Source organism: Etheostoma spectabile, chromosome 24 (assembly GCF_008692095.1).
Source record: "Etheostoma spectabile isolate EspeVRDwgs_2016 chromosome 24, UIUC_Espe_1.0, whole genome shotgun sequence".
Taxonomy (NCBI): domain Eukaryota; kingdom Metazoa; phylum Chordata; class Actinopteri; order Perciformes; family Percidae; genus Etheostoma; species Etheostoma spectabile.
Genome location: NC_045756.1, coordinates 12106621 through 12232507, shown reverse-complemented (window position 1 = coordinate 12232507; position 125887 = coordinate 12106621). Strand labels below are relative to the sequence as shown.

At 41.7% G+C, this 125887-nt stretch overlaps 1 protein-coding gene and 2 long non-coding RNA genes across 14 annotated transcripts; 1 reads left to right on the top strand and 2 right to left on the bottom strand.

Annotated features, from left to right (window-relative positions):
* Window positions 1-15005: 15005 nt before the first annotated feature.
* On the bottom strand, window positions 15006-107089 carry tns1a (tensin 1a). 12 transcript variants are annotated; one of them, XM_032506819.1, is made up of 35 exons: window positions 106768-107089; window positions 84276-84390; window positions 81046-81083; window positions 60525-60563; window positions 58693-58734; window positions 53936-53985; window positions 52951-53122; window positions 52763-52813; window positions 51820-51942; window positions 50069-50133; window positions 49539-49622; window positions 47380-47492; window positions 47229-47289; window positions 47044-47119; window positions 46813-46957; window positions 46098-46163; window positions 45804-45929; window positions 31338-33023; window positions 30318-30398; window positions 29608-29771; window positions 29221-29350; window positions 25839-25913; window positions 25168-25194; window positions 24720-24801; window positions 23838-24394; window positions 23660-23746; window positions 23240-23368; window positions 22778-22873; window positions 22598-22675; window positions 21577-21648; window positions 21203-21229; window positions 20102-20270; window positions 18314-18382; window positions 18191-18220; window positions 15006-18085 (listed from the first exon to the last, which is right to left on the bottom strand). In XM_032506819.1, the coding sequence occupies exons 7-35, from the start codon at window positions 53098-53100 to the stop codon at window positions 17956-17958; spliced, it is 4749 nt and encodes a 1582-aa protein (XP_032362710.1). In that variant the 5' UTR covers window positions 53101-53122; window positions 53936-53985; window positions 58693-58734; window positions 60525-60563; window positions 81046-81083; window positions 84276-84390; window positions 106768-107089; the 3' UTR covers window positions 15006-17955. The 12 variants fall into 12 exon arrangements, with proteins under 12 accessions (XP_032362710.1, XP_032362704.1, XP_032362700.1 ...); XM_032506813.1 differs by lacking the exon at window positions 106768-107089 and adding an exon at window positions 99995-100248 and having other exon boundaries at window positions 29284-29350; XM_032506809.1 differs by lacking the exon at window positions 106768-107089 and adding an exon at window positions 99995-100247.
* Window positions 65324-83178, top strand: LOC116674228 (uncharacterized). The gene is made up of 3 exons (XR_004328015.1): window positions 65324-65563; window positions 73336-73338; window positions 83168-83178. It is a non-coding gene; the product is annotated as an uncharacterized LOC116674228 (long non-coding RNA).
* Window positions 107090-120934: 13845 nt separating the features above from the next.
* Window positions 120935-121197, bottom strand: LOC116674225 (uncharacterized). The gene is made up of 3 exons (XR_004328014.1): window positions 121120-121197; window positions 121022-121082; window positions 120935-120960 (listed from the first exon to the last, which is right to left on the bottom strand). It is a non-coding gene; the product is annotated as an uncharacterized LOC116674225 (long non-coding RNA).
* Between the last annotated feature and the right edge of the window lie 4690 nt (window positions 121198-125887).

The following is a 125887-nucleotide window of genomic DNA, read 5'->3' as shown; positions in this document are numbered from 1 at the left end:
TTAACTTTTTTATTTATTTTTTAAACAATAAGTACAAGTTGACAACATGACTCCAAACTCAAAGTCATTGTATCAAATCCATAAAGTATATCAGCAAATTATTGTCAAATGTCCTCATGCTCATCTCTTACATGCTGGGTTATCTTGTAGAGAATAGGCAAAAACAAGCCTTGGACTTCATCCTATTTCTACATTGTCATGCTTTGTTTATTTAATGTAAACCAAAATCAACGACAAATTCAATCATTCATCATTCATTCATTCATTCATATCAGGTTGGACCATATAAATAAAGAAATAGAGGACAGGCACATTTTTGCAGATGTAAAAGCAGATGAGCAGATTCCATAAAAAAAAACATGGATAAACTGTAAACACGGGATCCTGCTGGGACTTAAATGACTTTGTTTCCATCCTGGCTGAAGAAGGGCCTTTCAAGGTGTGTGTGGTGTGTGTGTGTGTGTGTGTGTGTGTGTGTGTGTGTGTGTGTGTGTGTGTGTGTGTGTGTCTGTTGTTCTCAGTCATCAAAGACTCCATCATCGGTTTCTTTCTACAAGAGGCTCAGGGGAAGACAAAACAGCAACAGCATGCTCACATTGTCAGGGAGGCCTGTGGTTTTCCGCCTCCCTTCACCTCCCAATTTTTTAAATACTTTTGACGTGTAAACACTAGGGGTGGGAATCACCAGAGGCCTCACAATACGACATCATCACAATACTATATTATTGCAATGGTACTATATTATTGCGATTTAAACACATTACAATATTCTGCGATATATACTGCAATTTCTTTACCTTTAATCCAACTTCAAATATTTCCCAATTTCAAATTATGTACCCAAAAGGAAACTTTGTCAACATCTGTTTTACCTAATAAGATACATTTCTCTGTTCATCTTGGTTAAATTTTATTGCTGCAAAATGGTAATCTGCATGGATATTGCCATGGAATATATCGCAATACCATGCTGTATCAATTTTTTTTCCCGCCCCTAGTAAACACTATCATAGTTCATACTGCTAACAATTGCACACAATGAATTCATCCCATCATGGAAACTTGGACAACTCTGAATTATTTTTCCCCCCCACGTCTGATATTGTTGACCTTATGTTTATACCAACCTTTCCATGTGACCCATATCCGATTCCCGTATGCGTGCCGGAACTCTTTTGTTGACATTAAAAACAACCTGCATTAATACGTGGCGTTGCAGATGTGGACGTTAACAAGTACTCCATCGAGCAGGATGCACAGTCAGCCTCCACCGCTTAAGCAGCATTTTCAATGGATAAAAACATGGCAGATGTAATACAAAACCGTTTTTAACATACTTAAAATGATCTTTTCAAGGTATCCTGCCACACGTATTTTATTTCTTTGTGGTAATGTCTGCAGTTCTACCATGGACTCTAACATTTGTGTGAAAAAGTGTCTTGGTACCTTGTTTCAAACCTTTCTGGCGTGGTATAGAAAGCCTGCAGGAAGACTCAGCTCCATTTGTGCCAGTTCTCATTAATATTCAATGAGCTAAGCGGCTTGACTCTGATTGGCTAACAGATAGCCAATGAGAGCCTGGCTATCAGCATCCTTTACCCAGCACAACTGGGCGAGCTCATGCATAGTAATGAGCTCAGGCAACATGATGTCAGACTGACCAGCTTATGTAATTGGCCTGATTTGTTCTCTTATTTCTCTTCAGTGGCTAGAGTTGACAGAGGAGGTAGCAGTTAATTTTTACATTTACCACATAACACAAACACATATGGACCTAACACATTTAAAAAAAAAAAATAGTAAAAGAAAATTAAAAACGGTTTTGTGTTGCAGCGCACCTTTAAAATGTAAGATGATAGAGGAAGAGGAAATAAAATGTAGAAATGTAGCCTGGCAATAAATTGGTGAATGAATGTCCAAAACCTAGTAATTGTGGCTTTGGATAGGTCTATAAACTATGACATTTTTTGTAATATGCCATAGCTTATTGTCTAGCATTGACACAACTTTCTTACATAAGGATCTCAGTACAGTTGACCCTCTTCTCAACTGCCATTTAAGTTTCCTGATATGGTTCGATTCAACATATTTCCCTTCTGCATGCACCTTGGAAGGAGGTGAAGTTGTGCCAGACATTCTGAAAAATTCAACATGTGTACGAGGATGAAATATTAAAAATAGGCTTGTCAGTTTGTTTTGTGCCAAGGTTTGAAATCCTAGATTTGCTCCTAAAAGAAGCTCATGTTCAAAGTCCAAAAAATGCATTTCTGCTATGTGTTTCTGCAAATTAATTAACTGCAGATTTTCTCTAATCTTTGGTTTTCATTGTGAATTACGGAATAAAACTTATATCCTCAGGTCTCTAAAAATGTATGCAAATGAATCAAACAATGAAGGAAAAATTACTTTTTTTTGCCAACTGGACATACACATCACAGACGTAACCTGTGTTGAGGGGCCAAAAACACATGGCTTCATTAAGGATTCTAAAATAACACATGTAATATAAAGTCAAACAGTAACTGGACCTGTGGACCTCATCTCGTTGCTCCACACTTGCTTTATTTCAGCGTAAGGGCCACCTCAGAAAGACAATACTAGGTGATTTATTTTATCCAAAGTCAATTTGCACCAGAACTTTGCCTTGAGACATGAGAGGGATTTCAACCAGCTGATAGTGGACATTGGCTGTTGTTAGGGTTAAACTGGTGACTTTTTTTTTCATGGACGGGGGCCAAAGATGCTGTCAACCCTGATCTCCAGACACTGCTGCTAGGTGTTCTTTTTCCCTGTCAGGGTAGGGGAGAGAAGGGATTTTGCCACCAACACATTGTGAGCCCCCTTCAGGCAAACAGCGAGTTCAGCTCAGGTCCAGTGGTGTGTTGAGAGCCGAGACGAGTCCCCCAATGACTGGTGGGTTTATTTTTCTCACCTTTACTCATCCAGCAAAGGTTTGCCGTGCAGGCACGCTCTCCTCTCTGCATCACCCCGCTCATAAAGAAAGATTTCACAGCATCACACCAGGGAGGCACTGAGTGAAACCACAGTTTTCTGCTGCCGACCGCTGAGCAGCTCCTCTGGCACAGTTGTGGGTTGAGTATTTTGCTCGAGGGTACTTCTGACAGTCAATGTTGAGAGAAGGATGAATTATGCTTTTTTTTTTGCTTCCTCTAACCACAGTTTTCCGGGCAGACTGGTGGATTTAAAGTGGTCGAACCTAGTGAGTGTGTGTGCGGTGTGTGTGTGTGTGTGTGTGTGTGTGTGTGTGTGTGTGTGTGTGTGTGTGTGTGTGTGTCTTTACGGGATTGACATGACTGATGACCAGTGCCACTAATACTTTGCCAGCTGCTGAGATTCCGGGCTTTCTGTTGCTGTATTGGGTTTTGTGTCTGCACTGCACACAGATGGCGTATTCAAGATTCAAAATGATTTTCTCATATCACACAGAACATGTTGCACTGTACAACATTTTTTGAAATGCAGCTGTCTGAATGCCGTATATTGAATACTTAAGTACACAGAAGTAAAACAAAGGGAACTAAGAACATACAACTAGAAAGAAGTTAATAAGACAAGTTTTAAAATGACAAAACTGTACAATGAGAATATGATTGATATACTGTATTGTTAATCAGACAACTTCAGTAGTTTTGACAGTTTCTTCATGAGGACGAGGCAAACATAAATAAAATAAAAATGCATTGTCTTTTAGGACAGCATGTTTGAGTTTAAGATCTTCACATCTTGACAAGTAGAAGGATGGAGTTAAAGGTGTACTGCGGCTATTTGGGATTGTACCTGCATTGCACCTCAGAATTCAAGAAATCCATAAATAAATGGTTAAAATTGAAGCGGAGAGGCTGAGATAATCGGACTTTTAGTGTCTGGTAGGGGTAGTCTTGCATTGCCAAGACCTTCCTCCACAGCGCTGCGGAGGAGGGTCTGGCTAGTCCACACAGCATTCTGGGATTGGAGAAAAACGTGCTCTGGTTTATTGGCGTTTCTTTAAACCAATCACAATCGTCTTGGGCGGGAACATGTGTATGTACAAAAGTTGTTTTAGTCGTGCAACAGAAAACTCCGATTGGACAGATAGTCTAGCTAGCGGTCTGGATTTACCCTGCAGAGATCTGAGGACCAGGTACCCATAGTCCTCAGAAATCCACCGGAGTTTAGAATGCCAGCACAAAGTAAGAGGAAATTAACGGACATCCGGCAGAATTTCCGGCAGCACCTGAACAATCCTGGGAATATTGACTAAGGGTTAAACAACAAAAATGTTGGATCCTAAAATTGACATAATGCAACTGTTGAGGCTATCCTATAAGCCTCGGCATGGATGGCATAGTGTTCTCAATGCATAGCAAAAAGATGTTAAGTCCAGGCTTTGTCTTTGGGTGGTGTTCCCGTTTATTATAACAGTAGAAAGTGTTGTGGCGTGCTCGTGGCTATGGTAAGAACCCCTCCATCCACACCTGTCCCTCACTGATTACCACAATTGTAAATACACCTAATTCCCAGTGACGTGCCACACCCAGTGCAATACTCCCCCAAGTGGCTGAAATGAATAAATAAATTAACCTAACTGAAAAGGTTGATTCAAATGTCTCCTACAGCAACTCCATCCATCCATCCATCTTCATCCGCTTATCCGGTATCGGGTCGCGGGGGCAGCAGCTCCAGTAGGGGACCCCAAACTTCCCTTTCCCGAGCCACATCAACCAGTTCCGACTGGGGGATCCCGAGGCGTTCCCAGGCCAGGCTGTAGATATAATCTCTCCACCTAGTCCTGGGTCTTCCCCGAGTCTCCCCCAGTTGGACGTGCCTGGAACACCTCCCTAGGGAGGCGCCCAGGAGGCATCCTTACCAGATGCCCGAACCACCCTCAACTGGCTCCTTCAAACGCAAGGAGCAGCGGCTCTACTCAGAGCTCCTCTCGGAGACTGAGCTTCTCACCCTATCTCTAAGGGAGACGCCAGCCACCCTCCTGAGAAACCCATTTCGGCCGCTGTACCCTTGATCTCGTTCTTTCGGTCATGACCCAGCCTTCATGACCATAGGTGAGGGTAGGAACGAAAATTGCCCAGTAGATCGGAGCTTTGCCTCTGGCCTCAGCTCTCTTTTCGTCACAACGGTGCGATAAACAGAATGTAATACCGCACGGCTGCTCCGATTCTCCGACCAATCTCACGCTCCATGGTCCCCTCACTCGCGAACAAGACCCAAGGTACTTAAACTCCTTCACTTGAGGTAAGGACTCAATCCCTACCCGAGAAGCACTCCATCGGTTTCCTGCTGAGAACCATGGCCTCAGATTTAGAGGTGCTCATCCTCATCCCAGCCGCTTCACACTCGGCTGCGAACCGATCCAGTTAGTGCTGAAGGTCACAGACCGATGATGCCATCAGGACCACATCATCTGCAAAAGCAGCGATGAGATCCCGAGCCCACCGAACTGCAACCCCTCCCCGCCCCCATACGCCTCATATCCTGTCCATATGTATTACGCAGCCCTGGCGGAGGCCAACCCTCACCTGGAACGAGTCCGACTACTGCCGAGAACCCGGACACAGCTCTCGCTTTGGTCATACAGAGATTGGATGGCCCTGAGAAGGGACCCCCTCACCCCATATTCCCGCAGCACCTCCCACAATTTCTCCCGGGGGACCCGGTCATACGCCTTCTCCAGATCCACAAACACATGTAACTGGTTGGGCATACTCCCAGGCCCCCTCAGGATCCTTGCGAGAGTAAAGATCTGATCCGTTGTTCCACGGCCAGGACGGAATCCGCATTGTTCCTCTTCAATCCGAGGTTCAACTATCGGCCAAACCTCCTTTCCAGCACCTTGGAGTAGACTTACCAGGGAGGCTGAGAAGTGTGATACCCCTGTAGTTGCACACACCCTCTATCCCCCTTTTTGAAGAGGGGAACCACCACCCGGTCTGCCACTCCTTAGGCACCGTCCCAGACTTCCACGCAATGTTGAAGAGGCGTGTCAACCAAGACAGCCCCTCCACACCCAGAGCCTTCAGCATTTCTGGACGGATCTCATCAATCCCTGGGGCTTTGCCGCTGTGGAGTTGTTTGACTACCTCAGCGACTTCCACCAGGGAAATTGACGACAATCCTCCATCATCCTCCAGCTCTGCCTCCACCACAGAGGGCATGTCAGCTGGATTTAGGAGTTCCTCAAAGTGCTCCTTCCACCGCCCTAGTACCTCCCCACTTGAGGTCAACAATGTCCCATCCTTACTGTATACAGCTTGGATGATCCCTCGCTTCCCCCTCCTGAGGTGGCGAACGGTTTTCCAGAAGCACCTTGGTGCCGACCGAAAGTCCTTCTCCATGTCTTCTCCGAACTTCTCCCACACCCGCTGCTTTGCCTCTGCTACAGCAACTCATTAGCATATTTTCATTGTGAAAAAATCTTCTCTAAAGCCCCTTTGTGGAAATTCTCTTAGTGTAGATGGAAATTAAGCTTACAGCAGAACAGAAAATATTATGAATAAAAGAGACCACATACCATACTGAAGATTCACAGTATCATATATATGCTATCCTGTTAATGCAGAACTATCCTGAAAGAATTCTTGCTATGTCAGACTGACAGATTTACAAGGTGCAGTTTACAGATCAAGTAATTAACAGCATATACAGATTACAGGGTGCGTAAATGTGCATACTTGTCTGTCTGATTCTTTAAACAAATCAATGTGAAATGGAAAAAATCTGAAGAGTCATCCAAGTTTTGGAAAAAATATGTTTTAATACTGAAGGGGAGATAAAAAGGCATGTTACCATTTTCAATTTTCTGGCAGCTTCATCCCTGAATGAATGTGTCAAGGGGTGTAAGTTCCACCATGGAGGAGATCGTCTCGATTTTTATTACCATTGGCAGAATTTATAGACTAAATAATGTCTGTGTAATGGAATCGGTGCTGCCTTAAAAAACGAGAAATAAATGGTGCTGGTCATGTTCATTCATTCTTGTAATTAGCAGCAAAAAAAGGCAAAACCCATTCAAAGAAAAGAAATTATGAACTTTGGAAAACACGGACCGTGTTGCATCGATCCAAGATTTGAGAAACCACTTGTGTGTGTCTGTCTGGTACACTCCACATTTTGAAGCTGGGCAACCACTGAGAAGAAATCACTCCCGCTCTGGGAGCACATGTTCCCCTCAGAAGGCACTTTTCCATCCAGATGAATCTTCAAGTCAAAAGGTTTCTTTCTGCTTTGGAAAGATTTTCAGAAATAAGATTTCAGATGTGGAGACAAAAAGGCGCCATGTATATACATGTCACATGAATAATATCACCAAAGGAAAGAATTTAATAAAAGCATCTGAAACAAATTATGCAGGTAACTCCATACGTTGTGGCTCGTCAAAGCTGGCCTGAGGACAGGGCCTTCCCAAAGCCCTGAGGCTTCTCAAGGGCCACGTCGTAAAATGAAACACTTACGCCATGACATGACTCAAGTTTGGGAGTATTCACATTTATGACAGTGTGTGTGTAATTCTTCAACACATTCTCACACTTAAACGACATTATAGGTTGATTTCCAAAGTCTTCCAAAACAGCCCATCCGACCATTTTTTCTACTGCCGCATGGTGGCGGTTTAATCATGTGACCGTTGTCACGTGGCTGACGGGCACAGTTTAAAACACGTAGTTAAAGTTGTCAAACAGAACTAGTTTAGTTCAGGCAACAACGTAGTTAGGGTTAGTAGAACATCAGGGATCGGTTTAAAGTGAGTCACGTAAAACTAGTCTCGCATTGCTAGAACTACCTCCACAGCCTTGCAGAGGAAGGTCTGGCTAGTCCACACAGCAATCCGGAACAGGAGAAAAACATGCTCTGGTTTTTGGTATTTTTTAAAAAACAAATCACAATCGTCTTGGGCCGTGCTGAGCGCAGAGTGGACCCATTGTTCAGCTGCAAAATAGCCTGGGGAAGGAAAGGTTGTTTTGGTCGTGCAACAGGAAACTCCGATTGGACAGATAGTCTAGCTAGCTGTCTGGATTTACCCTGCAGAGATCTGAGGACCAGGTACCCATAGTCCTCAGATTGGACAGATAGTCTAGCTAGCTGTCTGGATTTACCCTGCAGAGATCTGAGGAAAGGTCAACCATGGTCCTCAGAAGTCCACTGGAGTTTAAAATTACAACACAAAGAAAGTGGAAGGTAACAGACATCCGGCTGAAAAGAGTGACATCAGGTGCCATTTCCAGCAGAACCAGTGCAATCCAGGAAGTGGAACATCTTGGCTATAGGATACGTACAACTAATATTACTAAAATCACTAAAATGAGGACGTCATTGTGATACAGACTAAGGTCCGTAAAACTCTGCTGATTAAACTGACAGTTTACTTTTGCTTTTAGTATTTCTGTTTAACATCAACATGCTTCCACTGGCTCAGATTATGGAAAACAACAAAAGAAGTTACCATAGTTATGTGGACGACACACAAATTGACATGACCTTTTTGTCAGGGGACTATAGTCCATTACAAAAACTGAGTAAGTGCATTGAAGAGATTAACGACTGGATGTGTCAGAACTTTCTTAAATTGACTGAAGAAAATGGTGTCTTTACAGGTCTCCCTAAAAAAAAAAAAAAAAAAAAAAAAAAATCAATCAGACAGCTGCAGCTGATTCAGAACTAACTAAGAGCAAGAATGTGGATCACATCAGCCCACTTCTGAAGTCTTTAGACCGGCTTCCTGTTCCTCAAAGAATTGATTAAAAAAAAACGTCTGTAGAGGAGCGCTTCCAGGACTCAGACTGATTGTTTGTTTTAGGTGCTCTTTGGATGGGACAATAATACGTAGCAAAACTCAGTAAGAATCCAAGGACTCTCATTGGAAAAATCAAAAAGCCTTTATTGTTATGGCTTAGTCATCTTAAACCTTTAAAAACAACTGTGACGCGTTTTGGCACACAAGCCTTCATCAGGGAGTTTTCAAACAGGAAAAGACTTAGAATTGATTCAAAATACTTCTGTTGGTTTATGAAGCACCAAACGGTTTGCGGCCAAAATCCATTTCTGATTTTCTGCTACACTATGAACCACCGAGACCTCCCAGGTCTGCTTTCTGTCCCCAATTCAGAACTAAATAGGGGGAAGCAGCGTTCAGTTTATATCTGGAACAATCTCCCAGAAAACTGCAGGTCCGCCTCAACTCTCAGGTTTTTTAAATCAAGGCTGAAGACCTTTCTTTTTGATGCCACATTTCTTTAAATACTTATTCATGTCTTTTACTGCACTGTAATTTTTATTCCTGAATTTTATCTGTTTTTATTTTTAATTGTTTTTAACTGCTCTTTAATGTTTAATGTAAAGCACTTTGAATGGCCCTGTTAGGGAATTCTGACTTTAATCTCAGAAGTCTGACTTTAATCTCAGAATTCTGTCTATAATCTCAGAATTCTGACTTTATTCTCAGAATTCTGACTTTATTCTCAGAATTCTAACTTTTATCTCAGAAGTCTGACTTTAATCTCAGAATTCTGATTTCAATCTCAGAATTTTGATTTTATTCTCAGAATTCTAATAAATACATTTTCACCAGTGGCCCTAATCATTTTCCGTTCCCTGTTGCTAAAATGTGTGCTATACAAATAAGACAGATAGATACTTTATTTATCCTGAAGTGAAATTTAAGATAATAAAGCTGCCTTTCCTTGCTTTTTCCTTGCTGCACCACCCCAATTTACCTCCTTTTACAGATTTAGGGCTCATATATTTTGTCACCTAAGTTCAGGGTATGCTCTTGTGATAATTACTACAGTCACAAATGGTCACTGGCTAACAAGAAATGTTATTCTGAGTCCTGCTTGCACAATCGAGTTACAATCGAATTAGAATTAGAATTAAAATGAGAATTTCTGGGTGTGGATTGGCTGGTTTTCTTTCAAATGTGGCTCAGCGTAACTTCTTTCAGGAAGACCTAACTCTTAATCAATGCTCTCTACCTAAATCAAATCAGCTGTTAGGTGTTCTCCTTTCTGCTAAACCAATCAGAATCGTACACAAATTGCAAGGGCCAATCACAGAGTCACAACCCTGCTTTATGTAATCTGTTTCTCCCTCTGCTATCAGCTGTCGTTGCAGGCGAAGACTGCAACCCTCCGCCCCCCCTCCACCTCCAGTCATCTACTCCAGCTGACCGGTCCGGAGCCTCCTTTGGTCTGGTCTTTGGGCTCCTTCGTCACCACCACCGGTGTCTAGATTCAATCGGGGGGGGTCTGAAGGTTCTCTACCACTATATAGACATGCAAAATATTCGTATAGTCTAATCGCCAAAGACTTTGTACATTCTATTGAGCCGTACAATAAACCTTATTTGCACATCTGCAAACACGTCTCTCCTGATTGAAATATAATGTGCTAACACCCTTCTAGTGTCTACGCTAAATCTAAAGCCAGTTAGCTAAAATAAACTAATCCTAGTCTGTCAAAATGTTGAACTTTTTTCTCAGAATTCACTTTGCAAATCATAAAATACATTATGCCGTGTCAAAACTCTAACATGTCTCTAAAACCACCTAATTAGCACAACGTCTGCATATATTTTTGTGGCAGAGACAAGAGGAAACATCCATTCTACTGATACTTGCAGAAGAAACCGGCGTGTTTCCTTCCAAATCTAAGTACATGCTTGACTGAGATGCCTCACAGTCTCCACTCAGTCTCAAAAAGTTGACCCCGTAAAAGCTGAATTGGATAAGAATCCTCACATGACTGAAAATGTAGCCTACGTCAGTGTGGCAGATATGAGCGCTGATTAGCGCTATGATGCACGATCGTTGTTCCGGATAGACTTCACACGAGCGTGAAGTTGAAAGGGAGTCAGTGAGCTGTTGCACGGGCACGGCCAGAGTCTAGCAGGGCCTGTTCTGCAACTTTGGCGGGAGCACAGCTGGCCTGTTTCAGAGCTGAGCGCTGACCTCTTTCTGACCAGCGTATGCATGTGAGGCCAGTGTACGGTTTCACCCTTAATTAGCCTGCACTTTTATCCAAAGGAAATCCTCTGGGGAATCATTCGAACCGCGGATATGACAGGGGTGAGGAGTGTGGGCTAAATCAGAGCTTCTCCTGAGAAGATCACCACTGGCAGAACCAATATTTGAAAAAGAGAAGATCACTGATGAGCTATTAATCATTTCCTAAAAGATCCATCACCAACTTGACAATATAATCATGTCATGATTGTTCGGGGTGAGCAAAAAGGCAATTATGTATTTGCCGTCACGTGCAATAAGCACCTGTTGCTGTTCTTTTTTCAAGCATCTACAGAAGATTAAGCCTATGACTCTCATGCAATTTGGTTTCAATGGAAGAAAATAAAAAGTCTGCTTTGGGAGGTGAAAAACAAAACATGGAGGAGGTGGAGTGCAAACCAAAACAAGCAGGTTGATTTTTCCATTTGATAAGTGCAGAGTGGGAATTTTCCCTTATTTCCCAGTCCCGTGGCATGTGCATGTGCAAAGGTCAGGTTTTTCCAAAACGACAGTGTGTGTGTGTGTGTAGAAAGGTCAGATCTGGGTGAGATGCCTCTCACAGACTTTACACGTTTCAACTGCGCACTTTGGTTCATGCTTTTGCCATGTGTTGCATAAAAGTGGTGGGAAAGGGGTGGCTCAACACTGAAATCACTTCCAAGGGAAAGAAAATCTGAATTTTCTTTCACCAACCTCAAATTGGGGACACGGCCCCCAAAGAATTCACATGTTAATGCCACAATTCCATAATATACATTGATCTTTATGATTGCATATTGTAGTGATTGTAAATGTTGTGAATTTTGTAAAGGACGATTGGGCTTCTTGTGTGTGCCCACACAGTCTGTAATTAACTATTTATATTTTAAAACACGCCTATTCCTGACTGAATCAGAACTTTTGCAATAAGAATCATCAGACCTTGATACAGAAACCCCTGCACCCCTACTTCTAACGTCTAATTCTCTCTAGTGTTTTGCAAGCAGTTTGATTTTACTATTGTTCATAATGGATTAGCAACAGAAATGATAACAATTGGTAAATCTGATAAATCACAGACAAATTCATCCACATAAAATAATTAGTTTCATGTCGATAAAATACAAATTCATCAAAAATAAATATAAAATTTGTCCCCAAACGAGTCCACTGAACAGCAGTTCTCAAAGTATATATATATGTATATATGCTACTTTACACATACCACGGATTGGAGAAACTAAATTGAAACAATTCCATGCAACACAAGTGTTTTTGTTGTTAAAATAATCTACACATGTTGTGCATACTGTGTGTTAAGAAAATTCAGCCAACATCACCACTAATCTTTTGGATTTCATATTTAACTTGTAGCCTACCTTGGCCTCTTGTGCTGTGCGCAGATCTGCTCTACAGTCTTCTATTTGTTTATTTTTACGTTGAAAAACAAGAGGATAGTAACGATTGTGTGAATCGCGCCAATAATTCTGGAGCAGCCGTGCGCACATACACACAGTTTTACAACCGTGTCCGTCAAGGGAGAAAGTGATCTGGTTGAAATGCGCTCGAGAGCCCCGCCCATAGTTAGCATTGCAATGTGTTTGACGTTTGCGAACGTTCTTTGACGTTACCCGCCATTTCCACCAACTGCGGATCGGCTCCGCTGTGGGTCCCGTGATCTGCCGTCCTTCAACACCCACTCGCAGGGGCGTAGCACAAAATTCTGGGCCCTCTAGAAAGGTCTTTTCTATGGGCCCCTCCCCGCATCATTCTAGCATCTTTTTGGACTTCCTCACATGAAGGCCCTGGTACTCAGTCCCCTTCCCCCCCCCCAGTCCGATTCCCCTGCACACCAGGTCTGGATTTGTTGTGGAATCGGCTGCGGCCATGACTGACTGCTGAAGTCACCAAGAGGACCCACGAGATCTCACAAGTTCACGTATGATCGTGCGATGTAACAGGATGTAGTTTCTATAAACAGAACTGCAAAACAGCAAAACCCCTGACCTGTTGACTATAGGCCTGTCTCCGCCCATTATGACGTTTTCAAGGTGTAGTGCAAGGAAATATAATGCTAACCGGTTTTATTTTGTTTCTGTGTTTCGACTTCCTGTTCCGCACAATCTGTTGTGTGCTGAATTGCTGCGGAGCTCTCCGGCGTCCGGCAATCGCTGGAGCTAGGACGGAGCTAGGACGGGGCGGGGACGGGGCTGGGACGGAGCTAGGACGGGGCGGGAACGGGGCTGGGACGCAGCTGGGACGCAGCTGTTCTGCAGTCAGTGAAAACACACACATTGACTTTAATGGAAACCTTTTGACCTATTGCTCTGGAGTGGATCCACAGCCGCAGAAAACTATTCTGTTAATGGGATTTTGTTCAAATAAAGGTGTTGAATCAAATCACTTATCTGTCTGCTTTGAGAGGGAATGTAGCGTATATGCAGTAGGAACTAAGCCCCAACCGAGCCAAGAGAGCCATGATGCACTTGGTGAGAGTGTACCTCCCTGACAGCTCATAATATGCCCCGGCGAAGCAGGGAACAACAGTGCGTATGTAATTTGTCAAGGGGGAAGTGTGTCATGCATATTTGGGAGTTTGAATACTGTCTGCAGCCGTGAGAACCTCGCAGAGTTTGCATAATATTTCTTTATTGCCTGTGTCCGTGTCTTATGCCTCTGACTCTGGTCGGTCTCAGGCGTGGTGGGGCTCGGTCCTTAAACTTGGAATCAAACAGCGAGCACGCGGACTACTGCTTGGAGAGCTGCCTTGTTGACTCTGAATTTCCCCCAAGTGGCTCAATCAGAGTGGCTAGGCCTCTCACACACAGACACACACACACACACACAAACACACACACACACCTGTTATCAATTGGTTTTGCTTGTTTGATTTAAGAGTGTTTTATTTTTTGGTTGTGGTTGAAACTCAAATCAGTAAGTTACTCAAAATGGGGAATTAAATAGATAACTAGTAAAGATCTGAAAAAAGAACAAAATTAAAAATTTAGTAGGCATGCCCACAATAAAAGTTGGAAACCCCAAATATTTTAGATCATTTCCTGAGACTCTGCACATGTTCCACCCAGAAAAAAAAAAAATCGATAGTGTAAAAAGAGAAGTAGATAAACTGATGTGTAGCCTGTTTTATACGGTCTGTTTGTAGCATTGAGAGGCTTAAAGAAAACAGGCTCAAACTCATCAATAAATGTTTGTTTTTTTATCTAAATTTTGCCATTTGTGCACTGCCAAACATCACATTTTCTATGACTGATTGCTGTTATGGTGTGTTCCCAGCATTTCCATTACTTAATAAACACCTGCAAGAGCAGCTGCAGATGAGAAACATTTGTCTTTCACTTCAATTCACTTTAAAATGGAGCGGGTAAACCAGCAGTCACACGTTCCTTCGGTGCAAAATTGTTTTATGTGAGAAGAAGGTCTGGATTTTTGAAGAGTTTTGCTTATGGAATTGTGACCAAAATCGTTTATCGTATGCCACATTCTACATATTTGAAGGACTTTCACAGGACTGTTAACATGAGGACAGCATGCTGAGAGGCAGACACTCTTTAAATGAACTTCCCCAAGGTGTCACACATGAAACCTAACGAGGTGATTTCTGCACACCTGACAGGGAAGCTGAAAATAAGAAGGACTGGATAGGATTGGAAGGAAATCGCAGAAATGATGCAGCATACTTTTGGCAGAAAAATCCTGATTCAAGACTTTTATAAAAACCCATTTATCGAGTCACAAAAACCAAATAGCTTTAATGTAACTGATTTGTATTGCTTTAATGTTTTGTTTTTTTTTCTCCATAGGAACAGGTAAGCCATGACAATATAATGTAAATGATAAGCGCAAACAAAATCTGAGACCCTTTTGTACATTCATAGTTCACATTCATACAACAAGTCCCATCTGTACATCGGGGTCCCAGAAATCACTTCTTTTTCACTGAAACAAGGTAACTCTTGACTCAAAGCCAACAGGTAAAATGCCATTAATTTCTTTTTTTTAAATGTAGAGTACATTTATGTTTTGTTATTATTTTTCCTTCCAAATGACTACAAATGGCATCAAGCTCAATTTAAGTGCACTGTACCTCTTTGCTCTCAATCAAGCGCCACCGTAGGCTACATTCCTCCAGACGTTGTTGACACTGACCGTTAAAACTGCCAAAAATGTGATGATGCGACAATGCAACAAGTGTTTTTTTCTTCTTCTTTTTTTTTTTAAAACATATCAGGAAAAATAAGAAAAGAATAAATAAGAATAAATAAATCAGAGACTTTCAAGAGGGTCGGGAGAGACACCTTTGGCGGTCTGCCGAAGCCGAAGCTACGGAGCTTTAGCATCCCGGTGAGACGCGTCTGACGTCATTTACCTCCAGCAATGACACCCATGTGGAATTTTCTTTTGGTTTTGTGAATGTAAGTGCTTTGTTTACACACTTTACACAGCGGACCTTTTTTTCTCTCTTGAATAGGCGATGGAGGTGGACACATTTTTTTTTGCGTTGAGACACCAGCAAAAACAAATTCGTAATGAAAAAAAAAAAAAATTCCATGCTTTCGTCATCTGCAGCTGAATGTCTGGCTGTGTAAACCCGAGGGCCCCTGCGCTACTTACTGTTGCTGGCCAATGTAACACACATTTCTGTGTGTCCTGGCGGGTTGAACTTTCATAAAAGCTAAAGCTGAGCGAGGTGTGTGTAATGTGGAACACAAAAAAAATGGAAACGGACTAGCGGTTGAACGTAAAAAGCCACATACAGCCAGTCAGCATAGATGTAAATTGTTTGAATCTTTGGCAAAAAAAAATGATACTTGTAACTATGGGGTGCATACAGCTGTTTTCATATTGCATTTGAGGTTGGCTTCTGAACTTTTTATTCGTGCTTCCCTTTTTCTAAAAGATCTCAAGATCAGCTACAACGCATTTGCTTCTAGGAGCTCGTTTCAGCTGTTGAAACGCACTCAAAACGCTTCTGTCCATGCAAATCAGACGCTTCCATCCCATTCATGCCCTACCTCGTTCTGAGACAACGCAAAAAAAGAAAAGAAAAACATGACGAGGCGAAAAACAAAACATATACATGTACAAAGTAATGTACACCATATATTCAAACACATTTCAAAATCGTCAGACCTTGAAATCATTAGCCAAAATAAGTATATCTTTTTTTTTTTTTCCTCAACGCATTAGGTAATCTTCTTTATCTAGACTGTACAATATATGTATATATGAGTAATCATGAGGGACCAAAGCAACAAAAATAAATACTTTTTCGCTATGTCACCTTTCAAAGTAGTATATCTATGTACATTTATATCAATATCAATTTTCCTTAGCTTATTGTGAATGGTTGAGCATGTGTTCAACAAGCAGGCATTTGCGCACAGTGTGGAAACTCCTTTTTTTTTTTTTTTTTCCCCTTCTTCTTTTTCTTTGCCCTAAAAGGTATCTAAATTGAAATTTTAAAGACACTGTGGAAGGGAAAAAAAACAAAGACCGGACTGTCCTCGATACAGTGAAAGGTAAACCTGGCTCAAATGGACCAAAAATAAAAGAAAGAATAAGTAAAAATATAGCATCTCACCATCATGTGACTACTTCAACAAATGGGTTGTCTACTTCTTTTCAGGACTCATAGGAGAGTACAAAAATTGTTGTCTATTTCATGCAGTCTTTGACAATTCATTCAACCTCAGTGTCTACATGTTTTTAAAGTCATTTTTAGCACACAGCATAGAATGTTTTCAGTGATGTTGAATGTAGCTATGAGGGAGGAGGGTGCAATTCGGGACAACAACATGCATAAAGAACAGTGCATAGGTCCAGGTCATTGGGCCAGTCCCTGGTGATTTCCAGTGTGTTTCAGTGGCAGCGTCTATGAACAGATCCGCTACTGCAAGCAGTTGGTTGATGGGCAAGTCCATCGGGTCCAAGCCTGAACGAGTGGCGCCATCTCGTGGTCGCCATCCTCTCTCCGTCTGCCATGCTGTCAGGAGCTCGCTGATTCCAAGAAATCAAATGTGTTTGAGAGAGAGAGAGAGAGAGAGAGAGAGAGAGAGAGAGATCAGGCTCGGACCACGGGAGGCCGAGGTGATGCGAGTGTGCAACTGACACAAAGTGCAGTGACCTTTAGCGTGGCTTCTTTTTTGTTTTGTTTTGTTTTGTTTTTTCAAAGTCTGGTTTGCTATGCGCAGTTTAGATCAGTCGACGTTTCACTGCAGAGCCCTTTCCAACACACAACAGACCCAGAAATGACCGCTCTAAGGATTTCACAAGACTTTTTGTGGAAGGTAGAAGAACCAAGCTTAAAGATCAAGCTAACATGCATAAGGTCTTCAGACACTGTTTTGCTAAAAAGCCATCAAGGCCAACTTTTTTCCTGAAGACAAGTTCAAGAAGAAACCGTATTTCTTTTCTTTTTTTTTTTCTTTTTTTTTTTTGGAGCAACACTTCATCTTTTAAAAAGAGGAAATAATAATGGCTTAATAGCTACGTCATTCTTGCACTTGTATTGCAACTACCTTTGGTAAATCAATCAACAGAAAACGACAAACAGAAAACCCTGAAACGTACGAGTCCTTACGTGTTCCTCGACTAAACTCAGCATTGTTCCTTTAGTCTTTAGTTAGCATTTTCCTCCACGGGTTCCCCAGTTAGAACATGTTCTCCCTTCGATTGCCTTTATGTTTGCCACGTTCCCAGCTCCACACCACACATCCCCTAGCGCCACTCTGGATCCACGCCAAGTCCTTTTAAATAGAGACTCTTCCAAAAAAGACCGAGACAAACCAGCAAGGCAGAGAGAAAAAGAGAGAAACAAAAAAAAAACATAAAAAAAAACAACAGGAAACAGAACTAAGGACGTCATCGAGTCCTGGCGAAAAAAAGACACCATTGACGAAGGAAGATTTCAAAAATGGCCGCTGCCATTTGGACGTTAGGGGTTTCACCGCTTCATCATTTTGGAGGCGAAGCTGACGATGGCGGAGGCGGGCTGATCTGGGTCCAGCTCGGCGAACAGGTGGCTGACATTGTCTGTTGTGCTTCCTTGTTTCCTTGCCACGAATCCAAAAAGCCTGGGTTGGATTGAGACAAAGACATTGCAGTTAGTATTTGTCTGCTATTCTGGCACAACAATTACCTGAAAACGAATGATAATTATAGAAAGTATATAAACCTACTTCACGGACCCACCGCCTTCTTTGCCCCATCTATAGGAAGAAAATTATTTTTAATGAAACGAACAAAAAGTAGTTTTCAGTGATCGATATTGGGAGAAGAAAACAGGTGCTGAAGTTCCTTACTTTCTGTCCTGGGGATCGATGTCACAGTAGGTCACCGTGTTGATGGGATAGTGTCGTCTGAAGAAAAGTCTGCAGCAAGAGAAATGAAGAACACACACACACACACACAAGTTGGGTTTTTGTTCTTGGATGTCCTTTCACAACTCATCATCGAATCACTGTACGTAGAAGAACCTGCTCTACCGAAGACATCAGCACTGGTTGCAGTTTATTTTCTAAATGTATACATTTCAATTACCCTCGTTATGTAAAACAGCGCATGGTACTCTTTTCCTCTACCTACCACTTGAGACGTTCTACACAACTTGTTTTCTGTCCCTGCTGCATCTTTAACTACAGCTGAGAAAGCCTTTAGGTTTAAAGCCCCCCTCCGATTGGAATAATCCATAATCCTGTCCATAACTCTACACAACACCATGACAACACCCCTTCTAATAATATTACTAATATCCCGCTTGATTCTTGCTCTGCTTCAAACTAGATTATTACTAACTGATTATGATGTTTTCTCTATTGTACTTTACATTTATTTATCGTTGAGGACTCTCTCAAAAACGGGATGCTGCATCTCAAGGGGTTACTTCTAATAAATAGAATTTCAACAACAAGTTATCATAAGTGTTATTAGCGTTGTTCTGCATCTATTAAAGCCGCCATGTGTAAGATTTTCACAGGATTGAAGCATGTTTTCAGTTACTCTGATGGCATACAGTATTGTTGAGACAATCTGAGTGCACATTAGACTATATCTACAACGTTCCAGTCCCGGGATTGCTCCGGTGCCCACGGATGTCCTTCATTCGGCCAGATGTCCGTTACCTTCTGCTTTCTTTTTGCTGGCATTCTAAACTCTGGTGGATTTCTGAGGACTATGGTTACCTGGTCCTCAGATCTCTGCAGGGTAAATCCAGACCGCTAGCTAGACTATCTGTCCAATCGGAGTTTCCTGTTGCACGACTAAAACAACTTTTGAACATACACATACAAAACAAGTTCCTTCCCGAGGCGATTTTGCAGCGGCACCGCGGTTCCGTCCGGCGCTTTGCACCACCCAAGATGATTGTGATTGGTTGAAAGATCCAGGTGTGTAACGTGTCTAGTTGTTAATTATCAAAATCGGTGTTGCCCGTTCACAAACTTGTCATTTTTCCTGAATATTTACCACCACCATCAATTCCAACTTTCACTGCTAATGCTGCTAATGGGTATCGTCACTTCCCGCCCCCTGCAAGTTTTGAAGAAGGAAACATGGAGGTCCACACGTATTCAAAATCCAAATTTCAGGAACTGGAGTCTTCTTAGCTCACAAAAAGAAAAAGGCTATTTGAAGAGTGATGGCTACCGTAGTTGTAATATGTACTTTGAACTGCATGGCACGATAGAGCTGATTGCAATATATGATCTCAATGCTAGATGGGAGAAATTCTTTCACATTGGATTTTTACAGAGCAAGTTTTACTCCCATCCTGGAATGCTGTGTGGACTCACCAGATCCTCCTCCACAGCACCTTGGAAGAAGGTCTGGCAAAGCGAAACTAAGTGCACATCGATCCTTCAGTTTGGCTGCCTGCCACTGCGTCTTCTTCAAAATCACCTTGGGGTCGCCCCAGTAAGTAAGACTTTCTTTTTAGCAATCTTTTCCTCTTATTTGGTGTTTTTACCATCATGGTAGTAACTGCACTGGGTTTCATCTAGTCCTAAATTCTTCTTTTCTAATGGGAGTTTAAATGTGGGATAACACAATACCAAGGAAAAATCAGGAGCGCAGGTTTACGCATGTGGACTCACTTCCTCTGACTGTCGGTGAGCGTGATGCCTTGTGTGGACACTTTGAAGTGAACGGTGGTCGCGTCGGGCAGAGGGTTGGTCGCTAGTGTCTGACCGATCGCCTTGGCGATGGCCTGAGGGCCCGTGAGAGACTCCATGTCCACCGAGTTTATGTAGAAAACATTGCACGCTAGAGGTAAAGAACACAGAGACACAGTTAAACGAATAAAAGGGGAAAACGATGTGCATGCAGTTCAATGTAAGCGGATGGAAGTGTTTGTAAAAGCTTCCAATGATGACTGTTGTGTTAGTTAAGTGTCTCATGCACAGGACAGCTGGTAACTAGATGAGCAATTAACTAGGGGTGGGAATCTCACGATTTGATTCAGAGGCCAACAATTTGATTCTAAACCCGTCACCGATGCATCTCCATGCAACAATTTGTTTATGTACATTTCCATGCATATATTTGCTGATAAAGTAGATGAACAGCCAATACGGGTTTTGACTAATTGTTTTATGTACTGTATGTCTAATTAGATCATGTGTATATATACCAAATGTTGGCCTTTTTAGAGTGTTTTTTATGCACTTTTGCCTACACTCTAAGTTGTTGTCCATTATCCCAAATTTGATCATTAACTTATCAGAAATGAGCATGGAATCCTTCTAGAGAGAATCACGATGCATCTAAGAATCGATTATTTTTCCCACTCCTACAATTGACTAGGATTCTCAGTATATATTGTGCATGCGTTTCACTTTCACTTAGATTTAACTGTCTCTGTGAGAGCAGTAGGGCTGGGCGATAGGTAGAAAATCCAATATCATGATATTCTTGACCAAAAACCTCGATATCGACATTCTAGGGTTGACAATCGGTGCTTTAACAAAGTTCAGAAATGTCCATAACTTTTCTGTAATGCAGCCTGTAAAACCAGGAAAAAACACCACTTATGTCATATCATGACAGTACAAAATCCAAAATCAAATACGATATCTAGTCAGATCACAATATCGATATGATATCAATATATTGCCCAGCCCTAGAGATCAGTATTCACCACATTCACATTCAGTCAAAGTGCATGATGGAGCAGAGCAGAGCAGAGCAGTATTTACCATGGGCGTCCTCAGGAACCTTCTGAACTGTAAGGTAAAGGTTACAATGTGTGAGCATATTACGGATTAATGAAAGGTTTGTAGAAACCATAAAAATGTGTTGGGATTTGCAATAAATCTGGTTTTCATAGATTACTTATTGTTCATTCTTTGGTTTGGAAAGTCAACTTAATACTCAATAAGCTGTTGTTACATGGCAATGCATTTAATCAGTACTCTATCTCCTGCATTAATATTCGTTTCTGTTTTTATCTCATTCATAAAGTCCCTGTTACTCCATGAAAAGGCTATTCATGGATGCTTTCTGATGTAATGAAGAAGCTGAATTGGCCAACGGACACTGTAGGACTATACACCTGTTAGACGCAGCTTACCTGCTCCCTGCTTCAGAAGTTCAACAACTGGATCAGTCGGTGTGGCCAGCTCCAACGCCTCTTCATTTGGGTCTGTGAGTGACAGAATAGAGAATAACAGGAAAGATTATTAACATGAATAGAAAGCAACACACACACCATTTGCTTCATCTCTTTTGTGGTGGTGTGGGAACTACTTCCCCCACAGTTGAAAAAAGATGTTGCCTGTGTTTCCTTGGTTGCAGCGGTTTAACATTTACACTGACTTTTGGAGCCAACTGATGTGTTTTTGCATGTTTATTGAAATCTACAGGGACAAAAAGATGGTGCTCGTGTTCACGTGGTGCAGTGTTAAAATCTAGACGGATTTTTTATGTTTGTTGAAAATACAGAGAAACAAAAGAAAACGTAGTTTTTGGGACGTTAAGGGCAGTTATGTAGGAGATAGTCTTTATTTTACCATAGACATAATCGGTCTTCCAGACATCTTCTTTTCATGTTCCATAGCATAACAACACATATAAAAAAACACATCACATTAGGACACGCACATAGACGCATCAAATTTCACACATCAAAACTGGTGGCGGTATTACAGTTGGTTCAGCACTGTGATGCGGTTGAATTAGGCGTTAGTCCAGTTTAGTGCTCTGTATCTGTGACTGGATGGATTTAGGGGACGGTCTGTGTCAGCTGCTGTTGTGTGTGCTAGGCGTGTGATGGCTGTGTCATTCATGTCTGATATACCTGAGTTTTGTCTTGCGTATTGTATGTATCATTGACTTTAAAATGTTTTGTTCTTATCAGATGGGATGTGGTATTTTATGATTGTCCTCCAACATAGCTGTGGATCATCAGACCACGTCACCCAACTTCTACTTGTCTTGAAAAAGAGAAAGGTCCTTGTGACCAAAAGGTTGACCGACTAAATAAACCAAATTGCAGGTGGGAGTAAGTGTGTGTGTGGAATTTTCTCTCTTTTTGAAATAAATTGCAATTAACGGCATTAGCATTCAGCCAAGAACTGGAGTGAGAAGCTGACCTTTGGCGGGGATCATCAGCTTACAGGGCAGAGCCAGCGGAGTCATCGAGTGCTGGTACACCAGAGCGGAAAGACAACCTACAAACACAAAAGGAATCTTTCTCTTAATGTGGATCACTTTATTATCAAATGAAATGCTGATCTACAAGACCGGAGTCACAAACAGAGCTATAACCTTACCGAAGTAGGGCTCGTTGGGGCAACCCTTCAGACGCACGCCTTTGGGGCTCGTCTCAATCAGGAAGTGCCTCACCAGCTCGTTAGTCATGTCACCAACTGGGAAGAAATATTAAGATGGGAGCAATTGATACACCAAGCTATTTTTGATACACCAAACTATATTTTTGCATGACGTGTATTCAAACCTTTTATCTTTCTTCCTATTTTATATATGTATAATGCTGCTCTCAGGATCTGTGCACCACTATCCCCCCCCTCTCTTTTTTCTTCTTCTTCTGCACTACATGTATTTAATATTTTTTATATTTCGTGTTGACACTGTAAAGGGGTTGCTTCAATCTCATTGTACAGGTACTCCACTTGTGTAAAATGACAATGAAGGCATTCTATTCTATTTTATTCTACTGTTTTTAAAAGTCTGATACTGTTTCAATATAAATCTTCCATGCTGCCATTCTTTACCTTTTTTGTTCTGCTGGATGGTCGGAGGGGGGCAGGCCACCTTCATGGCCAGGCCGTAGGCTCCGCGGAAGGAATGGCTGTCCCTTATGATGAACGCCCCGGGCTCCCTGTCCTTCAGCACATTAATGGCTGAAAGAAAGAGAGACCAAGGAGGCAAATACAGGGATGAGAAGAAGAAGAAGAAGCAGGAGGAAGAAAAGATTGAAAAGAATGAGGCAGACAGGGAAATGACCAGAGGAAAACAAAACGAGGGGCATTGATTTATGGACGAGAGGACATCAAGGGAATAAACAGAAGGGCAGAGAAGATAAAGGTGGAATACACATTCTAGTGTAGAACGGCTGTCGTTGCTTTTTTACTCTCTTTCACTGCGATCAATAAATTCATAGCGGTGGGTTGATTGAAATATCTAACGCTCACCTTGCTCCCTGGTGATGTCTGGCTTGTACCAGTACTTTGAAGTGTCCTGGACAAACTTGACATTCATCTTAATGTCTGGATAACCATCTGTTTGGACCAAAGAGACGGGGGAAATGAGAACCAGAAGGACACAAACATTCTGCGTGGTAAACTCTCACAACTTGTTTCAGCATCTTACCATATATGGACTTTGAGACGTCGGGGAGGGTGTGCGTGCCAGACAGGTTTGGCGTGCTGCTACCGCTGACCGGGGTGGGCGTCAGGTTCTTGTTGTCCGTCCTCTCTGCGTCACCGCTGGACATGTGCCTCTTCTCCGGCAGCTGTGGGGAGACGGGGAAGGCAGGCGTAGAAAGAGGTTGGGCGCTCCACTGACGAGAAGCAGCACCAAGCTCATCGGGCGTGCTGTGGCCGCTCGCCGCCGTGCGGCGCCCCATCAGGGGGCTGGGAGGCACACCAGCGGCTGCTGTTTTAACGTTTCGACCAATCAGAGGGCTGGTGGGGACGCCGGCTGGAGAAGGGTGTCTGCCCAATGAGGGGCTGGCTTGACCCAAGCGTCTCTGGAGGGCAGGGCTAGGCGGTGTGTTGGTGGCCACGGTGCGATGGAGGGTGTTGGGGCTGCCGGGGATGGTGTGGACGCCCATGATGTTGACCTGGGAGCCCTCGGGGGAGGCGGGTCTGTGGGGGTAGGAGGGGACAGGGCTGTGTGGGGCGCCATCCGAAGAACCAATCCTCCTTCTACGGAGAAAAAAAAGCAAAATTAGATTTTTCTTTTTTTTCATCTTTACTTTGTATCAAGGGTCAACCTCTTTACATTTCACAACAACATCACAACCAATTAATGAAATAGGCGACTATAAACAATATCTGCATGTCCTTACTGATGAGACACTTTGATTTAAAATGACACTGGCTTTGTCCAGGCTTGGCAGCTCCTTTTGCTCATAAGAAACTGTTGATATGCAGATTGACTATTGGGGCTCCCCTTTTGCAGTTGCACATTGAAACGACATGCCAATCTGATACAGAGTAGTAACTGGACTTTTCTTTTTTCCCCACTCACCCATCAGCGCTGTGGATGGGACTACTGGAGGAGAGAGGAACGTTGAACGGATGTCCTCTAGAGTCCACAGAACTGCGATTATCTGAAGATCACAGAGCATCAAAACGCACACAAACAAAGAAGCACACACACACACATAGACACACACATAGACACACACACACACACACACAAAGTTATGCTCAACTTAGTGTCATTTAATTTTGTTGTTGTTGTGCACAACCAAATGGGATGCAGTTATCAGACAAAAAGTTGGAGTGACAGAAGTAGGAAATTATTCAAATTTCATTCTTAATACAACAAAGATTCTGAGGAATGCTGGGATGCACAACTGAAAAGGAAAAACATTCGGTTGCAGTGAAGCTCGTTTGTTGAAAAAACAAAAAACTGTGCCGGAGACTGTGTCAGGAGACTGTGCAGGTGTCGGATGCAGAGACGCTGCCCTTACCTTGCTCTCCATCATTAGAATCAGAGTCTGACAGCAAGAATAGATAGGAAGCAAGAGAAGAAGAGGAAGATGTGTGGAAGAGGAGGAGACAAGGAGGACAAATTTGAGCGCAAAGCAAGAACTGGAGGGTGTGTGTTAAAAGCTGTCAGCATTTAGTGGAAGCGTTGAATGAATGAATAATAACAGTTTGGAGCACCAGAGGGCAGCACACACTAACAATCCCAGTGCTAAAGCCAATTTCTGCTCACTCAGCTACACAGCTACAGATGTATGATGCAGTGATCTTGCTCTGTCTCCTGCACAAAGCTTCTGACTATCTACTCTTCTTCGTTTTGATCCTCTTAAGTTGCTTTAAGGTTGTTCATTACTTTAAACCCACTTTGTTTGAGATATTAAATACATCCATCTCTTTACTGATGCTGAATGATGTGTACACTGAACCAAAACTGGGCATCTTTGGAAACTTTGGGATCTCCATGAGAGAAATATCTGCTTGTTAAGAAGTTTAAAGAAGTTGAAAATTGGATGACATCTACATATTGGAGTATATGTCTGCATTGTACTTTTAAAATGTCATGGATTATAATGGATCACCCAAGGGGAAATGTACAGGACATTTACTCAAATAAAGAGGGGGAAATAAAAATCATACATAATGTGTGTAAACTGACCTGATCCGCCCGGGTGATGGGGCTTCAGTCCCAGTGCTGACAGAGGAGTCTTGGTCAAACCTGGAGGAGAGCGAGCTGCAGGGCAAAAGAGAAAGAAAGAAGAATGTAAAGGAATGTTACAATAGAACATATCCCACTATGATGCCAGTAGGAGGAGAATGGTACATTTAGGCCATGCAAGGATGTAAAACAATCAATGTAAGGAATAAAAGAAAAACATTTTTCACTTTAGCATCAGTACAATGCTACATGGAGAACATTCTATGGTGAAAATAGTAAGGTCTGAGGTCAGAGGGCCCATTAACTAGATGTATATCTCTTGCCTAAGTAGTATAGGACCAAAGGAGTAAAGCTAGAGTGATTTTTTCCCCATGTTTCCACATGACATAGATGATGTCGATATATAAAGTACAACAGGTATTTGCTAAAAGAGACAATATTCAAAATTAGAAGTACCTGAATTATTTCACATGCAAATGTCAGGTATCGCCTATAAATATTTAATATTCTTATTTGTAGCCCCTTTTAAAAAAAGAAAAGAAAATGAAACTGCACAACTGACCCCAAACTAATAACTAAGGATGTAGCTGAAAATGAGTCAATGAGCATCCATCCACAATACACATGTAGTCATGAAAATGTAATTTAGAGCATGCTGCGACCCAAACAATGACCGGGTCCAGGTTAGGTTGTGGCCAGATGAGTCCACAACACTGGATGAAGGTTGAAGAAGGAGTTATATTAATGTTGTCATGCGTGGTGAAAGAATTGAAAGTCATCCAATAAACTGAGAAGTTACTTCCAAAAGAAGATGCCATTGATGCCAATAAGGAATCTTAACACACTCAGTTATTGCTACAAAAGTAACAATGTGGCATAATACATTATTTTTTTTAAGGATTAGATCCTTTATATTGCAGGTAATGGACATCCAGCACTTTGGAAGTGAACTCTTCATTTAGTTAATCCTCCACTTACAAAAGAATCCACATCAATAGCATGACAGGGATTCGGGGCACAAGTAGTGCTTAAGGTGGCATGGGGAGGGGTGAGAGGGGTAGGTATGAAGGCTTGTGCCACAGAGCAGATTCTTACTGCAACAGCTGTGTGTGCTCAGGACTGACTGCAGGAGAGGGGGCAGGGCTGGTTTACAAAAGTATCCTCATGGTCAACGCAATCTGTCCCACAAGCCCTGCTGAACAGGGTGGTCGCTGTCTGGAAATCTAATAGATATGTCTCCAAGGGTTTGATCGAATCAGTAGTATATCTGATGTATAATTTTGAAATGTCAAAAATAAACACGGACAAAATCATGAACAAAAAAACATTGGTGCTACGAGAATCCAAGATACCCGACAACACAAGGCTGCATACAGTGGTCATGCAACAGTGGTCAGAAATAAGAAAGGTTTGCATCTATATACTGCTGGAAACAAGGAATATGTGTATCTTATGCTGATTGGCTGGTTGCAAATAAGCCATCAACATTGCAAAGAAAGAAAAAAAAACAATAAAAACTACTGCAGTCTAATTGCTATAATAATTCACACGTTACTTATGATACAATATTATTTAACTTTAGTCAATTGTCCATATTTCTAAGTATTGGATTGAACACATTTTTAATAAAGAAAATGAAATAGTAGACAAGAGAATAAGGAGAAGAACCAGTGGAAGAAGGTAATTATGTAATTTCCTTTCACTTCACTTGACATTTGCCCTCTCTAAATTCGCTTTCCAAGGAAAGACATGACAGAATGAAAGTTCCCCTTGTCATTCAAAAACATGTGTTGAACACTTCATGTTTTGCCTGAAGCAAATTCAAAATTAGTTTGAGTGCTGTGAAATGTGCACTACCACTTACTGCTGTGTATCTTAAAGTGCTGCCCTTCTAACTCATCATTCTTCACAAATTTAGTACAAATAATTGGTTTGCAATCTTTTTATGTAACCATGACTGAAGTAAGTAGTGCAGCTGTGTGTTCTCATGTCGCCCCTGAACACAGCTTAGTTCAGTGGAGGAGAGAGTCCACCCTATGCAAAACATAAAGGGTCACTAACTGCAGCATATAGATCTTCTAAACCCCCAAATGTCCTCAGTGTGCTGCAGGACTCCTCCGCCAGTGATGGATCAATCCTTCACTTTCATCCTGCTCCTGCTGAGCGTGTCTGCAACATACAGTACAGTATGTCTACATCGAGGAGAGAAAGACGTGGCATGAAGCCCAGGTGTACTGTCGGCTGTTTCACACAGACCTGGCTCCTATCAGAAATACACACGACGCAGGCACGTCTTCGGCGGCTTGTCGACGGCACGTCTAAGTACATCTGGATAGGCCTGGGAAGGAACTCCACAGACACAGAAATGGACGTGGTCAGGAGGTGGAGCGGTGTCCACATTTTTCTGGGCAATGGGTCATTCCGACAATGGACCAAATAAAGACTACGGTTTAATTTATAACTATATACGTGGCACAATGCAATACTGGGCTATGAATTTTTCTTCTTCTGTTACAGCGTGGTCGTGGGGAGGAAGAGAAAGACTTGGGAGGAAGCTTTAGACTACTGCAGGAAGCATCACCGCGACCTGGCCAGCGTGGCATCTCGACACGGAGATACTGCTGATCCAGAACAAAAATGACACAACGGCACACGTCTGGATCGGGTTGCGTTTCTTTCCAGGGAGCTGGCTGTGGGCGGACAGGCAGCTGGTGAGTTACAAGGCCTGGGGTCAAAAGGGCAAACCTGCATGTCCTAAAGCCAAGATGAAGAGCGCGGCCCTAAAGGCGTTGGGAGGGACGCAGAGTAACAACGGTACAGACTCAACACTAACACTGATTCTGCAGTGGGGAGAGGGGCGGTTCCTCTAATTATATAGTAGGTTTTGGAGTAAAAACCGCAGCTCATTATGGGCTGTATATTTATGAAGTGCTGTGGCTGCAGATGTAAGAGAAAGTGAATGGGAGGATTGTGACTATGAGGAGAGACTCAATTTTTTTGCTCCAGTAACTATCAGTTAGTATTTATTGATGTATTAGTTCACTTGTTGTAGCTCAACTTAAACTGCATTCTTGACTGTTTATGTTATGTAGTTTGCTCTTACAGGTCCTGATTTTTTTTTTGCAGTTTGTTACTTTTATATTTTGGTTTGATCACGTGCTTTTGTGCTGTATTTGATCATGTTCTTGCTATTTTGAAAATGTGTACAAAACAAAATCAAAAGTTGTTGTTGATCTCATTATGCAATTCTTTCCTGGTTTTTCTTGGTCTTTTTTTGATTTACATTTTTTTTTTACAAATAATAAAAACACAAAAAAGAAATTAAAGTCAGTGTTTAGAGGATTGGAGAGTGCCCCCCAGTCTGCAGGCAGGGTGAACCTACACATGTTGAAGTACGGAGTCTGTGGCGACACAGGAAAGCTGGGGGTTTGGGGGGAATTCTCACCACCACCTCCAAAGATGGGACTGTCCCCATCGTCCTCAAACGCCTCCCGGTAGCTGTGTATGGTACCCTGGAAGAAATGAAGAGGGGGCAGATTTTCACACAAATACCAGAACATCAATTTAGACATCTAAACTGTCACACAGGTCATGTGAAATTGTAAAAATGGGTCCAAATCACAACGCAATGTATGCAAATGAGGAACATCCTGCCATGCAATAATTTGCAACACAGACATCAAAACTCAAAGTGTCTCTTGAAGAGTATTATATGGAAATTGCACCTGCACTTTAATCTGGTTTGACACACTTAAAACTGAATGCTGACCTCTCTGGGTCTTCCTCCGGGGTTGAGAGCCAGATTGTGGGCAAAGTCTGGTGAATCCACCATCGACATGTTATCATGGCTGCTCTGGTACTGTCCCTCACTGGTGGTCCGACGTCGACCCATCTCCTGCGTCACTTCCGGGGTCATTCCTCTGGAGCGAACCCCTGAAATCCCCCCCCGAAAACTCATTATGTAGAGTTGTCAACCGTCTGTGACTGACTCACTAGGCTTTTGATTTTGCATTTGCAACAGCGTGGGATTATTTATTGTTTTCTGAGATTGAGGATTTTTTGTTTTTGAGAAGATAAACCATCAAAAGTGGAAAAGCAAACTACACATGAACATTCAGAACAATGTTCTTTTAATCTCAGCTTTGTGCGCTCAGCTTAGCTGGTGTGTAGGTTTAATCTCCACCGTTAAAAGCAAAGCCGGGACATAGCCTTCATCAAGACAGATAGACAGACAGAGAGAGAGACAGAGAGAGAGACAGAGAGAGTAAGAGAGAGAAAAAAGAATGAATTATGTAATGAAAAAAAAGTTGAAAAAATGTGGGAAAGGAGAAATAAAAACAAAACAGGAATTGATGACAAAGTGATCATAAAACAGCTTAAACAATTAAAAAAAAATAGTTGGGAAGCAGGGAAAGATTTTACAAGTGGAGGAAATACATTGAAACAAAGTCAGAAAATAAAGGCGAGGTATGGACAAACCAGAGAAGGAAAAGGAGCGATGGCGGTCAGATTGTTGCGATGTCATGCTTTCACTGATGCCCCGAATACGAGCGTTGTACTCTGTTCCCGGGTAGGGAGGTCAGGGTGGTGGATGGAGGGCAGGAAGGTGGAGGAGAAAGGTGGAGGAGGAAGGTGAGAGAGGTGCAGTGGAAGAAGCAAATGTTGGGAAGGGTTGTCCATACAGCGGAGAGATGGATTAAACAGAAAAGGAGAAGACATATCAGAACAGAAATGGATCTAATGAAAGTGAAGAGAAAATGAAAAGATATCTGTCAAATGAGATGAAAACGCGTTCATAGTCCAATTCATGTATTTAGCTGCAAGATGAAATGATTTTTAACTGTGGGGTCAATGATGATGTTTAAAAATTGTTTTAAATTGGGGGAATTTACAACTTCTTTCCACTGGGGGCGCCTGGGAACATCCATGGATGCAGACAATGCATGGAAGCTGAAGCCTCTAAAAGCTTTGGCTATTCTTACTCTCATCCCCATCTCCAATATCACCAGCACTGCTTTATTTCAGCTGCAGAGCTAATTTTATGACTACAGGTCATTCCTCTGGCATGGCAACCCCATGATGAAAGCTGCACTGCTAACATGCTGATTGAGAGTAAAGATGCCTTGAGCTGAGGTTGAAACTTTACCAAATTAACTCTAAATACACTACAGTGTCCAATAGAGTGAGCCGTGTCAGCATTTTGGATGCACACATGTTGTATGTATAATTTTAGGGACCCTACGTATGATGTTAGCCTATTTACAAAACAGTAACAGCAGATTAAAGCTTCATACTCTCAAAGCATAATGCACTGCTTTAGAGTTTTTATTTTTTAATTACCTCCATTTTTTTCCATTTGTTTCATGATGAAAGGTAAATTAACCTGATCTAATTAACCTAGTGTTACTAACTAAAATGAATATCCCGTCTGCATTTGTTTTCACAGTTACGTTATTGTTGCATGGCAATCTCCATTCAGATAATAACTCTAAGCCTTACCGGCGATACGGTGAGCCACCAGGCCCTCCAAGTTAAGCGTCTCCTCCTCTGCTTCTTGTTCTCTGGGCAAGGATGAAGAAGACATATCCTTAGGTTGGGGGGTGAGTGCAGGGAGAGGAGAGGAGGAGGCACTGTAGCCCGGATAAGGAGACGATCCCTGCAGGTCCGGGGAGTGGGAAACCACACTGCCTTGGTAAGAGTTCACAGGCTTCACTGGCACCTGTTGGTTGAAATTAGCGGAGGGATCTGTGGAGTAGAGGTGGGCTGCTTGGCGTGTTTGGAGGTAGGGCTCTGGGGTGTGTGTTGGGGTGGTGTTTTGGTGTTGGTAGGCGGCGTTGGACCTCTGGGGAGAATACGCCGGGGATTCCATCACGGGGCTCTGGTTGGGCAACGTTGAGACTCTCCCAGTCGACCGCAGTGGCTGATGAAAGGAGTTGTTGACGGATCCAGAGTTGTTGAAACCATGGATGGCAGAGTCTGCTTGGTATGAGGGTCTTGCAAGGGTCTGTGAGAAGGGCACCTGGGAGGAGTTGAGGCTGTTCTCCCCAGGAGGCGCACTGTGGGACTTGGACATGTGGGAGTTGATTGGGTCCAGGTCCAGCATGAGCATGTTGAGTGCCTCAATGGACTGCTCAATGTCCCGCTGCGAAGCTGAATTGGGGAAGTGGGGCAAGCTATGGGTTGACTGAAGAGGAGGGCCAAACGGATCATCTGGGAGGCTATACTGGTGCCAGGTGTTGAGACCTCTTTGAACAGCCTCTCGACTACTGGTGCTCCTCTCTGGGGCTCTGGGCATTAGTTTAGGGTTAGTCTCAGGGCTGCTGGCTGGTGGATTCCCAAAGGACTGTGAACGGTACATCCCTCCTCCGTTCTGGTAGTTGTTATATCCCCCCTGTGGTGATGCAGAGTCCACAGACCTCTCTTGCATCGTCGTGGACGTACGTGTTCCATGCACAGGCATCTCGCTCAATTTTTCCCCAAGAACAACTCTCTCAAGGTAGGGTCGGTCGTTCTGCCGGCTGTTAGGGGTCGGTGATTGATAGTAAAGGTCAGCCGGTGTTGCCTGGCCTTCTAAGGATGAGAGTGTGCCCAAGCTGTCCACACTGTTACCCTCTTGGCTGTTGGGCAGCTCGTCGTCTAGAATATCTGTTTCACGCTCCTCTGTTGAAGGGGCCCCAACTAACCTGGTGTGGCCCCCGTTGACGTGCACTTGCGCTGGAACCAGGTGCCGGACACCTCCTCCTGGACTGGTGGACGTGGACAGGTAGTCTTGACGTTGGTAAGTTGGTGCTTCTAGGCCACTCAGAAGCTGGTCGAGCTCTCTTTTTTCCTGTGGGCTGAGCGGTGGGTGGGTCGCAGTTGGGTTGTTGTGGTTCACGGGGCCATGCACGGACTGGCTGTGCTCATCAGTACGATCAGTCTTGACAGATGCGGTAGAGTTGCCTGAGTCGCTGCTCACGGAGAGGGTGTGGTCGACAGCAGGGAGGGAGGCGTGGCCGGTCACAGGAAGGGTCTGGTCAGTGGTTTGGAGGGGATGGCTGGGGTGTTGTAACGAATTCTCTGCATTGGTCAAGGGGTTTTCATGGACCGGGAGGTTGTTGATGGTGACAACTCCCTCCAGGGAGTCTTTCTTGCGGACCCGGGCATATAGACTTCCATCAAGTGGACCTTGGGTATGACCAGCATCTGAAAGAGACATAAAGAGACGTATACTGAAATGACTCAAGTATTCCATATTTTCATGCAATACCCACCATAAACAGAATCAAAACATCGAAAAAGTGGGACATATTTGTCTCTTTTAAACTGCAGATGACTCGAATGAGAACAAAACCTGCTTGAAACCTGCTTCAATCATATTGTCTACACAAACAAACTAGGTAAATTAAGTTTTACTGGCTCCAAGCTTCAAGTCACATTTGCATGGCACAGAATCATTTACATTACAAGCACAGTGACCCCCCTATGCATCTGTCTTTTATGACCCTGAGCATGTAGCTCAGCCACCAGCAACATAGCCACTCCAATCCTATTAATAGCCAATTTGCAGTGCTGAAGCCCCTGTTACATCGCCTCAGTGCAGGCCTACATAGTCTGACGTGAACCATGCCGGCTCCAGTCCAACACACTGAAATAGCTGGTGTATGTGAGCCAGTCAGAAAACTGTACTGAGAGAGCATAAGCTGTCTTCAAGTTGATTTCTGGCTGCTGAATCATGCTGGCAAAGCCAGACTGACATGATTGCCTACATGTTGCACAATCAAAGTATATATTGAATAATTTCACAGGAATGGACCTATTTTCATGATCTGTTTTTGGTGTGTTAAGTTTGTTGCAAATGGGGCAAGGCAATATTTTAACTCAACTAAAAAACTGCACCAAAGTATTTTGGCTTGGCTGTTCTCCAAATAAAGAAATGATGAGTTACTTTACATATGACAAACTTTCCAACAATAACACTAGGTGCCATGCAGTCCTTCAAAAACCAAGGGAAAGGGAAAGGAAAAGTATAAAACTTTTGGACACTTTCTAACAATTCCAACAGCAATTAAAAACATTAAGCATGGGGAAAAATCTGTTTATAGTATCAGAAACCTACTTGAAATTTCTTCTCATGTGTTATTTGAAGGTCCTTGTTGAAAAGTCATATTGCAACCATTGGGAAAATACCTAATTCTTTTAAAAAGGTGAAATGTTGAAAACAGAAAACTAAACTTATTTGTGGCATGTGAACACATAAACAGAAGTCAGGCACAGTACTCTAATTCACACAATGCGCACTTCAATTATAGGCCAGGGCACTATTTTAAACTGTAAAACACTATACTTGCTTCCACGAAACGCAACAATCACACGTGCAACAGGCTTATTCTGTGGCAACACTTGCTTACAAGAAGAAGATAATACATCAATACTGGCTTCCCGTATCCAGTATACATTTGCAAAGCGATACGCGACATATACATGACCGTGGCTGGCTCATATGTGGGATATTCCAAATTGAGCGACCCCCTGGGACAGATGGTGAATCACTTGGACCACAGCTATTTCAAAACCCATGTCAACAACAGCTCACAGGCACAGTAGCAACCAGAAGGAGAAAGGCAGGCAAGGAAGTTGTAAACACAGTTTGCTCCTGTGGTTGTTTTTAATGAGAGCACAGGAAATAACATTATGAGAGTCAATAGCAAGGAGTTGGGTTTAATTTGTGAGGAATTGCACTTTAGTCCAAAGCCTTTTGAGGCAAAGGTATCATTTCAATTTCAACAAATTTTGTTACTTTGAAGACCAAATAAAAAAGCTTAATCATTATTTCTTGCCATCATACAACCAAATCTGGATATTACTTGACTTCTTTTTCCAAAACTCTTCAAATCACAATCACATATCTATAACAAATAACAAACTCAGTAGGAACATCCTCCTTACCTGTACTGTAGGTCAACCCTCAGAATTCTCAATAAATCATGACATATGTCCTCTTCTTCAGTCAATTACACTGCGATCAGAAAGCAACATTTCAGTCTGTACAGTCCTATTCAGTCCCTCTTAGTGACTGAACTTTCTGCCTCTGGACTCCTTCTCTTACTGTCCCTGTCCTCTCTGATTCATGTCCTCTCATCACCCAACATGTGCCTTACTGGAGCGAGGCGGGGCCGTACCACTGAAGCGGCCGAGAGGGGTGAGCTGGCACTCTGGGACAAACTGTGACTGTTCCCGGCAGCGGGGGAGGGACTCTACCACTGCCAGTACCACCGCCTCCCTGCTGCCCGTGAAGCAACATCGTGTCAAATAAACTACAGCTCCCACATCATATGTTTGCCGAGGACTGCAGCACCCATGCCTGGTGATGTCATCAGAGGGGATCCCCTCACTTAGGGTCAGGTTTTACACTCTTTTTGCAAAATAAGCTTTCACTGCAAGGCATAAATCCTTAATAGCTGGATTTTTATTACTTTTTAAGAACTTGGATGTAAATAATCCAAAGTATTTTCCACCGGCTTTGCTCCGTCTGTCTTTTACACTCTCTGTCTCTCTTCCTGACCTTTAACAGAACAGGGAATGCCCTTATTCTAGTTGATAAAAGCTGATCTTTTAGTGCTCTGTGGCAAAAACGAAACAAAACGTTTGCCAGGGTGACACTTTTTCCAGCTGTCGGTTAACCCCATCCCGAGGTTAAATAAGGGGAGCACTGTTATGGGACATGTCTAGATAGCTCATAGAAGAAAAAAAGGAACCGACAAAACACAAAATGCACAAAGTAACATTTTTGGAGTATGAGTCCCAATATGTTGCTGCAACACCATAATTATAATTGTGTTACCAAGAAACATTTTGGTTTATTTTTGATTTGGTGTCTCAATTATGTACCCACTGTTGGGGATGTTTCCTAAAATAGTTTCCACTGTATCGTCAATCTAAACCGGCACCTTTTAAGATGACGTGCCAGATGGTTTGTCAACACAGAACCATCTGAGCCGTCACTGAAAAACGTTTGGAAAAGGGCTGGCACTTTCAAATAATACATGCCTAAACACCGGCTGTAGCTGCCAGTAGCTCCTCACAGGACGCTTATTGGTTCGGTACGTCAAACACTTCAGAAGTCAAGATGGATTTTCGTGTGAGATGTGATCCCGGAATTCTAGCTTGATGTTCCAGCGGCCATGCAAGGTAAACCAACTTTAGCTGATATTCTAAATCCAAATCAACCAAACAAAAACACGTTGTTTTGTACATTTCTCTATTTATCTAGTTTAAAGTGATTTGCAAATTCACCAAAACGCTGAAATATGTCTAATTTAATCAATTAGTTGCAAAGAATTCTTACATCCAACAGAACAGAATAAAGTGGAGACAGAAATGTCCCAGGAGGGACTGACTCACAGTTAAGGATCAATCGTTTAGGCCAACATGTTTGAGTACTTTTTAAAGTGCTTCTAAAATTGGAAATTTGAACATCTATATTTCCATGACAACAGGGGAAACCCTATCTGCTAAGGAGGATTGAGTGATACAACCAAAAGCTCCATAACCGATACTGAATAGGTCTTTTTTTGATCTTACATTAAAATATGAACAGTGTGATCAAGGTATGTCCGACATACCAAAAATATATAACACTGCATCACTTGCGGTAACTCATCATTATCAGAGAGCTTCAGATCTGAGTCCAGACCTCCAGTCTGGCATTAAATCCAGTCACTGGCACACAAACAAGAATCTCTCCATCTGAATAGAACAAATATCTTTCTTCTGATGTGAATGAATGGCTGCAGCAGATCCCCAAAAAGATCGGTTGAGTCACCAAGGCTTGGCTAACACAAATAGCTAACAACTTGTTTCCTACTGTGTTTAAAGAGTAACATGCCTTTCTCTCTGCTTCATAGGACAAAGCCAAACTTATCACAACTCATTTACATAGTCAATGAAATTCAAATCTGGCTCAATTTAACAATGTCCCTGAGGGGATTAATAAAGTATCCTGATCCTGATTCTGAAGAAGTATTTGTACGTAAAGTACTAAGAACGTGATTGTTAAACTTGTCTGTCTTTCTCTCTCACAAACACACACACACACACACACAACACACCTGTGCATTCTCTTGTGAAAGTGACCATAATCATTGCTCATACAGAGCTACACACACACAAAACAGACACACCACACACACACACACAACACACACACACACACACACACACACACACACACACACAACACACCACACACAACAACACACAACCACCTGCCTCTTGGCTGTATTCTCTTAAGTGTTCGCTTGAGTGTCTCATTGCCACATTGCAGCCTTGAAGGCCATTAAAAAGCCATTTAAACATCTGTGGCCAATGGTTTATTATAAATAGACAACGTGCTACAACCACTGTTATTGTTGTATCAAATGCACCAGTTGGGATGAGGATTATATACATAGTTAATACATTTGAGATTAACAGCCCCAAGGTGATTGAGGCGGCACATTTGTCATCACTACCAAAAAGCAATGAGCACATGGCTGGTAGGCCATTATGGTGCCGGACACTGTAGTGGAATGCCTTTCATGCACACATTTTAATGCCTGGGCTTTTGGTGTATAAACCTGTGTTAGTTTAGCACTGACTGGGAAGCCAGAACTGGGACGAAAAATCATAAAGGCTAGGGTTGAAATGTTAATTGTTTTGCTTCCTAAAACCATCAGAATAATTTTATTGTACAGGTTTAACTAACAAAATTTACTTTACAATTATAGTGCATTATTTTAACTTAATTTAATTCAGGAGATCATACTAGCCTCCTTCACATATTGCATTCAGTTTAGTTTTAATACCTAGAGTCCAAAAGAAGTGTTGATTTCCTAAGGATCTATCAAAGAGGTTCCTCACGGCTCTGTTCTAGGACCACTTCTGTTTTCTTGGCAATATCCAATCTATGATAGTTTGGAACTAGAACTGGTACCACAATATGCACCACCAACTATTTTTAAAAGGCTTTTGGGGTGGATTCTTTCTTTGGATTCTCTTATTATCTGCTTTACAAGTTTCCAGGGATGGTGGAAACTTAAAGATGGGCTTGAAACTCTTATGGGGACACGATGACCTTATAAAAAGGACCAAACCCATTTTTACAAAGCACAGGCACATAAATATAGAAACACACCTAACTTTTACACGCATCATTAAACAGTTCCATGGATGGGTATCTTGTCCACTTAGGTAAGAGGATATGGTGTATGATTCCATATATGTTTATAAATGCATAGGCATGCATACAGACATCCACATTAAGAGCTATTTGTGGGACGCTGACCTGTGCTAGAATGGCCTTTATGGATTTGTCAGAAGGTCTATGGGTTATGTGGAAACTAGGTGTCACTATGTGTGAGAGCAGTAAAACTGGGCGGATGGAAAGAGGACCAGAATGACAAAGATGAAAAGAAGCAAAATGCATTAGGATGTTGTTCCTCCTTGCTGATTTATGAAAAACTCAAAATCTTAGTTACCTAAACTGGTATTGTTATTAAAATGTAATTGACATTTTCATTTCTGGTTATACTTTGACTAACACAAGTTTTGTTTTTTTTAAATATCAAGAAAAACGGTTTAAACTGTCAGTAGTTCCAAAAAAGATTAAATACCTTAAGCCTTATTTTGTTGTAGCTGTGTGTTTTAAAGATCTAAATTGCCCCTTATCGGTCAGTTGCCGAGTGTTACAGGTACATTTATAAACACTGACATGCCGTGGCAGGCATGTACTCGTAATATCTACACACACAGAGTAGTCAGCAAGCCATCAGGTATCTCTCAGCATGATGTGACATTCACGTTCAAAGCTTTCATATCACTGTGACGACGTCCAGTCTGCATGCCAGCAGTGGGTGACTGGGTTTGACTGACAACTTGTTGTGTGTGTGTGTGTGTGTGTGTGTGTGTGTGGTGTGTGTGTGTGAGACCTGAGGAGTGCAACATTTTTTTATTATTCCTGTGTTTGGTTGTAAAATCTTCCTTTTCTTAAGGGGAGAGATTAGCCTTTTACTAACTTCTTCCACGATATTTACATGAGTTCAAATGGGTTGTTGAGGTTTTTGCAGCAGTCCACGAGAGAGAGAAAGCTACACCCTACCAAGGGATGATGTGACAGTCCATCACTGAAAAAGGTGTCAAGGTTGGTGTTGGTTGGTGACTCGCACAAGGAAAGCTGTTGCAGTTTTATATTTGCCATGTCTGCCTCTCAGTCCCATCTATCACCCGGTGTCCAGCTGTCACAGTTTGAGGCAATCTGACGTGACTGTATCAGTATCTGTCTCCACGATTGCATTCAGGCTGATGTCATCCATTCAGCCGCCTGTCATAAAAACCTATCTGTCTGACTGTCTGTATATCTGAGTGACAACCAGCTGCACTCCACGTCTGATTCCCGTCGACTATTTTCTCTTTTCACAAGAAAGAAATGTCAGTTCCAGCAGCCGATTGGGATTTTTAGCTGGGTTGAGTTGGTTGGTTAAACCTAAATGAGCCACATTTACTGTCTAAGGGAAGTTAGAATTACAATACAGATGGGGACAAGAAGTAGCTAATCGTGTGTGTCGTGTGCTATAAACTGAAATCATTATTAATGGAGAAATATTATGCATTTATGTTCTCATTTACTGTATATGTTGATGTGAGTTTCAAATTCCCAGTTCATTTCTATCAGTTTAAAAAGATTAAATGTGGTGGTAATGTGCAAAGAAATTTAGTAATGGGCCAAAATAGGCAAGGTGAAGAAGGCTGCAAACAGGCATGGAAACATTGCAAGATTTCAAAAATTGAAGGAGGAAGGAAAAAAAAAAAATTCAACCTCCAAGGATACACACACTGTGTTTTGCTGAGTAACACTAAACAAAACTTGTCTTTGTTTACAAGAAAATTCCATGGGGCACCTTTAAACTTAACCAGTGTGCCTTGCTCACATCCGCTCCTCTCAAAAGGGGTCAAGTGAGCATCTTTGCACATCAACAAGAACACAATTTACTGCCAGTGTGTCCTAACGTTGCCTCAGACATAAAAAGAAGTCCAACAGGATCACGTTAATTCGCTTGCCTGCATGTCTCCCTCTGTACGTCTTGCTGTCTCCTGACTGGCGGCTTGGTATTCTGTGCATCTGTCCATCCATCTGTCTTTCACTCATGAGGGTCAGTAGCTGTCATAAAACTGCATCTGCCTTCTGTCTACCTAGACTTAGTCAGTCATCTCTGTATCTTTGAGGACTTTGGGGTGCCATGCTCAACTCTCAGAGACATACAGCTTATACCTATTGTAAGCGCTGTACAGGTACAGTGACAATCTAAAGCACTTCTAAAGATTTGGATTTCTGTAATGATAACAAATGTGGATTTCATATGGATAAAGTTAAAATGTGCAATTTTAAATACAAAACCATGTCAAGCCAGCTGTATTTAGTATGTTCTGCATTTTGACAGAGACACTCTGAAATTACAAATGAGGCTGAGTTAACTAAAGTCAATAACATGCGACTAGAAAAAGACAGACAGAGAGAAGGCCATATGTAGACATCTAGACAGACTCAGACAGTAGGAGAAAGGTGGCATTAAGAGATGAGGACTGGCTCAGCAGGGTTTCCAGGGCTGGGATTTGAACCTGCCGCTACAGCTCACTGTGCTGTCAGCAAGAGGTCTAACTAGAAGCATTATGTGCTCATGCAAGACACACACAGGGCTTTTAAAATACCTGACTGCTCTCCATTTCTGCAGAATTTTCTTGGCCACTTTTAAAGCTTTCCCTTAAACACAACTGTACTAGGTTTAATACCTAGTGTAAATATGAATGTGGCAAAGTTATGAACATGTCATTATGGCAATGAGGGCTGGACGTAAAATCCCTCATGTGGTTTATCTATAAAGCTTTTCTGTAGAGTAAGTATTTTCTCAACTATCTCAATTGTACCTGTAGTTGCCTTTTTTTTTCAAGGACATCTTATATTCTGGAGTGTTAACTTTCCTTCGGAAAACTTTAAATACTAAATTAAAAAACTATCTTACATGCATTGTATCCCAGTCCGAGCTCTCTGAAGCTTACATGGAGTTACCCACCAAGGTCCCTAAAAGTTTTGGTACACCCAAATTGCAGCTCACTCATAAAATGTTCCACACACAAATTGCTCACTCCATGACTCATTTTATACCGTATAGGTGCCAAACACACAGGATGCAACGGTGTTGACGTGGAAACGCTATAAACAGACAAACAGACTCTAGTGTCTATGGACCAAATGAACAAAAAGTTGTATTTTTGTATTTGTCCGGGCAAAAGAGTGAGGAGATGACATTTTAGGAGGCAAAACCTGCAATATTTTGCCAAGAAACCAAAATAACACAAATTTGGCAATTTCTTTTTAGCACGATTTGATGATATTTGATTTCACAGTATGTTTTGGCTGTTACACATGGTCATTTGAACTCAACAGAAGTTTCTAATTTGTAAAGACAGTTGCTAGTTCTAATTCCAAGACCGTACAGTACTACTCACCAAACAATGCTGTTTAGCTGCTCTGCGTCTCTCCTCAATTTTGACTTCATTCCTTAAGCTTCTTCTTTTTCCTTTCTCCTTTATTCAAACTTCAGCAACAACAACAAAAAATAACTTCACTTGCTTTGAACCTTTGGCAAATCTTTACAAATGTCTTGTCTTCTCTTTTTCTCCCTGCCTCTCTGAGCCTGTCTCTCTATCTCTGTCTCTGTCTCTGTGTCTGTCTCAATCTAGCTATTCCAGACATGTTTCAGGGCACAGCCTCAGCCAAATATGGGAGGATGGCGGTAAACAAGGGGGGTCACTGGGTCTGCTGCCCTACTGTACTGTACAACACACACACACACACACACACACACACACACACACACACACACACACACACACACACACTTATTTTTCCCCTGTGGCAAGACACTATATGTTTAGTGGTTATTCTCATTTTTCAGAACTCAGAGGATCATTATATTCCTAGAACCAATTAGTGGCCATTTTCTGTCGTGCTGAGTTTTTGAAAATTAGAACAATCCACTTCACTAAATATGCTGCATAAAACAATTGTAATCATCAGCATACAGTATTAGTTTTAAACACACATGAACACGTTTTCTTGTAGAAGCGGAGTCGCTCTTTGGCTGCTTAGTGGCCCTAACGGTGGCCTTCTGACTGGTTTGTCCCCCTGGGTCGACAGCTGCCACCACACCACAGGGCTATTAGTGGAGCAAAGGCAAGCCGACAAACACAAGGTGCACACACACACACACACACACACACACAACAAAAAAACATACAAACCCACAACATTTACAGGCATACACAGACGCCTATGCATGCCAACATAGTTCAAAAATACTGTATAACACCAACACAAACAGCTGGCCTAATACCTTAACACACTTTTTACACAACACTACAATTAAACTCCTTAAGTGCAACACTATCAACAAATGCCTTCTGTTAAAGACAGCTATGTAAGAACACCTCTCCTCATGCTAACCTATGACTGTGTGAAATGCACAGAACTCTAAGCTGCCCAATCCTGCAGACCTTTTAAACACCCATCTTTCATTGACTCCTCTCAACTGGATTTCCAAGGTTGCTGGACTCTGTTTAAAATGGCGCCTGGGTGAGTTAGCTGGGCCCCACGTGCATTCGGACATCAACGCCTGAGGATGAAATGCACGTTTAACACCCGGACAAATAAGCAAGTCTGGATTCACCAAATGATACCCGATGAGTTATTAGTGTCCACTGTACAGTGTGTAACTGTAGACCATTCTAGTCATGTCAGTGTTAATCAGTGTATGTGGTGACCTGTGTCTGCCAACTCAAATGTGTATTAACATTCTCTTCTACTCCCTTTTCCGACTTAAAAACAGAACTGCAAAGTCAAAATTTAAATGCTGATCTTTTTAAAGTGTAATTTAGTTAAATCTCTTTTTTTGGCTTTGTGTCATCTCATTGTTGCAACTTCCAAAAACAAGCAAGACCTGCTCCATTCCCTGTCCGTTCGGTCCTTGTAAAAACAGACATTGTGTTCCTGCACCACCTTCCTCTGAACATTCAGAATCTCGCGTCCAAGTGTAAGAGTGCTGCAATTAGAGAAATGAATAAACTGGCCGAGAGGTTTTTCTGCTGAGTGCTGAGAACGCTGCCACCCATTCAATTAGGCTCAAACTTGCAATCCCGGCATTTCCCGCTGACCTTCTTGCAACACAGCAATTACCGCACCGGTTCTCTGGGGATGTTCATAAAAATGAAATGGGTCTTTGAGAAGCTGTAAAAAAAATCCAATACATAAAAGTAGACGCAGCACTATAATGGCTGCCAAGTAGTGACTCAACTGAGTGTGAGTACATCCTCCGGTTTTCTCAGATTAACAGCAATAATCATGAATCTCATCATCACTGAGACTGTCAGTTATGGCCAATCTGATATGAAGTCCTGTACTTGAACGCAGTACTTGAGTAAAGGAACAAGTTTCTTACCAGAAAATGACTTTGGTAGAAGTTAAGGTCACTGTAATGATATTACACAGGTAATGTAATGATATTAAATGTAGTTAATTATAAGAAGTAAAAAGTAACTTTATTGTGGCTTCGTTATAGCAAAGCATAATATTCAGCTGTTTCCACAACTTCTTAAACATCGAATTCAAAGTCTGACATCAACAAAGAGAAAAACAGAAACAGTATGGAAATATTTCTTGCAAGTAACAAAAACGCTTAGGGGGAAGTGTGGTGGAGTAAAATATACATGTTATTTAGGGTATGTAGTGGAGTAAAATATACATGTTATTTAGGGTATGTAGTGGACTAAAATATACATGTTATTTAGGATATGTAGTGGAGTGAAAGTATACAAGTTATTAGGGTACTAGTGGAGTTAAAGTATATGTTATTTAGGATATGTAGTGGAGTTAAAGTAAACATGTTATTTAGGATATGTAGTGGAGTTAAAGTATACATGTTATTTAGGATATGTAGTGGAGTTAAAGTATACATGTTATTTAGGGTACGTAGTGGAGTTAAAGTATACATGTTATTTAGGATATGTAGTGGAGTTAAAGTAAACATGTTATTTAGGATATGTAGTGGAGTTAAAGTATACATGTTATTTAGGATATGTAGTGGAGTTAAAGTATACATGTTATTTAGGGTATGTAGTGGAGTTAAAGTATACATGTTATTTAGGATATGTAGTGGAGTTAAAGTATACATGTTATTTAGGATATGTAGTGGAGTTAAAGTATACATGTTATTTAGGATATGTAGTGGAGTTAAAGTATACTGTATGTTATTTAGGGTATGTAGTGGAGTTAAAGTATACATGTTATTTAGGTATGTAGTGGAGTAAAAGTATACATGTTATTTAGGGTATGTAGTGGAGTTAAAGTTACTGTATTTAGGATATGTATGGTTAAGTATACATGTATTTAGATGGAGTGGATTAAGTATACATGTTATTTAGGATATGTAGTGGAGTAAAGTATACTGTACATGTTATTTAGGATATGTAGTGGAGTTAAAGTATACATTTATTTAGGATATGTAGTGGAGTGAAAGTATACATGTTATTTAGGATGTGTACTGGTGTAGTAGAGTAAAAGTGAAAGTTTCCAAAAATGTAAATAATGAAGTAAAGCACAGATACGTGAAAATTAGTAGCACTGTACTTTCTTTTTGCAACACTGGTAAAAGCCACACATGGGATGGAACCTAAATATGTTATGATGCTAAGAGTGTAACATATTGAGGTTTTTGGCATTTCTTGCACTGATTTGTCTTAGGAGGACTAAATAGAGAAGAAGGTGTACATGATGCAGCGAGACCAAATTTCAAATTTCCAAACTCCTGGTACAGAAGCAAAAGCTGGAAGTGGATGGAAGTGGGTTGGGGCACTAGTGGCACTTGAGGTTAGTGGTGTCTCAGGTTACAACCCCCCCCCTGGGAAGTGGGCAGCCACTGGCAGGGCGACTGACGCCCCCCTATTTCTGCAGTGGCTATTTAAAGGACTAATTGACAGACTGGGGTTTAGGAGATTGAGGGGTCTGCTAGGGCAGATAAGAGGTTAGAGGAGGAGAGGTGGGTAAGGAGTAGAAAGACACAGGATCTTCTCTTCAGGAGAGAGCAGAGGGCATCAAAGCCTGAGATCTGGATCTGTGGCAGTGATTAAAGTATTAGGTTCATGTGGCTCCAAAACCGGCATTTGAACTTGGCAAAACAGAATTTGCTTTTTGTTTATATAAATCGAAATTGAGTTTGATCTATAAAAACTGCTGTTATTTTACATTTTCCTATTAATCAGTGAGTAAACGGTAACGTGTCTGTTTCCCTTTTACAATATGAGTTCTTCTGAGATTCCTTTTTTCTTTCTTCATATATATTTTATTGATAATCACGTGGTATCTGCAGTTTTCAAAATCCTTTTTGGATTTAAAACCTTGACTAAGTGACCCGTATTTTTAGATTTTATAATATTTGAGCACACACAAAACACTGGGTATACCTCCACTTGAAGTGAATATATAAAAATTGGCATTTATTTCAATAGAAAAAAAAATGGCTAAAGAATTGAAATAAATGAAACCTAAATTTAAACAAAGGAAAGACTTGGAGTCTCATGGAGAAGGACATTAATTCCATTATAAAGATTTCATTTATTAATGAAGTTAAGTCCTGTATAGATTGGGAGTCAGGTTTAAAACCACTTCTTTGTCCTCCTCTAAGATTTCTTATGAGAAAATCAAACAACCAACAAAGCAATACCAGCTGTGCCATCATGTGAGTCTGGAAGTTCCTGTGGATGGAACTGTGGATGAGTGGAAACAATCCAACCATCCAACTCTCTGTGTGTGTGTGTGTGTGTGTGTGTGTGTGTGTGTGTGTGTGTGTGTGTGTGTGTGTGTGTGTGTGTGTGTGTGTGTGTGTGTTGCGCACATACCATGCTCGCCATCCACAGCGTCCTCACAGCGCTGGCTGAAGCTCTCGTACGAGTCCCAGCGGATCAGAGGGTCCTGGGTGTTGTAGTCCACAGAAACGCTCGGCCCATTCTCCAGGTGGCCCAGGCCTGAGGAGCACATGGCATGATGGGTAACTGAGTTCTCACACCAAATTAAAAATGCCAAAAAAAGAACAGAAATATCTATAAGGTGGGAATCAAATACTCTAAGAAAACTGATAAATTGAGAAGAAATGGTAATTGTCACAGACCTCTTTGTCAGAAAGAATAGATTACCTTTGATTTTTTCTGGTCCATATGAGAAAACAAACTCCACCTTCCCATATTCTGGGAACCTTTCATCTGCATGGAAACACACAGTACAAAAATGATTTTCTTTTTGCAAAACAACGTGCATGAATGCACACAAAGGCAATATGTGGGTGAGGTAAGATGCATGGAGCATTATAGTGAAACATACAACAAATTAAAAAAAACGTTGACAATTACAGATCAGATGTCAAGAATTTCAAGTTCAGTTTAGCAAATTAAAGGCTCAAAGTTTTCAGCTGTTAGCTCAATAAAACAAATCTGTTAATTTATTTGTATTCATTTGAGTGTTACAAACAAGTGAAAACTATATAAAAATCAATAATTCTACTGGCTGGTAGTCACATTCTGCTGTGTCTATGTTTATTCTAATTTTTAAACACAACCAAAACGCAACTCTGTCTGTGCCTGTTGATTTTCTTCCATCATTTTATTCTTATTAAATGCTGAGCTGCTTTCACCACCAGAGGTTATGATCATAAAAATATGAGGAACAGTGTGCTCTTGCAGCAGGGCATATGAACTATTTCATACTGGAAACTAAAGATCCCAGTGAAAACCAGTTTAAAACACCTGGAGCAACAACTGAAAACAATTAGCCTTAATGGTCCGTTCTGTGATTGGCAACGTTCGTATTTTTTATGTGATCACAAAAACGTGTATACTGTAAAATCACACCCACCCGGAGAGCCGTTACCTTTGAAGGTCTCGTCCAGCTCGTTTTTCCCAAACACCACCCCGAGGTCGTGGATGGCGCACGTGTGGAACTGCACCCTGAACATCACATCTCTGGTGGAGTTTCTGTACCTCTTGTGGTAACACTTCAACTGCGTTGAGTACAAAAAGAAAACATCAATACATTCATGGATGTATCAATCAGTATCAGTGTGAGTAGTATAATAAAAAATGTTACCAGGATGTCTCCCTTCAGAAGCAGACCCGGTTCAATAGTGATGCAGATACTGGTGTTGCTGTCTCCTTGCACATTGCTGTAATAATAACAATAAGAACCTCTGATGTTACTGGATTCAATATAGGGTAAGCTTTGCCCTGGATTCAAACACAAACCACACCAAACGGGAATAAAATTGTCCATACTATATTCCTGACGTATAGACTGGTTGCATTGCCTGGTAGATCTTTAGGAAAGGACGGCAGCCTGTGAAGGGAAATAAAGAAGGTCAGTTGAAACCAAAAAAAAAAACGTTAAACAGTTACTTCTGTTTATTTGGCAGAGGCGGAAGCTCACCCCCTTTGGATTCAAAGTTGGGTATGCCGTGCATGATCACATGGTGCAGGAACAGTGGCTTGTTGTTGATTTTTATGTGTCCGGAAAGAAGGCCGTTGAAGTATCGCACATACCTGCAAAGAAAGGAAAGTAAGCATGGACTCCAACGTCATGGAATACTGTTTTAAACATCAAGCTGTATACGCTATCAATAAAGACTACCTACTACTACATTGTCTCAAACAGCTATATATATCTAAGCATGTCGGGACAGCCGAGCCAGAAGCGAATCCCACTTGGATATGAAACGACCTTTAACCACTACCGGAAATGTCAGAGTGAATCGGTGTGTACAGAAGCCAGTCGGGGGTCTGTTGAGTTAGTGTGGTCTGGTTGTTAATGATGATAACGATGATGGTACCAAACGTGACCGTGACCGTGGGGGTCGCCACATGCAAATGCCCCCCCCCCCCCCCCCCCCCCCTGCCCTTGCTCTGCTGTCAGTGGCCAGATGGTTTCGCCTCTGTTAAATTCAATTAGATTAAACAGGGATGCCACGAGAGCAGCGCTGCGCGGGAGTGTATGTGTGTGTATGTGTGTGTGTGATATGAGAAGGAATCCTGTTCAGTGTTTTATCAACCACCAAACCTTTTAAAATGTCAACAGACTGTACACATGCATAATAACTGAAAAAAATCCAGCCTAAGGAATGGTTTATTTTATGAATTTCAGGCTAATGGTTCTGCTCAAAAATGAAACCATATTCCTTCTGTCACAGAGTGTGTTGCTAATAAATCTTTGGCATCACTGCCCATTTCCCACGCTGTCAAAGTCCCTATCTATCTGACCAAGGATCAGTCCGTGGATGCTGTTCTTTTATTAATATTTTAATTCTGTTGCTCAATCTTTCACAGCAACCATCGGCAGTTAGACTCTGGGAGGTCCTGTCCTTATAAGTGTGACATTGTCGAGAAGTAATTGTAAAAGTTGACACTATTCAAACTTTTATGTGGCATATAAACATGCCAGGAAACGTGTTGCTTGCGTCATGAAATGATTTATTTTATGTTCCGCAAATTTCTGGCAGCCTATCCTCTCAGAAAGGTCCCACATTGTTTTGCTGTAACATTTCTAACATTTCACAACCAAAGTTTAGTTGTTTAATGAGACTAAAATGCTACTTGTAACACCTTAAATCCAAACGTTTACAAGCTATTATAGCAGCAGTAGGTTGAGCTCATCTCCTACTCTTGATGTTAATGTCACACATTCCAGACCATAATACTCCAGGGGCAGAGATAATTATACCCGAAGCAGGAAATAGCAGCAGGGCAGAGGGCAAGCCTATAGACTTGTTAGAGAATGACTTGCTGGCGGATTCACAAGCTGAAATGAAAATGGTGCTAAGCCCCATGCTGTTTCCTCTTTTGTTCCCTGTAACCTTTCCTCTGCTCATCTTTTCCAAGAAGAACTCAGATCAGGATTCCTCTCTCCGCAGGTGAAGAAGAGAGACGGTGAGGGGTCAAGCAGTTAACTGGCTAATAATGCAGGGGGGATCTAATAATATGGCAGGAGCAGATTTATGAGTTAAGGGAGCATGTCTCAGCAAATACTCCCCCTAGAGGAAGCAGCATTCAAAATAACAAATAGTTAAGATACCTTTAAACCACTCTAGACTGTTTTGCCCTCTGTTAATGAGGAGGCCAATCAATCATTAGGAGAAAAATATGCTATGATGTGCTAAGAGGACAGAAATGAACGGCCACCAAGCCCTGCTGCCTCCCCAGAGACAACAGAGGAATCTGTCAGACAGACAAGATAGATGGCTTCTCTCCGTGCCATGACGTGTACTCCCAATTATCCCAATTAAAACTAAACTGGAGATAAAGGGAAAAAAGGGAAAAGAAGTTCCTCTTTAAAATGTTTCTAAAACAAAATAAAAGAGATGGAGCAACAGTCATCCATCAGTTTGTCTCGTTATACAGTTCTTGAACTGACCGTTCATTGAATCCCAGTGGTTGTCCAATCATAGCTTAGCAACCGTAACTAGTCAGGCAGTTGAAGCAGTGTGCATGGGGCAGTAGTAAGAGAGTTTGGTGGTTTCTCTTCGATGTAGAAAAGGTCAGACCTATAGAGCTTCAAACAGGTGTCAGCAAACAGGAAGTGAGGTAATAACTGACCGTATCTGTGACGGCTGACCCACAGGAAGTGCTTTGTCCTCGTAGAAGCGCCTCATGGCAAACCTGTCCAGTGCCTGGTCAGCACTGCACGACACAAAATCAGACAGGCGTCGTTATGATTTGTCATACTAGAGAGCATTTCTTTTGGAAGACTTGCACATTTTTCCCCAAGTTTGAGATTAAGGAATATTCCCCGGCCTTTATCATTTATAAAGCAGCTTTAAATCCTCCTGGCTCCATCCCACCTCTTAACATCTGGTTACATTCTTCTCACACAGCCACAAAAACAAGCTTGAGTGTTTTGCCATAATAATCACATCAGTTTTTAATTTTCAAGGCCGCTCCAGTCCCAAAACCTTGAGGGCTAACTGTGATTGATTGGCGCTCCTGTGCTTAGAAAACCTTGTGAGGAAGACATTCAAAAGCACCAAAAATACTTAAATAACACTTTTTAAATACTGGCAGGGTGCATTCTTCACCTGCAGCCAGTAACAATGGAACACTGAATTTGAAGTTGACGTGTTTGATACCTTGCAGATATGTTGCTGTAGTGCATGTATGCAGCCACCACCACCCCCGTTCGACCTCGGTTCCCCTGGGACACAGAAACACACACAACAAGACTTTCAAGTTGTACAATTGACCAGCTTATTTGGAACAGGGATCATTTCAAAGGGATAGAAAAAACAACAACTTGGTATTAATCATAAAAAACAAGAACTACTAAATCCTGAGGTGTGATGGAGTGGTCAGCAAGCTGCATGAATTATACTTAAAAATCCCAAAGCTGGAAGCATAAATAAAATCAAATAATGTTTGATCACTCTGCTTGCTTAAAGTGTCCGACTCTAAAAAGAAAGTCTGTTCCAAAGCAGAGAAGCTGGAAAAATGTTTTCCGTGTTCCATGTTCTGCCTTTTTTCTGATTCATCTGGACAGAACGTGTAAATATTGTACAGTGGTGTATGTTTAAACAAGACCGAATGGATTGTATAACTAAAGGAATTGAATAACTACAAGACTGTATGTGGATTTTAGAAGGTCAGCAGCCACACATGCATTTTGTTATATTATAGATTTAGTTTTCATATTCAAAAGAACATTTTGTAACTACATTCTAGTCTCCGTTGGTTTTCTTGCAACTTTTCAGTGACAATGACTACAGGAGCCCACTGCTGCCTGAAACATCACAGCACGTAACCCCTGTAAACCAAAGAATTGTGGTCTTTACACTGCGGTTGTTGTTAATATAAACACATTAAGTAAAGTGAGCTTTAGAGGTGCTGGTTAACAGATTTGGCGTCTGTTTCCCCCTGTTTCCAGGCTTTATGCTAAGCTAACCTAACTTGCTTGCTGCCGGCTCCATCTTCATATTGAAATCAATCTTCTTATCTAACTTGCAGCAAGAAAGTGAATAAGTGTATTCTCCAAACTGCTTCTTTAAAGACCTTGTATTATGCTCAGTATCAGGTACATAACTGTTTTTAGAGGTTGTACCAGAATAGGTTACCAGGGTTTCATTTTCATAAAACACCATATTTTTGTTAAAATGCTCATTGCTGCAGCTCCTCTTCTCACTCTGTGAGCTCTCTGTTTTAGCTACAGAGTGAGGCATCTCACTTCTTCATCTTTGTTGGGAGTCGCACATGCACAGTACCTAGGTAAGGACTACTAGCCAGTCAGAAGCAGAGTAAGGCGGGTCCTGAGAAGCATGCTAGTGCTATGGCTTTGCCTCAGCCATACGTGTTAGAACCTGAGTCTGATCCCGAAACACAGGCAGATCAACCCGAACCATCCTCGCATCCTGAAGAAAGACGTTTCAGGGTGGTAAGTTATTCTGCACCTTGTCTCCTGGGCATAGGTGATACAACTATCTGAGCTCTTTGGGCCTCCGCTCTTACTAGCTTGGTTTGAGGGCGTGCCACACTAGCAGCTAGGTGAGTATTATAACAGGTGTTACAAAGTGACGCAAAATGACGCCCGTTTGTCACGGAAGTAAAGGTGGACCACAATAGAACTGTTTGTGAACAGCGGTTTCTGTTTGCAATGATAACTTCCTTTGGGGGGGACTTTTTCTGGGCTTTTTCACTTTGTAAACCTATAACATGCCCAAACCAAAAGATATATAACACAATTAAAGAAAGGAAAAAAAGCCAAAAAGAATAATATATTGGAGCATTTTAAGAACATCATGTTAAGCTGGGCATAAGAAGAGGGTGTCACCCAACAATATTTTGACAATTGCAGATGATTTTCTTTATGTACCGGTCATCCCTGCTTTACCTTGTTGTGCAGTACCACTACGTTCCGCGGGTCTCCGTTGAGCCATGTGTCGATGGCCTTGCACATGCTGCAGATCTTGTCCAGCGCCGGAGCATGGTGATCCGGCCAGCCAAACTCCAGAACCTAAAGGGGATTGTTGGGCATTTACTAGGTTTTTCAGTAGTGGTTCCTTGGTGCTGAAGTAGCCTGCCAGAGGCCGTTAGACAGGCTGAGTCTGTTGATATTTTTAAGACACAGCTTAAGACACACTTTAATTCTCTGGCTTTTAATTTTAATTGTGTTCTTTCCTTTTATTTTATGTATGTGGGTGTGCATGTATGCATATATATATATGTGAATGCACTTGTATATATATGTATGTGTATGTACGTATGTACTGTATATGTATATATGTACTGTATATAATGGGATTTCACAAGTTTGAATTTGTGTATTAACTTGAATAGTGTTGTATTTCCACTATATCTGTATATATACTGTATGTGTGGTTTTTAGGGGTGGCAGCAGCTCAGTCAGAAGGGAGTTGGGTTTGGAACCGGAGGGTCGTTGGTTCAATCCCCGTACAGACCAAAGTATGGTAGCTGGAGAGATGCCAGTTCATCTCCAGGGCACTGCCGAGGTGCTCTTGAGCAAGGCATTGGACCCCCAACTGCTCGGGGTGCCTTTCCATGGGCAGCCCCCTCACTCTGACATCTTGCATGTATAGGTCCTGAGCATGTGTGTGCAATTCAGGCATGTGTGTATTAACAACAGAGTGTAAATTTTAATTTCCACTCGCGGGACAAATAAAGTACACATAATTATTATTTGTTTGTTTTTGTCTTTGTGAAGCACTTTGGTGCAAACTTATATACCTACATTAATGAAATGAACTCAAACATGAGGTCACTCGATAGCTTGTTTGTGTGGAACAAAGAGGATCCAGATGCTGAGGTGTTTGTACCTTTGGATTTAACTTTGATAAGTCACTCCTCCACTCACTCAGGTTGAGAATCTGAAATCAGAAAGAGAGAAACATAAACCCATTAAAGCCAAACAATGTGTTTCGTCCCTCAAAGACCAATACATATCAGTCATAGTTGTGAACAAGTATCATTGAGAGCAAAATCAATTGGATTTTTTATTGCTTACCAAATAGTGCTCGCCATGTTTGGACCGCAGCATCGTCGCCACCTCTTTGAGGTTGGTGGTGTAGCTGCGTTCCTCGGCAGCAGCGGGGAAACAGACAGAGATGATCCTCTCTGTGATGTAGACCAGGTCCACCTCATAGCTCTCCTCCATGGCCTGAACCACACTCTGACTCCTGGAGAGGCAGAGGGAGGGAGAGGTGTTTAACCCTCTGAATTGTGAAGTGAAAGCTTTTTCACCTTTTTTTTTTTTTTACCACCTAAGCACTTGGACAGCCACCAACCAACTATTAAGGTTAGTTCACTCATAACTGCATTCACATGTTTAGTGATTATAATCTTTACTAGAACTCTCCGATTTCTCCCGGGGACTAACGACAGAGTTCATCTCAAATATCCACTCGATGAAATGTAAACTCCAGCAGCTCACTCTTATATTTCTTGGAAAGGATAACATTCACAATCCTTCACTGAGTGTTGACATGACCTCTGCTGATATTATGCAATCTATTTCACCAGCCAAACAGCGATCAGGTTTATTGGCCAGGGAGCACACAGTAAAGCCCCGCATTAGAAACAGCCGTGCCTGTAGAATAACAGAGGTGGAATGATCATTTACATTCCTAGAAGAAAGGAGAAATATCCAGCACAAACAATCCGTTTTTGATGTTCATTGTAAAATAAAGTCAAGTTGAAGATAACAAGAGATTTAAGGGACTTACAACTTCACCAAGTTGCTAAATATATTTCAGTTTTTGTCCCCAGAGTCAATGCTAAGAGTTAGACTTTTCAAGATGTTGTGTTTAAAACAGAACAAAGATGCATAAATACTTTTTGGTTGAACTGGTGATGCTGGAGGGAAAATACACTTAATCTATTCTTCAATTATACCATATACCTTCACCATTTCTACTGCTATTTTTCCAAATATAGTGTGTACATCCAGTATGTGCATCTGCATACAATCATATAGCAACGCTGTGTCTTACCCAGACTGCTTTCGCCTTATCTCCACACTCTTGCAGGACCTTGTAGATCCCTGATAAGAACACACACACACACACACACACACACACACACACACACACACACACACACACACACACACACACACACACACACACACACACACACACATATATGCAGAAGGTAGGGGAGAGAGGGAGGGATGAATCATAAGCAAACTGTCTGGTAATGTTGAGGATGTTATTGAATTATAATATGACACAACCTATTAGGAAAATGTCAGATCACTGATACAAAAGATAGAGAGAAAAAAGTAGAGGATGAGAAACAAACAGAGAATGTCAAGGAGGGGAAGAAGTATAAAAAAGTAGGAGAAGCAGCAGAAGTAGAGGAGGAATAAAGATTAGAATGAGAACAACGCAAAGAAAAACAAGTGAAGACAAGAGGACAGCAGAAAGGAGAAAAGGAAGAATAGAAGATGGTAAAGAAAAATAAGTAAATGATTGACTTGGAGCAGAAGAAAAAGTAAAAAAAAAAAGATGAGGATGATGAAAGAGGAAAAGAAGAATGGAAGATGGGAAAGAATAGGACAATGGAGAAGAGGGATAGGGAAAGGAGAAGGAAAGAGAAGAAAAGAAGGAGAAAGAGATGGAGGAAAGGTAAAAGGAATGGAGAATAAGCAGGAGAACAAGTTACCAGAAGAAGAACAAGAAGAAAAAAAAGCAAGAAGGAGAAGGAGGGGAAGAAGAAGTGTTCCAGGAGTCAGGAGTTCAGCACACACTTTAATTGTCCTGCATCTAGTTATTTACTGAGAAAAGAGTGGAAGTGGTGCTGTTTTACTGTGACAGGTCTGCAGAGGGAAAACGTTACTAAATATGCTGCTCTGTCGAGGAATCGCTGCATAATAGATGCTAGGGTTGGCTCTTCCTCTCACTGTTTGTCGGCCCAAAAGGAGAGCTTGTCTGTATGAGTCAGCTGCCACCGAGAAGATGAAGCCATCCAAAAAGATAGAATGACAGGTGGATTTATCTTCACAGACATCCTCTACTTTTTTTCCCCCCACAACGTCAGAAAGAGGGAGTGCCCCGCTTTGCTGGTCAAGGGGTTAAACAGAGATATTGGCAAGAAGGGTCTCTAATTGTGCTGCAAGGTTAAACACACAGCCCGAAGCTCTCCATGTTGATTCCCGGCGGCTTCTCCCAGATGAAGCTAATCCCACCCCCAAGAGGCAAAATGGGAAGCGTCATTCTCTGAGATCTGACAGGAACCAGATGCTAGGCGGACCACGAACGCTGGTGTTTGCAAAATGAAACAGCCTGTTCGCATGGGGCTCGGGGGGGTGGGGGTGTTAAGCCAGTACATTTCACATCATGGGCACAATCTGTTGTCTTGTAGCAACATGGGTGCACGAACGCCTCCTGAAAGTCAATGTAGCATATAAAGTGGAGTATACCATGTGTCCATTTAAAGGCACTTTCCACACAGTTAAAGGCTGGTTCTCATTGTCAAAACAAAATCCCATGATATTCATCCACGGCTGAAAATAGTCCCTAACAAATTTGCTACTTGTTTGCTACTTTCAGTATTCAATATAGACTTTATGCTATATGGAATAGACTAATGTTATTCTTTATTTTACTCAATTTATGGCATCTGTTGACAATTAGAAAAATATAATATAACGCCTTCAAAGAAATACAGTTAGATTAGCTCAATTGATATGAATTTGTTGCACATTTATCGCATATATTTCATTAAAAACCAACAGAAATCACAAATCAATCTGCTGAGGTAGACCGTGGGATATGATCCAAAGCTCCAGAACAGCTACTAATGGACCTTGTGAAAGACGTTTGTCCACTAAAAATCACACGTTTGTAGTCAGGAAATAAGACTCTTCACATAAACAAAAAACACCTAAAAACGTTTTTCCGCATTTTGGACTTCCTGTGTGGGTGTGGCCTACCTTGCGGAACAGATACCCAGTGCTCCACCTCCAGGATGAACGCAGTAGTGCAAAGCGCCTTCGAAAGAAACTGCCCAGATCCATGGTTATAGGTACGGGAACCACTTCTCTGAGTTTTACTATTTTTATCATAAAATATAAAAAAAAAAAAAAAAAACTATGGCTGTGTAGCTGCTAAAGTGCTAGAAACAAAGAAGATCCAGTTCCCCATGATAGAAGAAGATGACGTAGACTTTGCTCTGTTTGTGCCTAACTTCATCAGCGATTACATAACACATCATGATGCAGCTTCCTTCTCTCCTTTCCCTCTGGACTGTCTTCTCCCTACTTTATCTTGCTTTCTCACTCCCTTACGCCCACTTTGTATTCTCTGGTACTACTCCTCCCTCTGCCTTCTCATCTCTCATCAAGACTCCCCCCTGCTTCTCTTGTCTTGACTCCCTTTTTTTTCCCATGTGCTTGTGTACTGTATGTGTTTGACCTTAATTATCCTTAAGAATCTGGCGACTAAAATGTTACCAAAGTATAAAAAGTACATTTTTTCTGTTCTATCTTAATAGATAGATAGATAGAAAAAAAACAAAAAAAATTCCCATATTGTACTTGGATGACCCGGACTGGCCCCAAACTGACCCAGTTATGGTAACGATGGGGCGTTTTTAACTAAAATCATAACGGATGAGTCCTATATGACTGACCAAATAAACATTCCATATGCACTTGCCCATCTTATGGTCGTACACTATGCACACGCACACGCACACGCACACACGCACACACACACACACACACACACACACACACACACACACACACACACACACACACACACACAATCTCTCATATGACGATGATTCTTGGTTTGAGTATCAAGGTAAAAAGCAAGGATTCCAAGATGAAATATATACATATAAAAAAAGGTTCCATCTGAAATCTAGCCAGAAAGTAGAGATTTTCTATTAAAATTGAAATGAATGCAATCTAATATGATGGGACAACACAAGGCTTTGCCAAGATGTAACAACCACAACACATGGATGATAAATCAGAAATGTCTGGTTAAAGGGGCCATGTCTATACTCTTTACTCTCAAAACACCAATATGTCATTGTCAAGTTGTTTATGACAGCTTTCTATAATTACAGTTAAAAAAACAAGAGCACGGTCAAGACAATTAGTAGCCTCTGTCTTGTTATTTTTAGTGCAAGAATTTCTCATAATTACACCGGCATTTCCCATAAACCCTGTTGTTCGCTGTTGCAATGAACGTGATGCTACACGTGTCAACCCTTAATCCATTGTTTTGATGTTTTTTGCATTTCATTAAAGAACATGAACACAACATTACGCCTCTTATTGAAAGGAAAACAGCATCTGTTTCCTGTTGATGGTTAACAATCACACAAATTACAAAATTGTATATTTTGAGTGGAAAGCACTGACTCCCTGTGCACTTGAATGGTGGCCGAGGAAGTTTTGTGTAATTGTGGTTAACAGTAGCTGTAGAAAGATTGGATTCACAGCTGCTTATGGAAGCTAAAACATGCATAGAAACTTCTACATTCAATTAAAGACATCATTCAGATTTCATCCATTCCCTGCTTGTCAGACTCATTTTCTCACTCTGTAGACCATTTCCTTCTTCTCCCTTTCTCTGTGTGAAGTCACAGACTGAGAATGAATCTCCACACAGACCCGTGTACACACAGACCAACCGGTGTTTATAATCTGACTCTGAATCACCGCCACGAGTCCTGCTGCCCATCTAAACATTCAGGCGACGTCTGACGCCAACGTCGACTTACTATCGTGACTCACCAAAGAGAGAAGAGAACAAAAAAAGGGATGCGCTGCTTTTATCTTTTGCATAAATGTTGCTTCTGGTTTCATGAAAAGGAGCCCCTTTTAATCTAAAAAAACGTAAACAAGCTAACAATTTCTTTGCCTTTGTGACTCCTTGCTTGAATGATCTGTTTTCTTTCTGCATTACTACTAATGGTTCTCTCCTCTCTTATTCTTCTGGAATCTCGCCTTCTTGGAAACCCACCGCCCGTGCACACACCCTTCATGTTTTAGCAATGTCAAGCTAAACGTGCTTGCCTAGTCTCGGGCGAGGACTTGGCAGCCATTTCTGGCACAGACGAGACACAATTTGCCGTAAACTGGCAGCAACAGATGTCATGGCAGCTTTTCCCATTTTGTAAGGTATATACGCAATATTTAGATACTTTAAAAATATAATTTGGTCATTTGATTTCCTGTGTCTGCCTATTATAGTCCTTATTTCATTGTCTCCTTCACCACTAACATATTCCAATTCACGGTTGCTTTGATTTAAGGATGGGTCATCTTAATTTAAAGTCATGTAAAGTGTGTGATACCTGGGATTAAAAGAAGTCCAACCCACAGAGCAGCAACAGGAGCTCTGATTGGCTCACTGGTGTGCATGCATGGTGCTGCCACCTTCTGCAGTGTGCAGGAACAGGTGGTGGGATTTGCCTTTTGGGTCAGAGCTCAACAGCCTTAAATACAATCAATTATAATAAATGTGTCATTTATCAATTGAATATGATCAGACACAGAAAAGGTCTATAATTTTTACATTGCCACACTCCGGACTCCATACTGTATATTGCACAAGAAAGATCACAGAAAAGTACACCGAAAAGTACACCGAAAAGGACACAGCTGAATGTGTGAAAGGGTAGCCTCATACATGAGAATTGTTATTCCAGATTGTTATTCCATCTATGAATAAACAGCTTTTAAAGTATGTCTACTTGGCATTAACACTAATAAAGAGGTGTTACTCACCGGGGTATCTACATGCTTTAATGGCAGCTGAGGAGTGGGAGGCTGGAGAGAAAAGCAAGACAGAGTCAGTGGGTTAGTCTTTCTTTCACACCGAAGAAGTGACAGAGAAACAGAGACAGAGAAACAGAGACAGAGACAGAGAGATAGAGAGAGAGCGCGAGAGGGAGAGAGAAAGACAGAGAGACAGAGACAGAAAGAGAGAGGAAGAGAGAGAAAGAGAGAGATAGAGACATAAAAGGAGAGAGAGAGACAGAGACAGAGAGATAGAGAAAAAGAGAAAGCGAGAGAGAGAGAGACAGAGACAGAGAGAGAGAGAAAGAGACAGAGACAAAGACACACACACACACATATATATATATATATATATATATACACACACACAGACAGAGAGAGAGAGAGACAGAGAGACAGCGATATAGAGAGAAAGAGAGAGCGACAGAGAGAGAGAGAGAGAGAGACAGAGAGATAGAGATGGAGAAAGAAAGCGAGCGAGATAGAGAGATAGAGATAGAGAGATAAAGAGAGAGAGAAAGAGACAGAGAGCGAGAGAGAGAGAGACACTATCTTTGATAGGCCTCTCCTTCTCCATGTCTGGCTGTCAGTGATACACCAGGCACACGGTCATTCAATTAACCTTCAACAGAATCCTCTCTCCGTCTCTTTCATCTATGTACACCTTGGCTGACATACATGCATACGATGAAGGGAGTCCTGGTCTTGGACTGCCTTGGGTCAACTTAACTAGACAATGAGGCCCATTATGGTTCTCAAAACCTTCACCTTTTTTTAGCAAAGGAAAGACACTTTGTGGACAAACGAAATGTCCAGGGTATAATTTTGTTTTAGTATATGCCCCCTTTGGGTACTGTTTAGTGTAAAAACTTCAATTGTTTGGCTTAAAGGTTCATTTTTGACTTGGAAATAGTAGATTAGCTCAAGGTTGACTTCCAGTGTTTTCAGCAACATCTCATGAACTACTATCAACTAAACTGGTATTATAATTATAGCAAAGTCTATCCATGAAGTTCATCTGGGAAATTGTCTAAATGGCTTTTAATTTTGGTGCTGGTTTTAAAAAGAAAATGTAAAAAAAAGGTAACAACGGCTGAATTTCCCAGTAGGACAGGCCAAATAATCAATTCGTAAAAGTACGAAAAAAAACTAATGAAAAAAACTAATGATAATGTGGTCAAGATATGTGGAAGCGGAAAGAAAGTATGTGACAGAGACAGAGACAGATGTGTGCGCGCACACACACACACACACCCCACACACACACACACACACACACACACACACACACACACACACACCACACACACACACACACACACACACACATGCTTTGACAGTGATCCATGAGTTGAGGAAAATCTCTTAACTGAGTTAAGTACAGCGTCTTAGGGTGATGTGAGCTCTATAAACAAAACCGGGCACTGTTTAACAAGCTGCCGCAGTAATTTTAAACGGTCAGCATCCAAAGTAAACACATGATAAGTAGTTACTTTTGCTTGGAATGTTCCTAATTTGGTCATAGCGTTTTGTGGTTAATCTTGGAAATATAAAACAGGACTGAGAGTGAGCTGCTTCTTATATGACTTCATTGACCAGAAAGCACCACTGCATTTGAGGGGGATTTCAGGTCAACAACATCCTAAAAGACAAGTCCTATGTGTGCACAAATTCACACCCACCCACCCACCACCCACCCACACACACACACACACCACACACACACACACCACACACACACACACACACACACACACACACACACACACACACACACACACCACACACCACACACACACACACACACACGTTATACTCACCAGCTCATTGGTGGTAGTTGTTTGACATGATGTGGTGACCTGTAAATGGAGAAACAGAGAAAACATGAGTACAGGAAAGCTTAAAGTACAGTCGATTACGTTACAAAAGAGGAGACAAGCAGAACCGAGGGATAAGTCAACAACATGACAAGGAGACATAAACTAAGTGGCATCGTCTCATCTCTGCAAGACTGGGTTTTTAAAAACACTTCTGCAAGAATTGCATCTATTTTTGTAGAAACCGAGATGGGGGAGACATCTCTGAGTGTTTTCTCCTGAATGCCTGAGTATTACCCAAATCGCCAGCAACAGTACAGAAATAACCACTGCCTCATAAATAAAGGCCCTTTCTGAGTTGTGGGAAACATGTCAGGGCTAATTCCCGGCAAAATCACATTTGGCACTGAGTTCACATGAAGAGAGTATGTGTCCTGTATCAGTCAGAACACAATTGAACTACGCTCTCGGTTTCACACACACGAAACGATGACTTTGTAATTCTTCTTTGCGAGATGTTTGAGAGAATCCAGGCAAAATGGAAACCCAAAGTGCCTCATCAAGCACGTCTAATGCAGGTTCACATTTATCCAATACGGACTTAGGTCAGGCATCATGCGAGAAATCCATTTACATTCTGATGCACACAGGTATCCCTGCAGCGGGGGGGGGGGGGGGTAAAGAAGTTAAATCAGTACTTAAAGAAGTTAAATCAGTACTTCTACTTTTAGGCACTAGGTGGTGCTGTCCTGATCTGCTCTGTGACTCAACATGCACCTTGAGCACATGTCAGACAGGGAAACACATATTGATGGGGATTACACTGCACATCATGGTTGCCTATCCAGATGGCCCTAGTGTCAGATTGGGTGATTATAGAGTTGTAAATTCTTGCTGCTACTCGGCCGAGAGACATGGCAGATACACGTTGGACACTGACCAATCATAGCTTCAGTCAGCCGTCTTTTGTGTGTGTGACGTCCGACTTTACTCTCCCACCTGCAATCCATATAATATATATCAGAGATGGGAAGTAACAAAGTACTCAAGTAGATTTTTAAGATTTTTTACTTTACTGTTTATTTTTGTGGCGACTTTTTACTTTTACTCCTTACATTTTAACACGGATGTGGGTACTTTCTACTCCTTACATTTTACAAAATGGACTCGTTACTTTACTTTAGAACAAAAGGCTGTCTATCAGGTGTGATTGTGAGTGCATGTCGGAGAATAGCGTGGACACGCGCCTCACACCGCAAGCGGACTTGAACGCCACACGAAGAAAAAAGTGAGAGAAAAGAAAAAAATGTCCGGAGGATAATCAGTTGAGATTGTGTGTGTGAGTCCTTGAGCAGTGTAAGTTGTATAACTGAAATTGTCAGTTCCTTTAAGGCTGTTGTTGTATTAGTCTATAGTTCTTGCACATTTAAAGTAAGTAAGCTAGAGATTTTGTTATTTGTGTTCTTCACCTGTTTGGTTGCTAGGTTGCACGTGGCTGTTGATTCGATATAATGGCGATTGTTGAACGTCGTTGCTCACATTTCTATTTTAGGTGCGTTATTTACATGCTACAGTTACACTGCATTAAGATAATGGAATTAATAGTGGGTTTATTATTATTTGCAAGCATATATGTTTCATATGCATTGTGTATGATAGCCTTTACGATGTTATTATATCTTTGCAGAATCTCACACACACACACACACACACACACACACACCACACACACACACACACACACACACACACACACACAAACACACACACAAACAGAGCAGAGCTACCCATGCCCATGTTTATCCTGATGCTTGATTGTAATAAAGCATCAACAGAGAGAAGTTGTCTCTGTCTGTGTTTTAACCGACACACCTGGGCCACGTTGGAAACCAGAATCAGTTTTAAGTCCAGTCCTAATCCAGTCCTCAGTTAGAAGTTTCAAATCATTTTACTGGAGTTACCGTTATTATTGTTCACGAATTCAATCTAATTGGACGGGAATAGACAGTATGTTGCACTTGACGCACCACTACAAGACAAATCAACAGATTCTGCAGCATTTATAGCAGCTTGATGGCACTACGTGAGCACATAGCATGGACGGCAACATAATTTAAGATGAAAAAAACGAAGATCCCATAGATTCAGCAGACAAGCAGCAAGACATTCCCATTGTTCTCGGCCTCGGACAGTAGGCATCAAGAATGACTCCTGGTCAATGTGCTGGGGAACATTTTAATTAATGCCTGTTTAGTAATTCATATTTTATCCTTTATTTTCTTTCCAGAAGCCATATTTGAACCCACACATACATGTAGATTCCTTTAAATGTTAAGGGGAAGATTATAAAAGAGAAATTGGATCTGTGAATTCTCACAGAATCACAATTGAATTCATATCTTGCTGCTCAGTCAGAATCTTATTAACCTGGAGTCCCAGTCTCTGTCACAATATTCATATATGGGATGTTTTAGGCCTATTGGCAGACATCCACTTAAAATGGAGGCAGTGTCATATAAAGAGCCTTTTTCCATGTCCACTGAAGTTTCCCAGCTTACACTATATTAACATTTGTGTGGTCCAGGGAGCTTTGCATTAAAATGGTTGTCATTCGCAAGGCTACTTTTACTTTTATACAGCACAGTACATTTCCAAGCCTGTACTTTGCTACTTTTACTTGAGTAAAGAAGTTAAATCAGTACTTCTACTTTTACCAGACTAGTTTTTTAACACAAGTATCTGTACTTCTACTTAAGTACTACTTGAGTTGCCATCTCTGAGATATTTATATACACACACACACACACACACACACACACACACACACACACACACATATATATATATATATAAAACCCAAAGATGTTCAGTTTACTATCATTCAAGACAAAGAAAAGCAGCAAATCCTGCTATTTGACAAGCTAGAACTATTAAATGTTTTGTATTTTGGTTTGAAAATCACTTTGGATGTTTTATTGATAATTAAAACCATTGCAGATGAATTCATTGTTTAAGTTTGTTTTTACTCCCAGCAACCAGGGCTCTAACTCCATTGTCCCCTATCCTTGCAAATATCACTTTGCATATTGTATTTACAGTTAACCAAAATAATATTTTCATTAAACAATCTTTTAACCACAATTGGGTGTGCCAGTATTTCTTTATTGCAGTAAACCTGCAGATGTAATAACATTTCAAATGCTCCATCACTTGATAATGACTGCCAGTTATTGCTGTTTGATTACTGCTCGCTGATAAAATGCCATATAGTGACTTTTTGTATTATTATGTCTAGCTGGGTGCATATTAAAGGATAGTAAAACAACAGTAGGTTCCTCAACAAATGCAACTGGGTGGCACACCAGCACTATATAACGCATAGTGGAGGGCCAGTACCCGTTGCCAGGCCTTCTTAGCAACAGTATCACTTGTCCCCTAATTATACTATCATCTCAAAATTAGAGCGGTTTTGATTTCCTGATGTTGCAACACTACATGTAGCATCTTTAAATAGCAGGCCATTTTGGTACTAAAAACAGTTTGCTCATAGTATCCATGACAGACAAGTGTGGCTCCTAATAGTCTGCATTACCCCGTGCACCACAAATCACTGATTACGATGCATAAACATGCCCTCCCAGGCAAGCTGAGCGACTTCCATCTGATTGTATTTACTTTTGTGTGCACAGATAAACATGTATGTGGGAGTGCACGGTTAATTGAGTGCGTGCGGTGGCCATTGTCGCACGGTTGTTGTGAGTTGACGGATGTTTACAGGTGGTGAGATGAGAGCGCGCTATCAGAAGACCACAGACGCAGGCAGGCAGGAAGGAAGCCGCTGTAATTAGTTTGCTCTGGGAAAACAAAAGACTCATTTTGTAACGCTATCATCAAGCGTATAAGAATACAGTAGTCAGGGGGCGGCCTCTAGCTCACCCAGCAAGAGCGTGCGTCCAATGGAGTCCTTGGCGGCGGCACGGGTTCGAATCCAACCTGCGGCCCTCTGCTGCGTTGTATCCCCTCTCTTTCTCTCCCCCTTTCCTGTCTATGCACTGTCACTATAAATAAAGCCCCAAAAAGTAACCTTCCAAAAAAAAATATATATAGTAGTCGGATAACACTGCAACAGAATAGATCCCACCAAGTGCACGCTGATATGCAATGGGATGGCATCAGTCCACCAGTTAGTGCTGATACGGTCATGTGCTCCACTAAAAACATGAAGAAGCTGACCAAGAGGTTACTGAGATAGTTTAACAATTTCCATGTTGGATTAGTGGCACTTTAATGCGTTACCATGTACTGACTGATATACACATGCACACTGCAATATGATTTGATACCTTAAAATCACCCATTAGGTGCCATTTTTAATACCATAAAATGTACTTTACAAGCCAACATTTGTAAGCTTTTCAGTCAAAATTACCCATCAGTCAGTGTGCTGAATAAAGGATTTGCCAAACCAATGTACGTGGATCAAACCATCAGTGGTCAAGATGATGGGTTCATATCCTGTGTTCAATACAAGGCCAACTTTAGTTGGACCTTGTCCTTGTGTGTGCATGTGTACACATGTGAGAGTTGCCATTCCTTTTGAGAAACACAACTTGGAGGGCATCACTTTTGAATCCCCGGGTTAATAAAGTGAATGAGTTACAACTGTTGCTGCTGCAGGTGCTACGGGGAAGTGAATAAAAATGAAAATAGAGGAAGAGAAAATGCAGCGTCCAATGACAAGGATGAATGCGTGACCGTGATTGTTTGCAAAAGAAATACGCTCAGATGACTTTATGACATCACTGCCTCTATCGCTGCCGCAAGAAAGTTTTAAAACGCGATGAGGGTACAAAAATTGAAACGCAAGCACTGAACTGGCCAGGAGTTTCTGTAACAGCTGACTGTTTTCTGAAACAAGAACAAAAGCACAGTCGCTCCGTCTGTTTTTCTTTTGAAGCTGCCTTCAAGCGTGGTCGGAAATGTTGAGATCTATAAACGATCAATAAACGATCTGATGGAAAACAATAATTGTGAAATACAAAGTGTACTTGTGCTACATGGGGGGGGGGGGGGGTTAGTTCTCTGAGGTCCAAGGGCCTTTTCACATTTCTTCTTCTTAAAGTGCCCATATTATGACAACAAAACTTATTCAGGGATTTGGGGTGTTGTTTTGTGTCTCTGGTGCTTCCACACTCATGCAAACTTGGAAAAAAAAATATCCATGCTGTTTGAATGTCCTCTGCCTTCAGTCTTTGGGTGAGCTGTTCAAAATCTGCACGGCTTTCTACGTCACTGCCAGCGCTAGCATGCTAGCTCGTTCTCAATGGCAAAACACTGCTACAACACACACTGGTTGACCATAATCTCCAAAAGAACTACTTCCTGTCCCTGTTCTGCAGGTATTCCACAAGTTGTCCTCGTCTAGAAGAAGTCTCCCAGCTAATCCTGCACTGTACTGACCAAAGCTGGAGAAAGAGTTATCTAGCTGATGTGATCTTACCTAACTACTGAGCATGTTTGACTCCCAACAAAGATAGTATAGAAGTGAGATGTCTCACTCTGTAGCTAAAACAGAAACTCAAAGACACAGGGTGAAAACAAGATCTGCAGCAATGTGCAGCACAACAAATATATGTTGTTGTTTTTTTTAAATGAAACCAGGTAAACCTATTCTGACACAACTTCAAAATACAAGTATGAACCTGAAAATGAGCAGAATATGGGTGCTATGAATACACCTTTTTAGGATATTTGCACATGCCTGATCCCCATGTGTTTTGTATCAAAATGTTCAGAACAAACTGTTTTTCTGGAGCAATGTGTAAAGAGACAATTTGGCGCTAAAGCTGAAACGTTGATGTTGGCTTTTTGAAATTCCTCAAATCTTTTTGGAAAACAAACCTTTACTTATGATGTGTCTTACCAATTGTTTTGGGTTTTGAAGTGAATTGACCAAAGTCCTTAGGTTACATATGATTAAAATGGCAACAGTAAATGTAAATGAAGTGCAATCACTTTTGTTGGTCTAAACTTGGCTTGAGTCCTCCAATACAACAGTGTTGCAATGCAAAGCCAACAGAAGATGAACTTGCTAGTACCAGAAGCCTTGAACAAGTTGGCTAATGCTTGCTCTTTACAGTGCTTACACTACATTTGCCGTGGCTGACATTTAAATATCAGTGTTGGCCGGTGGCCCCGGGGCCTCATAGCAAGAGCATCTGCCTTTATTTACAGCTGACAGGAGGTGCTGTTCTGTGCGCTGTCATGTAGCCTACGCCTGCAAATGTCCCGATGATGACTCCCTCCAGCGTTGATCTAAAGGTCAGAAGGGTATAGCGATGACTTTAAGTTTCAGTTGCTACTGTATGTTTCCAACCAGATAAAACCAATTCTTTCTTTAGGGAACACTTTGTGCATGTCAAAAAATAGTTTTCAAGAAATCAGACATGGACATTGCTTGCAAATATTGTTATATCATCACATATTTAGTGAGGCAGTCATGAGACAGCCGGAGCAGCAGACTGAGAGAAAATACAGACTTCATAATAAAGCAATCTTACATTCCGCCATGTCTCAGTTCAACTAAATCCTCGCCACATCTCCATGCAACAAAGCGAGAGAACAACAGCTACCCTGACTTCATCCATATATGGTGGGTGCAGCTGGAAGCCAGACTAATACAGGCTTCACGTGGTTTTTCCCCAGCTCAGACGGATAAAAGTGTATGAATCTCCGAGAGGCCCTGCCACACACTTCGTCATCGGGCCAGGCTAACACCTGAATTTCCTCTGCATCTGTGCCATCTCAAAATCTGTCAAATAATCCAGTACATATAGCTCAATAGGGAGAAAAGAAGAGGAAAAAAAAGCCTCTTTGTGTTATCTGTGCATCTTTTCCTCAGCGTATGTACCATAGCAGGGAAATGGCATGGCAACGAATATTCAGCATTCATCAAACAATGAGTGTGTCGACCTTTTCTTTGGCCTCCGATCACCCAATCACCTTCCAGCCACGGGACCAGCAGACCACAAAGAAAACTCTCCAACGTCGAGAGAAAAAGAGTCAAAGCGAGTTTAGGCTTTAAAAACAGCTTGTAGCTTATAATCTCATCGAGTCACAAGGGGCGTCTGGGAAGCCACTGAACTAGAACAAGGAGTCAAGCAAGACACCGGGGGGCCTCTTCGCAATTTCAACCCAGCCGAGAGGCCTCATTAGGGGGGCAAACAGGGTTGAGCTGAGGCGGGACGTTGTTGAATTACCCGCAGCAAAGGTCAAATGTCTCAGGTGAGTCTCGACAGCTTCACGGAGCTTTCCTCTTCTGTCTTGATACCCCCCCCCCCTCTTCCCCTGCACAATGAGAGTGTGGATCAGAGAGAGCTTTAATGACTTCAGCAAAAGTGCTGCTGCTGAGGTACTTAAGCAGGTTTTTATGGAAATGGAGAGTGCAGAATATCAAAGCAGCCCGGTCCACTGAGTTGAATCGTTGTGTCGTGGGTAAACGTGCTGCAGTTCAAGCAGCACGGTGATGAACTATTTTCTCTTTACACTTCAAACAGGCTGGAACAAGCATTCCCAGATAACTGAGGAGGAATAAGACCGGCTTGCTCAGCAGCCTTTGCATTCTTCTTTTGCACCTTTTCAAATAATTTTGACGATAAGCTTGCACTGACAGCACATTTATTGTTATAGCTACAGTTTTGTGCATTTTGACACATAAAAAAGTTGAGAAAACACATTTTGGCAGATGGGATGAACATCTTTTTTAAGGCTTACGTCAGATACCCATTGAAAGTTTTTTTTAAATTATTTAAACACTCATTAGAAGTGAAGACTTCAACTTGGAAAAGCCGCAATATTTCCACAGATTTATGCCCTTTTAACCCCCTAGCCATATCAGTCTGATCTTAGTTTATCTACTACTAACAGATGGGAGAAAGCATGTTTGCCACTGTGCATAAATCATCTCATTGGCTCCAATAAATGAGCCTGCCATTGGTCCAACCACACACCAAATTCCTCAAGCACTCCTCCTGCCCACACAAGAGCCACTGCCGCACTGATGGCAGTTTGCCTGTGAAAGTAAATTCTTCACTTTCTAAACGGGGGCCAAATAAGGACTGAAGCTCAAACAGCCCCTTAAGAGAGATTTATACATCGGCTGGGTTTCTGTTTAACTTGGAAGGCTAATAAATCCGCCTAACGCTGTGATGGTGAAGAGCGTTTTTCTTTTTCCCTCTTTGACATTTTGACATAATGTCAAGTGTGTAACGCACCATGTTCAACTAGTTGACAGTGCATCGCTGGCAAGAGCACACTTTCAGTGTGAAGTGTTGTTGTCAGTGGCTGAATCATATCTGATGTAGAATTTAAAAAGAGAGTTAAATCAAGCTGTAGTAAAATAATGGCATAATAAACAACTCATATAGAATGCTGCCACTAGAATAGTACTGCGTGGGAAAGTTTTGCCACTAAAACACTGTCCATCATTTATAAGACAGTTGATGATTCAACATCCTTTAAAACGGAGAATCCACTCTGTAAACACTTTTTTTTTTTGGTCAAGGGTCTAATCTATTGGGTGGATATCTAAATTTGGAGTCAAACATTGTGAATCATGCTTTTTAGTCTGGGCTGACCCATAACGGTCAAATTGCTATTTCACCCAAACAGGATGGGAAAGAGCCGGTGTATACCGATGAAGTCTAAATAGTTGTTTTTGTAAAGTAGAACAAACTGCCTGCCAGCTGTTTCCACTGGCGTCCATTGACACCCAGTAGCGCAACACAAACAAGGTCTTCCCACAGCATGAAAACCATCCTGTGATGGTCGAACAAATGACAAGACTGGACGAAAAAACAACAACCTTTGATTGGATTTTTTTCTCTGCGACTCGAACGCTTCAAAGCAACACGTTCCCTGTCTTCTTGTGAAGAATCCCCCATCTAAACCTTGAGGATAACATAAGAAGGAGATGTATTTTTTTTCACATGAGAACAAAATCACTACCACATGGTTGACACGCCATAAAAAAAGCATAAAAATCATCCAGTACCACAGCATACAGGAGGTTATTTACAATGAGCTACATCACAGTGGATTGCCTTCTTATTTCAACTGTTTTGATTGCCAATGAGCTCAGATTTGAGTCCAACAGAGAGACTGACATTATTTCACCTCAAAACCAACATGCCGATGTCGGGTTTGAGGCCCAGAGGAACTTCATCAAGTGGACGTGAAAGAGGCAAAAACCCATGGATCACTGAGGAAGCAGCTATTTGGTCATGGTCAAGCCACAGTGAGTGGTGAGTGGGCTCTGGCTCGGCTGCCCCCCCCCTTGTACGGTTACAACCAAATCGCTGTGAGCTACAGACAACATAATACTCCATTAAACAAGAAAATTACGAATAGCAGATGTGCAATTGTGGTTCACTTTGGACGCAGGTTGAAAACCTCCAAATCTGAAAGCCTGACGTGGAGTTTTATGCAATGACCGCATATCATAAATGTTAGGTCATTTCAATCGTGGGAGAGATTGAACATTAAGCAAAGGTTTACAACTCAAAAATCACCTGACTGGGTTTCCCCTGGCCAGGCTTCTATGGAAGTTAAAAGGGTTTTCATCATTACTGTGCCGGACAGCGTTGGTTCCTGGTTAATTAGAAGTGGCTACAGAATGCTTTCCCTCCTCCCACCATAAATGGGACTCAGCGCAAATTCTTTCAGGAAGACTTCTAAATAACTTTAATCACCACTATCTCTTCCGGAAACTATTCAGCTGTTAAAAGGCATTCATTTTTCAGTAAACCAACCAAAATTGGCCACGAAATGAATGATCCAATCACAGCACGACATCCTGCTTTAAATGTCTTCTCTCTTGATATCAGCTGTCTTTTCAGGCAAATGTGCAACCCTCCTCCTCCCCCTTCCGCCTATGGTCGTCATCACCCACGGCAACCTGAGTCCCTTTCCGGTGGGCGGCTCCTTCGTTCGGTCTCCGACTTCTCCACCATCGCCAGTGTATAGGCTCCATCGGTGTGGGGGGGATATGTCTGGCTTCTCTACCCCTTTCAAATATTTCAATGGAGTCTAATCCCCAAAGACATTATTGTACATTTCGAATAATGCTTATGTACAATAAATATTTGTGTATCTGCAATGAAGTCTCTACTGATTGAAATATCACATTGAGGCAAAATTAAATAAGCTGAGCCCAAATCAATGGTATACGCAAAGAAAAGCGCAATGAAACATGGGCTTAAGATGCTCAAAAGTATTTCTGAACGCTCTTTTGCTGAAATTACTTCTATAAAAAGCCTCAACTTATGCACATGTCTGCAATTTTCTTAAAAGTGTTAATCTGAAAACACTTTGTGTTGAAATTCCCTTTGAATCTCAAGTTGCCTTTCATTGTTCTTCACCAGCCTGTCACTTATTGACAGAAATAAGTTAGTGTGTAGGCCGAGACTCTGCTAATTCAGCCTTGGCCTCTTGTGTGGTTGCATGTTAAATGCCATCCTCCCTGGTCACTACTGTTTTAATAACACATACTTTGGAGCTGACGCAGCTGGAGAGCTCGTAGTTTTCACAGCTTACCAGCCACACTTTGTGTCCGTGGGCTCTTCTCGTAAAAGCTGACGGTAGAATATCTTAAAAGTCAATCTGAAAAACAAAAACGGGATGCGTGACATAGCAAAGCATGTCTGCACAAACATGTGAGAGGAATTTCTACTTGGCAATCAAAGTGATCTACTTTGAGCCTTTCAAGAGGATTTTCTGCAAATTATGGTATGTTTCATTTCTCAACATTTCTCATTTCTGCCAAGGCTTCACTCCTCTGATGTGTCAAAAGATGAACTGCCCTGAGGGAAGCTAGGTATGTTATTAAAGGACAGCAGAGACAGGTAGAAGAGACAAATAGTTCAAGAGGGATAGATCTACAGGGAAAGCAGCCGTTCTATAAGCATCACTCTTAGAGAACATCTTCTTGTTATGAGACACAAGGGAGACATGAGTTAGGGCTCTTTTGGCAGTTTAAGAGGGTTTCTGGGCAGGGTAGAGAGAGTGGTAGAACATTTTTCCTCGAGACTTATGACCAGTTTTGAAAAGTGAGATGCCAGGGCAAGAGCTTGGGGTTCAAGGTTATGGAATGTCTTCAAGCAAAATTCAAGACGTGCTCAAGAAAAATGCATCGTAGTCCCCACCCACAAAAAAAAAAAAGTGTTTAATTTTGGCACTGTAATATAACTGCATTCCTTCCAGTTGTTTTGACTCTTTAAGTGGGAGACAGGACATACAAGACCCGTGACCTCTTAACCGTTCCTGTTTAACTGCCGTCCGTGTGTTGGCTCAAGGCCAAAGGTGAGCGACTGTCATCATCAGTCCGCATCCTTTCTCAAAGTTGTCAGAGAGAAAACGTGTGAGAAAAAACTCAACGGATGACGAAGAGAGTGCAAAGAAGGCTGAGAACGCAAACGACATTTCCTGTAAACGTTCTACTTGACCAACTGCTCTACTTTATCTCCTGTAATGCCAAAGCACATGTGGGTTACGCCGAGAGAGAAAACACACGCTCGCCTGCTGCGTTGACAACTCGCTCCGGGTCTCTCTGTCCGACTCTGTCGCCACAAATCACTCCTTGTGGGTTCAGGAGCCTCAATCGGCAACTCAAATTAACTTGATCTGTCCCATTCCCATGGGAGCAGCTTTCCTATGAGTGTGTAGCAGACTCAGCCGACATCCAAAACATGCAGAGTAGAGCATTTTGAAATGACATCCAAAAATGTTGCACGGCTTCAACTCTCATGCACCAACAGCCTTGTTACGCAGTAAAAGCTTTCCAAATTCAAGCAATGAAAGAATGCAAAAAAAACCAAAACATATTCAACAGGCAAATCATGCAAACTACAGATGGAATGAACTGCAAAAAAAAAAAAAAAAAAAAGCATCTGAAAATGTACTCTTTCAGATGTCTTACCTGCACGCTGGTGCCACTTTTTCTCATGCTCTCTCCTCTCTCCGCCTGGTTTCTACCTCTGCATTTTCCTTGCCTTCAGACCCCCCTCGAAGAGAGAAAGAGGGCAAGAGAGGGAGTACCAAATACAGACACTTTCCTCCTCCTCCTCTTCCTCCTCCTCCTCCTCCTCCGCCCCTCTTGCTCAAAACAACAGCAGTAATCCCGAACGCGTGCCAGAGAGCTACTGAACTCAATTCTGTGTGTATGCGTGTGCGCATGTGGATGTCTGTGCAGCCTCTGGACTGGACCAGGACACACTCTTTGTACTGTTGGCTTTGGTTTCTCCTGTCAACTGCCAAGAAATTTTGAAACACGCTTTATAAGGCCAAGCGAGTGGCTTGGGGCTCCTCAGGATTCCGGTACCCAAAACGAGAGAGCAAAAGCTGTCCGGGGGCAGACAGTAACCGTATCCCTCTGTATCCCTCCTTCTGCTAACCCACTCTCTCTCTCTCTCTCTCTCTCTCTCTCTCTCTCTCTCCTCCCTCCTGTACCTAGCTTTCTCTGCAGCTGTTGACACATGCTTGACAGAGGGAGTGAGAGGGAGAATGGGACGGAGAGAGAAAGAATAACTTTTCTGTTCTTGTTTCTGCAGAAAATCTCTCTTAATTAAAGCGTTTTCATTTTAGCGTGTAGGCAGCCTACATTTTTTTTAAACATAAATATACATCATATTTATGATTATATTTGTATTCATTTTGCCAGGTACCCCAATAATCTGAAGCGCAAAGATGTTCTTTTCAGATGAATAAAGTTCTATCTTAACTTGTCTAAAAAGTAGTCTGAGCATACCGCTTTACAAAGTAAGTGCTCAAAAATAGGAATAGCTATATTCTGTATCCAGTTTAATACCATGCAGTGCAGGTTGACATCCAATCATCTTTGATGTCAAATGAAAACCTTAGAGTTGCAGAGTAAAGCTGCACAGCGTACTTTACCACACTACTATAGATGGATTAGATGATACTTTATTCATCCCACATGGGAAATTCCTGTTTCAGCAGCATTCTCTACAATGAAAGCAAACAAGTTAAACACACTAGAAAACGGCAAACAATGGACATGGGCAGAAGGTAGACTGATGGTAAAGTAAAGTAAAGTGGGTCACATAAGGTATTGTAAAGTAAAGTAAAGTGCAGTGCCATAGTACAAGACAACATTGCAGTGTTAGTAAGTGACGTTACAATTAATTGAATATGTAATTAAAAAAAGTGATAATGCGAAAGCAGGTAACCATAACATAAGTTATATTCACCTGTGACCATATACAGTATCTATAAGGATGCCCGTACATGCACATTAACTACCGTACCCCCAGGTTTATACCCCCAAATCCCCCATTTCTAATATATATATATTTACAGTATATGTATATATATCTATATGTATATAGATATATATATATATATATATATATATATATATATATATATATATATATATATATATATATATATATATTTGCCAGTGTTGGGGTTTGAAGCACTCAGGGGTGAACTTAGCTCCTCCTCCAGACGAGCAATGAGGTAAATTGGACCATCAGTCATCAGCTAGCACCCGCTTATTAGGCCGCAGGACCAGTTTGTCTGCCAGCTCTATCTCCCGACTCCGGCGCTGCCTCTACACCGCTGAAGGGCGTCACTATGGCGACGTGCTGTGATGGCTCTTTGATGTGACGGGTCTGCGCTGGGGAAACAGACTTGCCTCTGTGAAACGGCTGCTGAGGAATGGGGAGGCTTGGCTCCTGTGAATGTGTATGTGTATATGTGTGTGTGGTGTGTGTGTGTGTGTGTGTGTGTGTGTGTGTGTGTGTGGTGTGTGTGTGGTGTGTGTGTGTGTGTGTGTCATCATTTTCTCTCTCCCTGACTCTCGTCTCCCTCCTGTCTACCTTTTTCACTTTCATGCTTGGACAGTTACGCTCTTTTGCTCGCCAACATTCTTGAACGCTCCTCATCCCTGCTTCTATGCACGTCTTGCTGTGTTTTTGGTCTCGCTCCATACACTTTGGAAGATAACGCAAAATTAAAAAAAAAAAAAAAAAGCCTGTAAAACAACGCTGAAAAGAAAGTGGTGGACGCCTGTTCATGGGCGAATAACAAAAGTGACTTCTTTAACCTTTTGATGACATGGATAGTTTCACGTCTAACTCTTTTCCTACCAAGTTTGGATGTCCACACAAACACCCGTGCACATGGGTTACACAAATACTCCCACGTTGTACAGTAGGTGGTAAACTGGGGTTGCACCCGTGCCTCCTGAAATATTAAAGAGCTTCTGGGTTGCGTTTTATAGAGCATGTCATTTGCCAGCGCTCTAATTAAAAGGCCTCTCCCAGTTTTCACACATCCACACACATGTTAGTATGTGGATTAAAAAGCTAGACCTTAAAACACTTGACCTCAACATTCTGCACTGGAGGAGGCCCAGCTCAGCTCAAGCCAGGCTTGGAATGTGCACTCAAGAGACAAACAAATGAGCAGTAAACGTCTGAATTTCGAATCAGCCTGAGGTCTCATCCTTCCTTCTTTTAAAATGCTTAGCTGTTTCCTTCACATCACTGCTCGTGTTATGTAAGCTGCTTGTGAGCTCAGCTTGACAGAAAGGGATTTTGGGGCTACTAAAGATAAAACAGGACCATCTGAGTCTCCTTGCGGCAATAGTATACCCTGGATTTTCTTTTGGCGTGACAAAGGAACTATTGAATCTGCTAAAAATAGACATTGAGCATGTGACTGGGTTGCCAAATCTGCTTCATAGCTTTAGGACAAGGATGTACTTTCTTAGCGCGATGGTTTGGAAAAAATCTGTTAATTGAGGTATTAACACAGTCATTTTTTCAATTTTTTTTAGTTAATGATTAAGAGAAACTCCTTTGATTAAGGCCTGGGCTCTCCTTTAATTTTTAAGATAAAAAAATGAGGTAAAATAACCAAATGCCTTGCCCTTCCACCAGCTGACAATAAGGAATGGAAGATTACTATGAATCTATAAGAAATGGAAGAATAGAATGTGCAAAGAAGTAACTGCTCACTACTTGACGTATAAATGTGTCAACAGGAACATGCTCACACGCTCTGTTATTTTATTCTTGGACTGCAACCGTGACTCACTTCCTCGTCCTACTGTTTTACCCCTGGTGCTGCTCCAAGATCTGCGAACATCTACAACTACAGGAAATGGAAAAGCCTGATTACGAGAGCACTTTGTTCGGCTCCAGCTGACAACAGCGATAAGTAAACAAAGTCTTCTGATCAAAAAACGTGTTGAAAACACTGAGTGCTGTTACAGGCTGGTGGCAGATAGACGTGGTCTCTGAACCCTGAGAACCAGCTGGGTTCAATTATTCCCTATTAGTCCCTGCCTGGTCCAGACCGGCCTGTTGACCATGACTGTTTTTATTAGAACAGAATAAAACTGGTCCTGCGTGTGTAGCATGAATTCATATTCATATTAGAGCCCATTTCCCGATATATCGGTATCCACATTTATAATGGCTATAAATGATTCTGATAAATGAATATTTAAAAAATAAAAACGGACTGTCAACCGTGTTATGTGTGTTGGCGTTGTATAGTTTGTCCTCCAGAGGGCGCTCTAAAACGTCCCTGTTGGCAACACTGATTATTTTTATTTTTTTTAATGTATTTTTGTTTAAAAGACTTTAAGTTTCACATCTTAAGTTTGTGTTTTTATACGTTTCATTTATTAGAACCTTAATATATTTTGATGTTCCTCTATTCTGTTGTGACAATGAAACAAATTCTTATCATATTATTCAGTGAGAACTCATAAACAACTACAAATAATTAATGTTAGGGAAATCTGTTTATGTTTTGTAACGCGTTTCTGGATTAAAAAAAAAAAAAAAAAGCAGTATATCGGCCAATATATCAGCATATCGGATTTTTAAATAATCAAATATACGTATTGGCCTTAAAAGTCGCTCAGCTCTACTTTATATGCTTTATTTTTTAAATCCACAGCTACCTTTCACACCTTTCTGTAGTTGTCTGGTAGATTTGATTGTCATCAACTGAACTCTCCCTTCAGTTTGTCGGTGTGCGGTGCCCAACCTAACTAGACTCAACTCTTATTCCAAGGGCAATTTTCAATGATTTAATCTCAAAACTTGGACGTTCAAGGCTAAATGAAACAGAAATATCTAAACGGCAATGTCAAATTTCCCCCCTCTTGCATCAATCTTGCGTTACAGAAGTTCTCCAGAGTTTTCTAAACAAATGTGTCTTGCGGCGGAGGTAGAATTGCAGCAGAGACACATATGGCACGTCAGACAGGACCACAATGTTCTCTTTAAAAAAAAAACACAAACATGTAAACAGCATTTTTAGAAGAACTCAGCCAAGGAACGCCAAAAGCACCCTCCAGCACCGTTGTTTACATGAGGAATATTCAAACGTCTTGCGCTATCGCCCGCCTTGTTCGACCACTTTCCATCATTCCCCTCCGGCCCGATCTTCCCCTGCCAAACCTCGCCTGTGACTTCCAACCCGCCAGTCCTACGAACACCAAAAAACCCACTGCAGAGGCATTCCATGAGACTCCTCCAAGACATGACAGGGATAAATCTTAGGGAATAATGAGGGCTTGTTTCCATGGAGAGAGAGAGAGAGCAGGACGCTTACTGACACTGCGCTATCCTATCTACACAAGAAGACACACACATTCTTGCATTCCCCTGAAATATTGGGTGGATCGGGTTGTTTATTTTTGTTGCAATAATGCCAAAATGGATCCCTGAATCATGACAGTGGAGGGTGGTGATCTACATGTGGCCCTGAAGGAGTTATTCTGTAAAAAAAGTAGGAACCATTTATGAAATATAGATATAGAACTATACATACTGTCCACAACAACTGGTTTCTGCCTTTGAGAAGTGTTCATCTAACTTATTTTACCAAAGTTCCCCAGCAGGACTTACAACACAGAATCCACAGCTCAAGTCAGGTATGAGGACCCGACACCCCCACGCTGTCTAACAGAGAGCATCTGTCTCCAGCCCACAACTTGGGTGTCCAGCCAGAGTTTGGGCCGCATCCCAGCCACAGCACCCCTGTACCGACAAGCCTCCATCTCATCATCCACAATCATAACATCTACAGTGGGGTCGACATGTCTGCCTCCTATACGCCGTCCACACGGAGATGACTTTGGTTGGACAGACAGATGATTAGCCGTTCTTTATCAAGGCACATTAGTGGACATCCGTCTTTTGGATGTTCTGCAAAGACATTTTCACAAGCTTCAAAACTTCATGATTGAACCTCACGTAGTTACAGATGTTCAGAGACTGAGAAACATATCAGTAGTCGTTCCACTGGCATCAAGATTAAAGGGAGTTTGGCGAAATGTTTATGGACTTTGAGGGTGTAATAAGTCTAGATAATCTTACTGCCCAAGTGAAATGAAAATCACACTGTTTATCTGCTTTACAAACTCACTTTCCACATTTTCCCATTTGGAGCAACCGGTCACAAAACATTTACGTCCTCAAAATAATTGAGCAAATGAAAAAGTAGCCGTATTATTAGACTATTTAGTAGGTTGATATTCTAGTCCCATACTAGATGTGTCTCGATGTCAATTACAGTGCAGCCACCTTGAGATGCCAGAGACTTTTACATGTTGTTGCAATTTCTTTGGGCACCAACAGAGGTCAGTAATCGCCACTTCGTGCTCTTAAGAAAACGTTCCGCATGCAAACAAAATAGATGATGACATCACAAGAATGTTAACCCTATGTTGAGGTTGTAAAAACTACAATACTCCAACAAACAGTCATCAACCATTCATAATTATTGACCATGCATAAAACTATTTTAAACCATTTAAACAAAATGTATTTATATATATATAAATAAAAGTGCTGTCAAACGATAAAATATTTTTTTGCAATTGATTGCATTAGTGTCATAGTTAACTCATAATTAATCATAATTAAACTTTTTTTTTCCTTTCTACATGTCCGTTGATTTCTCGCAATGCCAAACAGCGTGTGTGAGGCGTGCTTGTTGTTTTGGTCCTGGTCTAGCTAGATCCGGTGTGGCGTTGTAGTTTTTTTTTTAAACGTTACTAGTTGTTGCAACAGCATGTGAAAAAACTACAAAGTTTGCTAGGCCAAAAAGAACGTTAATCTCGTGAAAAAAATAGACGCCGTTAAAACTGACAGCAATAATATATATACAGTATATATATATATATATATATATATATATATACACACATTTATTAAGTTATAGTGGGTATAGAGCAGACACTTTATAAATCACACATATGCTGTCTCACATCATGTGTTAAGAACATTTGCTTTTATAACACACTCATTAAAATCCAAACGGCCTCATTAAAATGCCATAAAAACACAGAGATGCTGCATAAAATGTAATAACACTACCATTAAAGCGTTGAAACAATGGTATTTTAATGTTCTGGTTACTATACGGCATAACAAGGGAAGTCGTGGCAGCTTGAAATAATAAACACATAAAAACGTAGCCGATGCTGTGCAGCAGTTATCTTCACGTCTGGCAAACTACAAACCGCTGGCGACGACCTCATCGTGCTTCATGACAAATTTACTATCCGAGGGTCGGCGTGGAGTCAGCCGAAGAAAGCATCGCCGTCTGCCTAAATCCACACTTGTATTTGCACAGTGACTTTACTTTTCCGCGCTTTATCGGCCTGAAACAATGAGCGTGCCACTGCCATGCTGTCATTTTTTATTCGAGGGTTATTTCACTGAATAAAGCCAAAACAAATGTTTGGTCTCAAGTAAACCCATTTAGGGATTAGCACATTAGCAAATAAGGATTAGTGAAATCATGCCAAAGCTCTAATTTTTAACCAAATTACAAAATTCAAAACATTTCCTTTCACAGCACTATTAGTTCGGGATGGCGTGTTGTCTTCTCAACACACACACACACACACACACACACACACACACACACACACACACACACACACACACACACACACACACACACACACACACAACACACAGCTCTTCTTCTCCTCCTTCAATCCCTTCCTGTCCAATGTCCGTCACCACCAAAATGAATGACTCATGACTCTGGCTGTTCTGTTTATTCCCCCAATTACCACCACAAATGACTGTGCCTGGTTGTAGAGGTATTTGGGAGATTTTTCCTCAAATGTTTTGGGAACACACAGCTTTTTGTTCCTACAGTAATACTTGGGTTGAGCAATGGTTTCGGGGATGTTTTTGGGGAAATGGGAGAGGAGGTAAGAACCAGGGCAGACTGGAGGGAAAAGAGAAGAGAACATTTCTCTCCATCAGTCACAACTAAAACCACTAAGAACAGCCTTGATTCGCTCTTCCCCTCCGCCCTTTTTCCTCCCTTCTCTCTGCCATTCATTCCTCCCTCCCTTCCCTTCCTTTCTAATTTACTCTGCCCATGCATTCTTTTCCATTGCAGATTGGGATCAAATGTGGGGAGGGTGACTCGAAGAGGAAGAACTGTAGAATATGTGATTCGATGCGATGGTTTTACTTCCTCTTCGGTTTTCATGATTTTCAACTTCAAACGACATTTTGTTCAGGACACGAAATAATTACTTTTTTTATTTGCAAAGAAAATGTGTGAAAGTGAATTATAAAATGTATTAGGTGATGCAAATGTATGGGGAGGACTTAATGGGCAAAAAACAAGCCATATCATGAAGGCCATTTGATTCAGAAAAGACGGTTTTTGAGTAAAGAAACTACGAGTTTGAAGTCTTGTTACATGCTAAACCACAGCTCATGGGTATATCATACTATAAGTTAGAAGTATACAACTTTAGAATTCAAAAGGACAAATATTTTACAACAAGCAGCTGTTTGAAGTCATCTGCTGTGCGGGTTTCAATAGAAGTGAATGGGTGATGGAACGACTTTCCTTGGACGAAAAGTTAATGTGACCGGACCTTACGGAGTTCAAGTCTCATAGTAATCTACCAGGAATGTGCGCTTGCAAGTATTTAATTGACCAATGCAGTGCGTTTGCGGGATAATATCACATTCAATTGTGGCAAAAGTCGATCCAATTTCAACATTAATGCTGTAGTAATCTGCGTTTTCTTGGTCGGATCCCTCTGCGTCTGCAACCCTGCTGTGCCAGTGTCTCATTAAACTGAATGAGAGTGCAGCATTTCCTACAAGTCTGAAACTACATGTAAACAGCCGTAGCTTAACATTTGTGATCACATATGTATGTTTCTAGACATACTAAGAATATGAACTCTTATGAACTATAACAGAGTTATGTTGCTTTTGTTATACGTCTAAGGTTTTATCTACAACATGTGTAAATGTGTGTAACAGTCTGAATGTGTAGAATACATGTGTTTACATGAATATAAGTGTGATGTTTTAATATGTATTGCATGCATTAGAGTGTTGATAGGCGTACGTTTGCATGCGGGTGTACATAAGTATGGATATGGAGTACTAACTCAGTATTTATAAGTTGTAAAAGATGTTTAGTGTCTTACCTTCACTTCACATTTTCTGTGGCAGGACAACCGGCAAGCTGCAAAAAAAAAAAAGAAAAAAAAAAAAAGACTATGTTAGGTTTGTAATTTAAACAGACAAGAGCAGGCCTGGGTGGGAAAAAAGCAATGTCATTAAACAGTAAAGATAAGCCACTTGTGCAACCAATCTCCACATGGGATCAATGCACAAGTTTCTTTCTAGATAGATCAACGAATAAAAGCAGCAGGTATGGTGCTTTTCAGCAAAATTGTAAATGTCGTGCATTCAGCCTTTTGCTGAAGAACAGCTGCTGAATGCACTGAGTGGGAAACAAGGTCAGCTCTCATCCTGTGCTAACATGCTGTGGTGCTGCCCCCAAGTGACCACATAGAGCAAATATCCATTCAGTCATTTCTTTGTATTTCAGTATTCCTCCTTTTGATTCCCGCCTTGACACAAGTCCTTTAGATGGAGGTGTTAAATGGTAATATAATAAGCAGGTAAATACGCCAAAACTACTGGATGCTTCCTAAAAGATGTTGAAGTATGAATTACATGAGTTAAATATCAATGTCATGGTCAGAAACAGAGACAGAGTGCGATTATGTCGACCTCCAGGCGTGCTAACGGCCATGTTTTGATGTCTGGGCGGGTACAACCCTTGACTCCCCCCCCCATGCACCTGTGGGCCTGGCTGTCAACCTAGGTGGTCCCCAGGTGGTGTGAGTGTTTCTGATGTGTGAGCAGAAGTGACAACCCTGTGTACAAATGTTCTGGGTGGTCTCACGGCGAAGCAGACTGTTAGAAAAACCCATTTTGGTTAATTAAGGTAAACCTGCGTAATGGTGATAACTGGATTACTTGGTCATTTTGTGTGTGTGTGAAGCGCTGATTGGTAATTATTTGGAGATGGTAAGAGTGAAAGTGAATATTTGTCCATCCAATTAGAGAGGCAGCTCTCTCCTAATATTATTTCATTGCCTCATCTTCTAGGAATAACCAGCTGTCATCGCCTGTCATGTAAATGAAAAGCCTCGCCTAGATGTAAATCAAACCATGTTTTAAAAATGCAGCATACTGTATAAATTACTTTAAATGGTAGCATTCTAAAGTTAAGCAGAAGTAGAAGGCAGCAGTGTAAAGAAAGACACAACTGATAAACATCTGTCTGCATACTACATGAAGTCCTGGTTTCCAGACTAAAAGTGCATTTTAAAATTCTTAAAAGTGTGCTTGATCACAGTGGAATTCTTTGCTTCCTATCTGTGCGAATAACTGCTGATGTTTCATTCTACGTTGCCTTGCATTTCCCATGCAGGCACCAGGGGCAATCATTATCATCATGTGGTTTTATACACTGTTAATGAGTAGCACTTATCCACAGGAGGTACAAGTCTAGCGCTTCATCTCAGAAAAGAGCAGAGGAACACATGCAAAGAACAAGTGAATAAAACTACAGACATGATGCACACGTGAACATATCCGACGTGGTTGGTCCCTTGCAGGCGATTGTGTTTTGGAGTGAAGCAAACGGCAGATGTGACTGACACACTGTGGCGATCAAAGTTCATCAATTTTGGAGAAAGTTTAAAGGAATGGTTTCACATTTTGGGAAATACGCCCTCTCACTTGCTGCCGGATATGTAGATGAGAATATAGACACCACTTTCAAATCTGCCGGTTGAATATGAGGAGACAACCAGCTGCTGGCTAGCTTAGCTTAGCATAAAGACTTGAAACAGGGTGAAAGAGCTAGCATGGCTCTGCTTATCAGGACCTTTAATGCTCACTAATTAACACAATCCGTACAAAAGAAGTAGTTAAAAAACTTATGGTTGGATGGGAGTTTCCTATTGTCCAGGCTAATGTATTTCCCACTAAACTATTTTTTTTAAGTAACAGTAAATCAGAAGACTGTGCAGGTGACAATACAATCACAGCCAGTTAGAGCATGTACATTCTCAACATATGCACACATCTGGTAAAGGGCACAGCACACCGTCTTATTGTCACATCTTTTCTCTTGGCTACAAGCCCTCTAGCAATGTGTAAAGGGCCGATAGGATGCTCAGATGAACATGTGTCCAGGTGTTGTGCTTGTGAACATACAGTGCAGTAAAAGAGTTGCATTTAATAGCACAGAAATATATAGTTTTTGCTGATTAAACCAAGTTGGGCACGTAAAGCTGCTGCTACAGGAGGCAGTTTTGGCTTTAAGCTGGATGACTTTAAGCTTTACCATTTGGCAAGGAAAGCTTACTGCAGTCTACTGTATTTTAACATAGAGGATGAATGGACAAAAGAGGGATGAAAGGGAAAGTAATTCTCCTGTGCTCCCCTTTGCACTCTCTTTCCTTTGTTTTCCATGTCTATCTCGCAATCCCCCTATACCCCAATTTCTCTCCCTTATTATCTTGCCTCGCTCTACACCCCCACCCCTCACTCCTTTCCCCCCCTCTTATCTAGGCTAATGCAGCAGCAGCAGCAGCAGCAGCAGCCATGCTAATTTTAACAGCAAATCCTCAGCCAAAGCCCCATACAGGCCCGCTCCGCTACCGCCGGGCTTCTGAGTGTCACCTCGGCTTCTGCTAAAGACGCAGTGTTTGTTGTTCAAAAAGGGAGTAAGGGAGAGCGAGTGAAAGGGTGTGGGAGAGAAAAACAGAAAATGTGAGGCTGCCCGGGAGTCCTCCAACATTAATTTCCCCCGGACTTTTTCTTGGAGTGACAGTAAAACCTTCAGTTCTTCTAAAATTAGAATGGAAAACATGTGAGGAGGAAGATGGGCAGGCGGGGGCTTAAAGGGAGGGAGGAAGAGGGGAGAGAAACCAAAGCTGCAACATTAGACACATGCATACACACACACTGTACATACATATGCACAGCTGAGTTCAAACAAGTGTACTAGGCAAAACAATGGAGATGGATGCAGAGCCAGACAGATGTGGAACATAGCAGCAGACACCATTTATTTCGTTGTAAACTGAATGTATACAGAGTTTAGGTCGCTGGTTGGACAAAACAAATCCGTTTCTGAGACCTCACCTTGTGTTTTAAAAAATCTGATGCGCATGTTTACTATATTATAACATTTTATAAAAAAGTATATTTGAATCAGTTGATAGAAACCAAGCCCGAATCAGGAGAACATCTTTCTGAATGAATTGCTCCGTCTGCTCACAAATCACTCATTCTGATCTCCCGCCTGCTCAGATTCACCCCCCCCCCCCCCCCCCCCCCCCCCGCCACTCACCTTTGCAGATGAGGCCCTCCTTGGTGATGGCCTGTTTGCATATATCACAGCTCTTGGCCTTCTTGAATGGCTTTAGCTTGAAGGTGTGTGTGTGGACGCCCTCCAGCTCGTCGGGCTGTGGGAAGGAGAGGAAGGAAGAGAGATCAGGAGGGAGTCGGTTGAACGGATGCCAGCAGGTCCACGGCCAACAGAAACACATTTGGGATCCAGCAATGATATATTCGTCTATGGCTGCACAATGAGGGGCTTGATCTCAGTCTATGATGGTTTCAGCTGACCGGTTCCCTTATGTCTTTGTTTTATAGAACATTATGTCTTTTTTTTTTTTACTTTGACTTAGATGACTTCTTTCTACATATACAAGAAAATATTTCTCTTTTTTACAGTGAAAGTATTTTTCTTCTGGCTTAAAAAACGGATGATGATAAATACTCATAATGGAAGTCATTTATTGAGCAAATTGCCAAATATTCACTGTTTTCCTTCTTTATAAATGTGAGAATTCTTTGCTTTTCTCTGTTTTACACCTTTGTAAATTGAATGTCTTTGAATTTTGGATTGTTGGTTGGACAAAACAGGCAATTTAATGATGCAATTTGGGCTCTTTAATAACCCTATTTTTTACTATTTTCTGCCATTTTATAAACTAAATTATGAACTGACAAATATTTACAGTTTAATACATTGATAATCATTAATTGCAGCCATGCTTTAACCCATCTAAAGCTTTTTTTCTGAGCTAAGTTTATAGATTAAAAGTATAAATAGTAAACATCGCATTATTATCTAATCCAGTTTTTCTTGGATAAAATATGTTTTCTTTATATGATCGAAGACCAAAAAGACATGTTCATAACCTAAATTATTTTGTGTCACAATATTGCATCTGCATGCACTCACACTGACACACACTGACATAGTCCACCCACCAGCAGAGGATGTTTTCACTTTGAAGTTTACTAATTAAATGACTAATTAATGATGAAGAGGAGAAAGAAAAAAAATAAGCCTCACAGCAGCCAACAACCTCAAAAACTCGAGGAATGATGTATGGCTGTGTGTATGTGTGTCTATGTGTGTGTGTTCATACTGTACTGTATAGATGTGCATGTGTGTGTGTATGTGTGTCTATGTGTGTGTGTTCATACTGTACTGTATAGACGTGCATGTGTGTGTGTGTATGTGTGTCTATGTGTGTGTGTTCATACTGTGCTGTATAGACGTGCATGTGTGTGTGTGTATGTGTGTCTATGTGTGTGTGTTCATACTGTACTGTATAGACGTGCATGTGTGTGTGTATGTGTGTCTATGTGTGTGTGTTCATACTGTACCGTATAGCTGCGCATGTGTGTGTGTGTGCATGTACGTGTGTGTGTGTATGTGCGTGTGTGTGTGTGTGTGTGGTGTATGTGTGTGTGTTGTGTGTGTGTGTGTGTGTGTGTGTGTGTGTGTGCGTGTGTGTGTGTGTGTACATAAACTGCACCAAAACCTGAGCAGAGTAGTGAGGAATGAAAGATGCATACATTTATTTTTTGCCCCCTAACAGCAAAGATATTGAAACACAGATGATGATGATGATGATGATGACGAGCATGATGAAGGTGGGGTTATTGCATGTTGCTTGCTGGGAGAATAACAACAAGGGGGAACACCAAAGACCTTCCATGAGTAATGTGATTTCTTGTGACATTTCCAACACTTTCAAAGCATCGCTATGTTGAAATCTAATTTTCCTTCCAAAGAGCTGCACATTACTCAATGTTGGTTTGATTAGTTTAACCCGGAGCATACAAAATGCAGCCAAGAACGCTAGAACTGGGTCACTAGAATTCCCTTGGAAGGTGCCTTAACTCTTAAGCAGCTCAACCTGACACTGAACGCTTGAGAGCGTCATCAAATGACTAAAAAAGGGTTTTTTTCAACAATTTTCGATAGTGGTATTGATACCAATAACAGGACTTTGATACCGGCTCCTGAACGACACATTTTTTTCTATACCAATTCCATAAAATCCATTTTACATCTTTACACATTATGGCACAATTATTTATTTTTCAGCTCCTACTGCGTGAGACCCGTCTCTGTATGTAACGTAGAGACGTTCCTGTCTGTCTCTACGCCGTGTAACAGCCAATCACCAGCATTATTAGATCTTGGTAGAAGCGTGCTGAATGCCTATTGGCTCACTGACGCTGCTGAGATTTGCCACCTAGGTATTGAAATATGGCATTGAATGACGAAGGCATTTTTTGATACTCAATGCTAAAACATATCCAATTCATTACCCAACCCAGATGCTTTTAATCAGGTTTCATTCTATTTGTTTGGGCTAGTTTGATACTATTCAAATTCATTAAAAAAAAAAACACACCAACAAGAAAATGAAGCGGTTTCAAGATCTGCTCTTTTCTTCTGACAGTTTCTTTCTTGTTGTTCACCTTCTAACACCCTACTGGATCAGCGAAACACCTCTCCTGAGCTCTCTTTTCCCAAATCCACTGTCTGAACAACCGCCTTTGGTTAGTCATAATGTTGATGTCATTTCCTTTGTGTATTTGTGCAGCTGGGCCAGTCTGGGTTGGGCACTGCTGGACTGTGAACCTTTTTAATGAAAAACAGTGTTTTAAAGACAACTTGTTCCGACTATCACCTTAAAAAAGGAGGAATGAATGAGTCCCTTCAGGATTAATTAAAACAAATGTAACCAATCCCATTCATCATCTGAGAGGGATTCCAGTTCTGTATTATCCTCGGCTAAACATGGAGGGATTCTTGTCAATGCTGCATCGCTTCCCAAATAAAATAATCCCAGTAAGATCCTATTTCACAAGCTTAAGTGAAATAAATCAAACTCCAATGTCTAGGAGCCAGTTTGTGTCCAGCAAAAGACGTTTAAAGATTATTTGTTGGCCATTTTTAGGCCTTTATTGACAGGAGAGCTGAAGAAATGAAAGGGGAGAGAGTAAAACTCTATATTCGCCCAGCAACGTCAATATTCCGCAGTGAAAGTTGATTCAACCAATCAGTTTGGCTGCATGACGAGTTGAGATTCTGTGCACGTCAGCCCCTCTGCAAGCCTGCAAGACCCAGATCTCCCTTCTCTTCTGTGTGGAAGGGCGGGAACATTCACGTGTATCTCCTCGCAACAACTTCAGCTGTACTACTATTACTACCACAGTTCCTCTACTACCACAACTAATTCAAATCACTAGTACCAGAACTACTCCAACTACAAAGGTATAGGATGTGGCTCACAGATGAAAGCGGGACTAAGTTGTGTAATCCATTGCTTCATTGTCTTTGAGCTCATTTGTGCATTCTTTTTGAAGCTCCTTGGCTTTTTTTCTCGCATTCACTCCACCCCCTCTCTCTCTCTCTCTCTCTCTCTCTCTCTCTCTCTCTCTCTCTCTCTGTGCCACAGTCAATTTGGCTCAAAGCGTTCGCAAAAGTGTATTTCTCAGCGTTTTCCCTCCCCTATCTCCCTAAATCTTAATGGCTTTTGTCACGCTGTGACACGCTCGCTATAAGCTCCACAGAGGAATCATGGTTGGCCTTGGCTGCACAGCACAGACGCAGCATATTACAACAGGTAGCGTCAAACAAACAATATGCTAACCTGATAATTCCTGTAAAAAAAAAAAAAAAAAAAAAAGGTAATAATTTACAACCAGGCTGGTGTCCATTTCAATGAAGACCTTTTTCATTCACGAGTTGACGTTGAACAGCAGCTCAGGTTTACACGTAGACAGGCCGCAGACATCTCTTCCACACACACTTTCATTAAAGTGAAGGGATGTAATCTGAACTGACCGATATCCATCAGGAGTATCAGAGGACCGCTGAGATGAACAAATGCAAAACGGTGTGGAGGGAAAACAAAAGAGTATACCATGGGAAATGATATGTATATGTATATATATATATACGAATACAGAGTGTATATATGCCCCTATTGAAACTGTTAAAACTGTTTCTGATGACTCTTTTTAAGTAGAAATATGTCAGTGGAGTCTTTTCAAAAATAAAATATGTATATATAATGTATTTTTTATTTTATAATATATATATGTACACTACCGGTCAAAAGTTTGGGGTCACTTACAAATTTCCACTCCCCTCCATTATAGACAGAATACCAGCTGATCTGAGTGGGTGGCAGATCTTTAATGTAATATCTGCATTGACCATTATGCACAACCATTCTTTCAACGTTCAAAAGGCACATTTTGTTTACTAATCTGATATTATTTAGAAAAAACTAACTAGAAAAACATTGGAGAACCCTTTTGCAATTTTGTAAGCACATAATGTAATTTGAAAACTGCTGCCCTGGTTAAAAAAGCAATGCAACTGATCTCAGATGGTATTCTGCCTATAATGGAGTGCAATGGAAATTTCAAAGTGACCCCAAACTTTTGACCGGTAGTGTATATATATATATATATAAAACTATGAAATTACACAGGTAAATGTGAAAAAGTGAAGTTATGTCCCAAAGAATTGGGATAAATTTGAGTGAAAATAAAAAGATTTCCAGACTCAACATATAACAACCATAACTAACTCAGATGGACATCAATAGCAGCTGAAGCACCTTGGTGCCACGCTACAGCCCTGATGTTAAAGATGACCTGGCAGAAAGCCGCCGGCTAAACCGATCAGATGCAGCCAGCTGTGTCACAGGCAGGAGCCATGGTTACCTGGCTGCCACGGCAACTGGGGTCAACATGTCCTGTCAAACAATGATGGATGAGAGAGGATTAAAAACAAAAGACATAAGAAAACATACAACCCACGAGTTTGCACACACACACACGCACACCACACAACCACACCACACACACACACACACACACACACACACACACACACACACACACACCACACACACACCACACACACACACACACACACGTGAATGCACACCCTGGCATACAGGCCCACGGTGAGTATCACCACAACAGGAGTGCAAATGGTTCTTGGATGGCTGCCATGTAGCATCTGGGATTCAACTTGTTTTTCAGAGAGAGGAGGGAAAAGGGCCTCGGCAGCTTTAAATGGCAACTAATCAACGAAGAGAAAAACAGGGTCATACTTAGTTTGTGCTGTCCACAGTGGAAATAACCCTCAGAGTTTCAAAAGCTCACACACAAACTACTGTTTTATACTTCTTCTTTTTTTTTTAGGGAGTAAAGATGTTAGTAAAGCTCACAATTTGGCATATAATCAGAAAGCCAGTGCACTAATGAATGCCATCAGTTTCTTAACCATCCATGACAGATTCTATTATTATTATCCAATACAAGACAACTTGCCTCCTGATGTTCATATCAAGAAAATGTTCAGAACTTCAGAATTAAGTAATCTGTGACGTAACTGCTGTTTCTGTATGCTCTAAAAACTTACTTACTTTTACTGAAAAAATCTACTTACTTACCAATGTAAGATTCTTCTAAAAATAAATGCAAGCTTGTGGATGACAAATGATAAGATTGAGCATCTTTGTAAATGCAATATGGTGAGCCAGAGAGCCCACATAGTTCAATCACCAAAATAATGGACATTTATCACCAAGGGTCTCGCCAAAATGAAGAAAACCAAGAGACTCTCGACCATCATGACCAAAAACCTACTGCCATGCTGAAATCTTCATAAATATTCAGTCAAGATGGTATTTTTTTTTCAAAATAATACCATCATTCCAGCTGCCAAATTCAGACTATTGACAATTATGGACACTTTGAGTCACTTTTAAGGGTGTGGCTCTATTTAATGGAAGCTGTGCCTTTGACTCCTAAAAAAAAAAAGCATTCATCCAAAGGACAAGCCAACACAGAAAAGTGAAAAATCACAAGCCCTGTCATCTGTTATGTTAGGAGGGGAGTCCCAGGGGGGGGCCTGGAAGAGAAAATTGAAAGGAGAGTCATGTAGAGAGATGGCAAGAAAAAGAGAAAGAGAGGGGAAGGAAAATGGATGAAGATGGAGAAAAAAAGGGATAGAGTAAGCGGGTTAAGAGCAAGGGATGGAGGAGGAGGAGAGTAGGTGTTTTTGTGAGTGTGTATGTAGCCTGTGTGTGTGTGTGTGTGTGTGTGTGTGTCTAGGCGTATAGACAGCAGGCCCAGTAAATCAAGGCTCTGTGCTCCTCTCCCTCAGTTGCACTTAGCTAATGAAAAGCATCACTACGCTACCTCGACCCCACTTAGAGCCAAGACGTGGGAGCAGGAGGGAAGTGAAAGGAAGAGAGGGAGATGGGACGACTCTCTCCCAGGCACTACTCTTTCTTTCTGCATGGACACAAATCCGTCCTGTCACATACAATATAACCAATAAGAAAACATACATGTCTTTAGTCATGCATGCACACCTAAAGATTGAACTTCAGTTATTTGTAGACAGTCAAGTGTATAAACCCACAAATGTGTCCTCTATTATGATGGACAATATTCATGGGAAATAGTTATATTCCTGTGGTGGCCACTTTGACAGGAATTATATTGACTCCCTACCTAATAAACCCATTAGAGACTAAGTTGTTGATACAATTATTAGGTCATAGTACACCACCTGCACGGTAAAAAGAAAAGGACAAAGACAAAGTTAGCGGCTAGCTGGTGAACATAGTAGAGGATTCAGCTGCTAAAATAGCAGATATTTCTCAGGGGTGAGTGGAGACCAAAAACAGAGATAAAAGTAATATCAGACTTACATTAACGTGGACATAAACACGACTCCAAATAAATGCTAATATTGCTCCGTAACCTATCATCTACAGGATGTGTAGGTAATTTGTTTGCTCTGATGATATGTAAATTTTGTGTCCCCAACTTGTTTATGCTGCCCCCAAGTGGCCAACAATACAAGCTACAATACAAGAATGTGTGGCAGTTGTTGGAGATTACAGTTAACACAATGAAGGTCAACACAAGTTTTCTATGGATACAAATCTGCTCTGATATGTTATTCTCTCTCTGATAGGCTATGTCTCTGACCCATAAACTCCAGCCCTCTAAAACTACTACAACTAGAACTGTTGGGTCATTGTAAATTCCGGAGTGTGGTCTATCTGTAAAGTGTCTTGAGATAATTCTTGTTATGAATTGATACTATAAATAAAATTGAATTGAAATTGAATTAAAACTACACACATATAAATATTCTCAGCTCTGCCAAACAAACTTTATTCTTAATTGTCATATACACAGAGTGCAACGTAGGGTCATTTTATCAAGAGAGGAGAGTCACAGTATATGGGTCAATGTATAAAGTCTGGACATTCTGTTTATGCCATGTGCATTTTCAGCTGCTTCATCTTGGCCCAGATACTCTCTCTTTCACACTCGTACGTCAACACAAACTTCCCCACTTCCAGCTCAAGTCCTACATATGTGGCCAACATGGCTCATCTAATGGAAAACTACACATGGTGTTCTGTTACTTTTCAGCTAACCTATATCCGCCTTGTTTCGGCAGATGTCTCTCTTTTGGCCAGATGTCACCTTCAGCTTTCTTTGTGTGAGAATTTTTAAACTCAGGTGGATTTCTGAGGACTATGTTTAACCGCTCCTCAGATCTCTGCAGGGTAAATCCAGACAGCTAGCTAGACTATCTGTTCTATCTGCGCTTTGCAGGAAGGTCCGGCAATGCGAGACTACTTTAAGTTAGAGTCTGCTTGAATTGAAATGAATGTGCAGTATCATTTTGCATATTGATGTAATTTAACGCAAACCCTGTAGTCCAATAATTGTTCAGTGAGAGTGTCTCCTAATGTGCAATAACCGTCTATGGAGTAGTGAAATAAATACTGCCCTTTAGAAACTAAATCCAGAAGGTTAATTTAGCTGTTTTTCTGTCTTCTTCTCTGGGGCACAAAAAAATGTGGGTTTCTTTTTAAAAAAACATGTGAAAATTCTTGTTGATTGGGTTAAGATTGGTGCTCTTTGCTCCTCTCTTATTCCTACCGAAAAGACTATTTTGAGACAGCACAGGGGTCATAGAGGCTGCAGTAATTATTCTCTTTCCTCTTAAGGCGGTCCACTGTAAGATCTATATTATGTGAGAAAGAAAATTGAGGGAGTGAGGTGTTTGTTTTCAGAACGAGTCACTACCTAGCTGATGGACGAGGTAAACAGAAGGAGCGAATGAGTCACCCGGACAAAAAAAAAAAGAAAAAAAGACAAAGAGCGCCAAAATCAGCTCAAACGTCGGATGACATGACTCACTGAAGTCGAGCATGAGGAACAGGCCCCACAGAAACTAACAGGAAAAAGAGAAAGTCCTGCACCCCCCCCCCCGAGATGAAAAAGCAGAGCCACACCTGCTTTCAATTTCCACCAAATTGAAATTCGGTCAGGCACAATGGGCGCCTTTGTGAGACAGAGAGCGAGAAAAAAACAAGAAATGAGAAGCACAACAAGAGGGAAAAATGAGAACCAGGATGAGATTTGTAATATTTTTATGCATATGAGTGCGTCAGCATTGACGTGTTTCCTATTCTACAAAGCTAGTTTCATAAATTCACGTGTTTTTATAAACACACAAAAACAACTATGGTGGACTTTCAGCTGTTTTAAGAGTGGCGACACTTACATGGTATGATATACGATAAGAATGCTAAGGGGTGTCACACTTGATTTAATGCACACACACAAAAAGTTGTGTTTTTTGAAGATTCCTCCAGCGATTTTGTACTGCACTTCCATAAAGTTGAGCGACCCTCAGGAGGCAGATTTTAAAAGGAACTGTCCAAATTAAAGTAGCAGAGGCTACGCTATCCTGAATTTTAGTCCATAGTATAAGTCAAACTGGATCCTAAATTTCCCATAATGCAACTTAATAGCATCTTTTCATTCCCTCCCTGCATGGTAAACAGTCACATCTTTCAAACTCCACAGCTCAGTTTGTAAGGCAGCCTTTCTAATATCAATTTGTAGTGATACCTTGATGACATCACTATGACATTATTAGGGTTATTTACTTAAAATATTTGACAACTTGTAGCACCAGCAGTAATCCAAGTAGTAAACTGATCTTTATGTGTAAAATTGATGTAGTGCCACTTTAATGACAGAATTCATCGGACGTTTTATTGAAACTGTGTGAGACTCATCATCACTTCTCCCTCACCAGCTTTAATAAAATAAATAAAAACTGTCATGTCAAGGAGCCATGAATTAAAAACATAAAGCAATGCAGGTTGATTGAGGGGTTGTCCCGTGCACTTCCATTTATGAACATTTTTACAGTAGGTGGGAAAATATCTGATGGGACAGTGAAATCTCATATCAGGATAGTCATTGTTCTGGTTATAACCCCAGAGGGGCTTTCTTCACTGTGATTATGGGTACATCGGTGATTGGTAGCACAGAAGTACCCATAATCATAAAGCATGTCGCGCAGGCTGGTACTAGAGATGGTCCGATATTAATTTTTGCTTTCCAATACCGATACCAATACCGGAACTTGTGTATTGGCCAATACAGAGTACTGATCCGATACCAGTGGGTCATATATTTTATTATGTTTTAACAGCTTTATACTACTATCCCTGTATGGATGGAATATGATTTCTATATTTCTTGTCAGTCTGGCTCAGGTTAAACTCTTTGTGAAACAGGAACAAACACAAACAATGAACGACACAGAACTTTCTTTATCATCCAGTTTGATAGTCAGTTAGAACAGAAAAAGAACATAAATATACTACTTTAACCTAGATTTTCTTTAGGGCTTTATTACGTGGTATCGGACCGGTGCATGAACTCCAGTACTTCCCGATACCGAAACCAGCGTTTTAGGCAGTATTGGAGATGATACCGATCGGTATCGGAACATCTCTAGCTGTTACCTTCTTTAAAATGTAAAAAGAATACTGTCAAGGTTATGTTTTATTGCTGAAATGTAGACATTCCTGGAGAAGCAAGGGGATCCCCTATAGAAACAAAAAACAAGGACAAATCCAAAGAATCTAAAAATATGTATCACATCAATCTGAATATTTACAATTTTAAGGAACTGATAAGTCACATCTTCCCGTGTCTACGCCCATACTTCATTGGAGTATGGATCAGTGTACAGGAACATAGATACGAGCTCAGGATGTTTTATTTATGGCGCTGAGTACAGTCGATCCCAGTGGACTGACACTGTGTGTGTGTGTGTGTGTGTGTGTGTGTGTGTGTGTGTGTGTGTGTGTGTGTGTGTGTGTGTGGTGCGCAAGATCTATGTGAATCTACAATATGACAGCCCCCCTGCTTATGTGTGGGTGTGATGTTCTATGGATGCATACGTTTGTGAGTGTGTGAGTGTTCTATGTGTATGTATGTGTGTGCGTGTGTGTGTGTGTGTGTGTGTGTGTGTGTGGGTGTGCGTGTGTGTGTGTGTGCAGTTGCTATACTGTTTACGCGAGTGTGAGATATGATCAATACCAGGTACAGACACAGAGACACACAGATCAATGAGGTATGATCATGAAGTCTAGGCTGCTTATGATCATTAGCCGGCTGCTAATGAACTTGCGATGCCATGTTTGCTAATGAGCTCTCTCGCTCTGTCTCCTTGAGTCAATCCAGGGAAACACACACAACACACACACACACACACACACACACACACACACCACACACACACACACACACCACACACACACACACACACAAAGAACAAGAACACAACATAGACATAGCTTTGAAATGTAAGCATATCTGTGCTCCCTATATGTGTGCAGGTGTGTGCGGTTGTGTGGACATTTCCTTAGTTGTGATATAGCTATTATTTCAACTGCTTCTACACTTAATGGCCATCTACAGTACAACGTTATCTACAGACAGATCTTCTGAACTTGGGCTGCGATGCAAACTTCGGTATGAGATGTGGGGGGCAGAGTAGTGCACAGCGCCCGGGGGAGGAGTGCTGAAGCTGGGTCGCGGGCTGGCTGATGGTGGCCTAGCCGCCTGGAGGGAGGCGCCTGGTCACATCGCATATAAATCACCTGGTCACAGATACGCAGAGCATTGTTTAGCCGGAGTGACAGGCCACACTCTCGGAGGACAGTCTCAAAGATACAGTACCACACGCCATGCAGGCATATACACTCACGCACAAATGCACTGGTTGGAAAACGAGAGCATGGAGGAAGCGCCAGTAAGAGTTGGAGGGATCTCTGGCTGCAAACAGTCAGCCTGTGTGGCAGATGGACAGCACATGAGGTCCCTGCAGAGGCCGTTGACCAAAAGTAGAACTGAGTGCAGTTTCATGTCATTTGGAGGCGGGCATTATGATTAAAACCAAAAATATCACTATTGTGTACATGCTGGACCAAAATGAACTTTTATGTCTCATCTTTTTTTTCTTTTTCGAACCAACAGGATAACGTTAAAAAATAGTTCAATAGAGATTGGACACCGCAAACCGCAGATGGTCACAACCTCCAAAAACAACACGATACAACATGAGATGACTTGACCCTTTATACAGTATTGGCAACTACTTAAATACTATAATAGCTCAATAATTGGGATTTATACTCAAACAAAAGGATGCTCTCTAATACTTTTTAGATCTATCAAAATCAAAATCAAAATGTTCATTGTTGCTTGTAAAATGAAGAAAAGAATATCTGTTGAGTGAATTAAAATTAAAATGGGTACGTTATAGGACAAACAAATACCTTGCTGCTTCTTTCTGAGTAAATCATTTTACACAAACAAAAAAAAAACACGCCACTAATTGAAAATATATTTTACTGTGAAATTAAATATTGGAATCAAACTATCCAAATTTTCAATTTTTCAGATATAATTTCCGCTTAGAGGTGTAGTCCTTGTCTTTTCAAAGTAAACTGGTAAATATGATGCTGTTGCTATGATGCTGCGGGGAATTAGCCACCCAGCCTGCACATAGAGATGCCAAGACAGATTCATTACTCGAGAATTTCGTCATTCAGCGCGAGCTAATCACCTAGAATATACGCTGTTATTAGCAGCGGGAAATTACATTCCTAATACACGGCGGGCCACACACGTACAGACCCACTCACACAGAGGTCACGCACACAGAGGCGTGGCCGGCTGTAACAGCACAATCAAAGTCTGATTGATTTGCCGAGGTCTCCGGGGGAATTCTGTTCAGTCAATAAGGGACTCTGTTAGACAACTGAAGACATGATGGATCTACTATACATCTTGACTTTAGGTGTTTTCAGCTGCCTTGTACTGGACTACAGCAAAGAATGAAATGGAAGTTGTTTTTGAGCCGCCTAAAAAAAATCATTGCAGAGCCATGAAACTATTTTTTATTCTGATTATTATCATTATGTACCTGAGCAGTCCTATCGTGTTAGATAAAATACAAAAATCACATCAAAAAAAATCACAAGGCAAACAACCACCAATATGAACAACACACACGACATTTGATACATACCTAACCTTCAATCCAAGTCAAACTATAAAAAACACTAGATCCTACGTCCCAAGATGGGATTTAATAGCATCTTTCATTAGAGACCATCTCAGCCTTATAATGCCAACGTCTTTCAAACTCCACAACCCAAATTTGTAATACAGGCTCTCTGCTAACATCTCCAAGCCCAAGTCAAGAAAACCATGATGACATCATAGGGGATATTTCCCAGGCCCTCAGGAAGTACGCCAGGCTTTGAAGCAAATATGACATAACAGGCAAACGGTGGATTTGCAACTCCCGGGCCATCATGTGATGCCCTCTGGCCCAAAGAGACTTTATCTCATAGACTCACATAGAGAAAGACATGTCTGTAAATCTGTGGATACACATTTTTTTGAGCGTCACAACACCGACAAAATGACTCAAAAAACGAATCGGAATTTGATCCATTAGGTCCAATAACATTTGGAAAGTCTAAATATAGTTGCACGATTAAATGATTTGATCCCCATTCATGTTAGTTGAGCGCTAAACAGGAAGTAGCCGGCTTGGTCGGTGAAGGTTTCTAGTGCGCCTGCGAATGTGGGCGCACTAGAATGTGGAAGTAGTGCCGATCATTGGGGTAATTTTATTGCTCCATGATGGCTTCAGGCGCCACAGAGCAACTCTCGTAGAGATTAACGGGGCTACGCCTCGAACGGGTTTTTTTGTGCAGTTTTGCCCAAACTGGGGTGCCCTGGCAGCTCACCTGGTTGAGTGTGTGCTCCATGTCCCCATGTCCAATTCAATTAAATTCAATTTTATTTATAGTATCAATCTAGACCATACTCCAGAATTTACAAAAACCCTACCGGTCTAGTAGTCCCCTTCAGAGCAATTAACAGTGCGACAGCGGCGAGGAAAAACTTCCTTTTAGGCAGAAACCTCAGACAGACCCAGGGTCTTGGTAGGCGGTTGGGGTTAGAATGAAGAGTGGCAATAACAGTCACAAAAACTAGTAGTTTGTAGTAGTTCTTTGTAGTAGTTCATGGCGTAGCAGGGCACTGTGCGGCATTTCAAGGCACAGCAGGACGTAGCAGGATGTGACATGGCATCGCAGAACGTGTAGCGGGACCATGGCGACAGAAAGTCCCCAATGAACAAGGCTCAATCCTAACCGCAGCGGCCAGGGTTGGAGTTCAACCAGCGGCAAAAACAAAAATGAAACCTGTTATGACCTCCAAATTGATTGCCAGTGGATTTATAACACTAAACAGCACAAGCCCATGGTCACCTTTGGGTTAAAGTTAAGTTAAGTCAAACTCTGTATCATACTCCATTATATCTGTCATTGATATGGTCCAAAAATGACTATCCAAGTGACCTTTTCAAAATTTGGTGTTAAAAAGGGGGCAAAAGAATGATTTGACTGTTCAAAAAGCCAGTTACTTGCATTATTCATAGATGCTTCCCTATTTTATAGCAAAGAGAAACAGCAAATATGAAATAAAGAGTACTTGGCATAATACACCATCTGAGGTCTGTAGTCTAACTTGTGAGACTGCAAAATAACATGAACGAAATCCTAGGTCTTAACGGATTGGCCTGACTGCACTTGGGTAAACACAGGCAGGAAATTCTTCTGTGAATATGTTCAAAATCATATCGCCGGTGCTGTGTCAAATATCGGTTGTTGTTATTCATAGCAGAGCTGCTTAGCATAGTGTAGAGCAGTAATGAGCTCACAGAAGTATTTGACCAGGGCTGCAGGAACTAGCATGCATTTGTGGCTGTTTCTGTCAGCATGTCAAATCTAATATTCTCCCTCCGCGTGTGGGGTGATACATTATTAATAGCGTGTATTTGAGGAGCTTTCTTCGAACCCGCTTCTTGCACGTCACTCAGCCTCTCCTCGTTACTCCTTATCCTCTCTCTGCTGATGCTACACCTCACAACGCTCATGTCTTTCCCTCTTCAGTGTTCATCTCCTTTTGTCGTCCATTTGAAGGATGATAATGTTGGATTGGAAGCCTTGCATCTGGACACCTCGATGTCTCCCTTTGCATATGAACTGCATGGGAGCTTTTCCTCCACCCTGCCTCTTTCCCCTTGCATCTAAATGGTTCCTTCTCCCCCACTGCAAGCTACAGAAAAGTAGGGCAGATGCCTCATTGCACACTTGGGTGCGATCATTACACACAGTGTGTACATTATACAACAAAAAAAATGCAATAAATCCCCCTACTTTTCCAATAAAGATGGTGTTACACTGCAGCTAGGAGCATTAAAAAGTAGGTGATGGGTGAAGTGGCGATATGTTAACATACAAAAGCACATCGTTTTTCACTTTAATAAATGATTGTGTGGCTGGAAAGAGCACATTTGGCTTCTTCACATATGTAGGGTTTCTCTAACACAAAATATAGTATAGGTTTCAACACTAAATTTATATTCCTCTGCGAGAAAAGAAACACCTGTTCTTGTGTCCATCTTCACATGTTTGTAAGTCCACACACGTGTCCATATTGGCGTGCTCGACTTTTTCTTTCAGTATCTGTTTTACTTTTCTTTTTTTTTTCTTCAAAGGAAGATGCTGCGTGGAAAAGCCCCCTGTTTCTGACACACTTAGTCAATCCCAGATAGCAGGAGAAGCAAGCGGCAGCAGATTAAATTATACAAGAGAAACCAGAAATAGCCCTAGTGCCGAGGCCGCGTGGGCTCGATGCAAGAACGCGCCGATGCGAACACACGTCACACCGCAACGGAGCAGCCAGCTAGACAAGTCCTGAAAGGATCAAGGGAATGGAGTCGAGATAGATTGGACACTGGCCAGGCCACGCTCTCATCAACGACAAATACGAACTTGAGCTCAAGTGACCAAAGGATAAGGATGTTCTTGGGGATATCTTATCTCCAGTTTGGTTAAAAAGGCGTGAGGCTGGAGTAAACTTTTAACCAAAATTAATTATCCAATTTCCAGACATCAAACACATACAAGAGTTAAAAGCAACAGTGGTGCTGTTGTGTTATTTCAAAGGGTATCAGTGACCAATCTCTTTACACTTCACAGATAAACATAACCGCCCACTTGACAACACCATGGAAGGTCATTTGGAACATTTGAGCAGAAAAAAAGCCATCGGGTCATTCAGAAATGAAACTAAAGTAAGTTTAGTTACAGCTATATGTAGTCTTATGCTTCTCATGCCATACAATCTGCCTGTGCGTCCAAAACGGAGCATTTTTTGTTGCCTTTCTAAAACAAATCGACATACTTTTCCATGATGACCTTTTGCTGAGCACCTGCATACTGTAAATCTCTGTCGGTCAGTCCTTACCCAAAACATGCAGGAGAGGCAAACCCAGGTCCTGGCCCTCCCTGCCAAAGCAGAGGGCAGGGACAGAGAGACGGAGGGCATCCTGAAAAAGGTCACTCCGCGCTCACGGCAAAAATCCACTGTGTTCCCAGAAATTCCCGGCGGTTCCACGCAGGCTTGGGCCACACAGATCCATGCCAGACATGCGAGGTGCACAGAGGCTGCTCTCGTTTTCTCTCTCTGATGGCCTTAGTCAGTCTCCCGCATGTGAGCTCCCGCTCTCTCTTGCTTGCTCTATCTCTTCCACTCCAGGTCCTTCTCTCTCTCTCTCTCTCTCTTCCCCTCTCTCTCTCTCCCTCTTGTTCAGTCTCCTTTCTGTCCCTTCTGAAGTGTGGTAACTTTATTCCATGGAGGAAAAGGGGGAGGTGAGTCTTGGCCTTTTATTTTTCTCCCTCCCAAAAGTCCCTTTCCTCAAATGATCCTTGTTAGCCCCTCCTTTCCCTCTCTCTTTTACCCCTTAAACACACACACACACACCCACACACACACACACAACACACCACACACACACACACACACACACACACACACACACAACTATTGACCACCGTCCACCCTCTTGGCTTCTCTTGCATCTTCCCCTCCAACTCTCTTCTGCACACTGCGAATTATTTGGTTCTAACAAGGTTAAAAAAAAACTTAGTTTTAGAAGTGTTAGATACTGTATCTTGTTTTAAGAGTGAATTTCTTATTTTAAGTGTTTACACTTAAAACTTTACACTATAATCTTAAATCAAGCAAGCTTGGCAAGTGAAATTATCTCCCTGCATGGACAGATCATTTCACTTGTTTTGAGTACCTTTTCCCTCAGATTTGGGGTTTTTATCTTGTTTTTAGACACCCCTATTTTTGCAGTGCAAGCATGCTCCCTCATGTCTGTGCTAATGTCACTTCAATTTTTTATTGGCAACCCCTTCCCGTTTCCAGATCTCTACTCTTACTTCAAAATATCTGCAGGACTCAACAGCTGCTGTGACGCAGCTGAGTGGCCGGACCAGACAATGAAAAACCAACAGGTCCCTGCTGCAGTAGCTGGTGGAAACATGTAGAAAACAGAGCTGAGCTCATCACTGTGGTGTACATATATTGTCTACACAGATGCACATGCAGTCTTGTACACACTCACAGAAAGGCCATGTGCACATATGCGCACAATAATGACCACATGGCAACACGCGCATTACTCTTGTTGCAGAAAAAGCCGTGCCGTCCTTTATGTTTTGCAAGAAAACTGACTACTTCTTCAGAAAGTCCTTAAGAAACAATTAACTTCAGCTATTCAGAATTACACTTCCGTAAAGTTAGTACACTTGCAAGAGACATATAACAAAAAGAAAGGCCAAAACTGTCAGAGATATCTTGACCTTTAGCTAGTAGTATGAGTAAAGCTCTTCAAACACTGGATCCTACACATGCCTTAATGCAACTCAATAGCTTTATTCGTAAGACCTCTTTGTCTGGTGAAGCCCACGTCTTTCACACTCCATGGTTCAGTTTGTAACTCAGGCCTTCAGTAAGAAATGTTTAGTCTCCAAGCCCAAGAAGAAATAACCCTGATGACATCATCAGGGTTACTTTCTCAGACACTTTAAAGCTTGCCACAGACCCACAGAAGACATTAAAAAACAGCTTTGTCAGGCTCATGATGAGTGAACTGAACATAATGTAACATATGGTGAAGTACTGTATAGCATTATAAAGATTATACCATACTATGTGTCAAATTTAACAGTTTTTTATAATCTCCCTGTGTACATGTATATCATTATATGTCTTTTGAATCCTATATGTGTGCATATGCAAAAATACTTCCCATGCATGTCTTCAAACATACCCAGACACACGTGTTAGAGATTGCTCTGTGCATGTGTACATCTATAAGTACAGCACTGAATCAACATTATATCAGCGATGCGGGCATATTACATCACTCCACAGTCAGATCCATAAAGGGCTAAGAGCCAATTCATTTTGAGAAAACACCCTCTATTGATCTTTGCTGCACTCCATCACTTCCACTGTAACAGTTACCTCAATCCATAGGCTAACCTGACACATAATCTGTGTGTGTATCTCCCTCTCTGTGCACTCTATTAACATAATGTAAGCATTGAGCACAGTGTGGATGCATTGGGGGGGGGGGGGGGATTGCTGCTGGTTGTACTGTAGCAGTCGCGTTAACTCCTGGACTGGATTTAAAATGGATTTGGTGTCAGTGTTTAAGACATGGCAACCACTTTCTCCCTGCAGCTAACTGGTCTAAACTGGGTTGCTAGCAGCCTCTAGTGGCCTCCAACCAACCCTCAGTCAGTCTCTGCAGATGGGTAACAACATAAATATACATACAGCTCATGCATGCATCTCATGCTGTTTTCAGGTCTGGATGCAGCCAGGATGGCCATTTAAGGGACTATTTACTACCTGCAAAAAGCATTGATTTTGGGTCTTCTATTGGGAGTGGTGTATTTTCTCAGTACAACATTTTTGCACAGTGAGGTCAGGTTCTTATTCCCTTATTCCCAATGCAACATGCCAGAACTCACTGAAAACACACTGGCAGGCAGGCAGGCAGGCACCAGCCACACCCCACACACACACACACACACACACACACACACACACACACACACACACACACACACACACACACACCCCACTTTTGTAATCCCAGACTAATGATGTTAGCAGCCCTGTACTTAAAGGTTGGGGGGACTTTGATACATATGCTGCAAAATGCACTGAGATGCAATGAGAGAGTGCTATTTGACCACCAGCTCCACCAACACAACCCCACCCAAGATGTTGAAACGTTTTGGTTGTAATAGATCTACTGCTTAACGAAAAAACTGAGCTGGAAGAGAAGGAAAAAAAAACTGATAGTATTAAGTATTCCACATTGACTCTGCAGTCTCCTCTTCTGTCGCGGGAGAATCCATCACATTAAAGCTTTAATGCTAAAATAACAAGGCATCCATCATGCTGAACGCTGGGCCAGAATACAGCTAGCCATTCAGGGTACAAATCTGCAATTCTCTGGGCACGGTAGCTCCACACCGCTCGCCACAGTCGGACGGCATTACTCAACGTGGAAGGTAAGGTGGGTGCATGTGATAAATACAACAAGCAATGAATGAGGTTTTCATGCATATGCTGGAGAGGCAATCTAGAGGGAGAGAATAAGGAGCCATTCAGCGGACAGGTTTCCCATCACCCTCTTCTCTTTTAGCTGTCTGCAGTGCTGCCTGATGTGAATATACTGCCCTGGGGGACATTAGTTAAATGAATAGGGAGGCCAGGTTTACAAAATACAGAGAAGAGGAGAGCTGAGAAGAGGAGACGGGAGGAAAGAAGACACAAAATAAAGGAAAGAAACAGATAGCAACATAGAGGAGAGGAGAACAGAGGAAATGAAATCAAATATAAGAAAAGTAGCAGATGGAAAAGAGAGGAAAAGCTACAAGGAGATGAGAGGATATGAAATGACACAAGAGGAAATTCAGTGAAATAAAGGAGAGACAGGAGAGGAAAGGGCAGTACACAAGACACAAGAAGAAGATGAGAGAAGAAGAAAAGGGACAAGAATAGAGGAAACTACATTAGAGAAAAAAGGATAGAGAAGAGGGCTGCAGATGAAAGGACACAAGAGGAAATTCAACGTAATAAAAATTATGGAACAAAACATAAAAGAAGAGAGGAAGCACGAGGAAAGGAGAGATAATTCAATGAAATAAAACAAAAAAACAGAAAGGAAATGAATGGGAGAGAAGAGGAGAGAGGATGTGAGAATGAGAGGGAATTCAGTAGAGGAGAGAAGAGGGTTATCCTTCCGTAGTGTCACCATAGTAACACACATGGAGAAAACCTCTACACATCAGCCCTCTGCCTCCTTCTTACAAAACCACCACACAGTCACAGTCAAACACGCACATGCCAACAATATTCCGAGCCCATCTCCTGTTGTAACCCGGCCGTATCATGTGGGGACTGTGTGAGCGGCGTTGCCATGGAAACTGAACACCTCACAGCGGTCCTTGGAGGGAAGACACAGAGCTTTACCTCTCCACTTTCACCTCCCAGTCGGTCACGTGACCGGCTCTAGGGCTGCAGCTGGAGCAACAGAGCAACAACAGACTGAAAGGTTGTCATGTACACTGCAAAAAGTCTAAAATCCTCATTTAATACCAAGTCCAATTTGTATTTTTTTTTTTAAACAGTGGTTAAAAGGCAGATTGGTGATCAGCCAAATTGCGGCCTTGTTTGGAGAAACAAATGGTGAGAACTTATTCAGTAAAATCCTATGTTGCAATTCCTTATGATTAAAAAAGAATGAAAGAAAGACATTTGCTACATTTTGATAGTGATCTCATATGTGGAACAGACTACATGTTGCATGCAGTATATTGGCTATATACTACATAGCACTGGGGAAGGCATATGCTGTGCATCTTGATTTCTTTGAACGTGAATCTACACTTTTTAAGTTATAGTGTATTGTTGCTTGGAATAGGACCATATTTGAGAGTTTTCTAGAAATTAGTGTCTATGTTGCGAAACAAGAAAGTTTAAGGCAGGTTGCTACGCAGAAATCAAGAAATTTGATTTTAGAAAACACCTTCAAACAAGTTCACTGAAAGCAAGTTGAAATGATCTTATGAAATAAGAACATCAGGACTCAAATATAGACAAAAATCTGATATTTGCATTAAACAAATAACATTTTTATTACAGGGGCTTTATAAATGTCCCTTCCAAGGTACAAGGAACAAGGGTATAAATGTAGACCGTGCCTAACTGTACCACAAGGGTACATTACATCCCTGGTGACAAGTCCCATTTTACAGTGTAAGTACACAACTTGAAGATACACCTGAGCTACCTCACTCTATTACAACATGCATTGGGTCAATTTGAAAAATGGTGCAAAAACATTCATTTGGTGAGAAAAATTCAAACAAAAGGAAGTTCCTCTTTCTAGATTGAAGAGAAAAAAAAGCCATTGCTGAGAGGCCAGACTGAGCAAAAGCTGGGATTGAATGAACATAATGGATTAGGGGTTTTCATTGCATAGGGTCGAGGAGATATATAATGAGCGTGTGTGTGTGTGTGTGTGTGGTGTGTGTGGTGTGTGTGTGTGTGTGTGTGTGTGTCTGCAAAGGCACTAACAAGGTCCACACACATTTACGAGAGAGTGCGACAATGGAGAGTGTGGTGGGATGGAGAGGGGGTGTAGAGATAAGAAGCTGCGGCATTGGGGCGGGGGGGGGGGCACAAGGGGGGGGGGGGGGGGGGGGTTTGCTGCTGGTGTCGGTGCTGGTGTGAGGGTGTTGGGGCTTGAAGAGACGGGCGGCTGCAGCACTGCACGCTACGGCGTCACCACAGGCAAAAAAAATCCCATCAGCACCAGACTTTTCAACACCACTGCTGCCCAAACGCTTCTCCTACGCCACAGCAGAGAGCTCGCAGTCCTCACAGCACTGCAACACTCAAGTTTCCCTGACTGACATCTACGTTCAGGATCGGAGCTTTTCACAATTTTCAAAATTTTGTCAACGATGAGGATGAAAACGAAAGACAAGAGGGCACACGAAAGTCCCAAAAGGTCTTTACTTTATGATAATAATCTCACAAGGGGACAGATTCTTTTTTTTTTTTTTTTTTTTTTTTTAAACTGCTGAGTGTGCAGTGCATTAGGCTGATTTGGTCAGTGTATCCTGCCATAGGACAACTGCTATGAGAAAAAGGTCTCTATTTGCACAAGAGAGGCTCATGGCATTATAAACAACAAGAAGGCAGGGGAAAATTAAAAAAAAACTCCAAAAATGATTCCACTCATCCCTATTCATCTGAGGATCATCTCAGTCCCCTTCTGGTGTCCTCACTTTGGTATATGTGTGTGTCAAAGGAAATATATTTTGTTCCATATGATTGATTATCTGCTAGAGAAAAGCAAAGAAAGCTAAAATTGGGCTCCAGGTTTTGCTAATAACATTGGCTTCGGCGGAAACAGACAAAGAAGCAGAGTGTGCGTTCAGCTGATAAGGATTCAATGAACTCCGTTTGGCCTTTTTGTTGCTCGTACACATGTGCCATACGACCATCAGAACATGGCACAGAGATGAAAGACTTGCGAGCCTCATCAAAAACGAACAAATGCAGCGTGACGTGCAATGGCAGGAGATGAATGGGAGGAATCAAGAGCTCTTTCATGGGGATACGCAAACCCCCAATAATGGTGCATTACATTTCTGCAGTTCCGAAAGCAAGGTGACCCTATGTACCAGGTGCAAATTGTTCCGGGTGGGTGCTGCAAGTCCCTGGCTCTAGTAGCACATCTAGTAGCCTGGACACCACTTGGAGATGGAACACTGACCTTGAATCAGCACTTAGAGGGACACCAACTTGGTCTTCCAAAAACCCATGGTCCACAACCAGTCGCCAGGCTCCTTTTCACAACTACGTCATATTGGTGGTTTAGGTAAAACCGGCAATATGCATGCAATGGATGAGTGGTATGATTGAGGCCCATCTTGATGTATATTTCATGCAGGATGAGAATTCCAGATGCATCTTTTTGGCATTTATTGTAGAAGAAGGTCCCCCCCTGCGTGGGGCTGAAGTGAGACATGACAGACGACATGTGCAGAACTCGTCCATTGAATCCAGCTTAGTCTCCCATTCCCAGCAAACCTACCAGCCCCCCCCCCCCCCTCCCCCTCCCCTCTGCGAAGGCTTACCTTGTCTCGCTTGGACCCCGCAGAGGAAAGAAGCAGGCAAAGAGGAACTTGCCCCAGCTGATGACGGCAGCCAGGCACCAGTTGAGGCGAGCCATGCGTGCGTCTGTCCCGTCTCGTCTGCCAGCCTCTTGTCTCCCCCCCCTCGGTGCTGGGAGTGGATTCTGCAACCCCCCCACCCCCCCTAAAAAAAATAACGATGTCAAGCGTAAAAAAAAAAAAAAAAAAAAAAAGACCCGCAGAAACAGAAGACCCTCTTGTCCTACTCCGTGGAGCAGAAGTGAAATGAAAACCTTCCTTCAAGTCAGAGGAGATGGCGACTGTGAATTTATTTTCCTTTCACTGTTTTTTTTTGGGGGCAATTTGGGCTACCTGTCTGCAATGTGTATGCGATTCCAATTTGAGAGGGACAAGGGGGGGGGGGGGGGCCGGTGTGAAGATACTGGCGTCCCAACAAATGGACTAGACCTTTGGACGGTCTGGAGGGACCCAAAGCATCAAGAAGCCTAAAACTGTCTTTCTGTCCTTGCATCCATCTGTCTCTCCCTCTCTCTCTCTCTCTTTCGTCTCTTCTGTCTCCACAGCCCGGTCTAGATGAGTCAGTCCTCAAAGTGTGATGAGCACCGTCGGCTGCATAACGCGAAGAGTCCGTCGCTGATCGACGACACTGTTACCCATACACACACCCACGCTGGCATGCCCACACTCCCTGTCTCTCTCTCTCACACACACACACACACACACACACATCCACGCTCATGTACGCTCCCCTGCAAAAAAAACCCAAAAGAACCCTGCTGTCCTGGCACATACATCCACAGGCAGAAAAGCCCCCCCTCTCGTCACACTGCTCCGCTCCAGGCTCAGGATCCCCGGTGCTTCGCGCTCACACACTCCGCTCACACACACTCATCTCTTTCTCTCTCTCGCTGCTCTCTCTCACACATACACACATGCACTGATGCTGCAGCACTTACTCAGGCAGCGCGGGAGGAGGGGAGCAAAAGAGTGAGGAGGGGAGGGGAGGGGAGGGGGGGGAGAAAAGGAGAAATGACTGGGAACATAACAGTTGGAGAGAGGGGGGGGGGGGGGAAGATGGAAAACAGAATAGGTTTTCTGCTGAGAATGACAGTGACGTTGAGCGAATTCATTCCGTGTTTGTATTTCAGAGTTGAAGCCGGTGTCTCCAAAGAAAAGACGCCGACGTGCGCATGAAGGAAAGTGCGCATCAAGTAGTGATCACTGGGAGAGGTGGAGGAGCAACGGAATGGGCTGAAAGAGTGAATGGAGGAGTCAAGATTTGGTCAAGAACGGCAAAAAGGAAGGCAGCAGAAGTCGCAGAAGGAGAGGCACACGGGGTTTGGGAATATTGAACAGAGAATACTTGTGAACACACACACACACACACACCACCACTAGCATGCGCAATGTACGCACACCAACAGACATCAGCAGCCGTCACAGTGCAAGGCGAATGCAAGGCAAGCACAGGGTGAGATGGTTGTAGTGTGTGTGGAGAACTGGGTCGAAGGGAGAGAAGGAGGGAGGAGATAAAGAAAGGATGGAGGATGACAGAAGAGGAGAGGAGCGAGGTGTTGAATCATTGTGTCTTGGGTGATTATTTCCCTCTCTCTCTCTCTCTCTCTCTTTCTCTCTCTCTCTCACTCATGCACACACACACACGACTGCAGGTGGTGCACAGGCTCGTTCACTGTGCTGCAGTCTCTCTACGCTTCAGTGGGAGCACATTTTCACTGCAGAACGCTTTTCTCTGCTATAACCCCCCCCCCCCCTCCCCAACACACACACACACACACACTCACACTCCCATCCCAACCCTCCTAACCAGCACACCACCGCCACACCAACGCAATCACAACACATCAAAGCAATGAGCGAGGGAGATAAAGTGTAGAGAGGATGCTGTTCTGTCAGCCAGAGCTAGCTTAGCCTGAAGGGGGGGGGGGGGGGGGGGGTGTTGTGTTTAGGGTAACATAAACAGAAATGGTTTGGCTATATGGAAACGTGTTCAGAATGGAAAAAACAACAACAAATATTTATTTATATCGACTGCTCTGATCAGAGCCACTCTTCATATTACTATATGTAATGAAGTCTGCATTCAGTGCACATATCAGGATATGAACCCAGCACATCATCTATTCATATATGCAACGGAGTCGTCAACGGCTCGCTTAGTAAATGTTTCTTGAAAACAAAGCATCTAATGCATTTGCAGATAGTCGGAATACACGCGTGCAATGTAATTAATTAATCTATGCTGTGCATTGCTCATGCTCAACAACTATTGAATGAATGACTGAACAAATGGAAATCCAATGTCATCAAATATATTAAAAACGTTTGACATTTAGGTAAGAAAAAAAGTACTGAGATGCTTCTGAGCAAGGGATCCTCCCCTAGTAGCTAATGACACAGAAGCACTGAGTAAAAAAGAACATGACACCTAATATATAATGAAGCATATTAACATACTTCCAGTATGTGATGAGAGGGACAATGCAGCCTTCCAACTGTGATCTTGGACATTCCAGGATTGTGGACCTTTGGGGACACATAACTTTGGTTAATATTCTAAATATAGAGGTGTAAAATGTAAAAGGTAGAGGGCTTTGGTCATGGAATACTGAACCTATCAGAAGCTTTCAACACCTGACAATCTCTGTTGGTACACCCCCAAAAGGCAGAACAGCCCACTGGGGGGGGGGGTATTACAACATCACTTGCAACAGCTGTGATAAACGCTGAATTGGTGAAACGGAAAAGGCCGTGGGGACAAGACTGCCAGAGCCCCAGAAACAGAAGACATCATCTGTTTGCAAACAACACGCCATGACGGGTGACAGCACGTCTGGGGAAAGATCCAGGAGGACGCTGACATTCGACACCACGGACCCTCTTTGAACCGACACGGGAAAAGATTTACAACCACCTGTTATCACATGTAAGTCCTGTAATGACGGTCTGATGGGGACACCGGAGTAACATTCATGGAAGCCCCCCCCCAACAACACACACACACACACACACACTAGGAAATATGGGAGATGCCTCCGGAAGATCAACAGGAGGGATCCCTCTCCCAGGAAGGACATTCATGCAATAGAAGCTGTGTGTACAGAATATACCAAAGCTTAAATCACAGGATCACTAGGTATGAATGCCTTGAATTTAATATATTTAGAGAAATTCCTACATTTACCAGAATGCCTTTCAGTATCCTCAAACATGGGTTTGAACTTGTTGCTTTCAATCAAAAGTGAGCATATGGGCATGTGCACACACAATCCTTTACGTCTCATGGCGGCATTGAATTCTGGTCAACTAAGGATGCTGTTAGAGGAAAACAAGAAATATCTTCCCGTACTATAACGATCGACGTAGGATGTCAGGATGATGTTGATGCAAAATGGCAGCTCCATAGAAAGAATGCGTGTCCGAGTCTCACGGACCAACACCAAAACCTGACACACTGTATACCCTTGACGTTTTAGATCTGGCAGCTATAGAAACAAAATCTACGGAATATCACACGTCTATTCTTGGCTCAGAAATGCAAAGCAGACAGTGTATTTTTCCTTTATGTCAACAGTATTGATGATGTCCTGTGGATGTGCTGAACTGGATCCCTGCAAGGGGTGCAACACACACACAATATATATATATATATATATATATATATATATATATATATATATATACATACATACATATATTTTTAACCCTTGTGTTTGTGTACAAAATTGACGCTTTTTATCAAAATTAAGAACTTTTTCTAATGTTTTTGTTTCTTTTTCAACACTTTTGACGTTTTTTTCCAATGGTTGTCACTTTTTTGGACGTTTGACACTAACTAACACTAATTACAAATTAGGAATTATTTAGACTAAAAATAAAAGGAATGTGTGTTGATGTATAATCACAAACTGGAATATGTCAACTTTTATTCAATACTATTTCAAAACCACTTTAATATTTTTATCCAAAGGTTGAAAATTGAATAAGACGCCCCAAATGAATGAAAGTAGAGATTTGTACTTGCAAAAGAGCGTTGTGTGGAATCAATCATGTTATTTTGGGTAATTAAAAAGAACATTGATATAGGAAAACGGGTCAATTTGACAACATGACAACATGAGGGTTAACTATTTAGATATGGAACAGGTGGCATTTTACATGAGGTTGTAGAAAAATTAAATTACACATAAGATGGGGAGGTATTTTGTTCGTATCAGTGATATTTCTCTTTAAAGAGGACATTTTACTTCACGCAGGCGAAAGAGGAATATGTTTTTGTACTGCACAGCTTTCTACAGCAGTGTGTGCTGTACATCTCAGTGTGAGGCTGGGCTTGTGTCCCACTCTCTTGGCAATGCGCTGACCTTTTCTCATTAGGCATAAGCAACTTGCATAATCACTGCTGACTTCTATGGACTGGCCTGTCACACTGCCTATCCGTTTGACTGGAAACCCCCGTGAAAAAGTGCAGGCTGCCAACAAAAACTTCTACCTCGATGCCTTTCCCCTGTCATCTGCAGCAGGTTTAGAATCTATCATGTTTCACCGAGTGCACAAAAACAGGGACTTTCCAACGTTATCCTCTGCAATTCATCCTCTGTTCCTCTATCAACATACATCAAGTGTTAGCTATTTTCCCTGCTATCCAAATATATGCTCTGTTTGAAATATTCACTATAATAGTCGGACATTAAATCCTGTCCCTTAATGTTGTTTAACGTTGTAATTCTGTTTCAATGAGGACTCCTAATGACCCTTCCTCCGGGGCGGAGAGCCTCACCTGCACACTCCCTTCTCCAGTGTTTTCATTTGCCCAGAGCAAGCTTATGTAATTGTCATATCATGTGCAAACAAAATCTGAGTACATTTAATTTGAGCTAATGCGTCTCACAACAAAGATTGTCATGAATGTTTTATACATACTATTAAATGCCTTGTTGATTCAAAGGAGGGATGGACAAATGAGTTCCCAGTTTGATGAAAATACACACAAATGTTTTTGTTTGACTTCACTATAGACATGCTGGTATATGTGTATAGTCTTCTTACTTTTGTGTTGATGGGTTCTATAAAGTAATTTCCATTCTGGGAGTAATAAATGGCTACTACTACTAGTAGTACTGCACTTGTACAACAAGCTGAGTGGGGAAAAAGTGAAAGCACTAATGCTGTCCCCACTGTATTTAAAAAGGAATAGTTTGTCATTTTTGGACATACGCTTACTCGCTTTCTTGCCAAGAGTGAGATGAGAAGATGAACGCCACTGGCAGCTGGTTTACTTAGCTTAGCATAACGACTGCGAACAGGGGGACACAGTTAGCTTGGCTCTGTACAAAAGGTCACAAAATAGGTTCTTGTTTGTTTCATCAGTACAAAAACAAGTGTAAAATTGTCAATTTACCTTTTTACGGGGGTTATGGAGCAGACTATTTCTTGGCTGGGACTAGTAACTTCCTGGAGCCTCGCTGGATGTCTGGCAACTGGCCCATATATATTAGAGACGCTGGTAGGTGGATTTTGTTACCTTTGACAGAGCCAGGCTAGTTGTTTCCTGCTGTTTCTAGGCTTTGTGCTAAGCTAAGTTAGCTGGCTTCTAGCTCTAGCTTCATACTTGGCATACACATGTGAGGGTGATATCAATCTTCCTTGAATACATGTATTTGTATGTATATATGTATGTACGTGAGTAAAATGTCAAACTTTTCCTTTAAAATGTTCTTGAGCAAAATGTCACTGCAGGAGATGATGCAGGATGTTGTAGAGCCAGCAGTTAATTGAAATTTTACTGATCATTACAATTTTGGCTCCTAATGATCCCAAAAACAGAATAATTGAGAAAAACATAATTGTGACAGTAAGTTTTGCAAGTAAACTCTTATTTCGTCTTGTTTTCTGAATGAAAAACAAATGTTCAAATGGGAAATGTATTAAGGTTAAAGTTGTCACGGTTTTGTAAAAAATTGCAACATCTTTCCAAAAGTCAACAAGTCATCATCATAATCCTAACTGTTGGCCAAAATAATTTGAATTATGATTTTTTTTTTTTTCCATAATGGAACAGCCCTAGGATGTTGCTAGCAAAGTCTAAGCAAAACACATGTAGCTTTTCATTATATTTCACGAATGCAGCAAATTAACGGATAAAAGATGTACTAAAAATGCAACATTCCAGGTGTAAAAGCAGCTCACCGCTACAGTTTGCAGGCTGGCATTGATGTCATGGGAACCGCCGATGGAGACCGCCTGGTCATGGTTGTGATTGACAGCTGGACAGCCTGGCATCCTAGCTGCAAGAGAAACGAGAAAACAGAAGGAGGTGCGGAGTTTAGTTTTCTGCACCAGCATCCCATTCACATTCAGAGCACAGAGTGTGCACTGTACTGAGCAGACAGCAGATTAGGTCCCATCACACACCTCATCATTCACTAACATGCAGACTCATGTGCCTTCCACTTCTCTCCCTTATATTCCCTTTTCACTTTCTCCTTTCATCCATTTAGACTCTTTTGTTACAGGTGTCTCCTTTTTGCCATTTTCTCTTGGTATTAGCCTCTTTCTTTACTACACAGGAATAACCTCTGTGTTCTTCCTTTGTTCCACTGCCCATGCAAAAGACACATATCAATAACAAAGACACATTTGAGACCCATACCAATCCAAAACCAATCATTTGGCATCAATGACATTGCAACTGGACAAATAGTTGTTTTGAATATATTTTGCAGTGAAAGTGCACATCTCAAACTCTGAAACACATGCATAAGCACACAGAAAACAACCTCCCATGCCCTTACGCTGCAGGCATGCCAGTCCTGACTCCTGGGTGCAGGGTTGCCATACATAGTAATGCATAATAATGAAATACCCTCGTTTCAGAAGTGTCCCTCTACATCACATCTAATCCAAGAGAAAGCACTGCAGAGACAGAGGTGACCCTTATGGCCTGGGATCAATGATTCAGTCTATTAAGTGAAGGTGCTTTGATCAGTGATTCCCAGGGACACTGGATCATTGTACTTCAGTGATCTTAAACTAATTCAGTTTTTTTCTGAAGCTACAATTGACTAATAATTATTGTCAAAATCATTATTATTTCTTGAAAGTGGTGCTAAGGAAAAGGCAAGATGAGCATTCTTTTGTATGGCCCTCATATGGAGTCCATCTCTGCTTGGGAAACCCTCCAGGTGACAGGTTCATCTTTAGCAGGAGCAAATTATGTGCAGGGACAAGGAAGCACTTGGACGCGCTTAGAGTGCAGGTCTATGAGCGGTGACACTTCCGGGGCCTGCTGCCAAGGGAAACTCAGTTATACAGTGATGTCTAGTCCCCTCCCCCCAAAACACACATATTTACACACACACACACACACACACACACACACACACACACACAAACACAAAGCGACTTTCAACCTTTCCTCCGACCCCAAGGGAGAAGGAAAGACAAGAGGGAAGGGGTGGTCATGATGTTATTGACAGGGAAGTGGATCTACACTCTCTCAGGACCTTAGCAACATGATTCATTTCTACTCACTTGCATTTTTTATTTTATTTATTTTTACATTCCAAGGTGCAGTTAAAGGACAATTCCAGATTTATTTGAGCTAGGATGTTGTTTTTAGAAGCTCCGAGAGTAAGTAATGGCTGGGATGTGGGACGATGCAGCGTGCTAAATAGGAGTCAGACAGGTTGGAAACAAACAGATTATCAATATCTTTATTTGGAGGTTTAAAGGAAGTTTACAACAGATATTTTAGTTTGCATTGATTATCACGTCCAAATATGTATAGCTAGTGTTCTGCCTGATTATCTGATTGCTGATGTTTCTTTTCCTTTTTAGTGATTAATTAAGTGTAATCTTACCAACAGCAATAGAAACAAATCTACACGTGTGTTATATTTTACTTACACTTATTATGCAAATGTCATTGTTTGAATGGCAAAAGTTCTCATTGGTCAAGAGCCACAAGTAGGAACTACAATCTTTCCGTAATAAGAGCATCTTCTATCACTATAACTTTCATTTCTCTTACATTTTTTGACGTGTTCACATGTTCACGTGTTGTTTTCTATAAAGTGTTTGTATTTTCATTCTCATTGAGACTTTTCTTTGCATAACCCTATTAACGACATTTAATGCTAATACATTATTGTTATTTTCAAGCGTTCCTTGTGGTTACTGTCCCACAGTCTGGATAAGGACAGCTGATCTAGGTTCAGTTGCAGCAGGCAGAAGGTAATCAGCGATGTAAATGCCCCTGATAAGCTGTAATCAGGTATCAGCTAGACGACAGCAGCGTAATGCAACTCAACAGCACCGTTATCATCGCAATCAGCTGCAGTCTGTGGCCAAATTAGAATCGACCCCTGACTCTCCACTCTCTTCCTTTAAATCATCCGCGCCATGCGGCTTTCACCTTCTCCAGCCGTTGGCGAGGGGGAAAAGGTTGCTTGGCTTTTTGGGCCTGACAGAAACTGAAATATAGACAGCACAGCAGGGTGATAATTGTCATCAGAAGAAATGCAGTTATCAGTGATGCCAGATACCCACACAGATATAGAAAGCTAAAAAAGGAAGCCTGTCGCTGGCTGTTTAAAATGTAATACATCCCAACACAAATGGGACACATTTGTCTAGCTTCCTCACAACTAGACCGACTTATTTATGCTATTTTGAAACCACTTTAACCGCTTTAAAACATGCTGCATGTGAAGGAAACTACCACTCTTGGTTAGCAGCAAAGCTGTCACCAAGGTTACCTCACTGCCCCCCCCCCCCAAGCAAAGCAAACACAGTCAACATAAATGTACTATAAACCAAACAGTGAAAAAGAAAATGTCATTTTCTTAAATGTTGTTTTGTCATTGGAATGTTTCTGATGTGTGAAATACATAAAAAATCCAGCACGACAATCATAAAAAAATCTATTGTCCTCCTTCTGGCCATCACGGGATGTGTGCCTGGAACACAACAGCAGGATTGTGGCTATTTTCATTTGGAACTAGCTCGGAAAGATCCTGAGGGAAACTATCCACCCCCCCCCCCCCCCCCCCCTTATGTCCGAACACCCAGCTCATTGCTCACGTCCCGCTGCTGACTTGGCTGTTTTCCAGTAGGGTTTGTGGCATGCTTTTAGCCCCGCTAATGTAGCTACCTATGTAGGTTAAAGACCCCCTCGCGGTCAACAAACACACCAGTGCCAGGGAAGACATCTCAAGGTGAATTCAGTGTTCCGATCATATACTCTCCCTTCAGAGGTGGCGGAAACAATAAATAGTACGGGAACTACAATGTCAGAGAGACATATTTACAGATGTGATTGATTCACGATTTGGATTTTTTTTTAGCGGCACAGGACAAAGAAAATCTTGAGCCATGACAAATGGTCTTAGTAAAAATGTTGGGTTTTCTCCAAAGATTTACTTTATATATAGTAAATTTGCCTAAATTAGTTCACTTTTGGCAGCTGGTCTGGCACCCTGTGTGCATCTTACTCCCAATTATTTCAAATCACAAATAACTGTAAGCACATGTAGGAAGGCGAGTTTTGCTCCATGAAAGACGGGAAATTCTCCATCTAATCCCCTGGTCCTGTCTGCTGTCCTGAGGAATTTGCAGACCCCTTAATTCCCTAAATGAGCCAAGAAATCGATAGGAAGACTATGAGCCCTTACTTAGTCTAATTATACACATTTATCACCAATCACAGCTATGGATTTAAATACTGACTCTGTTGTACTGTAAGGCAAAGCGACAGTTCAACCGCAATCCAGTTTATCTGTAAAGCAAGACTCGGCAATGTGATATCAGGATAGGAGCGATTTGCAGTGCCGAGCATAAAGATGAGAGAAAATAACCATGAAACCAAAGGAAGAGAACGAAAGGAGAGAGTGAATTTCTTCTGGATAATCACAGAATATTTCAGATTGTATAAGACCAGGCAGAGCAGAACGGCCCATTTCTTCACATGCTTAAAGCCATTCACAAGAAAATGCTTTAATCCCTGCAATTACTGTGCAGAGGCAAGATGCCAAGATCTGTCCGGACCAATCTGGAGTCCAATTATTGGGCTATAGTGATGAAAATTAACACTCCTTGGCAATATAGTTCTCGCTAATACTTAGTTGCTATGAAGTAACATTTTCAAGAACAGATCCTTTGTTTCAGAGCCCCAATGAGGTGAGAAATACCAATTTATACAACACTGAAGTCTGATAATGATAGCTAGTGACACCCTGCAAGGATTCAAGCTTGTGCACCACACAATTATGATGTGAAAGCCAAAGTGTTGCTTCATGTTTTCCTCAAATATATCCTTTGTGTGGACATATCTACAGACCTAGAATTTGTTTTGCCAACCAGTATGAGAGATGAGATCATGCTGGATATGGCCAATACTAAAGTAAACACAATGACATTTCTATAGTGACACCGAAGTCGGCCTGCTTCTCAATGGACAGAAAAAAATGAGCAAAGGCAGAACACTTCCCACTTGTCAAGCATTGGGGCCGTTCCCTTCCTTCTAAATCTCCTTATCTCAGCTGAGAGGCAGAGAGAAGAGGGAGAGGGACAAATGGGAAAGGACACAGAGACAGCAACACATGGAGAGGAGAGAAGAGGGAGCGGATGAAGGTAGCAGTAGAGACTGAAGGTGGATGAAGTGAGACAACTACAAGGAAAGAGGGAGGTTGAAAGGACGAATTATCTGAGAGGTCCATGTTGTTTCCTTGTTATTGTCCCTGGGTACCGTTCCAATATGTATGTGCCAAAACTGCTGTATGTCAACAATTCAAATTTGCTTATTTTTTAAGCTTAAAAATTGCTTTTATTCAAGTGAAATGCATCATTAGTGGGTTTTTTGTTTTTTTTAACTGGTTTTGGTCTGGTTTGGGATGGCGGCTCAACCTTCCCTTAAGCACGAAACTGTAAATATGTGCATTTGTGTTAATACAGGGGTATACATGTGTACATGTACATTTGTGTGTGTTAGCATGAACTCACTTTTTTGTTTTTAAATGTAAGTTTGAGTTCACTGATTTAAAAGGATTCATACAAACTACATGAATACGACTATATCAATGTTGAAAATTATAATTATAATGTCTGAACAGCCAGTTATATTTTTTTACATCGGATTACATCATTGTACATTTAGCAAAGAACAATGCTGCCAGATAAGAAGTCAAAATGCTAAATTCTCCCCTGTCCCCTTTGGTAAACATGACCTCTTTCATGGACAGAAAATGCCTCCCAGATATTAGTGGAGACATTTTGAGGAAAAACAGCAAGAGTCGCAGAGACCTCTGCTCTCCTTCAAAGCCAAAGCCATGAGAGGCAGTGAGCAATGTGTCTCTCCTGAGGGAATTATGGGAAATGAACCGTTCCAAAGGCCTAGTATATCCAACGGGACACAGCTTCAGGCATCGCTGGCAAAGTGTCACAACATTGACAGGACCGTAAAACACTGACGCACACAAACAAAGACACACACAAACTGTACAGACGCCACACAAAGAGCATTTGAGCTGCAGTCTTTTGGATTGAAACGTTAAAGGGATACATTTAAAAAGTTGTATAAAATATCCAAAATGTATCAAATATGAATTACTTAATTTCTTACTTTGTACTTTTTAGTGACCAGAACTGTAGCTCAGCGTAAATTCTTTCAGGAAGACCTACCTATTAATTGATGCACTCCTAAATCAAGTCAGCTGTTATCATAATAAATGTATATTTTATCATGCTGTGTATAACTGTCGCATATCTGCAACTAGTCTCTCCTGGTTGAAATGTATCTCAGTGGAAATCCTTTCAGGAAGCCCACACTCTTAATCAATGCTCTCTACCTAATTCGAATCAGCTGTTGGAGGCGTTCACCTTCCTTCTTAACCAATCAGAATTGTTACACCATGGCAAGGGCCAATCACAGAGTCAAAACTCTGCTTTAAAAAATCGGTTTCTCCCTTTGCTATCAGCTCCCCTTCCACCTCCAGTCATCTACTCCAGCTGACCGGTCCAGAGCCTCCGGGCTCCTTTGTCGCCACTACTGGTGTCTAGAATCCATCGGGGGGGGGGGGGGGTCTGATGGTTCTCTACCCCTAGATATAGATGTACTAAAGATTTGTATAGTACACTTTATTTGAGCTGTCCAGTAAATGTTATTTGCATATCTGCAAACACGTCTCTCCTGATTGAATTGATGGTGGTTGGAGTTACTGCTCAATATCGGACTAAAGATGCTGAAATGGAAACATTTTGCATGCACAGGAAACACATGGCTTTAAACATCATGCAGTCAGCTGATCAGATGATGATGTTTTCCGGTTTCTCTCCGTGCCTTTGCCTTGCGTCCGTACACTGTTGCCATGGGAGATGTTTATGTAAGCCATGCCTAATCCTGTTAACTGTTACTGCGGATGCTGCGCAGCATGAGCGTTCAGCAATGCTGCACTGCAAAACATGTCGAGCTTAAGTCCATTCATTGAGTGCTGAGTTCTGTTTTTTAAACAATTGAAAAAGGGAAATGGGATAATTTTAGGCTTTGACTTGGGGCAGGAGAGAAAGTGATGCCTATACATTTACATTTTTGAATGATTTTTGACATGAACATACAAGTTGCAATGCTAAAGCTTCATTAAATAAATCCAGTCATAAACTCATTTGAGTGTCCAAGCCAGATGTTGGTTCCCTGTTTAAAATTCAGATTTTGGTGAAGATCCTTGCAAAAAAAAAACAACACATGTTTTTCTGTTTGAACTGCTTACGAAGAGAATTATTGATCATCTTGTGAAAAGTAATAGAAATTGGGACACATTGCTTAAGATCTGGTCTATACACTGATAGTGTCTCTTTGGAAACATCCCCCATTGTACTCCATTAGAATTTTGCAAAAAAAAGGTCTGCACATTTGAAAAGACAGACCTTCTGGATATTTCTAAAACTATTGACCTAGAGTACTGATGATTCAAGATCACAACCAGGAGAAACAATAAGAAGAGTCAGGTTATAACTTATGCAAAGCTGAGCAGGACCCTATGATGCAGCATTCTCATCTCATTGTCTGGAGCTGTCGCTAAAATTGACTTTGTTTCAGGACTATGTAAAGCATTATGAAACATAAACCTCAACCTTCACCATTGTCATGAAAATACAACCTTTAAATATATTTTGATGATTTTGATAACATAACAGTAGCAGTATTTACGTATTCCAACATCTTCTGTAGGAAAGAAATGACAAGGGATAAGCCTAATTATCCCGATTAGAAAGCCGGGAGTATGAACGAGTCATAAAAAAGAGGATTATGCAGACATAAAAGAAGAGAGAGCGGGAAAGCAACAGAGAAATGGGAGAGCTCATGGAAAAGCAGACGTGGATGAGGAGAAGTTGCATACGTGTGGTCTATATGCCTCGCAAAGAAGACTGGGCAGGGAACCTATGCATCGCTGGTCTCCTCCCCCCATCTATTCCCTGCTCCATTAGCTTTATTACAGTCTCTTGGCTGAGGAATCGGGCTATTGTACAGTTACTTGATCATGAAGGTCAACAAAAGATCCACCGAGGCTTTGATACAGTTCTGCAGTGAGCTTTGGGATTTTCCCATAGCCGTTGGTGGCCCCAACCGAGGGACCACAATGAGGATGAGCTCTTCTATCTATCTTCTATCGAGCTATATCTAATGCAATTACTAGTACATGTTGTAAAATAGGAATAAAAACTATTCACTGCAAAAGAATCCATAGTAATTGATTCAGAATGAGGTAGATTTTAGCCACTCAATGTCAGTCAGTCATTCAACCTCTCTGGTCCAGGCTGAAATACCTCAACAAATATTGGATATATTTCCATAAAAGAGGATGAAGCCTACTGGTTTTGGCTATTCCCTGAATTTTGACTATGTGATGGCAGCCATGATTTTTTTCCTAAACAAATAAGCATATATGTCTCACCATTTGTAATTCTTTAATTATAGAAGATATTAGAAGGGTCCTATAGCAGTTTTGCATTAATCCATTACTGCCATTCTTCCATTTGTAGAAACCGATGAAAACAGAATGGCCAAAATCATGAGGGGAAAGCTTAAAAAACACCAGATCCCAGTGTTGTGCACCACCCCAATCAAGGTCAGAGTGTATCAAGACCAAGTCAAGACCAAGACTTTGTGGAGTTAAGACTGAGACAAGACCAAGACCAAGGCAGGGCAAGACTGTGTCAAGACCAAGACCAGAGCCGGACAGCCAGAGCTTCTCCTGTCTCCCGCATTCACTTTCTTGGGAGTGCTTGTTAAGGGGCGGGGAAGAGGGGGTCAACCGTAACAAATTTCGTATGTGAAATTAGTCAAGTTATTGGTTGAATTTGAATCAGGAAGTTCTACATCCAATCACAGTAAAGATGAAGTCACATACAATTAGACAATGCAGAGCCAATATAGTGATATGCAGTACCTGCAGTTGTGGTCTTGACCGCTCTTTATCCGAGACTGAGTAAAAATGCTTCAAAAAGTGGTCTCGAGACCAATCTTAAGACCAAGACGAATCTTGAGTACTACAACACCGCCAGATCCTACACTTCCAATACTGCTCATCAAGTCTTTTATCAGAGCCTCCCTCCCTGATAAACACCCACATTTTTTCCGAGCCCTAATGACATTATTTCCTTCTATAGAAAGTTCCTCCACAAATACAGTATAATGACTGTGATAGTTACATTCTGAGGACTGCTGCTTTTAACCTCTCTCAAAGACACACACCTCAGCCCCCTCCCCAGCTCCTGTTACTGCTCTCTGCCAGCACTGCACAGCAGCCGGGCCTGTAGCCCAATAAACACAGTGTTGTTCTACTCGTAGCGTCATCATCGCTCTGATGCATCTGCTGATCACAGCGCGCAGAGGAGCATTAAAACACAGGCTCCGCCGGTCACCAGGGGAACATGGGGCCTGAGCCTCATCACAAACCTTACGTCCGTAACCTGTTTACACCTCCTGTCCTGCTAGACTTCATGCGATACTGGAACAAGAAAGAAGTAAAAATCCTAAAGGCATTTAGATGTCAATTGGCACACATATCATAGATGAGCAGAGCCAGTGCGTTTCAAAACGACAACATCATCAGCAGAGTCTACTGCTATTACACATGGTACGGGCTGAAGAACACTGCAGGACCGCATATTGAACGCTCTGCGCCATAAAAAGCAAAACTCAGGATAAATGGCGTCCGAATGCCCTCAGCTTGCAGGGGGGGGGGGGGGAATCTCCCTGGATCAGCACGGCCAACATTTTCCCATTTGCTGTGCAAATGAAAACATATACAGTAAATGGACAAGCAGTTTTTGATGAGAGCCATTGTGAAAAGGACCGCCTGGCCAGCACAGCACAGCACAGCACAGCACAGCACAGCAGCTTAGTCATGTATGACATTTTTAATCGTAGAGGTCCATGGTCCTCTGTGGACCAAGTTGGCTGCTGGCATCTGCCTGGTGTCTGATTTAACACTGACAGACTGGCCGTCCTGGTATTTCTATCCCGATGCCAGGAACCAGGGGCGCAAAACAAGGTTTAAATGTTACAGCAAGCTCATTAGAGGAGAGAACCAGCAGCAGTGCACCACCATTTTTGTGCCAGCTCGGCAGTAGCAAGAGTGGGGGGGGTGAAGTTTAGATGGAAGCCGTGGAGCTTGGATCAGAGACTCAAACATGGAAATGCAGAAAACTTTAACAAATGAAAACACATCTTTATTTTTACTTTTTAAATGAGATGCCATGTGACCGGTCGCCATGTGACCTGCCAGAGGTCACTGTCATTTTTGTGGGATATCGCATGAATTGGTGTGTATATATTATTCAAACCAATAGCCAATAACAACTTACAGTGTCATCTTGAGCTCCGTGATTTCAGGGACTTGCGGTTGTACTGTACTATGAGTTTACCACATCAAAAACAAGTGTCACAAAGCACTTGTGATTCCATTTCAAGAGCTGCCCAAAATTTTTTAGTACAGTTTGTTGGCAAATTTTCATCTGATACAATGTTCTCAACATTTTATCTAACCACCTGCGGCTGTGGTGTAAATGTCATGAAACAAAGCTGTCAGTGTACGCCATGATGATGATGATCATGGAGGACTAGCTGGATCAGAGCAGCATGGAAGCCAAACGTGTTATGTTACATACGTCCCAGGCTAATTTATTATAAGTGCCATCTATTTACCCACACATCTTCCACACAGGAAAACCTCTTTTCTGTTGGGAGTAGCGTTTGTGGTGAATCCACTCAGGACAATTCTGTGGTGTGGAGTGCATTGCTTTCAAAAGGGTAGGAAAACCTGATTAGATTTGATTGGACCGTGACTGATTTCCTGACTTTTACAGCGACTGATGCGTTCTTCTGAATCTCACTTTTTTTCGGCCATCATGTTCAAAGCTGTGAAAAACAAATCTTCCCTTTCATTGTCTTTGAGCAGGGTGACATTCAAACACATCCACAATCATCCAGTATCTCTATGCGAGTCCCAAAATAGTTATAGCAGTACGTTTTGTAATGCAATCAGTATATGTGCTTTCCTATGCAATATTGAGGGGAAATAAATATTTATGAAACAGTCGTGGCACAGTGTTGCATTTTGCTACTTCGAGAAATCATGCACATTCAGTATGACCCACATACTGCTAAAAAATGTGTCATTGTCTAATATGCGGCGCTCATCTTTTATCACTCTTCACTCATGGACAAACACAAATACGCACACGCAAATACGCACAACACACAGATTCTGTGCAGATTGGCAGCAGCGGCTCTGTGTTCTCAGGCCTACTGGAGGCTTTGACATTGTATAGTTGAAGAGTCTGTGATATGAGAATTGACCTGAGCGTGTAGAGGGTAAACGAAGTGACTCCCCGGGGGGCCAGTTGTTCTCTGCAGCCCTCTTTTAGAGTTCAGACAAGTCCCATGATGCTTGGAGATTAATGAAGCTGCACTGACACTGTGATCCCTACAGGATACACACACACACACAGTCACAGGCATGCACTATTCATTTCACCTTATGACAGTTTTCATGTACCTGCGCTGATATGAGCTTTTACACGATTCAGGTATACACCGAGGGTGGTACTCACATTGTACAGACTTTCAATTTCCTCACATGCAAACCTGCGCTCAAGACCTTCTCAATGTGATTATCTCAGACTGAGTTTTTCACCGTGTCTTTTAGTCCCATCAGAAATGCTTGCTTCTAAAACTTTAAAAGGTAATACCTAACGCAGCTTTTAAATGGCACGTTGCCTGTCATTTAGCATTAGGTCATGAATAATGCTCAGTGATTCATCATCCTCAGGATGTGAGTGTTCATCTAAAAAGCTCAGAAGAAACAGGCCTGACCCATCCTGTGGTCTGACACTGACACAAGCAAGCTGCACCAGAGCTTGGGAGAGTCGAGAGGATGTCGCATTAAAACATTAACTAATCTCACACCTGCAGTCGGGCCCAGTGGTTTGCAAACTGCAGCAGTGCCTCTCTGTGGTCACAAATGGGTACTATCCAGCTAACCCTTAGCTTGGTTCAGCTGTAAAAAAGGAAAAGAAAGGAAAATATTCCCCAAGGATGTATACTACTTTAAAGTATTTCAGGTTATGAAAAGAGGAAACAAAATATTTTGGGCCAACAATTAAAGCAGAACACTTCTGCTATGGCGGGTATGTTTGACATATCCCCTACAGTAAATGTATGAGTACAATGGGTGGGATTGTAGCAACACATATGTAAGTTATATGCAATAACAGATGTTCTAGGGGATTAGGTATGAAAATATATCTTTAGTTAGTCAGCACAAAAGCATAGCCCTCACATAAGAAATGGTAACTCCTATGTACTATTGTGTCTGTGTGACTGTTTTCACTGAAAACGCTTTTTAAATAAAAGTTGCCAAGGGAGAGAAAACAAGTTCTCACTTCCATCAATCCAAGGAGTTTATACCACAATGAATTCCTGTGTGTAGATGGACAAAAGTCACCTAATAATGAATTTTAAAACAATATCACCATCATCTGAATAAGGTTAACATTGCTTGGTATCTAGGGGCTTGAGAAAATATTAAGAACATGTTTTTTTTGTGCGTTTGCTGCCGTTTAATAGAAAAAGAAATGGAAAACACTTAACCTTGGAAAGCATAATTGAGATCACAGAGAAGCAAAATCAGCTGGTTGGGCTGGTGGCATGGCAACCAGTTGCTGGAACACTCTGATCAATCAGATGAGATGTGTGGGTTTAATTCATTTGTACACCTCTTGATATCACTGTGAAAGCTCTCCCCATGGAGAGACAATTTATTTTTATTCCTGCCCATTTTTATATCACCCAAGTCATTCCCAATTTGATATTTGAGGATTTGATTTGCATGGCTATTCCTTTACACTTACCTTATCTTAAATCAGTCTTGTTTTTGTTTTTTTCAAAGCGGTGACTGAAAAATGAAAACATGTTCAAACCATAAAGTAGATCCAACAAATATGTCTATGTATGTTCAATTACCTATATTAAAGTCACAACACATCCTTGGTGACTACATTTAGATATCGGAAATTGTATCATTGTCCATTAACCCGACAATTAACATTGACAAAAACAAAAAGTCGGTTAAAAATGTTACAAAAGGTATACGAATCTTCTGGATTATCATCACACTTGGTAGCCATATAGTCCAAATAAAACACATTAAGTCACCTCATGTTGACAAGAAAATGTCTATTAACACATATGTAAATGTATCTACAAAAACATCGTCATGATAGACCATTCCACACATCTTAACACATGCATGACTGATGACAGTACTAAGGCTAATTGTGCTACATTAGCATGCACATTTGTGACCATTGATGGCATGTTTGTGGTTACTGGAGCAGTGGTTGGTCCTGCTAAAGGACTGAAAGCAGTCAGTGGTTTAAGACTATTAACAGTCCTCAGAAATATAAGGGACAACATAAACAGATAGATCTGATAGAGGAGGAGGTGGAGTCGCCCTCTTCTCCCCGGTCACTTGGCTTTTGAGCTCAACCTGACCCGTCCGCTCTCCTATCCCATCGGCCCCTC

Bases quoted from the DNA above. Each gene is read 5' to 3' on its own strand.
- tns1a (XM_032506809.1), bottom strand. From the start codon at position 100,075: ATGCCCTCCGTCTCTCTGTCCCTGCCCTCTGCTTTGGCAGGGAGGGCC. The intron at 60,564-81,045 runs GTAAGACACTAA...CTCCATTTACAG, and splicing joins ACAGAAAATGTGAAGTGAAG to GTCACCACATCATGTCAAAC. The intron at 25,195-25,838 runs GTCAGTTTACAC...TCTTGCTGTCAG, and splicing joins CCATCACCCGGGCGGATCAG to ACTCTGATTCTAATGATGGA.